The sequence below is a fragment of the Hypanus sabinus genome, chromosome 8, assembly GCF_030144855.1.
Source record: "Hypanus sabinus isolate sHypSab1 chromosome 8, sHypSab1.hap1, whole genome shotgun sequence".
NCBI lineage: Eukaryota > Metazoa > Chordata > Chondrichthyes > Myliobatiformes > Dasyatidae > Hypanus > Hypanus sabinus.
The window spans coordinates 145,714,639-145,858,817 of record NC_082713.1 but is presented as its reverse complement, the minus strand read 5'-3'; the positions used below and the strand labels follow the sequence as shown (position 1 = coordinate 145,858,817).

Genomic DNA, 144,179 nt, shown 5'->3' with positions numbered 1-144,179 from the left:
AATAGAAACGGATAAAGTTCAGGAGGACCGGGGCTGTGGAGGACTTACCGTGGGTGGCAGGAGATCGGTGCTCGGGTACTGATGGCGGGGTGTTTGTGCTGTGGGTCTTGCTGATGATGCTGGAGATCCCGCGGCTGTTGCTGCTGCTGATGGTGGTGGTGGTGGCGGTGGGGGCCGCCGCTCGCCGGCTGCTCTTTCAGCCTCCGGTTCTCCTCCAGAAGCTCCTCCACTTTCAGCTCCAGCTCACGGATCCGGTGCCTCTGTGTCTGGATGAGGGTCTGCTGATTCTGTACGATGGTGGTCAACTCTTTGAGGTACAGCACTGCCCTCATCGGGTTCTCCATCAGGCTTTCCATGGCCGGGGAAACAGCGGAGAGATGCAGGAGGCGGGATGCTGCTGCTGCTTCTCCTGGACCAGCTGGAAACTGACGCACAGCCACGCTACTTAAAGGGACAACCCGCCTGTTAAAGGCACTGCGACCGTGATCGCATTCAAGCGCGCTCCTCAACCTGAAACTGAATGCATGAACCTCACAGCTTTTGCCCCCCTCTCCGACGAGTTGCCTACTGGAGCACGTCAGGCTTTGCGTGTTCCTTTTACAAATTTTACACGAGGAGACTGCAGTTTTATATTGAGCCCCGTGTTTAAAACAGAGCGGCCGGAGTATCCCGCTGAGATTTACTCCATTTTACATTCGGACCTATAATGGTTTGTGGGAAAGGAGGCAGGTAGACAAGAAGAGTTTTCTTTTGAGGAGGAAGTTATTTTTATTAGTTTTTTTTCCAGCCGGTGGGGTCTGCTGGTATGTCCAGCATGCCCATTTCGAATTGTCCTTGAGAGGTGTAGTGAGCTATTGCATTCATTTTGGTGAAGAAACTCCCACCGTGTTGTTGGACAGGGTTCCAGAACCTAGACCCAGTGATAATGAAGTGCAAAGTGTTTTCAAGTTAGGATGGCGTTTGACTTGGAGCATAACCTTAAGGCAGTTGTACCAGAACCTGGGGTCCCTGGGTCAACTCCCCTCGCCAGTAAACCATTGTTTTATTGTATGAAGGGAGATTAAGTTGACTGGGCTGTGATCTCTAGAATTTAGAATAATGAGAACATTGCTACAGGGCTTGACGGGGTGAATTAGTTTCTGTCCCATTACACCACAGGCATTCAGGGAAGCAATGAAGGTCCTCCATCTCTGGTGGTGTTCAGGGCTTCCTTCATCATGCCAGTAGCTTCCTCCTGGGTTACTCTACTGTCAGTCATGCAAGTGCTGGGTCAAGATTCTGGAATACCGTCACTCTCAGACGTAGAAGGATTCTTCATTGCTGTTTCTGTACCGGTCAGGGTTGCTAGCCCTGAGCTAAAACCCCAAGCTGGAGGACCGGTGGACCACTCTTGGTCTGGCCAATACTCTTTGCAAGGGTGGCCCTACCAAGAGCCGAAGCAGAAAGCCCCAACTCCGGCCAACATCGCTCTCTGGGTCACTGAGGCACGCAGGACACCAAACCCAATGACAAAGTCGACAGTGACGAGGCTGTGGCCCTCTTGGAGATGACAGGGTGAATACAAAAGTGAACTTTCCCATGGCTGGGAAGTCTGGAACAACAGGTCTTAAATCCTTGTGCTTCTCGACCCCAGAGATCAATGCAGGTATACTCACCGAGTATAGTCAGGACAGAAAATGATAGACCCTCAGGCCCTCGGGTAATAACAGAATGTGGAGTCAGTGCAGGGAAGTGGCACTGAGATGAAACGTCAGCCGGAGACTTATTGTGTGGTGCAGCAGTTGCAAAAGGGCTGAATGGCCTGATGCACCATCAATAACTCTCGGAGACGTGAGGCGAGATATAGGCTTTTATTGGCTGGAAGAAAGAACAAGCAGCAATTGACCACCACACTACATCCTGGAGACTGAGGCCGGGGCAGTGTCTCCAATCGCCTTTATACCGGGGTCAGTGGGAGGAGCCACAGTCAGTGGGAGGAGCCACAGGAGCAGTCAGCCGGGGCGGGGGGTGTCCAGACAGGTATACGTAGTTCACCACATGGCCTCTTCTGGTTTTTATTGTACTTGGTATAATTATGCCCAGTTCTGTGATGCACTTTGCTGCTTCTTTACTTGCATTGTACAATTAAAACACTTTGCTTCCTTCTTCATCAATGATTTTCTGTCCAGACTACTTTCAAGCTGCTCAATAAATACTCGTCATTAAAGTGTGACAATTGGTAAGGTATGTATGTGAATATACGAACTTCAGAAAGAGAACATAAGAAATAGAAGCAGTATTAGGCTATTCAGCCTCTCACACCTGTTTTGCTGTTTTCCTCTCACACCTGGATCACCGCTAACCTTTCACCTCAAGTCACTTTCCTGAATTAACCCCATGTCAATTGTTCCCCTCAGCATCTAAATCTTTCTTTGTTGTCCATATAATTAGTGACTAAACCCTCTTGGTTACAATTGAGTCCTCTCTGAATGAAGAAATTCCTTTACGTCTCTGTGTTGAGTGGCTGCCTCTTTATGTTGAAATAGTAAACCAGCCAGCATAATCAAAGATCCCATGCACCCAGACATTTTCACTTCTGCCCTCCCCAGTGGGCAGAAAATACCACAGCTTGAAAGCATGTGGAAAGAACGTGGACAGCTTCTTTCCCTCTGTTATATAAGGCTACTGAATGTTTCTCTAGTACAATAAGATGGACTCTTGACTTCATAATCAATGTTGTTGGGTCTTTGCACCTTGCTGCCCACCTACACTACACTTGCTTTGTACTATAACCCTTCATTTTGTACTCAGTTACCGTTTGACTTCGTATTACTTCAATGTACTGTTGTAATGAATTGATCTGTATGGCCACTCTGAGAGGCAAGTTTTACACTGTACCTCAGTTCGTGTGACAATAATAAACCAATTTACCAATAATAATAGCCAATTTAACCCTAATTTTAGATACCCCTTCCAAGGAAAACATCAACTCCACTCTGTCATCAGAGACAGAGTTAATCTGCATGAGGTACTTCAAAGCACTGGAAAATTACCATCTGAACAAATATCCACATTCCCTCTCTAGCTACACAGCTCTAATCATGCATAAGCAGCACCAAAGGTTGGCTACATCATCCTGAATCTGAATTCCCATTGCAGGCGAGAGAAAATATTGCAAGCATGTTCTCATTTTTTTTAATTCATTTTGACTAAAATGTAACATCCTTGCTGACTCAGGGGCAATTTCAACTTTGACTGTTCAAAATGAAAAGAACATCCAGGAAACAAAACATCAAGTCTTGACAGGAAGAGCATGCAGATGCTTAAGCATTTACTGCAGAAGAACCTAATAACCAACCCACCCAACACCAACACTCCTCCACATCAAACATCAAATGACCACACATGCTGCCATATGTCGATGTGTTCAGCAAAGGGCCATTTTATCATCTCAGAATCTTAAGAGTGGAGCAAATTATCCCAGAGAGAAAATGCCAAAGGATAGCAATTAGCTCAAAGGCTTTATCTGCTATCAAAGACTCCTGCCATGATGTTCAGTGACCGAATGGAAATGCCAAGTAACGAAATATCTATATAATTTTAGGCAGCACACTCAGACTCAGTCACAGGCCCTATCATTCCTAGTGTGCCTCAGATTCTACTGTGTTGCTCCAGAAATCTACATATTTATTCCATTCACAAGAACTTAGAACCAGAACTAGACCAGGGCTACAGGTGGTTAGCTCAATACCAGTGACCGGGGTTCAATTCCACTGCTGTCTATAAGGAGTTTGTGAGTTCTCCCTATGACCATATGGTTTTCCTCTGGGTGCTCCGGTTTCCTCCCACATTCCATCTAACATATGGATTAATAGGTTAATCGATCACATTGGTATAACTGAGGAGCGCAGGCTCTTTCGGCTGGAAGGGCCTGTTACTGCTCTGTTATCTCAAAATAAAATAAAAATGAGTGAGGTTAACACCTTCAATCAGAAATGCTCAGGGCAGCCCCAACCACAAAGACATATCCTTGCTTACTTCTGCTTCACCAATTAATACCCTCAATCCCACACGGAAGGGAATCTATTTGCTTTGCTGTGGACAGACACTGCTGGAGCATGAATAGCAGACTGCTTCCACATCAAAGGCTTGGCTGTAGAGGTGGAAGTTTTCAAGCTGATTGAAGCTGAAATGCTTGTATTTCACAGAGTACAAGTGAGAAGAAGTGAGCATGCTGTAGCGAGATATCAGACTCTTCACTTCCTCGCCCATCAAGTGGACACTTTCTCCATGCTGTAAGAACCGCACTTGACCCTTCCCTCCTTCCAACTAAAATGAAGATGAAAATAATGGTATACGTAGCTGTAAATGTAGCTTACCAATGTGTCATTGCATGGCCACCAACTGGATTGAGACCTGACTATTAAAGTCACCTGGTTTCACTCTAAATTGTTGTGTTTTCGATCATTACCTCTTCTGCCATGTGCACAATTCAAACCCCTAGAGTACTTCTCCCAACAAACACGCACCCACATATTCTCGTGCACCGATCCCAATCCTCCGGTGTGTTTCTAAGAAAGAGATGAATGGATGCATAATGATAAAGTGGATTAAGTTCATTCTTCATTCCATAAGGGATAGGCTTGTCAGGGTTAATTACATTTCTTATAAAATTGCTTAAGAATTAATGATGTGGGTGAAGACTCCATGGACCATGCTAAAACTTATCTACCTGAAAATAGTTCACACCGATACTGAAATAGTTTAATTTTCAAATTGCTTTGTTTAAAATGGATCCAGCAAAGTCATATGCTATTTTTATAGGTATGATTCCATCTTTTCCTCTGGAGTTTCCTACAACTTCTTGCAATTCATACTTTCCCTCGCTGAACATAACAGCAACTCCAGCATTTATTCTTGAAATTTTTGTGGAAGAGAAGTGGTTTATGCAGTAGAACCTGTACTTTCTTACAACACCCCTTTACCAATGCACCCCCTGCCACTACTCTGGAACAAGACAGCAGCCTCCTATATAAAATTAAATCCACTGATGTACAATTTACAAAACAAGGCAGTGGAAGAGAGGAGTGAACATGTATGCTGTGACATTAGGGCAAAGGGGGGATAAGAAGAAAAAGGAAATAGATTGATTTCCAAATCAGAAACTCTAGAAAAAAATAACACATACAGAGGTAGATAGATGGATAGATAGATAGATAGATAGATAGATAGATAGATAGATAGATAGATAGATAGATAGATAGATAGATAGAGAAAGAAAGAGAGAGAGGGGGTGGAGGGAGAGGGAGAGAGAGAAAAAGGCAGTCAAATAAAAAATCTGACAGAGTAATGGCTAGTGGCATTTAAAACATAGATGGTGGTGGACAAGCAGAAATACAGCTGAGTTAGAGAGTAAAAACTATTGTTTCTACATACTAATAAAATAATGAAAAGTCTGGCCCAGATGGAAGCACAGAAATGATGAAAGCTTTTAACTGACAGCACTCCTCTATGGCTCATGTACTATGATAAAACAGAGCAATGATCAACAACATGATACAACAGTGACGAAAAGAATTCCCCTTCCACATTTTCTGACTGCTGTAATTGCGTTATTTAGCTCTGTCTAAATGTATAGCCCAGGGCTATGCAAAGAGACCTTGAAGAAATTATATATTCATTTCACGTAGAAGCCAGAGAAAGAGCCTCATGATTGTAATCCAAACTGTCATTGTAGGAGAGTGAGAGACCTAAAAATAAGATATATGCAGATCAGTCAAACAAAAGTAATTTTGTCCTTTAAAAGCTTTGGCAACAACCTCCAATGTTCAAGCTGTGTATTTCTTCCACCTAAAAAGAATGGGCTTTCTGTTTTTTTTTTCTCTTTTATCCGCACTTTTGCCATCTCAACTGCAAATTAAAGAACATTTCTGGAACCAAACATCTAAATGTAACTTTGATCCTCTTAAGCGGACTGACTGGAAGGCAGCAGATTAGCTGAAGTATGGTAATGAAAACAACTCAAGCCGGAGTTTGGGTCAGTAAAACAAATTTGAGATAAAGAGCTAGATTTAAACGACAGTAGAGTAAACAATATTGCTGCATATTGAAATGATATTTCTGGTTTAGCGGATAATAATGATGCTGATTAATGTTCGAGAAATGATGAACAAACAATATAAACTTTTGTTCTAAGGGAACAGCAAAAGGTGGTGATGAGAGTACAGTGCTAGCCTAACAAATCACCATGTCTCTCAATAATGTATTTTGTCACTCGTTCTTCTCTTGATTGATGCATTCCCATAGTTAATTGTGTGTCTCCAGTAAAATCAAGAGCATAAGAAAAAATAGGAAATTTTTACAGTCACCTGACACTCTTATGATCTTTGTTGTAAACTGTGGTATATTTAATATTTCAGTAATATTGTAAACATATTGTTTGATTAAGCATTCTTCATTGTTTACATAATTCATTACAGGTTATATGTAGAAGTACGTGAATGGCATACGTCATTACGTCAGAAGTGCGCGCCTCATTTTAAAAAAAACTAAGTAGACCAGTATTCTGACAGACAGACAGACAGACATACTTTATTAATCCCAAGGGAAACCTGGTTTTGTTACAGTTGCACCAACGAAGAATAGAGTAGAAATATAACAAAAATAAAACCATAAATAATTAAATGATAATCAGTAAATTATGCCAAGTGGAAATGAGTCCAGGACCAGCCTATTGGCTCAGGGTGTCTGACATTCCGAGGGAGGAGTTGTAAAGTTTGATGGCCACAGGCAGGAATGACTTCCTATGACGCTCAGTGTTACATCTCGGTGGAATGAGTCTCTGGCTGAATGTACTCCTGTGCCTAACCAGTACATTATGGAGTGGATGGGAGACATTGTCCAAGATGGCATGCAACTTGGACAGCATCCTCTTTTCAGACACCACCGTCAGAGTGTCCAGTTCCACCCCCACAACATCACTGGCCTTGCGAATGAGTTTGTTGATTCTGTTGGTGTCTGCTACCCTCAGCCTGCTGCCCCAACACACAACAGCAAACATAATAGCACTGGCTACCACGGACTCATAGAACATCCTCAGCATCGTCCAGCAGATGTTAAAGGACCTCAGTCTCCTCAGGAAATAGAGACGGCTCTGACCCTTCTTGTAGACAGCCTCAGTGTTCTTTGACCAGTCCAGTTTATTGTCAATTCGTATCCCCAGGTACTTGTAATCTTCCACTATGTCCACACTGACCCCTTGGATGGAAACAGCGGTCACCGGTGCCTTAGCCCTCCTCAGGTCCACCACCAGCTCCTTAGTCTTTTTCACATTAAACAGACTCCTGTGCTTTTCCTTCAATTAGCTTCTGGAGTTACAAAACATACCAGGAACCAATAATGTTTTTAATTATAAACCCAAGAGGCACAGTTCTTTCTTCTGAATGATGAGAGGGCATACAGGAATGAGATATGCCAACTAGTGGAGTGGTGCCACAGCAACAACCTGGCACTCAACATCAGTAAGATGAAAGAGCTGATTGTGGACTTCAGGAAGGGTATGATGAAGGAAAACATACCAATCCTCATAGAGGGATCAGAAGTGGAGAGAGTGAGCAGTTTCAAGTTCCTGGGTGTCAAGATCTCTGAGGACCTAACCTGGTCCCAACATGTCAATGTAGTTATAAAGAAAGCAAGACAGTGGCTATACTTCATTAGGAGTTCGAAGGGATTTGGTACATCAACAAATACACTCAAAAACATCTTTAGACGTATCATGGAGAACGTTCTGACAGGTTGCATCACTGTCTGGTAATGGGCGGGGGGGGGGGGCTACTGTTCAGGACAGAAAGAAGCTGCAGAGAGTTGTAGTTGGCTCCATCATGGGCATGAGCCTACAAATTACCCAGGACATCTTCAGGGAGTGGTGTCTCAGAAAGGCAACGTCCATTATTAAGGACTTCCAGCACCCAGGGCATGCCCTTTTCTCACTGTTGCCATCAGGTAGGAGGTACAGAAGCCTGAAGACACACACTCAATGATTCAGGAACAGCTTCTTCCCTTCTGCCATCCAATTCCTAAATGGACGTTGAACCCTTGGACACTACCTCACTTTTTTTAATATACAGTATTTCTGATTTTTGCATGTTGTTTAATCTGTTAAATATATGTATACTGTATTGATTTTCTTATTTATTTATCATTTTTCTATTCTATATTATGTATTGAATTGAACTGCTGCAGCTAAGTTAACAAATTTCACATCACGTACCAGCAATAATAAACCTGATTCTGAATCTGATTCTAATATGATAGACTTGCATAACAGCACAGTATCTGTAAATGGTAAAATATGGCAAAGAGTTTTTCTGAACAAGATAGGTTCTCCTTCCTACTCCATGCATATTTACACATTCAGTTCATCAAAAGAAACAAAACTGCTGATATATTCCATGGGGTCCCATTGCCGCAGTATGAGACAACTCAGGGGAAGGGTGTTGAACTTCGTGACTACTGCCACCCACCCTCATCAAAAGCACGAATGGTGTCAGAAGGCTGCACAAAATTGCTACAATGTTCAGGATATTGTGGGTTCAAGACCCACTGCAGCACAATATTGTTGACAAACACTTAAGTTCTGTCTTGGGAGAGCGCCACACTACTAATAGTGCATTTTTTGTTAAATTACAGCCCTATCAGCATAATACTAGTAAATATCACAGGACTTTTCCTCTTTGAAGAAGGTAGTTGTTCTGGCTAGTAATTAACCGTCAATGAATAGTGTCAAGTCTTATTGAAGACTGGGAAGCTGGCATCTTCAAGAGAGAGAAAAAAATAATTTCTCTAAAAATTGGGCATCCAAATGACAGATGAAAGCAAACTTAATCTTTTCTGCATATTTAATCTAAGCAAACTGTCAAAGAAGTATTAATTCAATATTATCCAAGGTTTTGATCCATTCTGAGCTGAGAGGATTGTGAAGTTTTTTACAGAATGCAACAAGGATTAATTTGCATGGGTATGGTGTCAGCTGAGCCAATTATCCCTGAAGTAGAAACAAACAGCTGATCTCAGATACTCACAGTTTTATTTTGTTTTTGTCACATCTTTGTGCTTTGCACTGAATTCCAGTCATCAATCCCCTCCTCCGTTGAATATATCTTTCCCTTTTAATTATATGGTTGATCATACTAACAACACCAAGAAACATTACAAGATATGGTCATCCTGCAATGTGCCAGCTCCTGGTATCAATTCTCTTTTTTGGTCAAATCTGTAGTTAGATTGTGCCATTGAGAAATGGGCCAAATGATAACCTAAAAGGGAAGCACCATCCTTTCTTAATTGGTTCAAATCAACAAAGTATACAAGAGAAGGTACAACCCAATAGTCTTCAAAAGAATGAAAAATAAATTGTGAAGCAAAAAAAATGTAAATGTAAGTAATACACTGAAGCAGCTATGGAGTACTTTTGGCACATGTATTCTTTAGAATTTGGTTAGGAATGCTGTCTACATTTCACAATTGTAGATCGTGATCACATTTTCAGTAGGTGTCTGCAGCTTTTGTGGGAATTTCACTCAGAGATGTTGACCTGGAGTTAGGAGACCAGTTAGCTTGACATCAGTAGCAAGAACTCTGCATGAGTCTATTTATTAATACATTTAATGAACTCTAACATTTATCAAGCATGATTTCACTTTGACTATAAAATGCCAGCTTATGAAGGTCTTGCTTCCAGAAGACCTTCAATTGTAACATCCGTGGCCCCTTCCTTTTTGAGAATCGCAAGATCACTATTAAGTCAGTTCAGGAGACCCAGGAAATGAGAGAAAGACATGCAGAATCCATAAAGAGTTTGGAATGTGTCCTGGCCTCCGAAAGGCGGAACCATTGATAACGGCTATTGTCTCCTGGAGACAGAATTGTGTTTTGAATACTGTACGATGCATCGAAGCCCCCAGGCAATGAACCGAGGGGGGGTTGGTGGAGAGATTGCATCATCCCAACCTGATTGACATCTGAGACCCTGTGAGTCAGGATAAAAGAGGGTCTGGGGAACAGCCCCTTCAGACGCACCAGAAGAAACGCTAGAACTCCTGTAACAGCATAATAGCGAAAGCCGTTGGAAAAGCCCATGTGCGTCCTTTTCCATTTGTCTCGGAATTGGTGGGTCTTTACCACAAAGCACGGCTTTAGCTAACCACATGGGGGAAATCAGTCCCCCAACATCTCTCAAAGGATTGACATCTTAAAAGGAATGGGCTTGGTTTCAATTTCGTAAGTTTTTTACTTTGAAAAACTTTGTTCTTGATAGCCCTATCTTACTTAACTTCTTTTTTAAACCTTCTTTAACAGATCAAGCTTTTAGCATATGGAAAAGGAAAGGTATAATATGTTTTCGTGATCTCTTTTCTGAAGGTAGTTTGATGTATTTTGACCAACTTTCCAACAAATTTAAATTACCTAAATCTAATTTTTTTAGATATTTACAAATTAGAAATTTTTTATATAAAGTTTTACCATCCTTTCCCAATTCAACTTTGATAGACTTTTCAGATATGATTTTTACCTTGAATCCTTGTCAGAAAGGATTAGTGGCTCTTATTTATAACAGGATTATGAAGATACAACCAGAAATATCAGGTAGAATTAAACAAGAGTGGGAAAAAGAACTTCAATATAATATATCAACAGAAAAATGGGAAAAAATTTTACAAATGGTTAATTCTTCTTCTATATGTGCTAAACATGCTTTAATACAATTTAAGGTCGTACATAGAGCTCATATGTCTAAAGATAAGCTTGCTCGATTCTATTCTCATATTAACCCTCAATGTGACAGATGTCATTCATATGTGGCCTCATTGACCCACATGTTTTGGTCATGTCCCACTTTACATAACTATTGGAAGGACATATTTGCTACCATTTCCTCAATTTGGAATATTGATTTACAACCTCATTTTATTACTGCAATTTTTGGTATACCAAATGAGGATGGTAGTCGACTTTCCCCTTCAATTAGACGAATGATCGCCTTTGTAACATTAATGGCCAGAAGGTCTATATTACAAAATTGGAAAGAAGTAAATCCTCCTACCACGTTTCAGTGGCTCTCCCAAACTATCTCTTGTCTGAGTTTAGAAAAAATTAGAAGTACTATTTTCGATTCATCAATTAAATTTGAAGAAACTTGGGGACCGTTCATTCGACACTTTCACATGAATTAATTTGGCCTCTTCCAGACCTTTTCTCTTTTTATTCTTGTTCTGGTATGGAATTCCAGAGTTCTTGACACTATCATACTCATATAAACTGGTATTATTGCCCATGTTAGTTTAGGTTTATTTTTTAATATACATTTTTTTGTGCATTTTTACATTTTTTTTTCTTTTGGTGACTATTTTTATTCTTTTTCATGTTCAATCAATATAGGTTTAATTGTTTATTGTAAGTTTTTTTTGGCTGATATTTAATAAGATATTGTTATCTTATTACTAATTTAACTTCAAGCCTAGTGCATTTATAACCTATTTAATAATATGTTATGTTTTTCTTTATATATGAAATTTAATAAAAAGATTGAAAAAGAAAGAAAGGAATGGGCAAGTTAAACCTTTGTCTTTCTCTCCAACCAAAAAGCTGCAGCTTGAATGAACTTGAGTGACTTTTATATTTCCACCGGACAATACATTATCCCCTAGACAACGATAGAGCTATTTCTTATTGATTATTATTATACCCGCGCTTTTAGATTTAGTATTGACGTCGTATATTATCTGTATGTTTGCATTGACATTATTTTTGTGTATTTTCATCAATAAATACTGTTAAAAATAGTACCATCAACGGACCTCTCTATCTTTGCTGGTAAGTGACCCAGTTACTGGGTACGTAACACAATAATGTACTTGAAAACAAATATATGAGGATCGCTTAATGGACAGAAAGGAAAGCATAGGAACACATAATGCTGTTTCTGGGTTGGAGGATTGTGACCAATGTCAGCGGCAGGAATCAACATTGTTCCTCAGCTGTTTACAATGTATATCAATGAATTGGATGAGGGAATCAAGTTTAGTATTCCAAATCTGTGTACGAAATAAAGCTAGGTGGTAATTCCAGCTGTGAGAATGATGCAGAGATGCTTCAGAAGTCTATGAACAAGCTACATTAATGGGAGAACAGTGGCAGATGGAATCCAATGCAGGAAAATGTGAGGTCATCTACTTTGATAGAGAAAAAAATTAAAGAGCAGAGTATTTTTTTAAAATGATGATCGATTGAGAAGGTCTCAGGTGTTCTTGTACGTGAAAATCTTAAAATTTATGTACAGATAGAGCAATCAATTAGGAAGGAAAGCAGTTTTGCCTTAATTTAAAAATTTGTAACATCTTACACAATTACATGATGACCTAGTGAGACTACATCTGGAATATTGTGTGTACATCTGGTTTCTTTCTTCTTCCTCTTCTGTTGTGCTAATGGCAGCTTGCTCCTATCAGGAAGGTGCAATACCACCAGCTATTGTAATGGAGTATGGAAGGAGCCATCACAGGGGTCAGATCCTACCTCCTGTTTTAATTAAGCAAGTTCACCATGGCTTAACCATCCCAGCTTCAGGTGCCAGAATATCCTGCAGCCCAGTAATTGCCTAAACTGCTTCCTACCTTCTAGCGAATATCTGTGGTACCTCATGTTTGCCCATCCCACTGTCTCTGGTACCTTACAAAAATCACACCACCCATTCCCATGTTTGCCAACGAGTGCCAAAGTGGAGTGCAAATCTATGTGTCCTAACCTCAGTCTTGCCAACTACATACCTTCCCTTCTATTCCTTCCCAAAATTATCTGGTATCCTTGCCTAAGAGAGAGACATTAGAAGAGATGAAAATAAGTTTCTCCTGTTCCTATTTCTGACATTTTCATGTTTTTTAAAAAAAATATAAATGCAGCACCATCTTCCCCTCTTCAGCAAAGTCCCTGCTCAGCAAAATTCTCTATATGGTACTCAGTAACAGCAGTATACTGTATATCTGTATGCGATGTTACAAAGGAACACCCACGATAGCCAACGCCTAATATCACACTCCAGGAATTCCTTAGAGAGTCAGTAAATAATGCCTGGATCATCTTCAGAAGTTCGGATTACTTTCATTATTGAAATAACTTGTTTGGATTGCAATGAGTGGAATGGGCTAATGAGCACAATGAAGATGTACTCCTGCATTCTCTGCCACGATTAGATTATGCTTCGCCTCTATGATTGCTAAATAAGAAAGAAATCTGGGCTGCCAGTGGCCATTTTCTACACAAGGCCACATTGGCGACACCTATACATCGAGTTTCTTCATTCCCTTTCTTGCCGTTGGTTGGAACCTCCATAAAAATGTGAGCTCAGATACATGTATTTGTTTTACTGAGTTACTATCATAAACATTATTTTCCTGAATATTAAATATTGAGACTCATGAACCTTTTTGAATGAGGATCTTTTAATTCCTTTTGTTAGTGGATGCACCATTTTTTCTCTGGATGAGTCAAATTCGGAACTCTAGAGGTTTTGAATTACACAGTCTACTGCTTCTGCATTGAAATATGCCATTAAATTGAGTTTGTCTGTCTCCTATTTTTTAAGAGTCACAATACTCTAAAAGCAACTTTTGAATATTTTCCAGGCTGGTGCTTTGGTTTGTTTGAAGCCTATGGGACTTTGATTCATTGCTCTATATTTCCTGGATTTTATTGAACATCATAATGCATTTGTTAAGTACCATTACTTTACACAATTATAGGTTGATGTTAGGACAAATAGCATTCGTTGCATTTTTCCTTGCTTTCCTAAAAAATAGCTGCATCATACAGTACATTACAAATGCTGGTCATCAATTGTTACTGCACCCATTTCAAATGCCATTTATCATGTACAGATAGTATGGTCAAGTTTCTTTTCAATTAGGAAGAAAAGGAGCAATATCTACCAGGGCAGGTAGGTGGGATTAGTCAGAAGATCACATCAACATGGGCTAGATGGGCCAAAGGGCCTGTTTCTGTGGTGTGGCACTCAATGGCTCTATCTTGACAATTCATGTCAGCTTCTCCCTAATTACTTGGCTGTCACCATATTGGTGTGAGCACCAAGATAGATAACTTGCATGCTCAGTGAAAATAATTGTCTTGTTCACCTCAGAAAATTGTCAAAGTTCAAGGTAAAATTATTATCAAAGTACATATGCCATATACAACCTTGATCCCTAATCCAATTTTTATGTACCAGCGGCTAGACTGTGCACACTTAGTTCATTGGTCATTTATCTATTTAGAGACATAACGTGCCCTTCTGTTCTGGCAAGCATTTTGGGACCTCCTGCTGCAGTGTTGCCAGGTGGTGCTGGAAGAGCAGGGGCAGGGGTGTGTTGGAATCTGTACTGGGGTGGGGACAGGCTCCTCTCGTGGGTGCTGCCCTCAAGTGTTTGCTCATTGCTGTCTTTGGATGTTCATTTGTTGCTGCCCTCTGGTGTTTGCTCTGTGCTGCCCTCCAGTGTTCACTCAGTGGAGGAACAAGCTGGACCAGGAAAGATTACCATCAATCTACTGTCATGCCAGCCAGGGACTTGAGCTACACAGTACATATCTTTTCTTTGTAACTGTTATGTGTTATGGGAAAACCAGATGGAGATGGGGCCCAGAGTTAACCCCACGCCCCCACCCATGAACTATGCTGCTAACAAGAGAGAAAGATAAAGAGGGGGGGGGGGAGGCATCCTGCTGCAGATGTGAGAGAGAGAGAGAGACAAAGATTCAAAGTTATGTCTCCGTGGATGATTTGGTATTATGGCTTCTTCACTGATTATTTACCTTAATACAAGGACACTATTTTTTTGCTCGTTAGCATTCTTGCTGAGACAGCAAGCAGTGGCCCAGTTTGATGGACATGGACATGGACAGTTGATGGATGGCTGGTACCCCGGCAGGGGAGATAAAAAGCAGGTCTGCTCAGACACAGGCAGACACGCCACGGGACACTGAAAGAGCGTTGTGCACCCACAGGAAGGTGGGAGCTTGGAGGATCGATTCGGTGGAATCGATTAGAGCCTCACAGTGTGTGAAGGCAGGCCGGTGGGGGCTTGTGTGTGTGTCCACCCTTGCCTGGGTGACAAGCTCATCACTGGCCGGGAACAGAGGGGTCACAGTCAGTGACAACAACAGCACAACAGGGCAAGAAGACAACAGAAGGTTTGCCTGCTGCAACTCTCTCTCTCTCTCTCTCTCTCTCTCTCTTTCTCTTCCCCCCCTCACTACCTCAACCCAAACTGAATTCTGCATTATCTTAAGACTATTCATTTACCCCTAGACTTTGATTTCTGCTGGTTTCTGCTGGTTTGGTAACCCAGTCACGGGGTACGTGACAGTAACTATGTGTGATATTTGTGCTATATGCTATGTGCCGTGTGCTGTAAACTGTGGGTAATGTCTTTTGCTCCTTGGCCCAAAAGAAATGCCTTTTTGTTTGGTTATATCCATGTATGATAATTAAGCTTGAGCTTGCTCTAACGAGCCCAAGTCACCCAATTCCATGGAATAAAAGAAAGAATCATAGAGAGGTACTGCATATGAAAGAGGTCCTTTGACCCACCAAGTACATGACATCCATCTAGCAACCATTTTCAGTCTTCCTGAAGAAGGATCTCAGCCTGAAACATCAACTATCTATTCATTTCCACAGATGCTGCCTGACCTGCTGAGTTCCTCCAGCATTTTGTGTGTGTTGCTTTGGATTTGCAGCATCAGCAGACTTTGTCATAGAAACATAGAAAATAGGTGCAGGAGTAGGCCATTCGGCCCTTCAAGCCTGCACCGCCATTCAGTATGATCATGGCTGATCATCCAACTCAGAACCCTGTACCTGCTTTCTCTCCATACCTCCTGATCCCTTTAGCCACAAGGGCCATATTTAACATCCTCTTAAATATAGCCAATGAACTGGCCTCAACTGTTTCCTGTGGCAGAGAATTCCACAGATTCACCACTCTCCGTGTGAAGAAGTTTTTCCTCATCTTGGTCCTAAAAGGCTTCCCCTTTATCCTTAAACTGTGACCCCTTGTTCTGGACTTCCCCAACATCGGAGACAATCTTCCTGCATCTAGCCTGTCCAATCCCTTTACAATTTTATACGTTTCAATAAGATCCCCCCTCAATCTTCTAAATTCCAGTGAGTATAAGCCTAGTCGATCCAGTCTTCCTTCATATGAAAGTCCTGCCATCCCAGGAATCAATCTGGTGAACCTTCTCTGTACTCCCTCTATGGCAAGAATGTCTTTCTTCAGATTAGGGGACCAAAACTGCACACAATATTCTAGGTGTGGTCTCACCAAGTCCTTGTACAACTGCAGTAGAAACTCCCTGCTCCTGTACTCAAATCCTTTTGTTATGAATGCCAACATACCATTTGCCTTTTTCACCGCCTGCTGTACCTGCATGCCCACTTTCAATGACTGGTGTACAATGACACCCAGGTCTTGTTGCATCTCCCCTTTTCCTAATCGGCCACCATTCAGATAATAATCTGTTTTCTTGTTCTTACAACCAAAGTGGATAACCTCACATTTATCCACATTAAATTGCATCTGCCATGAATTTGCCCACTCACCTAACCTATCCAAGTCACCCTGCATCCTCTTAGCATCCTCCTCACAGCTAACACCGCCGCCCAGCTTCGTGTCATCTGCAAACTTGGAGATGCTGCATTTAATTCCCTCGTCTAAATCATTAATATATATTGTAAACAACTGGGGTCCCAGCCCTGAGTCTTGCGGTACCCCACTAGTCACTGCCTGCCATTCTGAAAAGGTCCCGTTTACTCCCACTCTTTGCTTCCTGTCTGCCAACCAATTCTCGATCCACATCAATACCATACCCCCAATACCGTGTGCTTTAAGTTTGCACACTAATCTCCTGTGTGGGACCTTGTCAAAAGCCTTTTGAAGATCTAAATATATCACATCCACTGGCTCTCCCCTATCCACTCTACTAGTTACATCTTCAAAAAATTCTATAAGATTCGTCAGACATGACTTTCCTTTCACAAATCCATGCTGACTTTGTCTGATGATTTCACCTTTTTCCAAATGTGCTGTTATCACATCTTTGATAACCGACTCTAGCATTTTCCCCACCACCGATGTCAGACTAACCGGTCTAGAATTCCCCAGTTTCTCTCTCCCTCCTTTTTTAAAAAGTGGGGTTACATTAGCCACCCTCCAATCCTCAGGAACTAATCCAGAATCTAAGGAGTTTTGAAAAATTATCACTAATGCATCCACTATTTCTTGGGCTACTTCCTTAAGCAGTCTGGGATGCAGACCATCTGGCCCTGGGGATTTATCTGCCTTTAATCCCTTCAATTTACCCAACACCACTTCCCTACTAACATGTATTTCCCTCAGTTCCTCCATCTCACTAGACCCTCGGTCCCTTACTATTTCCGTAAGATTATTTATGTCCTCCTTAGTGAAGACAGAACCAAAGTATTTATTCAATTGGTCTGCCATGTCTTTGTTCCCTATGATCAATTCACCTGTTTCTGATTGTAAAGGACCTACATTTGTCTTGATCAATCTTCTTCTTTTCACATATCTATAAAAGCTTTTACAGTCAGTTTTTATGTTCCCTGCCAGCTTTCTCTCATAACCTTTTTTCCCTTTCCTAATTAAGCCCTTTGTCCTCTCTCAATTTCTCCCAGTCCTCAGATGTGCCACTTTTTTTTGCTAATTTATATGTTTCTTCTTTGGACTTGATACTATCCCTAATTTCCCTTGTCAGCCACGGGTGCACCACCTTCCTTGGTTTATTCTTTTGCCAAACTGGGATGAACAATTGTTGTAGTTCATCCATGCAATCTTTAAATACTTGCCATTGCATATCCACCGTCAACCTTTTAAGTATCATTTGCCAGTCTATCTTAGCTAATTCACATCTCATACCTTCAAAGTTACCCTTCTTTAAGTTCAGAACCTTTGTTTCTGAATTAACTATGTCACTCTCCATCTTAATGAAGAATTCCACTATATTATGGTCACACTTACCCAAGGGGCCTCGCACGACAAGATTGCTAACTAACCCTTCCTCATTGCTCAATACCCAATCTAGAATGGCCTGCTCTCTAGTTGGTTCCTCGACATGTTGGTTCAGAAAACCATCCCGCATACATTCCAAGAAATCCTCTTCCTCAGCACTCTTACCAATTTGGTTCACCCAATCTGTATGTAGATTGAAGTCACCCATTATAACTACTGTTCCTTTATTGCACGCATTTCTAATTTCCTGTTTAATGCCATCCCCAACCTCACTACTACTGTTAGGTGGCCCGTACACAACTCCCACCAGCGTTTTCTGCCCCTTAGTATTATGCAGCTTTACCCATATCGATTCCACATCCTCCAGGCAAACGTCCTTCCTTTCTATTGCGTTAATCTCCTCTCTAACCAGCAATGCTACCCCACCTCCTTTTCTTTCCTATCTATCCCTCCTGAATATTGAATATCCCTGGATATTGAGCTCCCATCCTTGGTCACACTGGAACCATGTCCCTGTGATCCCAACTATATCATATTCATTAATAACTATCTGCACATTCAATTCATCCACCTTGTTACGAATACCTCTCGCATTGACACATAAAGCCTCCAGGCTTGTTTTTACAACACTCTTAGCTTTTACACTTTTACAATTATGTTGAAAAGTGGCTCTTTTTGTTTTTTGCCCTGGATTTGCCTGCCTGCCACTTTTACTTTTCACCTTACTACTTTTTGCTTCTTCCCTCATTTTACACCCCTCTGTCTCTCTGCACTTGTTCCCATCCCCCTGCCGCATTAGTTTAAAGCCTCCTTAACAGCAGTAGCAAACGCTCCCCCTAGGACATTGGTTCCAGTCCAGCCCAGGTGCAGACCATCCTGTTTATACCGGTCCCACCTCCCCCAGAACTGGTTCCAATGCCCCAGAAATTTGAATCCCTCCCCCTTGCACCATTTTTCAAGCCACGTATTCAACTGAAGTATCCTCCTATTTCTACTCTGACTAGCATGTGGCACTGGTAGTAATCCAGAGATTATTACCTTTGTGGTCCTACTTTTTAGTTTATCTCCTAACTCCCTAAATTCACCTTGTAGGACCTCATCCAGTTTTTTACCTATATCGTTGGTACCTATGTGCACCACAACCACTGGCTGTTCACCCTCCCATTCCAGAATGTCCTGCAGCCACTCAGAGACATCCTTGACCCTTGCACCAGGGAGGCAACATACCATCCTGGAGTCTCGTTTGCGGCCGCAGAAACACCTATCTATTCCCCTTACAATCGAATCCCCTATCACTATAGCTCTCCCACTCCTTTTCCTTCCCTCTTCCTTCTTGCACCCATGGTGCAATGAACTCGGCAGCTGCTGCCTTCCCCTGATGAGACATCTCCCCCAACAGTATCCAAAACAGTATATCATGTTTACAGTTTTCCTGCCCTAAACAATTTTACCTCCCCCACATTTATATCAATGCTCCCCCCAATTCTACCACTCACCTGCACACCAGTGTCAATCTGTGATGGCTAATTTAGCATAAAATCTTAGGCTCTAAAGATATGGGAGAAAATTGCTTTTCCTGAAGGAAACTTGTGCAGTCCCTGGGAGAATGTACGACTCTACACAATCAACACATACAGTCAGGATCTTACCCAGTTCACTGGAGCTGTAGCTCCATAATAATGCTGTCCATCAAGGTTTCGCACGATCTGAGTCTCTCCGTCAGGAGTATGAGCCAATCAAATACAAGAAGTAGAAGGAGTATGCAAGGACTAAAACTCTATCTGCCCCTCCTCAAAATTCACAGAACTCAAGTGGAAACAAGTCATCCTTGACCTAAAGGAGTGTTTGAGAAAAGTAATCTCACCTACACGTACTGACTGAATTCTAATTTGAATTTTCACATTTTGAACATTTTAATCCGGTTTTATTTTATACTAATGTAGATTTTTTGCTAAAAATCTTTATAGGGCTGCGACATTATTTTAAAAGGTGTTGTGAGGTTTTATCAGCAAACTCTTCTAGCCCTTTTAAAATCTACAAAATAGTTATTTAGCTGCTGAATGCCAGAGGGATGGAGTTTGATAGGGTGGGTGGGTAGTTTTGCAATTCCTTCTGCTGCATTCACTTTCATAACTTGCTCCCAACTATAGGACTCAAAGTCATTCTAGATGCTTCGCTGTCTCTTTAAAAGATCTTGGGCCTACCATAATTGGTTATATCTCTGACACAACAGAAGGGCATCATTTATTGTGGCTCACAGATGGATTTGATGTCTTGATCTTTGAAAGCATTTTTTTCACAGGTAGACATGGTCTTGCTGGTGCATTGGAGAGAATGGAGGATATTGTCTGATCTCTATCTTTACCTGAGACCTGGAAAGTGATTCTTCTTGTGGCATGATGGATCTTGATTGTCAGGAGGAAGTGGGTGGAGGGGTGCTAAGGTTGGTCTTCCAAATGTTTACTGTGAGCTGTCTCTCATAAACCTCAGTGAACTAAATCTCAATGATTTGGAATTTAGACTTTATGTGTACACAAGTGTTTACTTTGTACAGTAACTTAAAGATAGAAGTGCATCTGATCTTGTTCTGAAGTGAAAGTGGTGAAGGTTGTACCGTTTCCTGTTTACATTGTAGAGCAGCTCAAGCAGAGAGGTTGGCAGGTACATCAGTGCTGGATTCTGATAAGGAAGTTGGAATAGGAATTTTCTGGAACTTCCCGTTTAGATGGCGCTACAAAACACATGCTTTCTGATAGTCAAAAAGCTAATAAATCTGACTGAAATCACTAAAAATACCTTCTATGAGGTAAATTCTGTTACATTATTGCTGCAAACAGTGACGGGGCGAGCGATAGCCAGGTGAGTTCAGGGGATGAACCAGGATTGAGTTTGGAAGCCTATAAAGCTGGCCTGGCAGCAAGGGTGGATCACTCTGGGCACTAAAAGGAGAAGTCCTGACCCAGGCAGAGGAGATATGGTGCTTGTACAACAGGCCCGGGCGCAAGGTTGGATCATTCTGGGAGCTGAGGCCCAGTTCGGAGGTGAAAGTCAATTTTGCTCTCTGCAATTTTCACTCCTCTCTCCAGGGTATAGAACCTTTCACTGTTCTGTTTTTTGGTCAATTTAAATACCAACCCAGGTAGACTGAAAAGATAGGGTGTCGGTCGGGACAAGAGCAAATTTCACTCATTTTCCATGAAGGTTATCTCCATGGTGCTAAGGCTATGAAGATGTCCTCGGCTGCTGTACTCTGTGCCGGCTAATATGATGAAATGATAACCAAGCCTTTGGGTCTAATTCAGGCTGTTCCAGGGTTCAGATCAGAGGAACTAATTTTGGTCCAGAATGCTGTTGTTGTTTACTTCAATTGTTTGCATGATTTTTATTTTTTTCTTTCTCTTGTGCATCGAATCTGGTCTTTTATTTTTTATTTTTATTCTTTTTTTCTTTCATTGGATTTTTTCCAAGTTTCTTGCTTTGTGGCTACCTGTGCACAAGCAAATCACAAGCAAATCTCAATGTATAATTAATACATTATTTGATAATAAATGTACTTGAATCTTGAACTTGAGGGGAAGAAGTGAATGGCAGTTGGAAACAGAAGGGGAGAGGTGTGTGAAGTGGATGGATGGAGGCACGAGTGTAAAAAAAAACAGAGATAGGTGATGGGGGGGATTAGGGGGAGGAAGGAAAGGGGGAAAATGGGAGGATCAGATGATCAGAAGGAGAAAATGGGGGGTGATTTTTCCTAAAACTGGAAATTTCAATATTCATGCCATTGAGTTGTACCCAAGTTGAAAATAAGGTGTTGCCACTCCACTCTGCATTTGGCTTCATCCTGGCAGAAGAGAAGGCCTAGGATGGACAGAGCAATGTCAGATTTGGAAAGACAGTTAATTTGGTCTACAAAATGGGAACAGATGTGACAGAGATGGAGCATCTGGGAGAAAAGAATAGCAATCTTACTAGAGACAGGTTAGGAAGGGGTTGGTCTAAGTAGCTGTTGGAGTTGGTAGGTTTATAATGAAGATCAGGCTTCAGTTTGCCTCCTGTAAGGGAGACAGTGAGATCTAGGAAAAGGAGAGAAGTGTCAGAAATTGTCCATGTGAATTTGAGAGCAGGGTGAAAGTTAGTCACAAAGGTGATGAAATAGATGAGTTCTGCAGTCACAAGAAGCAGAACCAGTGCAGTCATCAACATAACAAGAAAGATTTGGGGAGTGGTACCAAAGAAGGTTTGGAACAGCAACACATACACAATGCTGGAGGAACTCAGCAGGCTAGGCACAGTCAACGTTTCAGGCCAGAGACTGTTCAGATAGCCAACAAAAAGCTGTGTGTAGCCGGGCCCATGTTCACACATTTGATTTGGAGTCAGAAGAGAAGTTGTTTACAGTAAGAACAAGCTCAGCAAGGTGAGTGAGAGCATTGTTGGAGGCAAACTGGTTGGATCGTTGTTGTAGAAAGAAGCACAAGGCTTTTAGATCTTCCTGATACTGGATGAGGGTGTATAAGTACTAGACATGACCATAGTGAAGATGAGGCACCGGGGACGGGGAATTGGATTTTTTCTGAATGATGGAGGGCAGGTGAGGGCGTCCTGTAAATAGTTGGGAAGGGCTTGGAGAACAGGAGCCAACAGAAAATCAACCTGTGAGGAGATAAGTTTGATGGGGCAAGGGCAGGCAGAAACAATGTGTCTACCAGGGTAGTCCTGTTTGTGGATTTTGGTAAGAGATAGAAGTAGGGTTAAGGCATTATGAGGTTAAAAGCCAAGGAGAGGAGATCTGATGCAATGAGTTCTGTGACAGTGCAGGAAATGCAGTGCAGGTCCAGTGTTTTGTTGGTGGAGTTATTATACAGGGCTTGATAGGAGGAAGTATCTGACAGCTGTTATTTGGCCTCTGCAAAATCAGTCCATCGGACTACAATGGCACCACCCAATCTACAGATTTGATAACTAGACTGCGGCTGGTGCAAAGTGAATGGAGGACTGCACAATCGGAGGGGGTGAGGTTAGAGGAGGTCAAAGAAGTAGACAGGTTAAAGTGATTGATGTCTTAGTGGCAACTGGAGATGAGAAGATCGAGGAAATGTAGAAGGACCAAGGGGGTATTTAAGAAAGGAAGGGGAGTTGGAGAAATGAGAAGGGATCATCTGTGGGGGGTGGGGGAGAGGAAGGGTGCATGGGGTAAGAATCATTGTCAAAGAAATATCCACAGAGGTGGAGACAATGGAAGAAGCATTCCACATCATGGCGAACGTCAATCTTGTAGAGGTGCAGGTGTAGGTTTTCATAAATAGAACTGAGTGAGGTGTTTTAAGTTTTAGAAAAAACTGTAACACATTGATTGATCTCCAAAACCTGAACACAAAGCACGCTAAAACCCTTTATTATATCATCACATCACACCAGCCTCTTAAAGTGAAAGCCCAGCTCAATGTCGGTGGTTGTGAATTATGTACTTTTCCACCAGTGATGTTACCCTATACGGGCACAGGGTTTCAAAGGTGGAGGTGTTGCTGAGGACTGACAGCTCAGCATCAGAGAGGGGGAAGTCAGGTGAGGAGTGGTGGGGAGCCGGCAGGGGTTGGAGTTGGAACAACGATTAGGGTCAGAAGAGGAGAAAGAGGATATTTAGGGAAGGTGAGATTAGGGGGATATCAGAGGAAAGAGGGGAGAAGGAAGTAGTAAGTTCTTTTTATTTTATCTACTCCAGAGTCCTTATTATTTTAAAATGATGGATTACCTGTTCAAACACTTGTCCTTCTGAAGTAGCACCAAGAACGTGTTGGATAGCATACTGTGGAATGAAGTCAAACACCTTTAAATCAAACATCAAATGTTGATTGCGATCTTCATTGAGATATTTTGAAGCTTGCCTTAACGGGTCAGAATATTCTGATTTGGTCCAAGTGGCAGTAAATTAAAATGGCATCAATTGCAAGCATCATCATGACATAGGATTTTTTATTCTGTTGTCTCCACTCAATTAGTATTTCTTTAGGCATTTGCATTTATTTATTTATGCAAAATCCCTTCTGAAGAAGTAGGCTGCCTATTAATATTGACTATTCACTCAACCAGGGCAATAATTCAACTGTTAATGGCATTGGCATGATGAGACAAAGTTATGGAAATACTGCTTTAAATATTCTGTATTCACAGTTCCTTTTCAGATTTGCTTATTGAATAGGGTTTATTGAAACTTTACGCTTGATTTTCTGAATAACAGCAGGATGGCCCTTTGGTTGTTTAGACGAGGACCAACATGATCAGAATGAATGTCCCATAGTGCCCACCTTCTCAAGGGTACAGATCGGAGAGGGCAGTTGTGTGGGCCACAGACAATGAAGTGCTGTATATGCAGTAGCAGCTTTTATAGGTCTTGTGATATTACAGATTACAGTCAATGCAGACTAGCAATAACATCTCCCTTGCTGACAGATCATTTTCTGGCAATCAACGCAGTGGAGTATAATAGTATCACAGCTGTAGAAAGGAAGGATGTTATGGAGGGATCGTCTAATGAGTCATTGTAGGTGGAAGTCAGAAATGGGACTCACAGCAATCACTCAATTGGGAGTATTCGATAGAAACCCCCCCCCCCCAATAGAAGCAGAGACAGTGAGGGACAGATCAGGAAGCAGATTTTGGAAAGATGCAAAAATAATAGGGTTGTTTTCATGGGTGACTTCTCTTCTGGAAAAGGTTTAGATGGTCCAGGAAGAATTCCTCACACAATATGTGGACAGGCGAACTAGGGGAGAGGGTATATTGGATCTAGTGTTAGGTAATGAACCGGATCAGGTGACAGATCTTGGAACAGGCTAGAAGGTCAGCACAGTATCGTGTGCTGTACTGTTCTATGTTCCGTGTGCTATGCCTAGTTTGGAGGCTCTGATGCTCAGGATCACAAGAGGCTGCAGAAGGTTGTCGACTTGGGCAAAGTCATCACAGGCACAACCCTTTCCATCATCAGTGTTTAAGAAGGTGGCGCCCATCATTAACGACCTTTCACCATCAGGACATGTCTGCTACTCATTACTAATGTCGGGGGGGGGGGTGGGTACAGGGGTTTGAAGACCCACACTCAATGTCAGGGGGGGAGGTACAGGGGTTTGAAGACCCACACTCACTGTTTTAGGGACAGCTTCTTCCCCTCCACCTCTAGTTTTCTGAACACTACCTCATAACTCCTCTTTTCCACTATTTATTTATTTTGTAGCTTAAATTAATTTTTATCTCTTGCTCTGAACTGCTGCCATAAGACAATAAAGTTCATGACTTGTATTGAACTGGAATGGGTCCTCAGGTGACTGGTGTTTGATTATTTCACCAGGAGGGATGAAGTAATCCCCCCTTTCTGACATCCACTAATCCCCAGTGCTACCCTGCCTGGAAAACATGGAGAGCTGCCTTCAGTTCGCCTCTGTTTTGTGGCGCTTAAGTAGATGCAATGGCATGTGCCTATTCTAATCCCATTGTGATAACTGCAATGCACTCAGTAAAAGTGACAGAGAGAAGCATGAATTATATTAGAAAGGGTGAGTGGGTGTAGTGAAAGCAAAATGTGCTTGTAAGTAAATGACAAGAAAGAAAATAGTAGGGCATTATGGAGTGGCATAATGAATGTGGCAGGATGAAAGTAAATGTGAAGCAGGACTCAGCTCTCCATACTTCCTTTCATTATGAGGACATTTCCTGCACTGAGTCAAAGATCATGGCCTGATTCTCTTGCAGCTCATTCACTGAGCCACCACCAGCCATAATTGCAAGATGAAACCAGAAGATTTTTCACCTACACTGTTGAGGAATGGTGTTTTCCTGTGTTTCACTATTAATAATTTGTGTATCAACGAGATATTTGAAAACCAAATGTAGCCTTTCTGGATTTGGAATTCATTCTTAAAATTTCCTCTTGTTCAAACTCCTGCACTCCTAGTTCTGAAGTGGAGACAATGTCACGTGGACAAATTTTGTGTTTGTTGCATTGCTGTGGATATCACCCTAAGAGTGATATTCAGTCATCTTGCTGTGTTACAACCTGAGTTACATTATCTTTCTTCACAGGCTTTTCTCATTATCTCTCAACATGTTTCTCTGAATATTAAAGTTTATGGGGTCATTGTTTTCTTTTAAGGGGGCATTGCTCTGAATGTTGTATAAAATTCCTCCTGGAAGTTCGCATGGGCTTCTCAATTAATTTCTGGACATGGAATCTGGCTGCCCAGCTGTTTTCTCGATGAAATAATAAACAGCGCAAAATAGACAACAGGTTAGCATTAGAACAAAGACCAGATAGATATAAAATATATTACATTCTAATGCGAAATGAAGGTCATTGACAGCTTAGAAGATAAATTTGAATAGCAAGAGGAACTAAAGCATCTGAAGGCAATGGATTTAGAAGTGTTCATACAGAACTCACTAAAAATAGCACTGAAAGTTAACAATGCTAAAAGAGTAAAACAAAGCACTAAGTTCAAAAGAATTTTTAAGGGGTTTAGCATCTTCGAAACTGTATATATTATCTGGCCTGGATGAAATAAATCCCAGGCTGCTAAAAGAAGGGAAGGGAATTGCAGAGGCTTGAAAGACAACTTATCAAACCACACTGGCTAAAGCAAAGTTGCCAGAGGATTGGGAAATTTCCAACTATTAGAGTACTGCTACTCTAAAACTATTTAAAAATAGAGAAAGCAAGAAACTGAGTACCCACAGACTAATGAGGTCTGCTTTGATTCTGGAAAAAATATTGGAATCAGTTTTAAGAGATGGCATAACACTTCATGTAGAAAGACAGAGATCAATCAGAATCAGTCAGTCTGCATTTGTTAAGGAAGGTTTTAACTTGACTTAGCTTGTTGAGGATGGTCAATGTAGTTTACATTGATTTTACCAAGGCTACTGATAAGGTCCCATGACAGGCCAGTCAGAAGGAAAGCTCCAGGGATCTAAGAGAGAATGGCAAACTGGATCCGAAATTGGCTGGGTGGCTGGAAGAAAATGGTTGACAGGTGCTTCTTGTGACTGTAAAGCCATGATGTGGAATCACACTGGACTCAGAGCGCAGTCCCAACATATATTAATAATTGAGATCTAGTTGCAGTAGGCATGATAAAGGAAGTTGCAGATGGCATGGTTGACTGTGAAGAGAAGAGCCTTAGACTAGAAAGAAACATTGATGACCTAGTCAGTTGGCAAAAAATAGCAAATGGAATTTAATCCAAAGTCAGTGAGACAATCCATCAGTGGAGGTGCAATGTGGCAAAAGGTTGCATAACAAATGTATGGATCTAGTACGGAGGAGCAGACAGACCAGACCTTAAGAATCTGTGTTGGGAACAGATTACGAATGTTAACTAACAGGGCAATGAAGTCTTTCTAATGAATTGGAGGATGCTCTCCTTCAATTACAAGTTGTAGATGAGAGAAGCCATCTCAGAACTCACTTCATTGGTTAAACTAGGTACAGTTCTGACCATCATATTGTATGTAGTCTGATTATCCAGCCACACAAAATATGTCATTGCTCTGGAACTAGTGCAGAAAAGACTCATCAGTGTGTTCCCTGAACAAGAAAGCTTGACTTAGAAAGAGATACTAGATAGGCTCGGCCATTTATCCCTTGGACATAGGAGTCTGAGGACTGACCTTAGAAATATATTTAAAATCATGTATAAGGTCACAGTCTTTTTCCCAGTGCAGGGGAGACTAAAGCCTCAACATCATTTTCCTGCGCTGTCTCATATTTTAAAATTTTGTTAATATACAGAAAGCTGTTTTGAATTAACTCAATGGCAGAGCTTTCACAGCCTCTCCAGATCAGAACTAGTTCCCAGGCTACATAGTAAATAGTGCAACACTATCACAGTTGGAGTACAGAGTTCTATTCCGATGTCCTCTGTAAAGAGTTTGTACATCCTCTGTGGTGAACTACATATACCTGTCTGGACACGCCCCCTGCTGACTGCTCCTGTGGCTCCTCCCACAGACCCCTGTATAAAGGCGATCAAGGCCTGAGCCTGGCCTCTCAGTCTCCAGGATGTAGTATGGTGGTCACTCACTGCTTATTCCTTCTTCCAGTCAATAAAAGCCGATATCTCGCCTTACGTCTCAGAGTGAGTTATTGATGGTGCGTCATCCTCCCCATGAACACGTGTTTCTTCTAGGTTTTCTGCTTACCTCCCGCAGACAAAGACATACCAGTTAGTTGGTTAATTGGTCATTGTTAATTGTCCTGTGATAAGGCTAGGTTTAAGTAGATATTTTACTGGCAGTTCAGCCGGAAGGACCTGTTCTGTGTTGTATCTCTAAATAAAATATAAATAAAACCTAGCCAGAAGAAATGTCTTCCATGCATCATTCTGGTAAACCCTGTAACAATTTTCATTTCAGTGTGATCACCTCTCATTCTTGAGGCTATTGATATGGTCTGTCCAACCTCTCCCTTTATGGGAAAAATCTGGTGAATCTTTGTTGCACTCCCTTTAACAGTGCAACATTAAAGGTAATTTGCACTATCATTTGACATGTGGTCTCACTAAGGTTTATATAACACCTCCGTTTTTTTTAACTTTATTTTTAAATTATTATTTCCTTCACCTCACTGGAGCCTTAGTTTTCTTGTGTAGTTGGCAGGTTCTCTAGCCCATTCTCCAAGAAGATAGACACCTTGTCTTTATTCCTAATTATAAATTTTCCTACCTTTCTCATTTACCCTTGCCAGTTTATTCCTTTTCATAGACCTATAAATAGTCTTACAGTCCATTTTTATGTTGCTTGCCAGTTAACTTTCATATCCTAATTACAATTTATTTTAAATCAAATTCTTGGACTTCCTTTGCTGAGTTTTAAAATGCTCTCAATCGTCAAGCTGAGTGCTGTTTTGGCAGCTTTTTATATTTCTTCCTTTAATTCAATACTATATTTAATTCCTTCTGTGCTATATTTAATTCCTTCTGTAAATCGTAGGATGAGGGTGGATAGCTTCATCCTACAGTTTTTCCATCAGCCTAATCGAATTGAGAGAGCAGGCTACTCTGAAAATGTACTTCGTTTGTTGTAACAAAATGGAACCTGTATCGTACCAGAGTGCTTTGAGTGTTCATTCAACATTATGCCTATGGACATTGAAAACATAACAAACTGCAGAAAGACAAGTGGATTTGGTTACTGAAAGAATGCAAAGTACTGTACACTAATTAAGCAGACTAACAGAATGCACCTTGTCCTTGAACTGGCATGTGTAGATAATATGTATAAAAGAGTGGCTATGCCTTCTGTTTTTTCACAACTATCACTAGCTGTTGTGGGGTGATAGTTTTCCCTTGCAGCAAGTAAAATAAGTATGCATATGATTAATCCACACTGAGTTCATTGTTATTATAAGACAAAGCAAAAAGCTGTTTCACACCACATAGAGGTCAGAGTGAAAGATTTGAAAAGGAGTGTTCATTGGCTTTCAGCTTTTTCCAGCAACCTGATGGAATCATGATTCATTAGCAAGGGGAAATAAAAATAAGTTAGGTACAAGTGGACCAATGTTAGAGTGGGGAGGCTCTGGCTCAGCAGTCTTCAGAGACAAAAGGCTTTTTGCAAGGTAAGCTTCTAGTAAGTTGCTTCTTTTTCAATCTTCATCTGTTAATGCACAGTTAGTCCATTGAGAATAGGTCTAGAGGACTGTGTTGTGTTCATTGCATGAAATGTGGGAATTCTGGGAAACCTCCAGCTTCTCAACTAACCAAATCTGAACCAAATGTAGCTAATCAGAAAACATGAAAGAGAACTGGATATGCAGCTCAATAACCTTTAACTCATACAGGAAACTGAGGAGGTCGTCGATAAGAGCTACCCCAAAGTTACAGGAGGCAGGTACCTGGGTGATTGTTAGTAGAGGGAAAGGAAATGGGTGCGAGGGCAGAGTACCCCTGTGGCTGCTCCCCCAATAATAAGTGTACCTCTTTGGATACTGTTGGGGTGGACGATCGACTGGGTGGGGGCACAGTGACAGGATCGCTGGCACTGAGTCTGGTGCTGTGGTATGGAAATGAAGTGGGTAGAGAGGACTGCAGTAGTGAGACAAGATTCCAAAGTTAGAGGAGTAAACACAAGTTTCTGTGGACATGAAAGAGACACCCAGATTGTATGTTGCTACCCAGGTGCCAAGGGAAGAGATGTCTTGGATCAGGTCCACAGTAGGAGGGTGAGCAGCCAGAAGTCTTGTTACATATTGGCACCAGTGACAGGTAGGACAAGAGAGGAGGTCTTGAAGGGATAATTTTAGGAGTTAGGTAGAAAACTGAAATGCAGGATCTCCAGGATAGCACCTCTGGACTGCTGACTGTGCAACGCACCAGTGGGGGTAAGAATAAGATGATTTGGCAGTCAAATGTGTGGCTGCGTAACTGGTGCAGGGGACAGGCTTCAGAATTCTGGATCAATGGTGTCACTTCCAGGGAAGGTACGACATGAACAAAACCTGTTGGGCTGGGTTTGGCAGGAGGTTGGGAACCAGTGTGAGTGGGCTAAGGATGAGGCAGTTGGTATACATCTAGATGCAGTGTGCAGTGAGACTATCAGGAAGGATAGAAAAACAATAGGGCAAAATTGCAGTCGGTGTGATGAGTTCCAGTGTAACATGGCGACAAAGTTGAAAAGGGTGACTGTTAGGGAAATTGATTTGCTAAGGAAGCTCAATTAAAGTTGGTCACAAATAAAATCGGCACAGACTTTGACGTGGCTAGAGTACCTTTATTCAAGAGTATGGGAAAGGTGACTCGCTAACACCATTCGTCCCTGTCACCAGAACTGTTAGAGAAATTGCTTAAATACATGACTCAGACACTTTCAGACTTTGAAGTAAACAGCATTTTATTCATAATATTACGTGGAGTGGAACCGCTAACAGTGGGGTTCGAATTCCAAAAAATACAGAAAGCACACGTACAAATACTGCAGGGAGGCTGCAGAGGACTTGGACAGATGAGGAAAATGGGCAAAGAAGTGGCAGATGGAATACAGTGCAAACACGAGGATATCTGCAGATGCTGGAAATTCAAACAACACACACAAAATGCTGGTGGAACAAAGCAGGCCAGGCAGCATCTACAGGGAGAAGCACTGTCGACATTTCGGGCCGAGACCCTTCGTCAGGACTAACCAAAAGGAAAGATAGTAAGAGATTTGAAAGTAGTGGGGGGAGGGGGAAATGCGAAATGATAGGAGAAGACCAGAGGGGGTGGGATGAAGCTAAGAGCTGGAAAGGTCACACCGGGAGCACCGGATGCAGTATACCACACCAGCCGACTCACAGGTGAAGTGTCGCCTCACCTGGAAGGACTGTCTGGGGCCCTGAATGGTGCTCCCAGTGTGGCCTTTTATATATTGGTGAGACCTGACGCCGACTGGGAGACTGTTTTGCTGAACACCTACGTTCGGTCCACCAAAAAAAGCAGGATCCCCCAGTGGCCACACAATTTAATTCCACGTCAAAATGAATCCAAACTCAGGTTGGAGGAACAACACCTTATATACTGGCTGGGTAGCCTCCAACCTGACGGCATGAACATTGACTTCTATAACTTCCTTTAATGCCCCTCCTCCCCTTCTTACCCTATCCCTGACATATTTAGTTGTTTGCCTGTTCTCCATCTCCCTCTGGTGTTTCCCCCCACCCTTTCTTTCTCCCAAGGCCTCCTGTCCCATGATCCTTTCCCTTCTCCAGCTCTGTATCACTTTCACCAATCACCTTTCCAGCTCTTAGCTTCATCCCCCCCCCCCACCCCACCCCGGACTTCTCCTATCATTTCGCAATTCCTCCTCCCCCCACTACTTTCGAATCTCGAATTTCGAATCTCCCCCACTACTTTCGAAAGATATCTTTCCTTTTGGTTAGTCCTGACGATGGGTCTGGGCCCGAAACATCGACAGCGCTTCTCCCTATAGATGCTGCCTGGCCTGCTGTGTTCCACCAGCATTTTGTGTGTGTTATTGGATGGAATACAATGCCAGGAAGTGTATGATCATGAACTTTGGTAGAAAGCATAAAAGAGTGAACAATTTTCTAAATGAGAAAATTCAAAGATCTGAGATGCAAAGGGACTTGAGAGTCCTTGTGCAGGATTCTTTAAAGGTGAACTTGCAGGCTGAAATGGTGGCAAAGAAGACCAATGCAATGTTAGCATTTCAAGAGGACTAGAATATAAAAGCAAGTGTGTAATGCCTAAGCATTATTAAGCACTGGCGTGGCCTCACTTGGAGTATTGTTAACAGTTTTCGGCCCTTATCTATGAAAGAATGTGCTGACATTGGAGAGGGTTCAGAGAAGGTTCACAAGAATGAAAGAATGTTTGAATTGTATGAGGAGCATTTGACAGCTCTGGGACTGTACTTGCTGGAACTTAGAAGAGTGAGGGGGGATCTCATTGAAATCCGTCGAATGCAGAAAGGCGTAGAGGGGATGTGGAGAGGATGTTTCCAATAGCAGGCGAGTCTAAGATCAGAGAGCACAGTCTCAGAATAGAGAGACATCCATTTAGAACGGAGAAGAGAAAAAATTCTTTAGCCATAGGGTGGTGAATCTGTGGAATGTGTCACCACAGATGACTATGCGGGCCAGATCATTTGGGGTATTTAAGGCAGTTGATACGTTCTTAATTAGCCAGGGCATGAAAGGTGACAGGGAGAAGGCAGAAGAATGACTTTGAGAGGGAAAATGGATCAGCCATGATGAAATAATGGAGCAGACTTGATTGGCCAAATGGCATCAGTCTGCTCCTACCTCTTATGGTCTTATGATAGCTCTTTCATAAGCTGCATCACTGTGTTGTGCTGAAACTGCACAATGGTGAACAGGAAAGCTCTACAAAGCGTAGTCAAAACTGTCCAATTATATTGTATGTAGTATCCACTGAAATCCAGTTACTTTCCCCAAGCAGTAAGGCTGATCAACACTTCTGCCATCTAACCCATCCCTCCACAGCCCCAACCAATGCTCCTTTATCATTTCCTATCAGTGACCTTATGTACCAATGCTTAGAGTCTTTTTATGGACATATAATCAATCTATGTACAATATGTAAGCTTTATATTTATATTTATTGTGTTCTTTATCTTATTGTGGTTTTTTGTGCTGCATCGAATCTGGAGTAACAATTATTGTGTACTACTTTGTGCTGGAAATGAAATTAAACAATCTTGAATCTTCATAGCATGTGGTGTCCATCTTTGTCATAGATATTCTATGGTTCTAAAAGAAGAATAGACATGTTGAGCAATATGAAGCGTGTTGTTTAGACAATATTTGAAATACTGTGAACACCTCTGGTTTTTATATTTTAGAAGTGTTATAAAATATTTGAAAAACATTTTCAATACCAGGTACTATAACAATATAAAAAAATTGTACAATTTAGTAACACAAAAACTTCTGCAGATGCTGGCAATCCAGAGCAACACACACAAAATACTGGAGGAACTTGGCAGGTCAGGCAACATCAAAGCATATGAAACAGTTGATGGTTCAGGCTAAGATACTTCTTCCGGACTGGAAAAGAAGTGGAAAGATGCAGAATAAAAGTGGGGGGGAGGGAAAGGAGGATTGGCTAGACAGTGATAGGTGAAACTAGGAGGGTGGGAAGGTAAAGGGCTGGAGATGGTGCCTGTGAACCATGGTGATGTCTTGTGGGCTGCTTACAAAACTTCTAAGTATACCTCTCTGAATTACTCTCATTGCTGTCTGCAGCCTGTGATTTCCCTTTAAAAAGTGTACTTTTGAAGCCCTGGATGAAACATGGGTTCTACCATCTTCTGGGGGTCAGATCAATGGCATCCTAAGATACAAGGTCTATTGAAACCCATTGAAATTCCAGGTACGAACTCTGGAAAGCCATCTCACGTGCAATGTGACAGTTCCAGACCAAACTGGAAACTCTGAAGGATGTACAAAAGCTGTGGAAAGGTTTCAATGCTACTGCTACTTATAAAGTAAAACCAAGCAACATGGGTGACAACAAGGTTTCACTCCTACTCCTTCTGTGCTCGCTTTGACTGTCAAAACATGAACAAACCTTCACAAACTCCCACAGCCCTTGATGCTCTGTGATTTCAATCTCTGAAGCTGACATGAGAGCATCCTTCAGGAGGGTGAACCCATGGAAAGCATCCTGCCCAGATAGGGTACCTGGCTGAGTACTAAGGACATGTGCAAAATCAGCGGGCTGGAGTGTTCGCCAATATCTTTAACCCCTCACTCTGGCAGTCTGAGATACGCACCTGCTTCAAGCAGGCTTCAATTATATCGGTGACTGTGGTAACCCACCTCAATCACAATCGTTCAGTAACACTTGCATCCACTGTGATGAAGTGCTTTGAGAGGTTGGTAATGAAATATATCAACTCCTGCATGAGACATGAGAAGCGAGTTGGATCCACTTCAATTTGCATAACAGGTCCACAGCAGATGACCTTTCATTGGCTTTTCACTCAACCTAGGACAGCAAAGATGCACACGTCAGGACGTGCTTTATTGACTACAGGTCGATATTCAATACCATCATTCCTTCAACACTAATCAATAAGCTTCAAGACGTTCACCTCCTTGTGCAACTGGATCCTCAATTTCCTCATTTGCAGACCCCAATCAGTTCCGATTGGCAACAACATCTCCATAATCACCATCAGCACAGGTGTTCCACAAGGCTGTGTGCTTAGCCCCCTGCTCTACTCGCTTTATCAAGTCAAGTCACTTTTTATTGTCATTCCAACCATAACTGCTGGTGCAGCACACAGCAAAAACGAAACAACATTCTTCAGGACCATGGGTCTACATGAAACAGTACAAAAACTACACTGAACTATGTGAAAACAACACAGAAAAAAAAACACTAGACTACAGACCTACCCAGGACAGCATGAAGTGCACAAAACAGTGCAGGCATTACTATAAATAATAGACAATAGGCACCGTAGAGGGCAGTAAGTTGGTGTCAGTCCAGTCTCTGGGTATTGAGGAGTCTGATAGCTTGAGGGAAGAAACTGTTACATAGTCTGGTCATGAGAGCCCGAATGCTCTGGTGCCTTTTCCCAGATGGCAGGAGGGAGAAGAGTTTGTATGAGGGGTGTGTGGGGTCCTTCATAATGCTGTTAGACTTGTGGATGCCGCGTGTAGTGTAAATGTCCGTAATGGAGGGAAGAGAGACCCCGATGATCTTCTCAGCTGACCCCACTATCCGCTGCAGGGTCTTGCAACCAGAGATGATGCAATTTCTGTACCAGGTAGTGATGGAACTGCTCAGGATGCTCTCAATACAACCCCTGTAGAATGTGATGAGGATGGGGGTTGGGAGATGGACTTTCCTCAGCCTTCGCAGAAAGTAGAGACGCTGCTGGGCTTTCTTTGCTATGGATCTGGTGTTGAGGTACCAGGTGAGATTCTCCGCCAGGTGAACACCAAGAAATTTGGTGTTCTTAACGATCTCTACCGAGGAGCCATTGATGTCCAGCAGGGAGTGGTCGCTCCGTGCCCTTCTGAAGTCAACAACCATCTCTTTTGTTTTGTTCACATTCAGAGACAAATTGTTGGCTTTGCACCAGTCTGTTAGCCGCTGCACCTCCTCTCTGTAAGCTGACTCATCATTCTTGCTGATAAGACCACTTATGGCTGTGATGCCAGGCACAGCACCAGTGCCATATTTAAGTTTGCTGATGGCACTGCTGTCAAAGGTGGTGGTGAATCAGTGTATAGGAGAGAAATTGAAAATCTGGCTGAGTGATGCCACAACGACAACCTCTTACTCAATGTCAGCAAGACCAAGGAGCTTATTATTGACTTCAAGAAGAAACAAGAGGTCCATGAGCCATTGTTCACTGGGAGAACAGAGCTGGAGAGGGTCAGCAACTTTAAATCCTTTATGTTATTATTTCAGAGGATCTATCCTGGGCCCTGCACATAAGCGCAATTATGAAGAAAGCACAGCAGTGTTTTTACTTCCCTAGAAGTTTGTGAAGATTCAGCATGACATCTAAAACTTTAACAAACTTCTGTTGATGTGTGCTGGAGAGCATAATGACTGATCACATCACAGTTTGGTATGGAACAGAAAACCTACAAAATGGAGTGGATATGGCCCACTCCATCATGGGTAAAGCCCTCCCCATTATTGAGCATATCTACACGGAGCCTTGTAACATGAAAGCAGTAAGAACCCTACCACCCAGGCCATGTCCTCTTCTATCTGCTACCATCAGGAAGAAGGTATAGAAGCCTCAGAACCTACACCACCAAGTTCAAATAAATCAATTTAATATCAGAGAACATATACAGTATACAACCTGAAATTCTTACTCTTTGCAGATGTCCACAAAACAGAAAAAAACCCAAAGAATGAATGATAGAAATATCAGAACCCCAAAGCCCCCCTCCCACCTCCACACATAAGCAGCAGCAGAAACACCAATCCTCCCCCTCCCTCTCCCCCCACTTGCTCCAGCAAAAGCACTGACCTCCCTCCCCCCATCATGCAAACAATAGCAAATGCCCCCAAAGGGCTCTTGATCTAGAACCACCAAAAACTACAGTCCATCCCAACACTTTGGCATCTCAGGCAGGCTCTTTCTCACAATTATTATCCCTCAACCATCGGGGATAACTTCACTTGCTCTATCGTTGAATTGTTCCCACAACCTGTGGATTCACATTCAAAGACTCTTCATCGCATGTTCTTGATATTTATTGTTTATTTATTATTATTTTTCTCTTTTATATTTGCAGTTTGCTGTCTTCTGTACATTGGTTGTTTGTCCATTCTGTTGAGTGCAGTCCTTCATTGATTCTATTGTGTGTCTTAGACTTACTATGTATACCAGCAAGAAAACCTGCCTCGAGTTGTATAAGGTGGCATATATGTACTTTGATTATAATTTTACTTTGAACTTTAAGAAGAAGTCTGATTGGAGAGGAGAGTGGACCGTGACAGAAATGGAATAGGGAGGGGCACCAGGGGAGGTGATAGGCAGATGAGGAGAAGAAGCAAGAACCAGAGTGGAGAATATAAGAAGAGGGAAGGTGGAGGGAAAAAGTATCGAAATCCATGTTCATGCTATCAGGTTGGAAGTTACAAAGACAGAATATCAGGTGTTGCTGCTCCACACTGAGAATGGCCTCATTATGGCAAAAGAGGAGGCCATGGAACAACACGTGGAAACAGGAATTAAAATGGTTGGCCACTGGGAAATTCTACTTTTGCCAGATGGAACAGTCCTCCAATTTATGCTGGGTCTCATTGGGAGAACCGGATACAACAGATGACTCCAACAAATTTGCAGCTGAAGTGTTGCCTCATCCGGAAGGACTGCTTGGACTCCTGAATGGAAGTGAATGGGCAGGTGTAGCATTTCTGTCGCTTGCAGGGATATGTGCCAGGAGGGATGAACGGACAACGAAATAACAGAGGGCGCAATCCTCTCATAAAGCAGAGAGTAGGAGGAGGTAAAGACGTGTTTGGTGGTACGATCCCATTGAAGATGGTGGAAGCTGAGGAGAGTGATGTGTTGGATGGGGGGGATTATGGAAATGGTAGGTGAGGATAAGAGGAACCCTATCCCAGTTAAACTGTCAGGAAGATGGGGTTAACAAATTAGGAGTCTTTCCGCAAAAAAAAAAGGACAGGGTGTGGCGACCCATTTTCTGCGCAGGCGAACCGGCTCACAAATAGCCAGCGCGCGGGGGGAGACTTTGGTAATGCACCTCTGACATCTTTTCCGCCTGGAGAGGAAAAGATTAAATGCCAGCGCCGCGAAGTTTGAATAAACTAGTCTCCAAATGATTTACCGAGTGCATGTCGTTATTTCAGCGCTGTGTGTAGCACATCGTTACATTGGTGACCCCGATGGTCCAAACAGGATTTGGACCAAAGATGACCAACTCTTCATCTGTTCACGCAGTTTCGCTAAAACTGCCGACTTTCTGGACACTGCGACCACGCATGTGGTTTAGCCAAGCAGAAGCCCAGTTCCAGATTCGGCAGATATCTTCTGATTCCACGCATTACTATCATGTGGTGAGCGCCCTTGACCAGGAGACAGCCGCCCAGGTTGCGGATTTCATACAGTCGCCCCCGCAAGAAGGCAAATATGAAGCATTCAAAGCGCTGCTCATTGGGACCTTTGGCCTCTCACGACGTGAGTGAGGTGCCCGCCTGCTTCACCTGGACGGTTTGGGAGACAGACTGCCATCAGCATTGATGAACAAGATGCTGGCCCTAGCTGACGGACACAAGCCCTGCCTCATGTTCGAGCAAGCATTCCTAGAGTGACTGCCCGAGGATATACATCTGCTGCTGGCCGACACAGATTTCAGCGACCCCCGGAAGGTGGCGGCCCGGGCAGACATGCTGTGGAAAGCCAAGAGGGAGAGCGTGGCGTCCGTCAGTCAGATTACCAGGCCATGCGCATAACAGCAGACCAGACCAGGCCCGGCAGGGGGGCACACAGAACACAGAGTCAGGAGTGAGGAGGCCAGTGAACAGTGGTGTTTCTACCACCAACGATGGGGCACAAAAGCCCGCCATTGTCGACCACCCTGCAAGGGCCAGGGCCAGTTGCCTCTAATGACTATGGCGGCTGGCCACCAGGACAGCCTCTTGAACGTCTGGGACAAACAGTTGGGACGCCGCTTCTTAGTCGACACCAGGGCGGAGATCAGCGTCTTGCCCCCAATGGGGTACGACACCCGCAACAGGAAGCCAGGACCCACCCTGAGGGCCACAAACAGCAGCACGATACGTACCTACGGCACCCGCATAGTGCAGCTGCAGTTCGGCGCCAGCCAGTTCATGTGGGATTTCACACTGGCTGTGGTGGCCCAACCACTCCTGGGGGCAGACTTCTTGCGAGCTCACAGCCTGCTGGTCGACTTGCAAGGAAAAAGACTGGTACATGCCGAGACTTTCCAGACATTCTCCCTGGGTGAAGCCAAGTTGCCGGCTCCACACCTGGACTCCATCTTGCTGTCGGACAACGAATTCACCAGAATCCTGGCAGACTTTCCATCAATTCTGGCACCGCAGTTCACGGCAGCCATGCCCAGACTCCAGCACCAAACTCCGACCCAGGGACCACCCCTCCACGCCCGCGCACGAAGGCTCCCCCAAGAAAAGCTCCGCCTGGCGAAGGAGGAGTTCAAGAGGATGGAGGAATTAGGGATCGTATGGAGGTCCAACAGCCCATGGGCCTCCCCCCTGCACATGGTGCCCAAAGCAGCTGGGGGTTGGAGACCATGCGGCGACTACCGCAGACTGAACGAGGCTACCACTCCAGACCGCTACCCCGTGCCGCACATACAGGACTTTGCAGCAAACCTGCATGGGGCAAGAATCTTTTCCAAAGTAGACCTTTTCCGGGGATACCATCAAATCCCAGTGCACCCTGAAGACATCCCCAAAACAGCACTCATCACCCTGTTCGGCCTGTTCTAGTTCCTCCGAATGCCGTTCGTCCTGAAGAATGCCGCACAGATGTTCCAGCGGCTAATGGACGTGACCTGGACTTTGCGTTCATCTATTTGGACGACATCCTTATAGCCAGCAGTTGTAGTCAGGAGCATCTGTCCCACCTCCACCAGCTCTACTCCCGCCTGGGTGATTTCGGCCTCATGATCAACCTGGCCAAATGCCAGTTCGGTCTCAATACCATCGACTTCCTGGGCGACAGGATTACCAAAGACGGGGAAACACCTCTGCCCGCCAAGGTAGATGCGATTCGCCACTTTGCCCAGCCCAACATGGTCAAAGGCCTGCAGGAGTTCGTTGGTATGGTGAACTTCTACCACTATTTCCTCCCCTCAGCAGCCCGTATCATGCGCCCTTTGTACACCCTGATGTCGGGTAAAGGCAAGGACATTACTTGGGACGAGGACGCTGCAGCCGCTTTAGTTAAAGCCAAGGAAGCCTTGGCAGATGCCGCGATGCTGGTGCACCCCAGAACGGACGTTCCGACCGCCCTCACAGTGGACACATCCAATACAGCAGTCAGTGGGGTGCTGGAGCAGCTCGTCGAGGGGCGCTAGCAACCCCTGGTGTTCTTCATCAAGCACCTACGACCACCCGAACTCAAGTACAGTGCTTTAGACCAGGAGCTGTTGGCACTGTATCTGGCAATCCGGCATTTCAGGTACTTCTTAGAAGGCAGGCCGTTCACCGCGTTCACAGACCTCAAACCGTTGACCTTTGCATTCACGAAGGTGTCCGATCCCTGGTCGGCTCACCAGCAGCAACATCTGTCCTACATCTCCGAGTACACGACGGACATCCAGCATGTCTCGGGAAAGGACAACGTCGTGGCGGATGCACTCTCCATACCAGCTGTCCAGGCCCTGTCCCTGGGGGTGGACTATGCAGCACTGGCAGAGGCGCAGCAGGCAGATGACAAGATACCCAGCTAAAGGACCACAGTCTCGGGTTTGCAGCTGCAGGACTTTCTTGTAGGCCCAGGTAATAGGACCCTCCTGTGTGACGTGGCTACTGGCCAACCTCGCCCCATCGTCCCGGCAGCCTGGAGGCGGCGAGTTTTCTACTCCATACACGGTTTGGTGCATCCATCTATCAGGACAACCATCCGGCTGGTCTCCAGCAAGTTCGTGTGGCACGGACTTCGCAAGCAGGTCAGTGAATGGGCCAGAACGTGCGTGCAGTGCCAAACAGCCAAGGTACAGCGGCACACTAAAGCCCCGCCGCAGCAGTTCGAACCCATCCACTGGAGGTTCAACCACATTCATGTGGATATCGTGGGTCCCCTACCAGTGTCCCGAGGAGCGCGGTACCTCCTAACTATGGTAGACCGGTTCACAAGGTGGCCAGAGGCGGTCCTGCTCACCGACACATCTGCCGATTCCTGCGCCCGTGCACTGATCGCAACCTGGGTAGCATGCTTCGGGGTACCGGTCCACTTTAACTCTGACAGAGGCGCCCAGTTCACCTCCAGCCTGTGGTCAGCCTGTTGGGAATGCAGCTGCACCACACAACTGCCTACCACCCACAGTCGAACGGACTAGTGGAACGCTTCCACCGTCACTTGAAGTCGGCTCTCATGGCCCACCTGAGAGGACCTAACTGGGTGGACGAGCTTCCCTGGGTCCTGCTTGGAATTCGTCCAGTGCCCACAGAGGATCTGCACACCTCGTCGGCCGAGTTGGTGTACGGCGCGCCCCTGGCCGTCCCGGGAGAGTTCATACCAGCCCCAAGGGGGCAAGCGGAGGAACCTGCAGCTGTCCTGGACAGACTACGTGGAAGTCTTGGCAACCTGGCCCCCATACCAACTTCACAGCACGGACGGACCCCGACCCATGTACCCAAAGACCTGCAGAACTGTAAGTTTGTGTTTGTACGAAGGGGCGGACACCGGGCACCGCTACAGCGGCCGTAAGAGGGGCCATTCAGGGTGATCAACAACAACGGGTCCACGTACGTTCTGGACATTGGGGGGAAAGAGGAGGTTTTCACGCTGGACCGACTCAAACCAGCCCATGTGGACTTGGCGCCGCGGCGCAGAGGCAGACCTCCCAAACAGAGTCCGACCCAGACTGAGGACATTGGGGGGTGTCTCGCCGGTACAGGGGGAGGGTTATGTGGCGACCCACTTTCTGCGCAGGCGAACCGGCTCTCAAAGAGCCAGCGTGCGGGGAGAGACTTTGGTAATGCACCTCTGACGTCATTTCCGCCCGGAGAGGGCGGGCGCTAGGGATTAAATGCCAGCGCCGCGAAGTTTGAATAAACTAGTCTCGAAACGACTTACCGAGTGCGTGTCGTTATTTCAGCGCCGTGTGTAGCACATCGCTACAAGGGATAATTTGACAGATTTTTTTAAACCATTCACGATTTTGATACAGTAGGTTTGGAGATAATCACATAAACATGAAATAAAACATATGGTGCCAAGATACGAGATAATAACTAATTAACCGAATGACCAGTCCATCGAGCGAGGGGGAAGACAAAGCCTCCCACTGTGGCGGCCGCCGACCTGGGGGCGGGGTTTCTGGCCAGGGATGCGGTGAACGCATGCGCACAACGTGTAAGGCGATGCGCAGGCGCGGATTCATTTCTTGAGGTAAGATGACGGCGAGCTAGAGCTGGGGATAGAAGGTACTGAATGATGTGGGGTTGCTTGTTGGCGGTCGAGCTGACGGTGGCACCAAAGTCCCAAGCGTGGGAGACAGCCACCTTCACAAAGCAAATTTGATGGGGGAGAACGTGAATGCTGCGCGAGGAAGTTGTGTGTGTGTGAGAGTTGGGGGGGGGGGGCGGGTAGGGTATGTGTGCGCATGCGTTAAAGCGATCTCCTGACAGGAAGGTTCAACAGTTAGTTCCCGAAAGTTGGGATCAGAGGGTCGGGCACGTCCAAATCACTCACTCACCCAACCTCCGGTCATAATTGCAGCTCCCCACCCATCTAGGCGTGGGCAGATGGTATAGTAGATGTCTGTACGTTTCCTGGTCATATGAAAGAGGTAGTTGTTTACAAATAACTGATATTTAGTTGTGATATCAAATGATATGTATCATGTGAGAAGGGTATTATTGTCCATTTGCGTTCATATGATTTTTGGAAATCTGCATTCATTCTGGACCCCTCGATACATAGTGAAGCCTAAAGTCCCATACCACCAAGTTCAAGAACAGCTACTTCACCCATTGAACCAAAAGACAGCCAATCACTGGTGTTTAACAATACTACGATGACCTTGCACTACAATGGACTTGTAGTATTTTTTTTGTGAGTGCTGCTTATATATGACGCTATGTGCCTCTAAACCTGCTACAAGCTTTTCATTGCTGTAGTGTATATTGACAATAATCTGGATTTTGAATGTGTTACCTATTCAGAAATCAATGGTTCTTTTCAAAAGGAAAAATGAATGAACAGCTGTTGTTCTTTTTAAGCAGTGAGGCAGCACCTGTACCAGTGGCACAGCCAGTAGAGCTGCTGCTTCACAACTCTGATGACCTGGTTCAATCCTAAATTCCAGGGCTGTATATGTGGAGTCTGCATGTTTTCCTCTGACCTGTGGAATTCCACTGGGGGCGTCAGTTTCCTTCCATAGCTTGAAGAAGTGTGGTTTGGTGGGTTGATTAGCTGTTGTAAATTGCCTCCACTATATAGATGAATGGACAAATCTGGAGGGGGGGAAGAAGTTGGTAGGAATTGAGTGAAAATGGCTTTTAGGGGAATGTGATTGTTCTTGTGAGCTGAAACAGACTTGTGGGCTGAAATGTTTCCTATGTAAATAGAAGATATGGTAATTTTCTTGTTTTCAGTTTTCCGATATTGAATTAAAATGATGCAGAAATACTTCATTGAAGGACAGGTGTACACTGTTCCAATCATCCAGTCAGACTTGCGCCGAGAGGAAGCCATTCATCAGATCAGTGATGCCCTTCAGTATCTCCAGCAAATCTCCAATGATGTGTTCACTAGGTATGGACCTTAAATTTTTTGGTATATCTGTGTTAACCATTGAAAACAAGCTGAAATTGTATAGGTCTTTTTATAGATTGTAGTGCAGTGCATAATTAATATTCACAATTTTTCACTGCTGCCTATAGAGGGGAGTTAGTCTTAATATTCATCAGTCACTCAAAAATCCATGATCGGATGATTATGCTGTGTCAGATTGTCCTAGATCTGTACAATGGAGAATATACTTCAAATGTGCACAAATACATGTACAGTGCATTGGAACATGCTGTGGTTGTGAAGGTGCTACATAAATGGAAGTCTTTTTCTAATGTTTCAAGGCATGTTAAGGAGAAGACATTAATATCAAGCATCTGATGAAGAATAGGCCATAAATCTATGCTTAAAGAGAGTAGTTTAGGTAGCTTTTGGGTGAAAATTATAGGGTTTGATGCCAAGGTAACTGAAAACCTTTGCCTTTGATACAAAGGAATGGATGAGTAATGTTCAGAGGCTGAAAACTGAGCCTCTCAGCATTACTTGTGATCAAAAACAACAAGATAATCAGGCTCCAAACTAAGGTGAACAGAAGGAACTTATTTCTTTTAGCAGGAATGTCAGTAGCTAGCAGGTTTAGGTAATTGGTAGAACCTTGGAGGTTAGGATTTTTCTTCCCTCCATAGAAAAATCAGGAACTCTTTTCCTGTTTCTGGTTTTCCAACGCTATGTTAAAAATATGCAGCAGTACTTCATTGGAGAACTGGTGTGTTCTGTCCCAATCAACTTATTGGACTAGCTTCACAATGAAGCCATTTACCAGATCAGTGATATCCTTCAGTATGTCCATAAAATGATAGTAAAAGTAGAAACTCCTGTACTTAAAAGACTTGACCTAAGACCATAATCTCAGCTGCATAATTCAGTCATTCGGCCCTCCAGTCTACTCCGCCATTCCATCATAGTTGATTATCCCTCTCAACCCCATTCTCCATTCTTACCAGGTGGTAAGAGTGGGCTGCCTCAGCTCTGCCCCTCTGACCCTCAACACAGGTGCCCCTCAGGTCTGTGTCCTAAGCCCCTTCCTTTACTCTCTGTATACTCATGATTGTGTCACCACCCACAGCTCCAATCAGCTAATTTACTGACGATACTACATTGATTGGCCATATCTCAAATAATAATGAAGCAGCCTGCAGAGAAGTCATCACCTTCAAGAAGGCAACCTCTCCTTCAATGTCGCAAAAACAAAGGAGCTGGGTGTGGACTCCAGGAGGAATGGAGACAGGCTAACCCCTATTGGCATCAGTGGATCTGGGGCTAAGAGGGTGAACAGCATACACATCACTGAGGATCTCGTGGTCTGTACATACTGGCTGCATGGTGAAAAAAGCACACTAGTGCCTCTTTCACCTCAGACAGTTGAAGAAGTTTCCTAATCCTAAGAACTTTCTACAGGGGCACAATTGAGAGCATGCTGACTGGCTGCATCACTGTCTGGTATGGGAGCTGTACTTCCCTCAGTCACAGGACTCTGCAGAGAGTGGTGCGGACAACCCAATGCACCTATAGTTGTGAACTTCCCACTATTCAGGACATTTACAAAGACAGTTGTGTAAAAAGAGATCTTTGGGGACCCAAGTCATCCCAACCACGAACTGTTCCAGCGGCTACCATTTTGGAAATGGTACAGCAGCATAAAAGCCAGGATCAACAGGCTCCAGGGCAGCTTCATCCACCAGGCCATCAGACTGATTAATTCATGCTGTGTAATTATTTCTGAGTAATATTGACTGTCCTGTTGTATCTACTATTTATTACAAATTACTATAACTTGCACATTTAGATGGGGATATAATGTAAAGATTTTTACTCATGTATATGAAGGATGTTAGTAATAAAGTCAATTCAATTCATAACTCTTGACGCCCTTACTAATCAATCAAAAAGCTATCATCTTCTGCTTTAAATATATCCAATGACCTGGCCTCCACAGCCATCTATGGCAATAAATTCCATTGTTTCACCACCCTCTGGCTAAGCTTAAGGAAGAAAGAGCTGGAAGCAGAGTTTAAATCCACAAATAACTAAGGGAGATGGGTTGATTTGACTGTATACCATTGGCAGTGGGAATTCTGTCTCAGAGAAATAAGGACTTTGTAATGTTGTTTGAGTTAAGATATGGAATTGGTTCTAATAGAGGTGCTCCAAAGTGTCATTTAGAAACTTGCAGTAGGGGTGTAATAAATGGAAACTTAATCGTCAACTGGTTCTTTCTGAGTTGCTGAGTGTGATTAACCTCAATTTGTGTGCCTCATTTCTGTCATTAATTTATTTGCTTGAGTGAGCTGTTTCCTTGACTCTGTTTTGTAATTAGAAAATAATTCCCTTGCAGTCATCACTGATGTATCCTTGCTTCAGCTGTGATCATCCAGCCTTACACTTGAAACATTTTTGGTATCGGATTGAATTGTTCCTACTTTCTACCTTTACCAAGTTGAACCATGGTGGCCGTCACACTCTTTAAGCTGTGCAATAGGCCAAAAGACTTGTTTTGTAGAATCTTGTTGAAAACCTAAGATTTGAGAAAAAACTGGACAAGCCTGTATGGAAATGAGATCTGATTATCCAGGGAATGCAGGATTCTAACTACTAATGACTTTCATGTGGCAGCTTTCTAATTGCTGGGAATGTGCATGTGTAAATGCTAATATTCTTTAATTTTATTTATTGAGATACAGTGCAGAATAGGCCCTTCTGCCCCTTCAAGCCGCACTGCCCAGTAATCTCCGATTTAACCAATTTACAATTGATCAATTGACCTATGTCTTTGGACTGTGGGAGGAAACTGGAGCACCTGAAGGAACCCATGTGGTAATGGGGAGAACATGCCAACTCTTTCCAGGCAGTGGCGGGAAATGGACCTGGTTCACTGGTGCTGTAAAGTGTTATGCTTAACCACTACGCTACCATATTGACAGCTTTAGAATTGTTTGTAATACATAATATTAATAGAAAACTGTTAGGTATAAAAGATCATACAGATTTTACATGAATATTAACGTTTTAGGGATGTTCTTTTAAATGATTGTAAGAGTAATTAGCATTCCTAGCTGATCCAGAAATACCAATAGCAGATTCTGCTGAAATCTTGAAAATCGTGGGGTTCCTTTTTAGTATAACTGCCGTTGAAGTTCTGCAGGTTTCAGTTTGAGAGCTTAACTTTTCACTTTATATGTTATTGATTTGGATGGAGGAACTGGTAGCATTGTGGACAAGTTTGTCTTTAAATTCCTCTAACAAACGTGCATAATTTCAGATTTGCCCACACAAAATTTCAGTAGCTATTTTCACTCTTCCACTCAACCTGTCTACATCCTATTGCAGATTTCTGACGTCCTCTTTGCAACATGCCCTCCCATCTATTTTTGTGTCATGGCAGACTTGGATACCTTAATTCTGCCCCTACCTCCATGTCATCAATGTAAATTGTAATTAATTGAAGGATAAATCATAAATAATTGAGGGAATCAGCTGGTGTACACAGCATTTATGATATGGGAGTGGGTGGGGAGGTGGGTACTGAATGTTTAGGTGACGAGCTGAATTGAGTTACTTTATCTTAAACGTTGATTATCTCATTATTTAAAGCTGTACTCATTTGGCTAGATGGAGAGTTACATCACACTTCTAACAAGTACATTGCATGTGGTAGAATAATGTTGAAGTCTAGATTTTCAGTTTTGTATAGGCTGATCATTATCTCTTCATATTTAATATTCTATACCTCAGCACAAAACTTTAAATTCCCATTTTTCTTACCATAAGAAATCGTATAACCTTAGTTTTGCTTTGAAAGCTTTGTGAACCTGAATCCTTCTATTACTGCAATATGCTAGCCTAAATTCAGAGTATCATATCATGTGGTGGGTAGGGGCGTACTTTATCCAAATTACATTTGGTCAAAGCTACTGACCTAATAGATCACCTGTCTGTCATCCCACTTTCTCGGGATTGACCTTCCTTGCGGCTTTCAATGATCTTTTGAGGAGTTGACCGCTATGCCTGTTCCAGTACAATCTGTACACTCCTGAAACTATCTGCAGAGGACAGAATTGACCCCTGAACTTGAACACTGTGACAAACTGCTCTCAACACTTGTTATCCATTTAACCAATTAAAATCCATTTAGCTGTTCTAGCATTACATGCATCATAACTGGGTAATGCATACAAAATGTTGGAGGAACTCAGCAGGTCAGGCAGCATCTATGGAAGGAAATGTCTAATTAACATTTCAGGCTAAGACCTGCTGAGTTCATCCAGCATTTGTATGTATGTATGCCCAAGATTTCCAGCATCAGCAGAATCTTTTATGTATCATAACTGGGTCATGGCATTTCACTATTTAAGAGAAAATCTTAATAGAAGGATATCTTGTTACAGGGTTTCCCAAAATGTGGAGAGTAACCAAACTCGCTTGAGGTCTATCAGTGATCGGATCAACTTGGCACAAGCCAAGATCAAGAAAATCAAAGGCAGCAAGAAAGCTACTAAAGTGAGGGCTGAGTACCTTATTTTCTTTGAGTGGATATGATTCTAGCTTGAGTTTCTTTACGGAAATGAGGAGTCATGAATTTAGCTCTTATTCCCTTGTTACACAATTTGAATTTAGATGTTCTGATATTTTCATTGCAAATTGTGGTGTAAAACTAACTACTGTATTTGTACTCAAATTTAATTTGAATTTGCATTGAGACGATTTTCTTGTGTGCAATTTTTTTCTTATTTCAGAGCCAGTAAGAATGGAGCTTTAGCTTACAGACAAAGAACATACGAGTGGTGATTGATAAGTTTATGGCCTAAGGTAGGAGTCAATTTTCGAAAACCTAGCACATTTATTTTTCAACATAGTCCCCTCCTACATGTACACACTTAGTCCAGCGGTCGTGGAGCATACGGATTCCTCCTTTGGAGAAGTGGTCCACAGCAGGCGTGATTGATAAGTTCGTGGCCTAAGGTACAAGGAGATGAGTTATAGAGCTCTCGTTACATGCACACGCAGCTCAACTCTTTGAGTGAAAATGCGGAAAGTTTGGAGTTAATAACATCTCCTTCTACCTTAGGCCACAAACTTATCAATCACCCCATGCTGTGTACCACTACTGGAGGTCCAAGGCACCGACTTCTACAAAGAAGGAATCCGTATGCTCCACAACCGCTGGACTAAGTGTGTAGATGTAGGAAAAATAAATGTGCTAGGTTTTCTAAAATTGACTCCTTCGACCTTAGGCCACTAACTTATCAATCATCCCTCGTAAGAAATAGGAACAGGAGATCCATTTGGCCTGTCGACCCTGGTCTGCCATTCAATAGTATCATGGCTGACATGGCCATGGTCTCAAATCCACCTACCTGCCATTTCCTCATGACCTTTAATTCCCCTGCTGTGTAAAAATGTTATCTAACCATGTCTTAAATATATTTAATGAGGTAGACTCTACTGCTTCTCTGAGTAGAGAATTCGATAGATCTACAACTCTCTGGGAAAAGTAATTTCTTCTCATCGCTGTCCTAAATCTATTCACCCAATTCTTGAGGCTATATATGTTAATGTTAGCCTCACTCAACAGTGGACACAACTTTTCTGCTTCTATCTTATCTATCCCTTTCATAATTGTATCTGTTTTTTTATAAGATCTCCTCGCATTCTTCTGAATTCCAGCAAGAATAGTCCTAGGAAACTCAATCTCTCCTCATGGGTTAAGCACATCATCTCTGGAATCATTCTGGTGAACTTCCTCTGCACCAGCTCCAAAGCCAGTATATCTTCCCTCAAACAAGAGAAAATCTGCAAATGCTGGAAATCCAACTGACACACACAAAATACTGGAGGAACTCAGCAGACCAGGCAGCATCTATGGAAAAGCGTACAGTTGACATTCTGGGCCAAGACCCTTCAGCAGGATTGGAGAGAAAAAGATGAGGAGTCAGAGTTAGAAGGTGGAGGAGAGGAAGAAGAAACACAACGTGATTGGTAAAACTGGGAGGGGGTGAAGTAAAGAGCTGGGAAGTTGATTGGTGAAAGAGATACAGGGCTGGAGAAGGTGGAATCTAACAGGCGAGGACAGAAGGCCATGGAAGAAAGGAAAAGGGTGAGGGCACCAAAGGGAGGCATTGGGCAGGCAAGGAGATGTAAGAGGGAAAAGGGGATGGGGAATGGGGGGGGGGGGGGCCAGTACCGTGTTCAAAAAATTGATGTTCATGCCATGAGGTTGGAGGTTACCCTGATGGAATATAAGGTGTTGCTCCTCCAAACTAAGTGTGGCCTTAACACAACAGTAGAGGAGTCCATGGATGGACATGTTGGAATGGGAAGTGGAATTAAACTGGGTGACCACTGGGAGATCCTGCTTTTTCTGGCAGATGGAGCTTAGTTGCTCAGTGAAGCAGTCTTCTGATCTCCATTGGGTCTCACCGATATACAAGAGGCCACACCGGGAGCACCAGATGCAGTAGATGACCCCAACAGACTCATAGGTGGAAGTGTCGCCTCACATGGAAGGACTGTTTGGAGTCTTCAGAAAGCAGAAGGGGGGAGGTGGGGAAGATACGCTTGGTCGTGGGAACCTGTTGTTGATGGCAGAAGTTACAGAGAACTATGTGCTGGATGCAAAGGCTGGTGAAGTGATGGGTGAGGACAAGAGGAACCCTGCCCCTGGTGGGGTGGCAGAAGGAAGGGGTGAGGACCGATGTGCGCAAAATGGAAGAGGTGTGGTTGAGGGCAGCATTGGTAATTGAGGAACAGTAGCCCCTTTCTTTGAAGAAGGAGGACATCTTCGTTCTGGAATGAAAAGCCTCATCCTGAGAGCAGATGGAATTTTTACAAGTAACGGTCAGAAGAGGTATAGTCCAGGCAGCTGTGAGAGTCAGTGGGTACGTTGTCTCCAGCGAGAGAGAGAGAGAGAGATCAAGAAAAGGAAGGGAGGTGTCAGAAATGGATCAGGTAAATTTGAGGGCCGGGTGGAAATTGGAGGCAAAGTTGATGAAGTTGACCAGTTCGGCATGAGTGCAGGAAGCAGCACCAATGCAGTCATCAATGTAGCCTAGGAAAAGTGGGGGGAGTGGCACCAGTGTAGGCTTAGAATATAGACTGTTTCATGTCGCCAACAAAAAATGCAGGCATAGCTGGGACCCATGGGTACACCTTTTGTTTGAAGGAAGTGGGAAGAGCCTAAGGAGAAATTATTGGGAGTGAGGATAAATTCCACTAGATGGATGAGAGTGGTGGTGGATGGGAACTGGTAGGATCTGTTGTCTACAAACCCTATTTCCAGAAAAGTTGGGATATTTTCCAAAATGCAATAAAAACAAAAATCTGTGATATGTTAATTCACGTGAACCTTTATTTAACTGACAAAAGTACAAAGAAAAGATTTTCAATAGTTTTACTGACCAACTTAATTGTATTTTGTAAATATACACAAATTTAGAATTTGATGGCTGCAACACACTCAACAAAAGTTGGGACAGAGGCATGTTTACCATTGTGTTACATCACCTTTCCTTTTAATAACACTTTTTAATCGTTTTGGAACTGAGGATACTAATTGTAGTAGATCTGCAATTGGAAATTTTGTCCATTCTTGCTTGATATAAGACTTCAGCTGCTCAACAGTCCGTTGTCTGATTCTCCTCTTCATGATGTGCCATACATTTACAATAGGAGATAGATCTGGACTGGCAGCAGGCCAGTCAAGCACACGCACTCTGTGTCTACAAAGCCATGCTGTTGTAACCCGTGCAGAATGTGGTCTGGCATTGTCCTGCTGAAATAAGCATGGACGTCCCGGGAAGAGACGTCACCTTGATGGCAACATATGTCTCTCTAAAATCCTAATATATGCCTCAGAGTCAATGGTGCCTTCACATACATGCAACTCACCCATGCCATGGGCACTGATGCACCCCCGTACCATCACAGATGCTGGCTTTTGCACCTTTCGCTGATAGCAATCAGGATGGTCGTTTTCATCTTTCGCACAGAGAACTCGATGCCTGTTTTTTCCGAAAACTAGCTGAAATGTGGACTCATCTGACCACAGCACACGGTTCCACGGTCTTTCGGTCCATCTGAGATGAGCTCGAGCCCAGAGAACTCGCCGGTGTTTCTGCATAGAATTGATGTATGGCTTCCTCCTTGCGTAATACAGTTTCAAGTTGCATTTCTGGATGCAGCGACATACTGTGTTAAGTGACAATGGTTTTCCGAAGTACTTCCGAGCCCAGGTGGCTATAATTGTCACAGTAGCATGACGGTTTCTTAGGCAGTGCCGCCTGAGGGCTCGAAGATCATGTGCATTCAACAGTGGTTTCTGACCTTGCCCTTTACGCACTGAGATGTCTTTGAATTCTCTGAATCTTTTCACAATATTATGTACTGTAGATGTTGAAAGACCTAAATTCTCTGCAATCTTGCGTTGGGAAATGTTCCTTTTGAACTGACTAACAATTCTGTCATGAATTTTGGCACAAAGGGGTGAGCCACAACCCATCTTTGCTTGCAAAGACTGAGCCTTTGATACTTTTATACCCAGTCATGATACCTCACCTGCTACCAATTAGCCTGCTTAATGTGGAGTCTTCCAAACCAGTGTTACTTGAATATTCTGTGCACTTTTCAATCTTATTTTAACTCTGTCCCAACTTTTGTTGAGTGTGTTACAGCCATCAAATTCTAAATTTGTGTATATTTACAAAATACAACTAAGTTGGTCAGTAAAACTATTGAAAATCTTTTCTTTGTGCTTTTGTCAGTTAAATAAGGGTTTACGTGAATTAACATATCACAGATTTTTGTTTTTATTGCATTTTGGAAAATATCCCAACTTTTCTGGAAATGGGGTTTGTAGAAAGAAACAGAGAGCTTTGAGGCCTTCCTGGTTGGGGATGGAGGTGTATCGGGACTGAACATCCACGGTGAAAATGAGATGCTTGGGGCCAGGGAACTTGAAATCATTGAAAAGATCAAGAGCATGTGAAGTGTCATGGGATGTAGGTAGGAAGGAACTGAACTGGGGGAAAGGAGGAACAAAACTTGAGTCAAGGTGTGCAGCTACGAGTTCTTTCCTCAAGTAAGGAGACCAGAACTACATGCAGTACTTCAAGTGTGGCCTCACCAGCACCCTGTATAGTTGCAGCATAACTTCCCTGCTCTCAAATTCAATCCGTCTAGCAATGAAGACCAACATTCCATTTGTCTTCTTAACATGTACCTGCAAACCAACCTTTTGTGACTCATGTACAAGCACTCCCAAGTTCCTCTGCACAACAGCATGCTGCAGTCTTTCACGATTTTTCTTCCAAGGTGGATAACATTGCATTTATCAGCATTGTACTCCAGCTTCCAGACCCTTGCTCACTCACTTATCTACATCTCTGCATACTCTCAGCATCATCTGCACAATTTGCTTTTCTACTCAGTTTAGTGTCATTAGCAAACTTGGATCTCCCAATTAAACCAGATTCTACTCAGTTTTCCATTTTGATTACCTAAATCTAAACATACAAACAAAGAAGATACAATTAAATATATTAGAACATTTTCTGTGTCACAGAATGAGAGGGAAGGGATGGGGTCAGTTTGTTTAAGCATTCCATGTCCTAATGAATCTTGAATATTGCTCATGTCAAAGTACAGTATTCTAACATGTAATAATTTGTAGATCTATTGCATGGAAATTTATATAGGTTATTTTGTGTGTGTGTGTGTGTGTGTGTAATTATCAGTAAAGGTTCTAAATGGAATGAAAGAATTACGAAACTGCAGAAAAGAATTTAAGCTGTAGATAAGAATAAGTCTCAATTCAAGCTTAATGTTCCTGTGAAGTGCTAGATGTCATTTAACTTTGAGGTTTTTTTTGTATCCTGTTCCAGAAATAGTAGGAGTAGGCCATTTATCCACGTTTCCATCCATTTATTTTAGAAGCCTTGGTTAGAACATACAGCACAGTATCCTTGACCCGTAATGTTGTGCCAACCTTCTAGCCTACTCTAAGATCAGTCTAACCCTTCCCCTCACATGGCTCTCCATTTTTTGTTCATCCATGTATCTACCTAATAATCTTAAATGTCATCCACCTCTTGTTGGGCCCATCATTGATGTCTTTGACACTCCATGAGTTGCTGCTGCCTAACCTGAAAATGACTAGTTTATTCCTAATTATTTTCAGTCTGTTGACCAATCTTTAAAGTATGCCAAAATATTAAACCCCTATAATGTGTATTCTAATTTTCTTTAGTTATCTCTGTATGACAACTAGCCTTCTGACTGTCTAAATAGACCATATCAACTGACTTGCCCTTTTCTATTTTCCAGCTACAAAAAAAATCCAACAGGTTTGTCAGACATGATTTTCATTTCATAATTTATGTTGATTCCCAGAGCTATTTTTATTTTTTCAAGTGCCTTGTTATTACTTAATAGTAGATTATTGTATTTTTCTAATACTGTGGAACATTTCCTCGTCAATAGTTGCTTGCTTGCTTCCCCCTCCCTGCCCTTTCTTGAATAGTAAGGTTATATTTTTAATGTGTGGCAACCTCTAATCTAAAATTGAAAGAATTTTGGAAACTGTCAACCTAATTATCCACTGTCTCAAATCTCCATTAAAATGGTAGGTCTTCTGGTCTTCTGGTCTTCGAGATTTATAGGCTGTAATCATTTCTCAGTATTATTTTGTTACTACTGCTAATTCCTTTGAGCTGTTCTTACTCTTGACCTGTATTACTTTATACTTCTGGTAGGATTTCTGATATAGTCTTCCAAAAATATAGTCAATAAATATTTAATTTCTCTGCAATTTTTTTATTCCTAATATTCTCACCAATAGTCTGCTTATCAATGCTCAATTTGGACTACCAAGGGTGAAATCTTATCATTTGGTCCAAACACAGGAAAAAAAAACTGAATTCCAGAGGTGAGGTGAAAGTGATCAAGGCAGCATTTGATAGTGCGGCATTGAGGAGCCCTAGTAAAATTGAAATCAGTGGGTGTCAAAGAGAAACATTTTCAGTGATTGGAGTTCAGTCTTGCACAAAAGAAGTTAACTGTAGTTGTTGAAGGTCAACTAGCCCATTGTCAAGAGATCACTTCAGAAGTTTCCCAGCCAGCTTCACCTGCTTCATCAATAATCACCATCTACCTCCTCTTGCACCACCTCATCCTACCATCCCACTCCCTCTGCTACTTCTAGCATATGTTCAGAAATGGGGATTTTGCTGGTCTTACAAGTTGTTATTAAATTAGCCTGTCCGAATCGCCATGTGGAAAGATCTGGATAGCATTCTGGAATAAGTTGGAAATGTTAAGTAATATGCCCAGAAACATTGGTCAATGACTATTTCCATAAAGAAAGTCTTATCACCTACATTTGGTACTCAGTAGTATTAGCATTGCTGACTCCCTCTCCATCAATTTCTGTGGGATCAACATTAACTAGAAAGTTAACTAGTTCAGTCACACAAATAACTAATTTCCCCAAAACCTTTCCAATATCTGCAAAGCACAAGTCATGAATTAATGGAGTACACCCCACTTGCTCCAACAACACCCAAGAAACTATATACTGAAGCAGCTCATTTGTATATTTCTCCACTTGTATCCTATGGCTGTGGTGTGCATCATGTACTAAATACATTGGAGTTACTCACTCGGGCTTCTTTAGTGGCACTCCCAAACCCAAGGGTTCTGTCAACAGGATGGAGAGCGGTAGTATGTTTGGAGGAATGCCATGCATGCTGGTTACCCTCAAAATCACATCGTATCCTAATTTGACACTATATTATTAGTCCCTTCATTGTAACTAGAACAAAATCCTGGAACTCCCTATCCAAACATGACTATGAGGATCATTAAAAGTCCAAAAGGCAGCTTACTGCCACGATCTTCTTGAGTGCAATTAGAGATGAGCAGTAAATGCCATTGTCATGAAAAATGAATGAATATATAACTTCAGGTAATCTTTCCCTATTTGCATTTCTACAGGCATTTTACAATCTTTTTAATTTTCTTGCTAGCCTACTCTTGTATTCAGCTTTTCCTTTTCCCAGGAGTTTATTCTCCATTGCTCAGTTTAGAAAATGACCTAATCTTCAGGTTTACGTTTTGACATTTTAACTTTTTTCCTTGTACTTATATAACCATATAACAATCACAGCACGGAAACAGGCCATCTCGGCCCTCCTAGTCCGTGCCGAACTCTTAATCTCACCTAATCCCACCTACCCACACTCAGCCCATAACCCTCCACTCCTTTCCTGTCCATATACCTATCCAATTTTACCTTAAATGACACAACTGAACTGGCCTCTACTACTTCTACAGGAAGCTCATTCCACACAGCTATCACGCTCTGAGTAAAGAAATACCCCCTCGTGTTTCCCTTAAACTTCTGCCCCCTAACTCTCAAATCATGTCCTCTCGTTTGAATCTCCCCTACTCTCAATGGAAACAGCCTGTTCACGTCAACTCTATCTATCCCTCTCAAAATTTTAAATACCTCGATCAAATCCCCCCTCAACCTTCTACGCTCCAATGAATAGAGACCTAACTTGTTCAACCTTTCTCTGTAACTTAAGTGCTGAAACACAGGTAACATCCTAGTAAATTGTCTCTGCACTCTCTCTAATTTATTGATATCTTTCCTATAATTCGGTGACCAGAACTGCACACAATATTCTAAATTTGGCCTTACCAATGCCTTGTACAATTTTAACATTACATTCCAACTTCTGTACTCAATGCTTTGATTTATAAAGGCCAGCGTTCCAAAAGCCTTCTTCACCACCCTATCTACATGAGACTCCACCTTCAGGGAACTATGCACTGTTATTCCCAGATCTCTCTGTTCCACTGCATTCCTCAATGCCCTACCATTTACCCTGTATGTTCTATTTGGATTATTCCTGCCAAAATGTAGAACCTCACACTTCTCAGCATTAAACTCCATCTGCCAACGTTCAGCCCATTCTTCTAACTGGCATAAATCCCCCTGCAAGCTTTGAAAACCCACCTCATTATCCACAACACCTCCTACCTTAGTATCATCCGCATACTTACTAATCCAATTTACCACCCCATCATCCAGATCATTTATGTATATTACAAACAACATTGGGCCCAAAATAGATCCCTGAGGCACCCCGCTAGTCACCGGCCTCCATCCCGATAAACAATTATCCACCACTACTCTCTGGCATCTCCCATCTAGCCACTGTTGAATCCATTTTATTACTCCAGCATTAATACCTAACGACTGAACCTTCTTAACTAACCTTCCATGTGGAACTTTGTCAAAGGCTTTGCTGAAGTCCATATAGACTACATCCACTGCCTTACCCTCGTCAACATTCCTCGTAACTTCTTCAAAACATCCAATAAGGTTTGTCAAACATGACCTTCCACACACAAATCCATGCTGGCTACTCCTAATCAGATCCTGTCTATCCAGATAATTATTAATACTATCTCTAAGAATACTTTCCATTAATTTACCCACCACTGATGAAAAACTGACAGGTCTATAATTGCTAGGCTTACTTCTAGAACCCTTTTTAAACAATGGAACCGCATGAGCAATACGCTAATCCTCCGGCACAATCCCCGTTTCTAATGACATCTTAAAGATCTCCGTCAGAGCTCCTGCTATTTCTACACAAACTTCCCTCAAGGTCCTGGGGAATATCCTGTCAGGACCCGGAGATTTATCCACTTTTAAATTTCTTAAAAGCGCCAGTACTTCCACCTCTTTAATTGTCATAGGTTCCATAACTTCCTTATTTGCTTCCCACACCTTACACAATTCAATATCCTTCTCCTTAGTGAATACCAAAGAGAAGAAATCGTTCAAAATCTCTCCCATCTCCCTCAGCTCCACACATAGCTGACCACTTGATTCTCTAAGGGGCCAATTTTATCCCTCACTATCCTCTTGCTTTTAATATAACTGTAGAAACATTTAGGATTTACTTTCACCTTATTTGCCAAACCAACCGCGTATCTTCTTTTAGCTTTTCTAATCTCTTTCTTAAGATTCCTTTTACATTTTTTATATTCCTCGAGCAATTCCTTTACTCCATGCTGCCTATATCTATTGTAGACATCCCTCTTTTTCCGAACCAAATTTCTAATATCCCTTGAAAACCATGGTGCTTTCAAACCTTTAACCTTTCCTTTCAACCTAACAGGAACATAAGGATTCTGTACCCTCATAATTTCACCCTTAAATGACCTCCATTTCTCTATTACATCCTTCCCATAAAACAACTTGACCCAATCCACTCTCTCTACATCCCTTCGCATCTCCTCAAAGTTAGCCTTTCTCCAATCAAAAATCTCAACTCTAGGTCCTGTCCTGTCCTCCATAATTATATTGAAGCTAATGCTATTGTGATCACTGGACCTGAAGTGCTCCCCAACACATACATCTGTCAGCTGACCTATCACATTCCCTAACAGGAGATCCAACACTGCCCCATCTCCAGTCGGTACTTCTATGTATTGTTGCAAAAAACTATCCTGCACACATTTCACAAACTCTAAACCATCCAGCCCTTTTACAGAATGAGCTTCCCAGTCTACGTGTGGAAAATTAAAATCTCCCACAATCACCACCTTGTGTTTACTACAAATATCTGCTATCTCCTTACACATTTGCTCTTCCAACTCACGCTCCCCATTAGGTGGCCTATAATACACTCCTATCAGTGTTACTACACCCTTCCCATTCCTCAATTCCACCCAAATAGCCTCCCTAGAGGAGCTCTCTAATCTATCCTTCCAAAGCACTGCCATAAGATTTTCTCGGACAAGCAATGCAACACCTCCTCCTCTGGCCCCTCCTACTCTATCACACCTGAAGCAACTAAATCCAGGAATATTTAGTTGCCAATCACACCCTTCCTGCAACCATGTTTCACTAATAGCTACAACATCATAATTCCAGGTATCAATCCACGCTTTAAGCTCATCCACCTTTCTTACAATGCTCCTAGCATTAAAATAGATACATTTAAGATACTCTCCACCCCCTCCTCTCTTTTCATCCCTAACAATGCATTCAAATTTATTATCCTTTTCTTTCTTCTCCCCTACATCTTCGGGTTGAGCGCATCCCTTCTCCATCACCTGCCTTTCCTCCTTCACACACTGTCTATTTACTTGCTCTACTGGTGAACTAACCTCCTCTCCCATGGTTTCCTCAAATTGATTCCCACCCCCCCCCCCCCCCCCAATCTTACTAATTTAAAGTCTGCCCTGTAGCCCTAGCAAACCTCCCTGCTAGGATATTGGTCCCCCCAGGATTCAAGTGTAACCCGTCCTTCTTAAACAGGTCATGCCTGCCCCAGAAGAGGTCCCAATGATCCAGAAACTTGAATCCCTGCCCTCTGCTCCAATCCCACAGCCACGCATTCATCCTCCACCTAATTCTATTCCTACTCTCACTGTCGCGTGGCACAGGCAGTAAACCCGAGATTACTACCTTTGCGGTCCTTTTTCTTAACTGCCTTCCTAACTCCCTATACTCTCGTTTCAGGACCTCTTCCCCTTTCCTACCTATGTCATTGGTACCTACATGTACCACGACCTCTGGCTCCTCACCCTCCCACTTCAGGATATCTTGGACGCGATCAGAAACGTCCCGAACCCTGGCACCAGGGAGGCAAATTACCATCCGGGACTCCCGATCACCTCCACAGAACCGCCTGTCTGAACCCCTGACTATCGAGTCCCCTATTACTATGGTCCTCTTTCTTTTATCCCTACCCTTCTGAGCTACAGGGCCGTCCTCTGTGCCGGAGGCCCAGCTACTGTCACTTCCACCAGGAAGGCTGTCCCCCCCAACAGTACTCAAACATGAGTACTTATTGTCAAGGGGTACAGCCACCGGGGTACTCCCTAGTACCTGCCTCTTCCCCTTCCTGACCGTGACCCACCTATCTGCCTCCCGTGGCCCTGGAGTGACCACCTGCCTGTAACTCCTCTCTATCACCTCCTCACTCTCCCTGACCAGGCGAAGGTCATCGAGCTGCAGCTCCAGTTTCCTAACTCGGTCCCTCAGGAGCTGCAGTTCGGTGCACCTGGTGCAGATGCGGACGTCCGGGAGGCTCGGAGACTCCAGGACCTCCCACATCCGACACCCAGAACAACAAGCGGCCCTCACACTCAAACTTCCCGAAAAACTGAAAAATAACAAGAACTAAAAGATAAGCCGACTGTGCCCTCTTCCGCCTAAGCCCCCTGAGCCCTACACTCTGCTCCCGGCGCACTCCACTGCCCGCTTCTTAAGGCTGCGTTCTTTTTATATCTTCCCTTCTTCCCTCCTTCCCAGGCCTCCTCACGCGCCTGTGCAGTCCCGCCTCTCAGAACTCCGATCTGAGACGCAATTGGACAATTTGAAAGCCTCGCTGTCCTCTTCCAAAAGAGAACTACCTCACTCAGTCTCCTTTTTTATATCTTCCCTCCTTCCCAAGCCTCCTCACGCGCCTGCGCAGTCCCGCCTCTCAGAATTCCGATCTGAGACGCAATTGGACAATTTGAAAATGGCCACCGCCGCACTTCCTCTCAAAGCCTCGCTGTCCTCTTCCAAAAGAGGACAACCCTTATGCAACCCTTGATTGCATGACTGAATTACTACTATGTTGTTTGGCCTTCATAATACATAAACATTAGTTCCTTAGAAGTAGCTGTTACTGATTCTGTCAGAGCTTGACCCCTATCTATCATGGATAAACATGTGCCTTGTACTTTCATAATTTGCTTTATTTGGATTTAAGATCTTGGTCAAGGATTAAACTAAATCATTTTCAGTTTTTGTGTAAAATTCTATTGTGTTATGATCAATATTCCCTAAAATCTATGTTAAATGTCAGATCATCAGTTAGCTTTTTTTCTTTACACATTACTTGATCTAAAAATAATCTGTTTTCTCATTTGATCCTCAATCTGGTACCATCTGTTACACACTGTGCAGTATTACTGCTGATATAATTTGTCCAGGCTATATGTAGATTAATGTCCCTTTTGTTTCTTTGCACCTATAATTTCCTGTTATGCCCTGCTCAGGAAGCTAAATGGAAACCTTGAAGTTTGTGGAAGGGTTAGGCAGAAGTTGCTACAGAGTTACCATTTTGTGGATATTAGTATGCGTTGGTATTTTGCAAAAGCCACATTAAAATATATATATTTGCCTTTTATAGGTCTTTTCAAGTGCAAAGTACCCTGCACCTGAGAGGCTTCAGAATTATGTTTCAATTTTCAATGGTGTAGATGACTCCAATTTGCAGAAGCGTCCACGCTACAAGATTCACAGCAAGTTGAAACCGCTGGATGAGAAGGCAGTGCAGGTATCAGTCAGTGATAAATACCTCATTTGTGAAAATAATTCAGATTTAGTCACTTAACCCTTCCAGATCCTTTGTTGTCTCTTTCGGATAAGAATGTTTCCAGTATAAGGTTGGCAGTAAAGTTTTCCTCTACTTTATTAGTAATACTTGTACATTCTGGGTGCACAGTTAATGCAGAATTAAAACTATAATTCTCAAAATAAAAACAGCTTTTACAGTATTTAGATTTTTTTTGTTATGTGGTCAAAGAGTATTTACTTTCTCAGTAACACCTAGAGTACTCTGGATATTTGGGATCTTCTGACTCCTGCAACTTGCTCATGAATTAATGTGTTTAATTAATTTCAAAGTAAACAAAAGACATTAATTCTGTTTACTCCTCTAGTTCTGTGTTTTATACCATGTTGATGAATCTCAATGTATTGCATAAATATGCAGAGCTGTGCACATGAGGCTGAAGTGTTTTGTGCATTAAAAATTGATGCGAATGAACCATGTCACTACTTCAAAGTACTGTGGCATGCATTTCTGGTTAATACACAGCTCATATTAATCTCTTTAGGCAGTGGATTATTTATTTACAATGCAAAGTGAATTGGACCAGAAAACTAATAGAGTAATACATAATTCATTTTTCAGCACTACCAGTTCCTAAATTTTGTAGAGATGTGAAGAGGATAGGAGGAATGTGGCTGCTGGATTATTCTTGTATAGTCCTAGCCCAAATTTGATGAGTCAGATGCCTGCTTTCCATTGTTGGAATGATTGTGTAATTGTCATTCAAGCTCAGCAAAGCAGTTTTTGCAGTGCATTTTCATTGCCTTTGCTGCATATTCCATGGGGTTAGAAATACCGGGACAGACATTACAATGGGCACTCAACATCATCAGTGCTAGATTGGAGCTGTGGGATTCAGCAGAGGTGGACAACTGAAGAGAGAATTGGGACCTACCCATCCCTCCATACACAAGTGGAGAAGAACTGATGTGAAACATGACTTTGGAAATCTGGCTCATTGATGAGCATGCAAAAGGATACCTAACAGTAACTGCTAAAGTCTGTGTCTTTAAAGGAACATAGGAGTTAAATAGTCTTGTACTGAAGCCTGTTTTTTTTCCTGTTCAGGGCCCATGTTGATCTGCATAGTATATCTGAAATCCAACATTTCAGCCACATTGTCAAAAATGACATAACTCCTGTATACTCATGGTCCCTCATACATACACAAGTTCCAAAGAGGAAACATGCAAAGCAGACTTCCATTATGCACTGTGTGCTCTGATTATTGAAGCATAACATTAAAATGTACAGAAAATGTTCTCTAAGAATTACAAAATGCTGGCCTGCTGAGTTCTGCCAGCATTTTGTTTTGTATTTATTTTCAGCATCTGCAGATTCACTTGTGTTCTCTAAGAATTACATTTTTTTAGGTCAAGGAATTCAAGAAGTTGCTTTTTATTTCGGATTTATTTAATCAACTTCACAAAGGTGATCATGAAACCAACCTCTTGTGATAGCTTTGGGTTTTTCTCCTTGAAACTGAGGAGGCAGAGGGCAGAATTAATTGAGGTATATTTAATTACGCAGGACCTAAGTGAGTAAACAGGAAGGATCAATTTCCCTGACTGGTTGGGTCAAAACTAGTGCCATATAGATTTTTAAGCATTTGGGAGGTTTAAAGGGGAAATGAATAGTGTTCTTATCCAGAAATAAAGGTGGGAGTTTGGAACCCACTGCCTGAAAGGGTGGATGGGACAAAAGGTCTCAGCATATTTTAAAAACATATGGAGGTGTACTGGATAAAACTTTAAAGCAGGGCTATGATTGGAGCTCAGATTAGGTTGGGTAGCTCTCTATCAATCAATACTTACAATGTATTTGAGCAATAAACCCTTGTTTTTTTTGTGACTCTATTAATGATCATTGACATTGTCTTTGCGTCAATAGTATACTATTGAGATAATTGATTTAATACCATCACTAGTCAGAAGCAAGTGATTTAAAATTTTGTTAATAAATAAGACTGAGATAAAGCTAGCCAGAATTTTTTTTTAAAGCACAGTAAGTGTTAGTATTAAAAGAACAATACTAATAAAATATTCTTAGCTCTTTTTACAGCTTAATGATATATTTCCTATAACAAGGTGGCCAAAGCTACACAATAATTTGTGTGCAGCCTCAGCAACTTCTTGCACAACTGTAGCATAACATCCCAACTCCTAAACTCTTCACAACCCTGTCAACTTGTAACAATACTTTCTGGAAACTACAGTATGTAGTTGTACTCTGAAATTCCTTTACTCCCGGTTCCCCTCACAATAATCTGAATTGAATGCCATTTGCCATTTTGGCCCCTTTTATAGCTGATGTAGATTCCCCTGTAAGTTTTGATAACTTTTTTCACTGTCTATGTTACCACCTATTTTAGTATCATCTCCAAATTTAATTGTACTTTAGCATCTAAATTGTTTATATAAATGATAAATAATGAAAAACATTGGTCTCTATGGCATACAACTTGTCACAGGACTCCAAGCTGAAAGGTAGACTTCCAAAATTCAAGTTTAGTTTATTGTCATATCTGTAAGTACAGGTGTACACAGAGGTGCAACAAGAAACTTACTTGCAGTAGTACCATCACAGGCATATAGTATGATATAAGCAGCATTAACAAGAAAAACGGAAATTATAGTCTTTGAACATTAAGACCACCATCACCCTCCGCTTCCCATCCCCAAGGCAATTAACTATCCACTCAGCTCTCTCTGGATCCCATGTATTTTAACTTTCCAGACCAGCCTTGAATGTTGGACCTTGTTAAAAATCCATGTAGACAATGTCCACTGTCTTGCCTCATCAATCCTCTTGGTTACCTCTTCAAAACAAAATTTGTCACAAACTAGAAAATCTGTAAATGCTGGAAATCTGAGCAACACAAAAAATGCTGTAGGAACTCAGCAGGCTAGGCAGCATCTAGAAAAAACATTCAGTTGATGTCAGCTGTACTCTTTTGTTATATGCTGCCTGGCCTGCTGAGTTATTCCAGCAGTTTGTGTGATTAACAGAGGTACAACTTCCCACGCAGAAAACCATGTTGACTGTCTCTTATTAGTCCTTGTCTATCCCAATGCTGGTAGATCGTATTCTTCAGAATCCCCTCCATTAAGTTGCCCGATGTTGGGCTTAATCAGCCTGTATTTTCCTGGCTTGTCTTTGCAGCCGTTAAGTAATGGTACATTAGTCATTCTTCGGTCTTCTGGAGCTAACTCCATGACAAGGTGATGAAAATTTTGCTTTTGGAGTTTTGGGAGCTCCTCAGTATGATAGGCTGTCTCCAGGTTGAAAGGACATGAGATAAATACCTCTTGCCTGAGAAGTCTGATTGCCTGACTGTATTTACTCTGCCAGGACTCAACAATGAAGAGAGGCCAATCTCTCCTGTGCTGTTGCTGTGATATCAGAGATTGGTCTTGTCATTCCAGTGAACTTACTAGCAGCCAACTCATTAGGAGCAAATGGTGTTTCTAGTGCTATTCGAGGGTTAGCGACTAAACTTAATTTAGCTATTTCCTTAATTTCCTTTAGGAGAAAGCAAAGCTTTATCCTGTGTGTTTGAACACAAAGTCACGGGAGGACAATGAAACGGAGGAAGGGCTGGGAAGCCTTCCACGAAATATCAGCTCCATCAGTTCTCTTCTGCTTTTCAACACAACTGAGAACCCGTAGGTATCATTGATCCAAAGAAGGGAACGCCAATTTTTTTGTGGTATATTTATTCTCTGTATGTAATGTGCAAAAGCCTTAGACTCATACGTATAGCTAGGCTGCCCAAGACTTTTCCACGATACTAAATTTGTCAACATAGAGCTGAGAACAAATTTGTAAAACTAGCGGGAGCAAAAGATATTGGGAATGGCAAGGGTAGAATGCCATGGGAGGGGAATGGAACAGGTGCAAGAGGAGTCGTCCCAGGCGTGGTGGCTGTGAGGCTGCAGGCACACCCAGTCCTGAGACAGCAGGCAAGGTCATTTGATTCCAAACAATTGGTTTATTGATCATTACAGAATGTTTCTCTGGTGCTGCCCACTCTCTCCCTTCACCTTTCCCCTTCTCCCAACCATGATCCCCCTCTCTGTCTCCCTTCTCACTTTCTAATAGAAACCCATAGCAGAATCAGGTTTATCATGGCTCACATATGTGACAAAATTAGTTTCTTATTGTGGCAGCAGTACAGTGCAATACTTAAAATTACTACTGTACTTGTGTAATGTTATATGTCCTGAATGGGATCAAAAATGATAAATTTCATTGACAAAGAATTGGAAAACTTGAATATAGCAGTAGCCTTTTTTTAATCTGCATAAAGGCAGTCATGAACTAAGTGCATAAATTTAAACTCAAGTTTATAGGTTTGGGATAAAATGCATTACTTTTACTAAACATTTTGAAATTAATTTATCTTGCTAAGACATTTAATCTTTTTGAAATTAACATAAAAGAACTGTTCTCAACCTTAATTTCTACTCATCCTTTAAAGAAGAAAATTATATAAATCTTCGATGGAACAAATGAAATTAGTATGAAATGCATTCACAGGTTTCATTTCTGGCTGAAATACTATTCCTATGAGAGCTATTGCTGTAATGCCTGGAGGAGATACAAATTATTTAGAGGTTACTTCAAGCTCTCAATGTAGGCTCTTAAACAAAGTGGGTACCTGAATGCATTTTTCATTGAACATAAACTATCCTTAAGAGTCTGTGATAACTGGCACTGGTTTGTGTATTTCACTGAGATGCCCATGGAAATGGAAATGCTGAACTGGTCCCAATGTCAATTAAACTTTTATGACTGCTTTCTAATGCATCAGTTAGGAATTCTGGACATTATTGCAATGGAATTTTTATCAAGAATGTACAAAAAATATATACTTTTGTTGACATGCAGCTTGTGTTTAGCTATGCAGTCTTGTTCTTTTCTCTCTAGAAGCTAATATTGAACCACACAGTATTCTTCTGCTCCTCCCTACAGCTACAAGAAATATGTTCTATTAGATCCATTAGCTGGTGCTGTCACAAAGACTCACACTGCACTAGAGACTGAGAAAGAGGAGAAGCCATTTGATGCGCCACTCTCTATTACCAAGAGGGAACAGCTTGAAAGACGGGTAAATGTACAGAATTTTTATCATTTTGAAAAGCTTATAGTTCTGTCCACTCAGCTACATGACACAATCTGCCACAATTAAACTCAAATATAATGAGGAATGTGATTTTTATCATGTAATGAGCAGTGATTTATATATGGACAACTAGTATTTATCTACTACCAGCCATCTTCTGCAGGTTTCACTTAATGGGTGAAGAAAGGAAGATGTCTACACATTAATTTGTAATTATTGAAAACTACACTGCTTTATTAGCTGAACACAATGATTATCTCGTCAGCTTCACACATTCTGTGTGTGATAGGAAATAGTAACAGAGTTCTGTTTGTATTAGATTGTCACACATATATGTTAATTTCTGCAAATTCTTTGCATTATCAGAACATCCTTTTTCAAACTGATGCTGAGAAGTTTGCCTTAGTTCTGTCAGATTTATATTGGCTGTCTGGTCATGGGATATACTTCCTTCTACTGGTGATTTGTTCATTAGGGACTCAATTGCTTGGTGTAATATGGTATCTTTTTTGTGTGTTTCAGACAACTGAGAATTATTTCTATGTACCTAACCTGGGTCAGGTCCCAGAGATAGATGTACCATCCTACCTCCCGGATTTGCCTGGCATTGCAGATGACCTCATGTACAGTGCCGATCTAGGTCCGGGTATTGCACCCTCTGTACCAGGAAGCAATATGCCTGAACTGCCAAGTTTCAGTATTGAACCGGTTTACACAAATGGTCCAGGTAACATGATGCGGTCTACGGTTGCTACTGTGTAATCTATATATTATTATTCCCACACACTGAGAACAACTCAGCAGAGCAAATTTTCAAAATATGCCATGTTGATGAACCTGTCTGTTTTCAAGCTCTAAAATATTTTAACAACTTCCTGCTAGTAGACCAAATGACTCCCTCTTTCTCTAAACATCTTACTTCCTGGAATTTGAATCAGAATCAGATTTGCTATCCTTGGCATATATCATAAAATATGTTGTTTTGCAGCAGCAGTATATAAGAAACTATAAATTACGATAGAAGAAAATCTAAATTCACTGTATAAGTAAGTATTGCAAGAAAAGAAAACAATTGTGAGGTAGTCTACATTGGATCATTATCCATTCAGAAATCTGATGCAGTGGTTGAGAAGCAATTTCTAAAATGTTGAGTATGCGTCTACAGACTCCTGTACCCCCTCCTTGATGGCAGCAATAAGGGCATATTCAGGCTGATGGAGCTCCTTAATGCTGGATGCAGCCTTTTTGAGGTATCGTGTTTTGAAGATGTTCGTGATGTTGGGGAGGTTAGTGCCCATGATAGAGCTAGCTGAGGTTGTTACCTTCTGAAGCTTTTACTGATCCTGTGCAGTTGCCCCTCCATATCAGAGAGTGGGACAACCAGATAAAATGCTTTCCAAAGTACATCTGTAGAAATTTGCTGGCATCTTTAGTGACGTACCAAGTCTCCCCAAACTCCTAATGAAATATAGCCAATGTTGTGCCTTCTTTCTAATTGCAACAATATGTTGGACCCAGGATAGATTTTCAGAGATGTTGACACCCAGGAACTTTGCTGTTCCCTCAACTTCCCCTTCGTGTTGCACCACTCAACCAGCTGATCTATTTCAGTCCTGTACACCACCTTGCCACTATCTGAAATTCTGCCAATAACAAATTTATAGATAGCGTTTGAGCTGTGCCTAGCCACACAGTTATTGGTATATAGGGAGTAGAGCATGCATCCTTGAAGTGCGCCAGTGTTGATTGTCAGCAAGGAGGAGATGTTATTTCCAATCCGCACTATAGCTTTGGTCTCCTAATGAGGAAGGATCCAGTTCCGGAGGAAGATAAAGAGGCCTGTGTATAGAGGAATCAACTGTCTTCTCAGTTGACAGAATATCTTTAATCAGTGTCTTCATTCCTGACTTTTCAATTTCTTGTCTTCTTTGTCTCATTCTCAGGGGTTAGATTAGTGACCAATATCCCTGACAAACCTTTGATTTCCTTGGCTATTTTGATCACATCTCCTACCTCCTGTAAGGAGTTTTGTTAGCATTCCTTCAGTTTCTGTGATGCTGTTCTAATGGTATTTTACATACTAGTTCCTCTTAGATTTCTTTCTTTCCCTGATCCATGACATTTCCTTTGTCATAGTTGACAACACAGTGAATCATATCTTTGATTTCCTACATTGCTACTTTTCAGCCAGAGCAAGGATAAGGTTTGTATTTCCTCACTGTTCCAGGACCTAAGCAGTAGCTCATGTGTGGCAACAACCACAGATTGGGGAACTGTTTTGCACTGCCTAGTTCAGTCATTTTCAGTTGCTTGCCTCTACATTCTTTATTGCCATACTGCACCATTCTAATGAAGTCGCAAAGTAAGCATGAGGAGGAACAGCACTTAATTTTCTGTCTTGGTATTTCAAACCTCAGTGAATTCAGAATTTTAGGTAAGCAATCTTTCTAGTCAGTTGCAGAACTGGCCAGCTCTGATGAAAGATAACTCCAGTTTCCCCATCTCTGGATGGTACATAATCTGCTGAATATTCCCTGCATTTGCTTTTGTCTAAGAATTCCAACAAAGACTATGTTCTGCATCTCATTGTACCAGAATATTTTCTCCCTCCTGCTTTTATTGCTCTCCTGCCTTTGCATCTCGAATAGACAGATCTGCTACAATTAACAAAAGTTCATAACCCTCTTCGTGGCACCAACATGTGTCACCTGCTCTCTGCAGTATCACAGGAAGTCTAATTGCTCCTTTCATCCTTTCCCCTTTCTGCAACTTAACACATTATCATCTTCTCATTTATCTTACATAGATTAAGTCATTGACCTGAAACATATCAACTATCTCTGCTTTCTGAGTATGTCATTTTTTTTCTCTCGTTATGCAAAATAATTATAGCATGGCAGTATGACATTCCACAATGCTTGTTTCTCATTTCAGATCAACAGAATACTAATCTCCCACTGTCGTCTGTAGAACTCCCTCCACCAGAATTACTGACACCAATGAGTGGTCCTCCACCACCCCCACCACCGCCTCCACCTCCACCTCCAGTTGAGTCTACCAGCAGTCAACCTCCAGGTTCGTAAATGTCTTTCCTTGACCTGAGCTAAACCTGATGAATTGTTTTGTACCATTGTGGTTAAGAATGCCAGCAAATAAAATAATTGTCTCAGGTAGCTTTGTTGATACCATGTCTGCTGCCATCAGTAGGAATGTAGTAGGATTGCGGGTCACTGCAGCAAATGCAAAGGATTATACTTGAAAAACGCAAGCGTAATCCAAGTCGGATGTTCCAAATTATGGTATGCAATAATACCAGTTTTTCACATCATCACTAGCCTAAAAATCCTGTAAGGTCAGGTACTGCAGCAATTCAAGAAATTTTATTACCACCTTCCCAGGCTAATCTACTAGGGTTGGCAGTAATTCCTGGCAACACTTACATAATGAAATGAGAGGAGAATTATAAAGAGAACTGGACTCCACACAGACCTGTGCAAAAATTTTGGGCGCCTTAGATTTTGATATAAAGTTTGTTTTAGTTGTTTACTTTTTGTCTTCTGTATTGGTGTATTAGTAGAATAGTGCAAATTTCAGATATTCATTTTCCAAAAAAGATTTTTTTTGTTTTCAAAAAATAACATTAATAGACCACATTTCAAATAAAAACTTGATTACTTTTTTAGATATGTAGCCCAGTGCATGATTAAACAAAGATAACAAACAGATGCTAATGATCAGTGACATAATAAGTTGAATGAATTAAACTGATCAACTGAAACAGAAATGGGTGTCAAGAAATCAAACAGTGAAGCTCAACTGCATTAAAAGGTGAGGGTGTAGCAGATGTGATAGTTTAACCTTCAAATCATCAATTCTTATACCATGGCAAGAGTGAGCACAGAAACAGGACACAGGGTGATCATCCTGCATCAGCAAGGACTCTCCAGAGCAGAAATTTCACAGCAGACAAGCTCTTCTGAAGAAGCACAAAGCAACAGGCAAGGTTAAAGACCAGAAATAGTGGTCAGCTATGGAAGCTGAATGCTGCAGATGAAAGATGTATCAAACTGATGTCCCTTCTAAATCAGAATAAGTCCAGCACTCCAAAGTACACTCTTTATAGTCTGGAGAAGTCTTGTCAGAAGTGCTTTTCATGGAAGAATTGCTGCCAAAAGCCATTCCTCTGAGTTTTTTGAGGAAGTTACCAGGAAAGTTGATGAAGACAAGGCAGTGGACTGTCTATGTGGACTTCAGCAAAGCATTTGACAAGGTCCCATATGGGAGGTAGGTCAAGAAAGTTCAGTTGCTTGGCATTCAAGATGAGGTAGTAAATTGGATTAGACATTTGTGGGAGAAGCCAGAGAGTGGTAGTAGATAGTTGCCTCTCAGACTGGAGGCCTGTGATTAGTGAGGTGCTGCAAGGATTGTTGTTGGGTCTGTTGTTTGTCATCTCGATCAATGATCTGGATGATAACTGAATTGGCAAATTTGCAGATGGCATCAAGTTTCAGGGTGTACTAAACAACAACGAAGATTATCAGAGCTTGCAGTGGGATCTGGACCAGGTGGAAAAAATAGGCTGAAAATGGCAGTTGGAATTTAACAGACAGACATACTTTATTGATCCCGAGGGAAATTGGGTTTCGTTGCAGCCGCACCAACCAAGAATAGTGTAGAAATATAGCAATATAAAACCATAAATAATTAAATAATAAGTTAATCATGCCAAGTGGAAATAAGTCCAGGAAATAATGCCAACAAGAGAGGTTTTGCACTTCGGTTGGACCAACCTAGGTAGGTCTTACATAGTGAATGGTAGGGCACTGAGGAGTGCAGTAGAACAGGAGGTTCTGGGAATACAGATCGATAATTCCTTGAAACTGGTGCCACAGGTATATAGAGTCATAAAGCTTTTGGCACTTCGACCTTCATAAATCAAAGTATTGCATACAGGATGGGATGTTATGTTAAAGTTGTGTAAGATGTTGGTGAGGCCTAAGTATTGGGTGCAGCTTTGGTTACCTACCTACAGAAACAATGTAAATAAAGTTGAAAGAGTATAGAGAAAACTTACAAGGATGTTGCTGGGACTGGAGGAACTGAGTTATAAGTAAAATTGAATAGGTTAAGACTTTATTCAATGGAATGTAGAAGATTAATGGGAAATTTGATAGAGGTATACAAAATTGAGGGTTATGGATAGGGATGATTGCAAGCAAGTTTTCTCCACTGAGATTGGGTGGAACCACAACATGAGGTCATAGATTAAAGGTAAAAAGTTTAAGGGGAACATGAGAGGAAACTTCTTCACTCAGAGGGTTGTGAGAGAGTGGAGTGAGCTGCAGCATCCAAGCTTAATTGCAACTTCTGAGAAGTTTGGATAGGTGCATGATAATAGAGGTATGGAGAACTATGGTCTGAGTGTAGATCGATGAGAGTAGGCAGTTTGAACAGTTCAATATGGACTACATGAGCCAAAGGGCCTGTTTCTGTGCTGTACTCTTCTATGAGGAAGACTCTCAAAAGAACAAGGAGTTCTGCAACGGATGGCATGGCCTCCAGAGCCCTGAACTCAACAGCAACAAGGCTGTCTGGGATTACCCAGAGGGACAGAAGCAAGTGAGACAGCCAAAATCTGAAGAACTCCAAGATGCTTGGGACAATCTACCAGCTGATTTTCTTATAAAACTCCACAATAGTGTACCTAAGAGAATTGACACAGTTTGAAAGGGTAGTCACACCAAATATTTATTTAATTTAGTTTTCTTACTATTTACTGCTCTTTATAGTAATTTTTGATGTTTAGAAACTTCTAATTATTTTTTAAAGTATCTTCCCTTTACAAAATTTTTACATATGTCTAAGACTTGAATAGTACTATGTCATTTGCATATCAAGCATCTATTGTATTTTAAAAGCAAGTCAAGCAGCAAGAATGGAAAGAGAAATGGCATTATATGTCTTTGACCCAGGACATTAACTGTTTCTCTCTCCACAGATGCTGCCACTAAGTGCTTTCAGCATTTTCTGTTTTAATTTCAGATTTCTAGTATCTGCAGCTTTTTATTATTTTCATCCATTTTGTACAATTCAGGTGATTTTTTTTCCTTTTAATTGTAGGTTTATTTTGTTGTCTCTCCCAAAAGTTCAGTCTAGTCTCAAGGAGGATCTTCTTCCAGATGAATATTATCATAATTGCAGAAAACAAATTTATTAATTTATCTGCTTTCTCTAATTTCTTTTCTGGAAGATGGTATTGTTCAGGGAGCACCTCAAGAAGTTGTAAAGCCCTCAAATGGAAGAGCCAGTCTGCTGGAATCTATCCGGCAGGCAGGAGGAATTGGGAAAGCCAAGCTACGCAATGCAAAAAACATTAAAATGGAAAAGAAAAAACAGAAAGAACAAGAACAAGGTATTATCTTCTTTGAGGCATAACTTGGGCTTATGAAACTGTTTTTATATTTTGTATTTAATATTTAGAAGAACTGGTAAAAGATGTTCTGTTTTATTGACTTGGAAAGGATACTGCTTTTCCCCCCTCAACTTCAAGAACATTGAACAGTTGTCAATGTCTGCTGCAGATTTGAGAATTTGCTTCAAAGTGAATGTAAAATACATCGTCTGTTGCAGATGTGGAATTTTTGATGCTGATGGTTGTAAAAATTGGCTGAAAATTTTTGCATCAATGGTTAAGAACTGGGACAACAGAAACATTCCATATGGTGCACCTTTTATCCCTGCATAATGATAATGCATGTTTGGAAACAAAAGTGGAAACCTATATTTAGGGCATATGTACAAAATTAAGGGAGAGAAGTTTAGGGGAGACATCAGGGGTAAGTTTTTTTACACAGAGGGTTGTGAGGGCCAGGAATGACTTGCCAGGGATGGTGGTGGAGGCTAAAACATTAGGGGTATTTAAGAGCCTCTTGGACAGACACATGGATGAAAGAAAAATGGAGGGTTATGGGGTACTGTGGGTTTAGTACTTTTTTTTTAAGGATTATATGGGTCGGGACAACATGGAGGGCTGAAGGGCCTGTACTGTGCTGTAATGTTCTATGGTTCTATAGTAATGGGAATGAATGTTTCCATGCCACTGCTACTTTTGAGTGGTGATTGAGGAGGAAACAGGCATTCTGCTGAATGTTATCTATTATATTCTAGGTGGAACAAGCGAAAGAGGAGGGAATCTGATGTCTGATCTCTTCAATAAGCTTGCAATGAGGAGAAAAGGTACAAAACCCAATGCTGTACAGTGGTATAAATGGAAATTTTAGCTACTGCTAATATTAGTATTTTAACAGATTGTTCATGTTACTTTAATGCTATACCAAAGTGTAAAAATACAGAGCTTCCTCTGCTCTACTATAGCATCTTCAGATCTGTCGCTTCTTTGGGACTTTTACTGAAACCAGCTACAGTTTAATACCAGTCTCTGGATAGGCTTATGAACATAATATAGTACAGCATAGCACCCACAATATAGTGCCAACCTTTGTAAGCATATTACATGCTCAATCTAACCCTTCCCTCCCACATAGCCCACAATCCTCTATTTTTCCTTCCATCCATATGTCTTGCTAAGAGTCTCCTAAATGTCCCATGTTCTTCAAATTCAGGTTATCTATATTCTATAGGTCTTTGTAACCAGTAGAAATGGAAATATTTCCAAATTTAATTTGGAGCCATCAGGTTGGAGGCTGCCCAGACAGAATATCAGGTGTTGTTCCTCCAACCTGAGTGTGGCTTCATCTTGACAGTACAGGAAGCCATGGATAGACATATCAGAATGGGAATGGGACGTGGAATTAAAATGTGTGGCCATTGGGAGATCCTGCTTTCTCTGGCAGACAGAGTGTAGGTGTTCAGCAAAATGGTCTCCCAGTCTGCGTTAGGTCTCACCAATATACAAAAGGCTGCACTGGGAGCACCGGGCACAGTATATCACACCAGTCAACTCACAGGTTAAGTGTTGCCTCACCTGGAAGGACTGTCTGGGGCCCTGAATGGTAGTGAGGGAGGAAGTATAAGGGCAGGTGTAGCACTTTTTCTGCTTACAAGGGTAAGTGTTGGTAGGGAGATCGGTGAGAAGGGATGGGGGAGGACGAATGGACAAGGGAGTCATGTAGGGAGCGATCCCTGCGGAAAGCAGAAAGAGGCGGGGAGGGAAAGATGTGCTTGGTCGTGGGATCCCTTTGGAGATGGCGGAAGTTACGAAGAATTATATGTTGGACCCGGAGGCTGGTGGAGTGATAGGTGAGGACAAGGGGAACCCTATCTCTAGTGGGGTGGCGGGAAGGTGGGGTGAAGCAGATGTGTGTGAAATGGGAGAGGTGCTCCTGAGAGCAGATGCAACGGAGATGGAGGAATTGCGAGAAGAGGCCTGCCTCCTACCCAAGAATTGCGAGAAGAGGCCTACCTCCTACCCAAGAACCATAAACCTGCCTGTCCAGGTAGACCCATTGTCTCAGCTTGCTCCTGCCCCACCAAACTCATTTCTGCATACCTCAACACTGTTTTATCCCCCTTTGTTCAATCCGTTCCCACCTATCTTTGTGACACTTCTCACGCTTTAATTTTTTTCAATAATTTTAAGTTCCCTGTCCCCCATTGCCTTATTTTCACCATGGATGTCCAGTCCCTTTATCCCTCCACCCCCCACCAGGAAGGTCTCAAAGCTCTGCTCCTTTTTGGATTCCAGACCTAACACCACTCTCCTCCGTCTAGAGCAGTGGTTCCCAACCTTTTTTTGGCCATGCCCCACCTAATCACCTCTAAAATCCTGATGCCCCCTGTGGTGATATATAATTCTTATTATTCAAAAAGTGAACTCCTATTCACCTGGAGGAAGCCTAAAAGACCATTAATTTGGTTTAAACAAGCTTCCAAAGAACATGGCATTCATGAAAGAGAAAAATAAAAGAAGCAAAGGACTGTTAAAGTTCTGATGAAGAAATTACTAAGAAATTGTAAAAAAAGAACATTAAGTGATATTAAAATAATAATAAATAAATAAAACAATGCCGATTCGTTTCTACAGCATACAAAGACAGATACACCGTTTAAAAGAGATGACGCAATGTACACACCTTCACACCACCAAGAACCGAAAGCTACTGCAAAAAGCAGCATTGGCGCGACCTCATACAAGTTTCTTACACGTTTGGACGTTCACTCGTTCCTTCCTACAACAGTCAATCATTAATTTAATTATGAAAGCCATTTTATGGTTGTAATGATGGTGATACACTATATATACAGTACATACGCAATTACACATGTATACACAGGTATTTTTATGTATGCATGCTGTATATACACATATGTATTAACTCACGCGCACACTCATACTCACACAGACTTACTAGAAAAAATTCACTGTTGATAACTCATTCTTGAATTGCCCCCCCTTAAAAATCAAATTACGCCCCACGTTGGGAACCACTGGTCTAGAAGAATTAGTCCTTGCCCTTAATAATTTCTCCTTTGGCTCTTCCCACTTCCTCCAAACCAAGGGTGTAGCCATGAGCACCCATATGGGTCCCAGCTATGCCTGCCTTTTTGTTGGCTTTGTGGAACAGTCCATGTTCCAAGCCTATACTGGTATCCATCCCCCACTTTTCCTTTGCTACATCGATGACTGCATTGGCGCTGCTTCCTGCACACATGCTGAACTCGTTGACTTCATTAGCTTTGCCTCCAACTTTCACCCTGCCCTCAAATTTACCTGGTCCATTTCCGACACCTCACTCCCCTTTCTTGATCTTTCTGTCTCCATCTCTGGAGATGGCTTATCTACTGATATCTACTATAAGCCTATGGACTCTCAGTTACCTGGACTAATCCTCCTCCCACCCTGTCTCTTGCAAAAATGCCATCCCCTTCCCACAATTCCTCCGTCTCCGCCGCATCTGCTCTCAGGATGAGGCTTTTTCTCCAGGACAAGAGACGTCTTCCTTTTTTAAAGAAAGGGGCTTCCCTTCCTCTACCATCAACTCTGCTCTGAAATGCACCTCTCCCATTTCACACACATCTGCTCTCACCCCATCCTCCCGCCACCCCACTAAGGATAGGGCTCCCCTGACCTCACCTACCACCCCACCAGCCTCTGGGTACAACATATAATTCTCCGTAACTTCCGCCACCTCCAATGGGATCCCATGACCAAGCACATCTTTCCCTCCCCGCCTCTTTCTGCTTTCCGCAGGGATCGCTCCCTACGCGACTCCCTTGTCCATTCGTCCCCCCCCCCATCCCTTCCCACCGATCTCCCTCCTGGCACTCATTTATCTGGTTGGATTGGAGCTCCTTTCTGGGGAACACGCTAAGACAGTAGTGCAATATTAATATGCAGCAGCCTCTCCAGACTCTGGATTAGGGATTGCCAAATGTTATGTGGATTTTCTGGTGTAGTCTGTTTTGCCATGTGCTTTTGTGATATCATTCTGGAGGAACATTGTCTCATTTTTTAACTGCATTGCATTTGTGGTTTCTAAATGACAATAAACTGAATCTGAAGTGCTACACCTGCCCTTACACTTCCTCCCTCACAACCATTCAGGGCCCCAGACAGTCCTTCCAGGTGAGGCAACACTTCACCTGTGAGTCGGCTGGTGTGGTATACTGCGTCCAGTGCTCCGGCTTTTATATATTGGTGAGACCCGACACAGACTGGGAGACCATTTCGCTGAACACCTACGCTCTTTCCACCAGAGAAAGCAGGATCTCCCAGTGGCCACACATATTAATTCCACGTCCCATTCCCATTCTGATATGTCTATCCATGGCCTCCTCTGCTGTCAAGATGAAGCCACACTCAGGTTGGAGGAATGACACCTTATATTCCATCTGGACAGCCTCCAACCTGATAGCATAAACATTGATTTCTCCGTTAATGCTCCCATCCCTTATTTATTTATCATCCTCCCCCACCGTTTTCTTTTCTCTCTCTACCCCTCTGTCACTCCTTACCTGCTGTCCATCTCCCTCTGGTGCTCCCCTTCCCCTTTCTTTCTCCCTAGGCCTCCCATCCCATGATCCTCTTCCTTCTCCAGCTGTGTATCCCTTTTGCAAATGAACTTCCCAGCTCTCAGCTTCATCCCTCCCCCTCCTGTCTTCTATCATTTTGGATCTTCCCCCTCCCAAATCTCTTACTATCTCTTCTTTCAGTTAGTCCTGACAAAGGGTCTCGGACTGAAACATCAACTGTAATTCTTCCTATAGATGCTGCCTGGCCTGCTGCGTTCCACCAGCATTTTGTGTGTTGCTTGTATTCAATACTGATGCTCTATTCTGAACTGCAGCAGAACATGTTAACGTGCAGTTAGCTGGTTCATTATTATGTCTAATTTCTTGCAGGTATTTCAGGTAAAGGTCCTCAACATAGTGAGGGCAGTGGTGAAGGAACTGGAAGTGAAGTTCCTGTACCAGGTGGTGCTTTCGCTCGGATGTCTGACGCCATTCCACCCCTCCCGCCTCCACAGCAACAAAGTGCTGAAGATGAAGACGACTGGGATGCATGAGACTGACTAATTTGGCAAACATGTCTGCATTATCTCTGGTTCTTGTGAAAACTTGAACTTCCGGCTTTAATATCTACCAATTTGGTTCAAGCCTAGAAATTTATTTTCTTTAAGGGAAAATATTGTCTATTAATGTCTTTAATAATAGATCCGAGCTTGAGGTCCGGAGACAGAGTTCTTTACTGTACTGGTTCGAGTTTGCTACATGGATGGACATGTCCAACTAAAGACCCTATTTTCATCCTACACTTAAGTTTCCTGCAATGCAGTGAGAGTAGCAGGGACATGCAAACTGATTGTAATGAACCATTCATAGCTTATTTTAAGCAAAATTTACTCAGGTATATTTTATCCTTTTATGAACTAGCATGAAGGCAATAACACAGCCCGCATTAACCTTCATCTTTAAAGTGCAAGTCACTATTGATGGTAACTTATTTCCATGCTCTGCCAAAACCACTTTACCAGTTGTCAGACAGCAGCTGATAAGAAAAAAATCAGTATGTTTTACAACTCTAATGTTGCACTGTTTTTGACTACACTGTACTTAATAGGAATGAGTCTAGCAACGTCATACTAAAATGTAAAATTCAACTTAACTAAGTCTAGTTTAGGACAGCAGTAAAATTTAGTGTACTTTTAATTGGTGTAAAGTTTGAAATATAATTGAAAGTCAGCATTGGTTTTGAAAGTTTGATGTATACAAATGTTGGCATCTCAAAACTTATGCATAAATTACCATTTGAACTTGAATAAGCTGCAGATCATGGAAGATGCATAGTCTATCATGCTTTGAGAATGGATGTGTTGTGATTTTTTGCATAAGTCTTTGAATAAACAGGACCATTCCAAACAGTCCCCTAGTGCAGTACAACTTTGTTTTGCTGACCCTAGAAATTCTGTTCATATAGTTTTAATTAAAATTCTTATGCACAAGTTTACTTTTTAGGTAATGCCAAGCTATCACTAGTCTTGTCACTTTTTTTTAGCCAAAGCACAGGTTACATCAGTGTTTGAAATTATTTGAATAGTCTTTAATCAAAAGCTTTCTGTATTAAGAAATGCATTAGGCCTTTTGTTTGTGGCCAGATTTGTCTTGAACACATCAACATACTTGGTCTTAGCAACTGAATTTCAATGAAGAGCTCCTTGTCTAATTTAATAGATGTTAATTAAAAGTGAGACTGGGTGGCAGATGACAACTCTTAAAAGCTCTTTATCTCTACAAAAGGAATTGATGAATAGTTCTTTAACCATTGGGCATGAAGCAGTCAGTCAATACAGATATTGGAAATTATTAAACAAACCTAATGAGGGAGTTATGGTGACATTTTAAAATGGAAACACTAGTAAAGTAGTATTACAGTTCATGTGATTGTTGGGTTCGGAGTCTTTTTGGAGCTGAACAGTCTTTGCTGCTTTAGTAAACAATTCAAAACTATTTCATTGGCATATCCAATTAAATGGGTCACTGCTTCTACTATGATAGTTTATATTTCTAGTGCTTATTAATCACTTGGATTGAACATCCTATCTGAAGAATCAAGATACAGCTGATAGTATGAACAAAATGTGAATTGAATAAACGTATGAAGTGATCACAGCACCCAGTTAAAGTTCCAAAAGCTATAATAAGAGGTCTCATACTAATATCATTTCTGCAGCAGCATCAGTGTGAGCCAGCTAGGTGTGACATTAGTAAGAGAACTGTCTAATGTTAATTGCAATTTATTCTTACTTGAAAATATATACTAACAATTTCTTCCCTAGTAATACATCAAAAAAAGATAAATAAGATCATGGTGGATTAATATCCTCCAGGCTCTCTTGCTGGTGCCCCCAACAAGCAAAACCATACATTTCATTTTCCCCTGCACTGAGATATTTCCAAGATTGGTAAAAGGTAAATTCTAAATGGCCGCTCTGTCAGATAAAGTTTTATTTCAGTATTCATTTTTATTCTAAATCCTCATGGTTAGCATTCAGGGCAATTCATTTAGATGATTGCAAGCAGTATTCATAATTTAACCCTATAACCTAATCTGACTCCATCTAGTATACTAAAGGCTCAGCACAATTGAAACACTCACTGAAATCTAGCCACTCAGTTTTTCCCCCATCTAGTTTCTATAAATCATACTTGGAACTTGTGTTTATCTTTGGCAGCATAGGAATATTAAGAATTTATTCCCCTCAACCATTTGGTGTTATTATCAGAATCAATAGCTGTACATTGCTTTATACATAGAACACAGTACAACACAGAAGACCATTCAGCTCAATTCTGTGTTGAAATAATGAAACTAGTAATTAAAAGCTTACTAAATCTGTCCCCTCTGCCTATACAAAACTACAAAGCACCAAAAACCACATAGCGGAGGCTATTCAAGCACTTTGGCAAATAGAAGAAAGGGATTTAATCAGGTTATTCTGATCTTGATCTCATGCAAAATTCACTTGCAATTTCTAACATTGTGAACAAGTGCTTTATTCTCTCCATAGATATTCAGGTGACAGTTGCTAAGGTAAAATAACTTTAATAGAGTACTATGCACTAAACAAAAACAATCTTTTGCTGGATTACCTTAACTGATTCGTGACAAGAAACTTTTTAAACAAAAAATTAGCCTATTAATTTATTGTACTTAATCATGAGTTCTCAAAATGAAAATGCAAAATTCTGCACTCAACTTAATGGGAAATGTACAGTGTTACTTTACTGTAACAAAACTTAACATTCAGTATTTGTGTGAAAGAGGATTTTTCCACAAGAAGTAGTTTAGTAAGATAGTCCATCTTACAGATTTCTAATGTAAACTATCAATATGCTTCCATCAACCTTTTATAACTGCAATAGGCCGTAGTTTAATTGCTTTTTTGCTGATCCCTGCATCATGACAAGTATTGACAACATCAGTCACATTCTTGTAGGATTCGGGAGCCTAGAAAAGAAAAGATTATCTTTTAGTAATGAATTCAGCATCCCCTTTGTAATCTATCTTGACTAGTACTTTTTACCATAAGGATACACTGAAATTATGTTTATTCATGATATCAAATTATACAGAGCTATAACTGAACAGGGTTCAACTCTGATCTCTGGTGCTGACTGCGAAGAGCTTGCACATTCTTCCTATGGCCACATAGGTTTTCCTTGTGTGCTCTCATTTCCTTCCACATCAAAAGACTTTCAGGCCCTGCCTCACTACTCACACTTTCCTCTTTAAACAGGCCATCTTCAGTCCTGAAGCACAGTTTTGACCCAAAACAACAATTACTATCCCCAGGTGCTACCCGACCAGATCATTTGTTGCTCCAGATTCCTGCATCTGCAGGTCTCTTGTGTCTCCAAAGTTTGAGAATGACCAAGTTGTAGATAAGTGTTCACCACATTGGGTTTCTTAATATTCAAAAACAATACAAATGTGTATATATAATGGGACAGGAATGCAAATCCACGTTCTACTTGGAAAAATGTAGCTCTATTGACTTCAATAGAGTTCAATGTACATTTTGCATTCTCAGTACAGGAAGAAACAAATTTCTATCCATGATCTTCATATTCTTCTCAATTCATTTAAACAGCACAGGAAAACAATCCAGAAAACAAATTGCTCCCATTCATTTAAGCAGCTTTAGCAGACATCTAAAAGCGAAGGCAAAAATAAATCACGGTACTTACTTCTTCCATTACTAGTTTAGGTGAAGCAACACGAATAGCAATTCCCATATCAGCTAATTTGTCCAACACATCCTGAAAATCAAGATTACGTCGGGATTTTGCACGTGACAAAGCTCGCCCCTGAAAATATTATTCAGAAAGTATATTCAAGCTTCTTCTATATCAGATTAAGAAACACCTACAAAGCTATATGCTAACAAAAGTTAAACAGGATTCTTTTGAATTTCTACAGTTGACCCTTGTGTTATGGTGTTTAAGTAATGGAAATTAACCTTTAAAAAATTCACAAATCACGAGCCAAAAGTTTGAGATACAAGATTAAATTATTTTTCATGGAATTTGTGGGAATAAAATTAACCAAATGCCGTTTTCCATTCTTATTTCATGATGCATGCACTGCCAACTTAGCTTCATATTACAGAAGATCACAATACAGATTTTCTAGGAACGGCACCCACCTCTTCCCCCACTCCCATAGTTTTGTCCTTTGAAAAACAGCGTTTAAATTAATTTAACGAGGCAGCTGCTGAATCTAACATTATGTAATATTATTTTTCAGTCCTTTTAATAGCAATTTCTAATCCAACAATACTATAAAGACGAAAACAGTCTATATTAATTGAGCATGAAGAACATTATCTGCAATGGACTCTGCTAAAAAAAAATACCTACCAATTTATAAGACATTTAGGCAAGATCACAATTACTGGGTTATGAAGATCCACAATTTATTCATAATTCCTTACCGCCCCATGGCAGGTAGTCCCAAAAGTTTCTGTCATGCCCTGTTCTGTTCCAGTAAGGACATAGCTGCAGGTTCCCATTGTTCCACCAATCAAAACAGGCTGCCCAGTTAACTAAAAGGTACAAAAGAAAGTATGGTGAAGACAATCAACTTGCCAGTTGGGTGGACATGCAAGTCATTCAATGACTTAGATGCTGAATGGAAATCCATGTATCAAAAATAACTGAAATACACTTTGGCATAGGACAATCATAGCAGAATAAACCAAAACTTTGATTAACCTTGTACACCTTCTTCTAGTAGGACAATACATCTCTTAGAAATGTCACCTTCAGCCCAGTGCTCCACTCCCAGCACTTTTATTCTTTGATCTGTCTTCTACAAGCCCCAAGACAAACCAATGGCCTTTCCTGAGAACGTCTTTATAATGATACGGATGGAAATGATGGTTTAAAAAATATATTAAAAAACTGCAAAATTAAATGACAGAGTAAAGCATGTTCTTTTTTTAAAAAGATAATAAACTTAACTATCAGAATTTCTAACAATTATTTCATATTCCTTGATACTTTAAAATACTACCCCATGTCTCCTGCTTCATTACCCAGTTTATTATGTTTTATTAATAGAGATACAAGTGCTGGTGTAAAAGCTGTAAAAAAAAGCACTGACCTTTAAATTGTTTGGATAACAGGAACAATAAATATTAAATGTAGTCAGGATTCATTTGAACAAAAGGCATCTAGTCAGTTTTAAATGTGTACAATATGTATGCAAGTCAATTATTTTACAACTTTCACTTCTTAAGCAAAAATTCAATTAGCAAGGCAGTTCAGATCAGAACAGTGATTAAGACAGCTGTTTAGTATGAATAATGTACAAGATTTCAATCTCAAAAAATGTACAAAAAATGCCTAGCATAAACAACGAATTTAGTGACCTGATACTGATTCTGAATTAAAGACAGCCCATTTCCCAAAATAACATTTGCCAAAAGTTTTAATGAATCATACTTCCAAAGTGAAGCTCAACTTCAGATAATCCTTCCAAAGCTTCCAGAACAAGCTCATAAACAAGTGCAAATGATCCAAGGAAATAATAATACTGAATGACAACTCTCCATCCGAACAGCTTTAGAGGTTAATGGGGTTCTAGAAATCTGACTTAAAGTGTGACTTTCATGTTCAAATTTTATAGTCAAAGTAGGTTAGAATGTGCTGCAGCAATTTTATCAATTCTGATAATTGTATGGTTTGCATATTGGCCAATATTTACTAAAATATCATATACAGGTTAAGCCCCCCTTATCTGAAATTCCAAAATCCCAAAACCACTGAAATCTAACATTTTATGAGCACTTACATGACATCAAAAAAGGAAAATTCCATAATGTGCCGGGAAGGTTCTCAGGCAATGCAGTAGTCAATCGATTGTGCATTGAAAGAGTGAATCTATCAGTTTCAGAGTGAAAATATGCTGCTTAACAGTATGCTGATCATGAAACAAGCCAAGATCTATCATGACGAACTGAAAATTGAAGATAATTGCAAATATTCAGCACTGTCATTGCAGAAATTTAAGAAAAGGCATTGCCACAAATTTTTAAATATTTGTGGTGATAAAGCACCTGCTCAGCATGAAGCAGCAGAGATGAGTTTGCCAAGATCATCACTGATGAATATCCAACATGCTGAACAGCTACATAGGTAAATATGTGTGAAGAACCAGTGTAAGACAAAGGCTGCCTGCTGCGTAGCACATTCAGAGCCAGGATTGATGGCAATGCCAAAAAGCCACTGACTGTCCACCTGGGCAGCTGAGGTAGTGACAGCTACCTTTCTGATGGTTCAATGTACACATTATTGCTCCATGCATAAAATAGTTTAAAATATTATATAAAACTAACTTCAGAGTAAGAATATATACTATATATGTAGTGTAAGTGGACTTGTTCCCATCCCCAAAGTATCTCATTATATAGATGCAAATATTACAAAATCTGAAACATTTCTGGCCCCAAGCATTTCGGATAAGTGGTGCTCAATCTGTAATTTAAGAAGTAAATTTACATATTATAAAACTGCTTCACACTTTTAAACGAAGATATTGATAAATTTAGACACTAAATAACCTTCCAGTCACTTGCATCCCAGTTGAGCTGACAATCTCTTCAACATCTTGTAAGGTTTCTGCTTTCCAGCAAACTACAATGTATGTTACCTGATAGTCAACCGGTATAAGAGGATGATGAGGTGGGAAGGCTCTTGTAGAACCCTTCCTATGGATCAGCAAAGTCTTCTGTTTTCCATCCACCACATGCTCTTCTACTTTGGCTATGTTGTGCGATACATCATAGATCACATGCATATCCAGATCATCAGGTGTGGTGTTGAAAACTTTGGCAAATGCCTAAGGGAAAGAATAACAGGAAGGAACAGAAGAAATGAAAAATCAACAGAAAAATGGAACTCAGATTTTGATGAAGGTGACTTGGGAATCATAGGGAGCAGAATGGCAAGATAAAGGAATAGGGACCAAATAAACTAAACAGATCAGACAGATGAGCAAGAAAAACGAGAGAAATTTGGCAGAGAATAAACACAACACTCAAGAATTAGAAGGAAATCAAGCAAGGAAAAATGCTAGAAGCAGGAAATAGGAAAAAAGATAAGGAAATTGAGAAAAAATGTGAGAAATTCAAAAGAGCAGAAAACAAGCTACTTCTGGAATTATTTTCCTAAGATCACTTCCCTACTCATATTTTTACACATTAGAGAGTTATATAGCTTTTCTTTAATAGGCATTTTCCTATTTCTCTGAATTTATTAGCCAGTCCTTCGATTAAATGAGTCTAACAATTATTTTTTTCTCTGCTGGGCATGCAAACTCAGACATTAGCTAATCAACAGCAGCTTCCAAGTGCCAAAGAAGCAAGCTGCTTCCACTCCGAACCTCCCCAAAATGACCTGTGGATGAAGTGTTTCTCATCAGGAAACTACCTGGACAAGTCAACATGCTACTGATTTCTAAAAGGCAACTGACAATGTAAAAGTCTGAAAAACTTGGAGATTAATTAAGTGGTGAGTGGTTTAACACATCAGCAGAAAGAAACAGTTCATCACAAATCCTACCTGTCGTGTCAGAAAGGTCATAGAGGAGCGATTCACCCAAGCATAGTTTCCAGCTGCTGCCATGCCTTTAAGGTAGTCCTGACCTTCTTGGGAATTAATCCTGGCACAGGCCAGCTGTCTGTCATTGACAATAATATTATCCCTCTTCATTGCTTTCTCCATAGCCACTAGTGCATCTAGAAAATAAACCAATGCCTTATTCAACTATGCTAACAGCACCCTAAACCATCACAAAGAGGCCATATTTGTCAAGTCCGTCTAAAGAAATCTTTAGGAAATAAATCGGTCATATTCATCATTTTTACTTTTCTAGGATGCCAGCACACATTCTGCATTAATAGCAAGTAGCAACCTCTGAATAAATATAGGAAAATACTGTGTAGGAGGAGTTCACATGGCACCAATATGTTGCATTAATGATTTTAAATTTATTCAAAGTTTAAAACCCTGTATTACCTTAAGAGCTGACATCACTATGACACTTAACAGTAGCTACAGTAGTTATATTAAAGAATATTTTAAGCAGCAAATCTTAAAGTTTGATTGTTCCTGCTTAATAACAAGCAACTATCATGAGGTACAAATAATTCAAATTAGTTTCAAGAACATTTTGTAAGTATGGTAAGGGCAAGAGTATAAGTCATTGTGGCAGAGAATTAAGGTGTACTCTTCAAATGAATAGTTTATGTACATCTGTATGCATGAAGGAGTACAACATCATAGTTTATGAATTCAGGGAGCTGGACAGTGAAACTGTGGAACATGCATCTTGAAAAAGGTTTAATATATCTTAGTGGTTTTAAAGGTGGATAAACCATAAGGACCTAATAAGATGTATTCCAGAGGCAAGGGAAAGGATTGTGGGGCCCTGGTGGAGATGCCAGATAACTGGAGTGGCATCATCTTTATCCAAGAGAAACAGGGATAAGCCAGGTAATCACAGGCTAGTCAGTGGCCTGTAATTTCAGTGGCAAGGAAGCTCTTGGGGAAATACAATCGCAGAGACAGGATTAAACTATACTTGAAAAGACTGGAGTTAATAATGAAAACATAGTTTTGTTAGGAAAGGTTTTACATATCCAACTGAATTGAAAATTTCAGAGGCAAGAAGATAAACTGATCTGTGTAGTGTTGTTGGTGGTAGTCTATATAGGTTCTATCGGGACTTTGACAAAGTCTCACTTGGGAAAATGCTCAACAAAGGTTAGAACCCATGGAATCTAAGGCAGGCTGGCAAATTGGGTCCAAAACTGGTTTGATGAAAGGAGAGAGGGTTTTGGTTGACAGTTGCTTAGCGATTGAAATTCTGTGACCAGTGGAGTACCATGAGGATGGATTCCAGGGCCCATACTGTTATAAACATTAATAATTTAGATGCACGTACAGGAGCGTGATTAGTAAGTTTGCAAGTGACACAGAAATTAGTGGTTGTTACTAGCAAGAAGGTCTTAGGCTACAGGACAATAGCAGCCAGTTGGTATGATGAGCAGGGGGATGGCAGATGGAATTTAATCCTGATAAATAAGAGGCAATGTATTCTGGGAGGACTGATAGACTAGGGATGGATCCTAGGGGGACGGAGGTACAGTACTGGGGTGGGTAGGGGACCTTGGTGTAAAGTATAAGGATTGCTCCTTTTCTGAACACAGGTATATCAAGATGTTAAAGAAGACACTTGTAATACTTGTCTTTGTTAGCCAGGACATAGAAGAGCAGAGATGTTATAGTACATATTTATAAAACATACATTTAGGCCAAGCTGGGGGAGACTGTACAATTCTGATCATTGGTGTAGGAATGACACTATTAAATTGGAGAGAGTGTAGAGGAGATTCACCAGGAAGGTACCTGGGACTGGGCATTTCACTTATGAGAAGAAGCTGAATGGACCAGATTTGTTTGCATTGAAGCAGTGGAGGCTGAGTGAGCATCTGGTTGAGGTAAATAGAATAAATAACAAGAAACCGTTCCCTGTACCAAAGGCATTTAAAAATGGAGGGTATTGTTTGAAAGTAAGAGGAATGAGGTTTAGCAGAGAGCTGAAGGAGACATCTTTTTCATCTAAATGTGGTTGGAATCCAGAATGCACTGCATGAGGGGGCGGTGGAGGCAGAGACTCTCACGACAGAAGTATCTAGACAAGCACATGAAAGACAATGACCGAAGTCAGAACAGTCATGAAGGGCTGAAGGATCAGCTTCCATGCTGTTGGTCGTGACACTAAAAACACGTTTACATTAAGGATAAAGTCACTGCTGAAGCACATCCCAGGATGTTCTTTAGCTCTTAGTGAAAATCATAATTTATAGGAGCCTTTAGCGATGGCTATAGCAAAACCTTCATATTGCATTATAGTTAGAACATCTGCATCAAAGTGAAAAATGCAGATTTTATGACATATAGCACAGTAGGCCATTATCATAGTCTGTATTAAGGGACATGAGTATGCATTGAGCATGAGATGCATTCCATAATACTTAGACCCTGTGTCTTACCTGTTGCAACCTGGTGTCCAAATCCTCTGCTGCCACTGTGAATCATAACACAAACCTGGCCCTTATGATCAATGCCCATTTTGCGTGCTGCATAGTCATTGTAGATTTCATCTACCACTTGAATCTCAGCATAGTGATTTCCAGCACCTAATGTCCCCAGCTACCAAAAAGAGGAAAAAGAATTACCACACAAATTCTGGTATTCATTTAATTCAAACAGTCCTTAAGTATCTTATAAAGTAAAACAGTTTAAAAGAGATTTGCAAAGCTAGGTTTCTAAAACAGAGTTTAACACAATCCACAACTGAATAAGATTATGGTTGTTCTGATAATAAATTTATTTTGAACTAGATTTACGCTTTTTTGTTTATAATGAAGATAGAAAATTTAATGCACAAATTTTGGATGATTGTGGTATGAGTTCACAACAATAAAGCATGACTACAAAAAATGAATTCCTTACAAATTTTTCACATGTAGTATAGAAACAAGAGACTACAGATAATGCAATCTGGAAGAAAACATAGTACAGTTGTGCTCATGAATTTCCAGACAGCAAGTTAAAACACAAAGCAGACAAGAGAGTGATGCAACAGTGGACACAGACAGTTCTTGAGAACTCAGTACAGATCAAGAAATAAAAAGGAAAATGCAGACAAAATAACCTGGGGTAATCCCCTCTTCTTGGCCTTTGATGAGACTTTGGAAGGATCAGCTTGCAGCATCCTCCCATATTCTTCACAGTGTTCCTTATCCTCAGCCCAAGCGTAACCTTCTCGCAGAGACCAGTCCACTCCCATTTCCAAAGCCTCTTCCAAATCTCTGCAAGAAAAGGTCAACAGAAAATGTTCAACACACAGAGGAATGACATAAGCATTAAAGATCAATTAACAAAAAGGATTTTTTTTGCATTCAGTTACAAAATATTTCACTAAAAGCTAACCTTTCTGTTCTAGAGGTATTGAAAGGATAATACAACTCAACGAATTATCTAATTTAGTAGCTGTGTTATTCATAAGGAACCAAAATGGTAAAGAGTCAAAACATCTGGTTAGGACATTTCATTTTAAAGGTAGCAAATATGAAATGATGATAACATGCTGCAAATTTCTTTAATACCTTTATTTATACTTTCATGGCCAGTTCTTGATTGTTACTTCAATGACAAAAATGAAGCAAATTTGTCCCCAGACTCAGTATTAATGGATTATCTGGTAGGGGAGATATTTTGAAACAACCATACTCATGCAGAGCAGATTCAAGTTTAGCTCAGTGTACTGTTACAGCAGTCTTTTCAGTCTCTATGCAAATTGCTTAAGGGAAGAACCAAGCCACACACGTTCAAACATTACCATACTGTGAAATTTGTTCAGATGGCTGTCAAGGTTAGCAGCTTTCTGAATTTACCAGATGGTTACTTAAGTAGTTGGTTAACTTTGGTTAGAATCCACAGGGATTATTTATTTGTTTACACTTAAAATGATTGGTGCAAATGATTAATAAAACAGCTATTTTAAGTAGCACTTTGTAACAATAAATAATGTTTTCTACTGTAACTAGCTGAAGTTCAAAATTACAAGGCAAAAGCAAAATAATGCGTAAGTTAGAAATCTGAAATAAATGCAGAGAAGCGCTGTAAATAGTCAGCAGATAAAGTAGCATTTATGTGGGAGAAAGAAAACAAACCGCTAAAACAATCTCAAATTGTATCACTTACACCAGTGATTCCCAACAGGGGTGGTTACGTGTCCTCAGAGGGCAATAGGGGAAATAGAAGTCATGGGGGGGGGGGGGGAGGAGGATCAGTAAGCAGCACCCTAACTTGAGGCATGAGACTGATCGACAATTAGTAGAGCAGACACTTTCAAAATAATAGGACGAGGCACTGTAACACGGGAAGAATCTTAGTTCTGCAGGCAATGAGTACTCATCACCACAACACATCTGAAATTTGACAATCTCATCAGACCTTACCAAACAGACATTATTGGAGATTCATAAATTTGCAACCAGGGTACCCAACAGTTCCCCTTGACTCACAGCACAGAATGTTCATTCAATTTAACAGTTGGTTAGTAAACTATACCCTCTCAACTTTCTCTACAGATCTATGAAAACAGGTTGTGCAATGATACAACACAGTGAAAGAGAGCTAATCAGTGAACCCACCGACACCGAGGATTCCTCTTGAGGTGTTCAAAGTGACCAAGGCTTCATGTGTGTTACCAAGAACCATCTTTGGGGCTTATGAGACTTTACATGATTCATCAATCCCGCTAACTGGAATAGTATAAAGATAGCTTGCTGAACACCAGCTCTATCCCAACTAACATTCAGATTCCAACCTGATCCTTGTCAATGTAATTTTCACTGCTGTGGTCATCTTCATCTTTGCCTCTCCGTTCCTTTAGGTGCTGCTACTATCATTCCATCCATGTCAACTCGCTGCTGTCATCGCCATCCGATAGGCATTCCCAGTTAATTTATGTTAATTTTTTGTTTTAATTTTGCCCTACTAATGATGGATAAATATGTACGGCGTGATCTCTACAAGTCTGAAGGCAGTGAAGCCTTGAATTCTAACTCTGCTAAGAAACAGAAACTACATAAAGTGTGTCAATACCATGTTACATACCTGGAGTATGGTTTTATTCTATTCCCATCAGAACAGCGATTCCCCACGTGTTTTATTTGGAATACTGTACTGTCTAATGAAACCATGAAATCATCAAGATTGCAAGAGCACTTCCGTAAAAGACACCCTGAAAAGGCGATTTATGGTATTACTCAGTTCCAGAAGAATGAAAGAAGCACTTGAAATGTGCTGCACCCTCAAGTCATTTGCCAAGAAAGTTAAAATTGACTTTGATAGTGGTCTGATTGCTTTTAGAGCATTTCCAAAATGATAGCAAAGTGTGGAAAATTTCATACAATTGGTGAAAGATTAATAATGCCTGCTGTATCTGAGGTGCCCAGCACTGTTCTCAAAATGGATACCAGTATCTTGAAATCAATATCTCTGAGTAATAACTCTGTAGCTCATCGTATTGATGAAATGAGTGAGGACATTGAGTATCAACTATGCACAGAGCTACAAAAAACAGAACTTGGGATACAAATGGATCAGTCAACTGTTCAAGACGAAGCACTGCTAATAGTATATGTACAGTTTATCAAAAATGGAGAAGTTGATTCCCTTTTGTAAAAAGTTAAAGAAAATATCAACGGAGAATCAATCCTCAACAAGCTCAAAATGTATATTGGGAATAAAAGGCTGCTTTTTAAAATGTTTCTCTAATCTTTTTGACACCATAGTTGAATTTTTGTTCAAAGTCAACTAGAGCTTAGGAAGCAAGATTGAGCTTCTCTGTGGAGATGTGGCATACCTAGCCGATCTGCATGATGAAATGAACATTCTAAATATGAAACTAAAGGGTAAGAATTTCAATTTAATCCAGGAAAATAGCGCAGTGTCCATTTTTAATCAGAAAACTGGAAATATATAAGCAAAGCATTGGGAGGAGAATATTCTCACAGTTTCCCTGCATGAAAAGTATGCCACTCTTTCACACTCAGGGATTTGCAAGAGTACTGATAACACCTGCAGTCACTGAAAATTTTTCAGAATCATTTCAAGGATTTAAATGATCTAGAAATTCCGGACTGGGTAATTAAACCATTTCATTGCAAAGTGGAAGAACAGGAAGAGAACTTGCAAGAAGAAAGATATCGAAATTCAGAATGATGAAGAAGCTACAATGCTTTTCAAAAATGTCATCTTTTTGGTATGTTGTTACCTTGTCATACAAAGTTTCCTGGTCCTTGGAGAAGAGCCAAACTGCTGTTCATTGCATTTCTATCCTCCTACCCTGCTGAAAGAGGCTTCAGTGCAGTGAACCACATACTCATAAAAAAAGAAACCACTTGGATATTGTTACACCTGGAGACTGAAGGCTTTTGCTGTCACAACTTGAATCAGATATTTCAACTCTTGCTAAAAACCATCAAGCTCAAGGATCACGTTAATATTGAAGCTGCTGTTCAGTGCACTAGTACTGTGTAAGCTTGGTATAAAAACAAAAATGTTAAAGCAGAATCATTTTTCTTGTGTTTGCATGTGGTATAAACATGTTTTTATACTATGTGGGCACCGGAAAGTTTATTGTGCCTAAGAGGGGGTTGGTAAATATGAAGCTGCTTTGGGGGGGGGGGGGGGGGGAGGAGGGTAGCGGATGTTAGGCTAAAAAAGGTTGGGAAACACTGACTTACATAGTAGAAAGTTCCCCAACCTGCTGAGTATTTCCAGCATTTTCTTCTTTATTTCAGAGTTCCAACAAATGCAAGATTTTATTTTTGGACAACTGCTGATTGTAGCCAATACAGTTCATCTCCATTCTTATTTAACATCCTCCCACATTTAAACAACCTCTGAATCAGAACAATGCTCATAGGTTTAAAATTAACAATTTACACAATGTACCTGGCATCATCGTCTATTTTTATTATTCACTGCTAATTATTTTTGTACTTGTGGTTCACTTTCACACTCAGTTTTTACAAAGAAAAATCTTTTATTAAATTGATGCCTAATAAGTGTTGTTGGAAGTCCTATTAATTACTTTTAAAAACATGAAAGCCCTGAGAATGCTGCATGTAGCGCCTGTATAAGTTACATCTATTTCAATACACGTAGCTTAACAGGTAAGGTGGACAAACAGAGGACATGGATCGCTGAGTGACCACAGTTTTTAAAATAGTTATGGCGAAAGGTAGAACAGGTTCACAAGAGTCCAACCGGAGCAGGGCCACATTTAAGGGCATTAAGGCAGGTTACAGCTGGAATTGACAGGGAGACTATTTAAAATGCAAAGGAACAACTGGGAACTAGCAGACTTTTAAAAAGATCATATCAAGAATCCAAGGACAGCATATTCCTGTTAGGATGAAGGGTAGACATATCAAGTTCAGAGACTTTTGGCTGACAAGAAATATAGGTCAGGAAAAGGGAGGTTATTAGGGATTAGGAACGAATCCCTCAATGAATATCAAAAGATTAAGTTAAGTTAAGAAGGCCTATGGGATGCTAGGCTTCATTAATAGGGGGATTGAGTTCAAGAGTAGAAAGGTCATGTTGAAACTCTACAAATCTCTGGTGAGACCGCAGTATTGTGTTCAATTCTGGTCACCTCATTATAGGAAGGATGTGGAAGCTATGGAGAGGGTGCAGAGGAGATTTACCAGGATGCTGCCTGGTTTGGAGACCAGTCATATGAAGCAAGGTTAGCAGAGCTGGGACTTTTCTAATTGGAGCGCAGAAGAATGAGAGGCGACTTGATAGAGGTCTACAAGATTATGAGAGGCATATATAGGGTGGATAGTCAGTACCTGCTTCCCAGGGCACCAATAGCAAACACAAGAGGGCATATGTACAAAATTAAGGGAGGGAAGTTTAGGGGAGACATCAGGGGTAAGTGTTTTTTTATTTTTGTTTTTTGTTTGTTTTTTTTTTACACAAAGAGTTGTGAGTGCCTGGAATGACTTGCCAGGGATGGCGGTGGAGGCTAAAACATTAGGGATATTTAAGAACCTCTTGGACAGGCACATGGATGAAAGAAAAATGGAGAGTTATGGGGTAGTGTGGGTTTAGTACTTTTTTTAAGGATTATATGGGTCAGCACAACACGGAGGGCTGAAGGGACCTGTACTGTGCCGTAGTGTTCTATGGTTCTATTAAGAACAGGCTTAAGGAGGGTAAAAAGGAGGGGAATGAGATCGACTTGGCAGGTTAAAGATAATCCAAGTAGGTTCTTCTGTTATATTAAAAGAATGATTGGGAGAGATTAGGTCTTCGTACAGATCATAGGAAATGGCTGAGATTTTTAATGTTTTTTTTCTCCTCTGTGTTTACTAAAGAGCATTCATAGATGCCAAAGAAAGAGGAAAATAAGTAGTAAGGTCTTGGGTCAAATGCTAATTATGAGGAAGGAGGTATTTGCAGCCTTGAAACACATTAAGGATAGACAGCAACATCTCCACCACGATCAATCGAAACACTGGTACTCCACAAGTTCACATCCTGAGCACCCTAACGCTACTCCTTGTACACTCATAACTGTGAGGCCAGATTCTGCTCTGACTCCATCTCCTTTACAAGTCTGCAGATAATACCATTGTTGTGGCTCAAATCTCAAATAACGATTAGTCAGAATACAGGATGGAGATAGAGAGCTTGGTGACATGTTGTTATGACAACAACCTTTCCCTCAATGTCAACAAAAGAGCTAGTCATTGACTTCAGGAAGGGGAGGGGGTTGGTTGCACAAGCTCCTGTCTACATCAACAGTATTGTGGTTGAGAACTGCAAGTTCCTAGGTGTGAACATCACTGATAACTTGTCCAGGTCCAACCAGCTTGATGTCAAGGCTCTACTTCCTCAGAAGGCTAAACAACTCTTACCAATTTTTACTGAAGCAAAAGCATTAGAGAAAGCATTCGCTCTGGATGTGTAACAGCTCGGCATGGCATGTGACCACCAAGAAACTAGAGTAGTGTTCGCAGCTCAGAACATCCATGAACCAGCCTTCATGTCATGGACTCCGTCTATACTTCTTACTAGCTTAATCAAGAACCCCACCCAACACAGATATTCTCTGATTTCCCCTCTCTGAAAAGGCAGAAGAACATACCACCTGGCACAAGGACAGCTTCTACCTCACTGTTACCACTCTAGGGCGGATCTCTAATACGGTAAGATGGATTCTTGGCCTCACAGTCTACCTTGTTATCAACATCTTGCACTTTATCTGCACTGCATACTTTTGATAGCTCTTACATTTTATTCTGCATTGATACTGTTATAACTCATTCCAGCTTAACACACTATTCAATGACTTGATCAGTATCAAAGAATGCAACACAAACATTTCACTGTATCCTGGTACATGTGATGGATAATAATAAGACAATACCATGCGGCGGGGGGGGGGGGGGAATCCCGAGGACCTGACCACGTGCACTGTCAGATGTCATGGGAGGCCAGGAAAGAAATAGCAGAGACCCTTGTAGAGATTTTCAAAGTTCAAAAAAAAATTATCAAAGTACATAAATGCCACCATGCACAATCCTGAGATTCATTTTCTTGTGGGCACAGTAAATACAAGAAACACAATAGAACTAATGAAGGACTGCCCCCAACCAATGTGCAAAAGCCAACAAACTGACAATACAAAATATTACAACTACTAATAATAATAAATAAGCAATAAATGAGAACATGACATAAAGAGTCCTTGATTGTGGGAACTGTTTAGTGATGGGATAACTGAAGTTATCCCCTCTGGTTCAAGAGCCTGATGGCTATGGGGTAATAACAGTTCCTGAACCTGGTGGTGTGGGTCCCACGTCTCCTGTACCTTTTTCCTGATCACAGCAACAAAAGAGCACTGCCTGGATGAGGAGGTCCTCAATGATGGATGCTGCATTCCTGGGACAGCGCTCCATGTAGATGTGCTCTGCTCAGTGATGGGGAAGGTTTTACCCATGATGGACTGGGCCATATCCACTACATTTTGTAGGCTCTTCTGTTCAAGGGCATTGGTGCTTCCATACCAGGTCATATACAACCAATCAATATCCTCTCTACCACATGTCTATTGAAGTTTGTCAAGGTTTTAGAGGGCATGCCAGATGTTCGCAAACTTCTAAGAAAGTACAGGCACTGCCAAACTTTCTTCATAATGGCACTTATATGCTGGACCCAAGACAGATCCTCTGAAATGATAACTCCGAGGAATTTGAAGTCGCTGATCCCCCATTGAGGACTGGCTCATGGACCTCTGGTTTTATCCTCCTGAAGTCGATAATTAGTACCTTAATCTTGCTGCCACTGAATGACAAGTTGTTCTGGTACCACTCAGAAAGATTTTCCATCTCCCTCCTATGTGTTGATTTGTCACCACCTGTGATTTGGCCTATGATAATAGTGTCATCAGTAGACTTAAATATGGCATTAATGCTATGCCTAGCTTCACCGTCATAAGTATAAAATGAGCAGAGTATGGAGCTAAGTACACAGCCTTGTGGTGCACCTCCGCTGATGGAAATTGTGGAGGAGAGGCTGTTGACAATCTGAACTGTCTGGGTCTGCAAGTGAGGAAATCGAGGATCCAGTTGCACAAAGAGGTACTGAGGTGTTGAAGCTTACTGATTAGTTTTGAGGGGATGGTAGTATTAATTACTGAACTGTAGTCAATGAAAAGCATCCTGAGGCATGCATCTTTGCTATCCAGATGTTCTTCTGCTTCTTTTAGAAGACTGGAACATTAGCCATACTCAATGTTCAATAAGGGTAGCAAGGACAGGTTACGGAACTATAGGCCAGTTAGCCTGACTTCAGTTGTAGGAAAGTTACTGGCAGGAATTTTTAGGGAAAAGATTACCACTATTTGGATAGTCAAGGCCTGATCAGTATCAGCATGCTTTTGTCTGTGAGAGATCGTGTTTGGCAAATCTTTTGGAGTTTTTCCAATGAGGTAACGGGAGAAATAGATGAAACTAGGGCTACATAGACTCCAGTTAAAAACTTTGACAAAGTCCTAAATTACAGGCTGATCGGGAAGATTACATAGCATGGGATTCAGGGAAGCTAGCGAAGTGGATTCAGAAATGGCTAGATGATAGAAAGCTGAAGGTGATGGTTGAAGTTTGATTCTGTGACTAATGGGAGGCCCCAGCGGGTCAGTGTTGGACCTCTGTCATTATGTATGTAAATGAACTGGATATGAATATACATAGCATGATTAGCAAGTTTACTGATGATACTAAATTAAGCGATCTTGGTGATAGTGAAGCAGATTACAATTAATTGCAGAGAGATCCTGATCAGTTAAAGATATGGGCTGTGGAAGGGAAAATAGATTTCAACTTGGATGCATTTCAACATAGTGTGAGATAACGCATTTTGTGACAGTCAAACCAGGTCAGGACTTATACAGTGAACAGGGTATTGAAAAGCATTGTGGAACAGAGCTACCTTACAGTACAAGTGTATGGTTTGCTGTAAGCGTCTGAGCAAGTCAACAGGATGTTGAAGAAAACATTTGGCAAGCTGCTTTCATCAGTTAGGGCATCAAGTTTCGGAGTATGGACATTACGTTGTAGTACAAGGATCACGGGCTATTCCCAGACAACTGGGATGAGTAGCAAGGATGCTACAGTCAGCATGGACCAGCTGGGTTCCAGGACCTGATTCCACGCTGTACTATGACTCCAATTTCTGTGGGATGCTGTTTCATTAAATGGAAGATTCGATGTAGGCTTAAAAGAAGCCTTGTGTGGGTGAAGTTTGAACCAATAAAATCAAAATATAATAGTGCAGAACTGATCAGGAAAATAAATAAAGGATTTCAGATGGCAGAACCACAAGCAAGAACCCCATACCTGGAGTAGAAGGAAGGAGGATCAATTGTTTTGTCAACAGGAGATCCCTCTTTCAAAATTTTATGTGTGAGTAGTGGTTTGGATGAGTAGTGGTCCAAAAGGAACCACCACATTCAGGAGCTGTTGGCTATAACTTACATGGATATTTGCAGTGACATAATCGAGTTGATACAATACAGCCAAGAGCTTGCATTTCATTAGGATTTGTGTGGTCATTTACATAACCAAAGTTAGTTGACCAAGGTAAAGGTCAGCAATTTTATGTGCCATATTTATTTTACTGTGTTTTCTTCCCCATAATTATGTAATTGCATTGCACGAAACATCCAAAACATTTTAAAACTTTAAGTCTGTTTAACCAGATTTATTTATTTTTTTTAAAAAGTGAAGTAACTTGGATTCCTGTACTGTTCAATAATGTTTCACAACACAAACAGTGCCCGAGCCCTCAAGCATCCATCAGCGCCATTATTATCAGACAGAGAATGTTCCAGTATGGCATCTAAAAGAATCGATAAGCTCCATATGGTGGTGAGCTGCACCGCTAAATCAGTATTTATCAAACAAGACATTTTAAGTCCTTTTAAATTCTTTTCATGAATATTCTGCATTCTCCGAGCAGTATTTTGCTCATGTGGAAACAACCTGTATTTCTGCACTCCTCAGGTAAACAACACTCAGCTACAGCAAAAACAGCTCCAATTCCTTAGATTTCCAAATAGAACTCTAACCCCTGGTTTTGATGATAAATTGTTTCCATCATCTTTATAACGTTCTCCGTAACCAGGTGTTTATAACATACAAAATTCCAGAAGGCATATTTTATCCTGTACTTTTGCTATATTCCAATTTTATCAAGCATGATTTATAATTAGCATATTTGCAAACCTTTTTCACCTCATTTGTTTTAGATCTCATCTTTTAAAGTGCATTTCCTATGCTATTTTTGACTTTCTACATTGAACTCTTGCCTGCAGTCTTTCATGGTTGCTGTCCTGCTTTGATTCTGCACATGATTTATGACATTGTTTACCCTTTCCCCGGGTACAGAACTTTTATGGGTATACAATGAATTAAGGCAATTGAGCCTCTGCTTCCTGTGTGCATGTAACCATATAACCATATAACAATCACAGCACAAAACAGGCCATCTTGGCCCTCCTAGTCCGTGCCGAACCCTTAATCTCACCTAGTCCCACCTACCCGCACTCAGCCCATAACCCTCCCTCCTTTCCTGTCCATATACCTATCCAATTTTACCTTAAATGACACAACTGAACTGGCCTCTACTACTTCTACAGGAAGCTCATTCCACACAGCTATCACTCTTTGAGTAAAGAAATACCCCCTCGTGTTTCCCTTAAACTTCTGCCCCCTAACTCTCAAATCATGTCCTCTAGTTTGAATCTCCCCTACTCTCAATGGAAACAGCCTGTTCACGTCAACTCTATCTATCCCTCTCAAAATTTTAAATACCTCGATCAAATCCCCCCTCAACCTTCTACGCTCCAATGAATAGAGACCTAACTTGTTCAACCTTTCTCTGTAACTTAAGTGCTGAAACACAGGTAACATCCTAGTAAATTGTCTCTGCACTCTCTCTAATTTATTGATATCTTTCCTATAATTCGGTGACCAGAACTGCACACAATATTCTAAATTTGGCCTTACCAATGCCTTGTACAATTTTAACATTACATTCCAACTTCTGTACTCAATGCTTTGATTTATAAAGGCCAGCGTTCCAAAAGCCTTCTTCACCACCCTATCTATATGAGACTCCACCTTCAGGGAACTATGCACTGTTATTCCCAGATCTCTCTGTTCCACTGCATTCCTCAATGCCCTACCATTTACTCTGTATGTTCTATTTGGATTATTCCTGCCAAAATGTAGAACCTCACACTTCTCAGCATTAAACTCCATCTGCCAACGTTCAGCCCATTCTTCTAACCGGCATAAATCTCCCTGCAAGCTTTGAAAATCCACCTCATTATCCACAACACCTCCTACCTTAGTATCATCGGCATACTTACTAATCCAATTTACCACCCCATCATCCAGATCATTTATGTATATTACAAACAATATTGGGCCCAAAACAGATCCCTGAGGCACCCCGCTAGTCACCGGCCTCCATCCCAATAAACAATTATCCACCACTACTCTCTGGCATCTCCCATCTAGCCACTGTTGAATCCATTTTATTACTCCAGCATTAATACCTAACGACTGAACCTTCTTAACTAACCTTCCATGTGGAACTTTGTCAAAGGCTTTGCTGAAGTCCATATAGACTACATCCACTGATTACCCTCGTCAACATTCCTCATAACTTCTTCAAAAAATTCAATAAGGTTTGTCAAACATGACCTTCCACGCACAAATCCATGCTGGCTACTTCTAATCAGATCCCGTCTATCCAGATAATTATAAATACTATCTCTAAGAATACTTTCCATTAATTTACCCACCACTGATGTCAAATGGCTTCCTTCTAGAACCCTTTTTAAACAATGGAACCACATGAGCAATACGCCAATCCTCCAGCACAATCCCCGTTTCTAATGACATATTAAAGATCTCCGTCAGAGCTCCTGCTATTTCTACACAAACTTCCCTCAAGGTCCTGGGGAATATCCTGTCAGGACCCGGAGATTTATCCACTTTTAAATTTCTTAAAAACGCCAGTACCTCCACCTCTTTAATTGTCATAGGTTCCATAACTTCCTTATTTGTTTCCCACACCTTAGACAATTCAATATCCTTCTCCTTAGTGAATACCGAAGAGAAGAAATCATTCAAAATCTCTCCCATCTCCTTCGGTTCCACACACAGCTGGCCACTCTGATTCTCTAAGGGGCCAATTTTATCCCTCACTATCCTCTTGCTTTTAATATAACTGCAGAAACCTTTCGAATTTACTTTCACCTTATTTGCCAAACCAACCTTGTATCTTCTTTTAGCTTTTCTAATCTCTTTCTTAAGATTCCTTTTACATTCTTTATATTCCTCGAGCAATTCCTTTACTCCATGCTGCCTATATCTATTGTAGACATCCCTCTTTTTCTGAACCAAATTTCTAATATCCCTTGAAAACCATGGTGCTCTCAAACCTTTAACCTTTCCTTTCACCCTAACAGGAACATAAAGATTCTGTACCCTCATAATTTCACCCTTAAATGACCTCCATTTCTCTATTACATCCTTCCCATAAAACAACTTGGCCCAATCCACTCTCTCTAAATCCCTTCGCATCCCCTCAAAGTTAGCCTTTCTCCAATCAAAAATCTCAACTCTAGGTCCAGTCCTGTCCTTCTCCATAATTATATTGAAGCTAATGCTATTGTGATCACTGGACCCGAAGTGCTCCCCAACACATACATCTGTCAGCTGACCTATCGCATTCCCTAACAGGAGATCCAACACTGCCCCATCTCTAGTCGGTACTTCTATGTATTGTTGCAAAAAACTATCCTGTACACATTTCACAAACTCTAAACCATCCAGCCCTTTTACAGAATGAGCTTCCCAGTCTACGTGTGGAAAATTAAAATCTCCCACAATCACCACCTTGTGTTTACTACAAATATCTGCTATCTCCTTACACATTTGCTCTTCCAACTCACGCGCCCCATTAGGTGGCCTATAATACATTCCTATCAGTGTTACTGCACCTTTCCCATTCTTCAATTCCACCCAAATGGCCTCCCTAGAGGAGCTCTCTAATCTATCCTTCCAAAGCACCGCATAAGATTTTCTCGGACAAGCAATGCAACACCTCCTCCTCTGGCCCCTCCTACTCTATCACACCTGAAGCAACTAAATCCAGGAATATTTAGTTGCCAATCACACCCTTCCTGCAACCATGTTTCACTAATAGCTACAACATCATAATTCCAGGTATCAATCCACGCTTTAAGCTCATCCACCTTTCTTACAATGCTCCTAGCATTAAAATAGATACATTTAAGATACTCTCCATCTCCTCCTCTCTTTCCATCCCTAACAATGCATTCAAATTTATTATCCTTTTCTTTCTTCTCCCCTACATCTTCGGGCTGAGCGCATCCCTTCTCCATCACCTGCCTTTCCTCCCTCACACACTGTCTATTTACTTGCTCCACTGGTGAACTAACCTCCTCTCCCATAGTCTCCTCAAATAGTCTCCCGCCCTCCCATCTTACTAGTTTAAAGTCCGCCCTGTAGCCCTAGCAAACCTCCCCACTAGGATATTGGTCCCCCCACGATTCAAGTGTAACCCGTCCTTCTTGAACAGGTCACTCCTGCCCCAGAAGAGGTCCCAATGATCCAGAAACTTGAATCCCTGCCCCCTGCTCCAATCCCACAGCCACGCATTCATCCTCCACCTAATTCTATTCCTACTCTCACTGTCGCGTGGCACAGGCAGTAATCCCGAGATTACTACCTTTGCGGTCCTTCTTCTTAACTGCCTTCCTAACTCCCTATACTCTCGTTTCAGGACCTCTTCCCCTTTCCTTCCTATGTCATTGGTACCTACATGTACCACGACCTCTGGCTCTTCACCCTCCCACATCAGGATATCTTGGACGCGATCAGAAACGTCCCGAACCCTGGCACCAGGGAGGCAAATTACCATCCAGGACTCCCGATCACCTCCACAGAAACGCCTGTCTGAGCCCCTGACTATTGAGTCCCCTATTACTATGGACCTCTTTCTTCTAACCCTACCCTTCTGAGCTACAGGGCCGTCCTCTGTGCCGGAGGCTCGGCCACTGTCACTCCCACCAGGTAGGCTGTCCCCCCCAACAGTACTCAAACATGAGTACTTATTGTCAAGGGGTACAGCCACTGGGGTACTCTCTAGTACCTGCCTCTTCCCCTTCCTGACTGTAACCCACCTATCTGCCTCCCGTGGTCCCGGAGTGACCACCTGCCTGTAACTCCTCTCTATCACCTCCTCACTCTCCCTGACCAGGCGAAGGTCATCGAGCTGCAGCTCCAGTTCCCTAACTCGGTCCCTCAGGAGCTGCAGTTCAGCGCACCTGGCGCAGATGTGGACCTCCGGGAGGCTCGGAGACTCCAGGATCTCCCACATCCGACACCGAGAACAACAAGCTCCCCTCACACTTATACCTCCCAAATAACTGAAAATACAAGAACTAAAAGATAAGCCTATTGTGCCCTCTTCCGCCTAAGCCCTCTGAGCCCAAGCCCTATACTCTGCGCCCGGCTCACTCCGCTGCCCGCAAACGAAGCTGCCCGCTTCTTAAGGCGGCGTTCTTTATATATCTTCCCTCCTTCCCAGGCCTCCTTCACGCGCCTGTGCAGTCCCGCCTCTCAGAACTCCGATCTGAGAAGCAACTGGACAATTTGAAAATGGCCGCCGCCGCACTTCCTCTCAAGCCTCACTGTCCTCTTCCAAAAAAAGAGGAGGGCTATGGAGAGTGCTATAAAAGTGATGGAAACAAAGCAGTTTTATCAAGACTAGGGGTATTAGTTGTATATGGCAACTGATAACACTGACATCAACTAAACTTTCACAGTAAAGGCGACTTTGACTTTCAAATGATTATCTGATGATTTCAATTAATCTACTTCACCATATCACCTAAATGACTCAAATTTTACCTGGACTGCACAACAAATGCCTTTCATTGTCAAGTCAGTCACAAAGCTGTACTGCACAGAAAGGAATCCTTCAGCTCACCAACTTCATACCAACCCTCTGCCCATCTACATTAATCCCATTTGCCCACATCAGAACTATCATTTTCTGCTCTTCCTTTTAAAGTGTTTGTCTAAATGTCCATTAAATGTAGTAACTATATTCAATTCCACCACATCATCTGGCAGCATGTTCTAGATATCAACTACTGTCTGTATAAAATAATTACTCCTAAAATCCTCTTTAAAAACCCCTACCTTTGCACCTTAAACATATGCCCTAATTCCTACCATGTGGGAAAAAAAATTAACTATCTACCCTATCAATGCATCTTCTATCAGGTCAACTGGACTTCTTTCACTCCAGAGAAAACAAGCCCAACCTATTCAATCTCTCCCTATAGATAAAGACCTCCAATCCAGGTAACATCTCGGTGAATCTCCCATTCATTTTGCAGAGCAGTGACCTGCACACGATACAGGCAGTCCACGGGTTACGAACGAGTTCCGTTCTTTAAGTTGGATTTGTACGTAAGTCGGATCAAGTACATCCGGTATTATTTAGCGTCAGTTAGTCAAACGTTTGTCTTAGTATATAGTATATATTTTACCTTTTTATGCATAAAAAACACTTAAGAAACGTACGTATTCCAATAACTAAACCACTGCATTGCTTAGTAATAATTGTAGCTTTCATCAGGGCAGCGCCTTTCAAATGCTCCATTATTCTCATTTTATCCTTTAAAGTTGTTCTGATCGTTGACCGACTGTAGGCTAACGCTTTTTCAATGCGTTTCACCTCTTTCCAAACGCTTTATTATTTCCACTTTATTTTCAATCACGATTGCTTCCCATCAATGGAACAGAAACACTGCGGGCAGTGGGTCCCGACCTCCGCCGGCTCCCAAGGACCACCACACTGAGCCACGTTAAATGGGACAAGTGGGGACTGTACTGGGTTTGGGTATTTGATCCTCCACAACATACCGTGTGGGAATTTAAACTGGAAGAGGCAGTAGTTTTTTTTTTACAAGGTCAAGTTGCGAGCTCGACATCAACCCGGCACGGATGGTACGGGAGTCACTGGATCGACATCAGCCCAGCACGGGAGCAGTCTGTCACTGGATCAAGCTCGGGTACCTCCGTTCTCGAGCCTGGTGCTGATCTTACTGCTTCACCAGCCAACCGGAAGGGGGGGGGAGGGGTGAATTTTGCTAAGAAAAACTTAAGCCAAATACAAAGTTACACACTCAACACAGTGTCAAAGGCAATGACTTAAAATGGCAGATGGCGTCCTCCTTCCTCGGTTCGTAAGTACTAATTGTCCATAAGTTGGATGTTCGTAACTCAGGGACTACCTGTACTGCAAGTGTGGCCAAATGTTTCGTAGAGTAGTAACACAAGATCTGACCTCTTATACTCAATGTCTAACCTAGAAAGGCAAGCATGTGGTTTGCCACCTTCAATATCCTATCTACCCATGTTGCAACTTTCAATTATCTATGAACTTGCACCTCTAGGTCAGTCTGGTTGTCAACTTTCCTCTGCACCCCACCATTTATTGGGGATGTCTTAGCCCTATGTGCAACAGCTCAAACTTGTCAGTATTGAATTCCATCTGCCAGCACTCTACCCAACCTTCTGATCTATATCTTGCTGTAGCCTTAGATAACCTTTCATGCTATCTGCAATGCCATCAATTCCCAAGATATTTGTAAATTTACAAATTATACATCTTACAATCATATTCAAGTCTTTAGCACATATTATTTGAAGCCATTAGAGCTTCAAGCCAGTTTTCTCTGAGTTAGATAATCTGCACCAGGGGTGCGTGAAAAGAGCTTTTAAATCAGAGTGGCAACAGACTACAAAAGTAGAGTTTCAGGGCAATTTTTCTGATTTCAGGAGCAACTAATCAGCAAGAGGGATTCATTTGAAAGGGTCAATAAGAATAATTCAAGTTCAAAGAGGCCATTCATTTGAAATGTGCCAGTCGTTAGGGTTAGGGTGAGATTATGCGGGCAGTGGGCGAATCAGCCCTCTTGTGCTTTTTGATCTCGTCACTTGAGATTCAGTTTCACGCAACCCTGCCACTTTGATCTGGCCCACGCCTTCATTAACCAGGTCCAACACTTGCCTTTGTTGAATCTTGCTGCTCTTGACAAAGGATGTCGGGTTTATGGGGGTATAGCAAGGGTTAATCGGGGTGTGCTTAGGGTTTGTGGGGCTGAAGACAGGGTTAATCAGGATGTGCCTAGGATTTGTGGGGGTGTGTGCCTCTTTTGGACTTTAGGATTAGATTTGAGTGTTGGGCTGGTGGATGTATCTGTGTGGTTGGAAGAGGTAAGGCTGCAGAGTTTTGACTGGGGAGGTATGGGGTGCTATGGCGGATAGGCTCATATGGTGAAGCCAGGTTAATCTAGCCCATGTCTTTCATTATCGTGGTCCGACACCACTTGGTTCAGCGAACCGGGTGCGTGCTGGGACACATCGTCAGTAATGCACCCTCGGATCGTCAGGTGTTTCGGGCCTTTAATCACTAGACACCCTCCCCAAGGTGGCCCAACAGTGTCCGGCTCAGACACTGCTTGTGTTTTTCCCAGGGACCAAGATAATGAGAGGCATGTAATTCTGAGGGTAATGATATTTTTAAACATCATTACCTGGCATCTCTGTGCCTGGGATTGCATGGGTCAAATTGACAGTGTTTACTGGGCATTCAGCAGAATTGCACCTGAGTTTGGTACTGACTTGTTTTATAAGCCCCAGCTTGGGTTTGAATATCTGGGCTTTCTTATTGGCATTTTGTGGGCCGAGAGATGCCACTCCTCTCAATAATAAGTATATAACTTTAGATACTATGAGGGGGAATGACGTACCAAGTGGGAGCCACAGTGTTATGAGTGCTGAACAGACCCGATGGAAATGGAGTGCAGAGTTAACCATTTCCACCCTGCCCTTTTGAGAACTATGAACTATTACTATTGCTATGCTGCTAATGAGAGAAAGGGATGAAGCACAGAGGCAGGGTCATCTGCTACAGATAAGAGAGAGAGAGAGAGAGAGACACATTTGATTTATGTATTATAGCTTCTTCCTGGATTGTTTACCTTTCGCTACAAGGACGTTACTTTGCTCGTTAACATTCCTAAGGAGACAGCAGGAGTGGCCTGATTTGATGGACATGGTCATTTTGAGTTGATGGATGGCTGATACCCTGTCAATGGGGATAAAAGATAAGTGTGGGGAGACACCCCTCAGGCACACCAGTGGACAGTGAACAAGTGTTGTGCACCCACAGGAAGGTGGGGGCTTCGAGGACCAGATCAGGAGATCGGTCACAAAGCTCACAGTGTGACGGCAGGACCAGTGGGGACTTGTGTGTGTGTGTCCACTCATGCCAGAGTGACGAGTCCACCACAGAAGAACGGTCTAGCCGAGAACGGAGGGGTCATAACCAAATGACCACAATGATACGACGGAATAAGAAGACAACGGAAGGTTTGCCTGCTGCAGCTGTTACATCTTGCTCGCTCTCTCTCTCTCTCTCCAACAAATTACAATACAACAACCGCAACTACCTCAGCACACATGAACTGAACTCTATATTCTCTTATGACAATTCATTTACCCCTAGACATTGATAGAGCTTGTTTATTATTGTTGATTATTATTCCTACACTTCTATGTTTATTATTGCTAACCTGTTTTCTATATATATTTGCATTTTTGATACTGTATTGTGTAGTTTACTAATAAACACCTTTAGTTTTCAGTACCACCAGACTCTTCTATTTCTGCTGGTCTATAAACCCAGTTACGGGGTACGTAACAAATTGGGGCCTCGTCTCCGCGATTTGATTATCAAATTGGGGGGCCGGTGAATCGGGATAGAAGTCCCTTATCTGATCTGGTTGTGTGGATAACCAGACAGGAAACCAGCACAGATGGAGATTGACAAATTTTTAAAAGAACCAACTACGAGGGCATTAGAGGATGCCTGAAAGGTGGAATTTTTGGGTATTGCAAGACAATTGAATCTCTCGGCGGAGAAACCAGCGATGAGAAAGTCGGAGATACAGAGGGCGATAGCTGTGTATTATGTATCCCAAGGTGTGTTCCCATCGGGGTCATTGGAACTGTTCCCTGAGAGGAAACCAACCAAGCGTGAGCTTCAGTTACAGATGGAAAAATTAAGGTTGGCTGAGGAGAAAGAGAAAAGGGAGCATGAACTCCAGATAAGGCCAAACACCGCACATCATCAAAAACCTTTAGTTTCCGGTACCACCAGACTCCAATGGATTCTTCTATTTCTGCTACTCTGTAAATCCAGTTACGGGGTACGTGACTGGGGAAGATATGAACCATACAAAAGGAACAGGCTACAGCTGAATCTCAGGGGGTCCAATATCCTTGCTGGTGGATTTGTTCGGGTGGGTTTAAACTAACTTGGCAGTGGAATGGGAACCGGTGCTGAAGACTGGGTTACAAACAGAGGCAATATGTAGTGAGACTCCCAGCAAGGAGAGGCTGATGATAAGGCAAAATTACATTCAACAGGATGAGTTGCAATGTAAAAAGCCGACAAAATTGAAAAGGATGAATACAGGGCTAAAGATGATGCATTTGAATGCGTGCAGTATACGGAATAAGGTTGATGAACTTGTAGTGCAGTTGGAGATTACAAAACATGATGTTGTAGGCATCACTGAATCATGGCTGAAAGAAGATTAGAACTGTGAGTTTTATGTTCAAGGATACACATTGTATTGAAAGGATAGGCAGGAAGGCAGAGGGAGTGGCGTGATTCTTGGTGGAAAATGAAATTAAAATCATTAGAAAGAGGTGACAAAGCGTCAGAAGGTTAAATAAAGCACTGGTGAGGCCTCACTTGGGAGTATTGTGAGCAGTTTTGGGCCTCGTATCTTAGAAAGGATGTGCTGAGGGTTGAAAACGGAGAGGGTTCAAAGGAGGTTCACGATAATGATTCCTGGATTAAAGGGCTTGTCATATTTAGAGCATTTGATGGCTCTGGGCCTGTATTCACTGGAATTCAGAAGAATGAGGGGGTGACCTAATTGAAACCTATCAAATGGTTAAAGGCCATGATAGAGTGGATGTGGAGAGGATGTTTCCTATGGTGGGAGAGTCTACAACCAGATGACTCAACCTCCGATAAAGGGGTGTCCTTTTAGAAAGAGATGAGGAGGAATTTCTTTAGCCAGAGAATAGTGAATCTGTGAAATTCATTGCCACAGGCAGCTGTGGAGGCTAAATCTTTACGTATATATAAGACAGAGGCTGATAAGATTCTTGATTGGTCAGGGCAAGAAGGAATATAGAGATAAGGAAGGAGATGGGGGCCGAGAGGAAAAGTAAATCGGCATGATTAAATGACAAGCAGACTTAATGGACCTAATGGCCTGATTCTGCTCCAACAGTGCCTATACGGAAGTATCACCCCCCGCAAGTTTTGTTGTTTTACATACCAATTGGTTTTAGAAGTCACATAATTAGTTAAGGTGTCCTAGCTATATATAAACCTGTGCAGTCAAGGTGGTTCAATTGATCGTAGGAAAAATACACCTGTATCTGGAAGGCCCAACTGCTGTTGAGTCAGTATTCTGGCAAAAATTACACCATGAAGACAAGAGAACACTCCAAGCAACTCCATGGAAATGTTATTGAAAAGCACGTGTCAGGAGATGGATACAAGAAAATTTCCAAGTCACTGAATATCTTAGAGTACTGAAATGGAAAGGATATGGCACAGCTGTAAATCTGCCTAGAGAAGGCCCCCCTCAAAAACTGAGTGACCGCACAAACAAGGGGACTAGTAATAGTAAGGGAGGCCACCAAGAGATCTATAAAAACACTGGAGGACTTACAAACGTCAGTGGCTGAGATGAGTGAGACTGTGCATACAACTGTTGCCAGGGTGCTTCACCAGTCACAGCTTTATTTAAGATTGGCAAAGAAAACGCCACCGTTGAAAAGAAACTCATGTGAAATCTCAGCTAGAGTTTACCAGAAGGCATGTGGAAGAATCTGAAGTCAAATTGAGCTTTTTGGCCTTCAGACTAAACGCCACATTTGGCGTAAGCCAAACACCGTACATCATCAAAAACGCATCATCTCTACGGTGAAGCACGGTGGCGGCTGCATCACGCTGTGGGGATGCTTCACTGCAGCAGGCCCTGAAGGCTTGTGAAGGTAAACTGTAAAATAAATGCAGCAAAATACAGAGAAATCCAGCAGGAAAACCTGCAGTCTGCAGTCTGCAAGAGCACTGTGACTTATTTTCTAGCAAGACTATGACCCCAAGCATAATACAAAAGCTACACAGGAATGGTCAGGGTCCAGACCTCAATCCAATTGAGAATTTGTGGTTGGACTTGAAAAGGGCAATTCACTCACACTCCCCATGCAAATCTGATTAAGAGACCTATCCATACAGACTCAAGGCTGTAATTATTGCCAAAGGTGCATCTAATAAATATTGACTTGAAGAAGGTGAATAATTATGCAATCGAGTATTTTCTGTTTAATATTTGTTATAAATTTAGACCAATTTGTAGAAATTTATTTTCAATTTAACACCAGTCTTTTCTGTTGACCAGTGTCAAAAAAAAAAGCCAAATTAAGTCCACTCTGATTCAATGTTACAAAACAATAAACATGAAAACTTCTGGGGGAGGGGGGAGTAAATATCTTTTTTAAATCAGCACTGTGTATTTTATGGTCTTGTATATTGCAATCAAAGGTCCCAATACTGACCTATGTGGAACAACATTAGCCACAGATTTCCAATCAGAAAAAAAAATCATTCCAACACCAACCTCTGCCTCCAATCACCAAACCAAGCATGCACCCATTCTCATTCCACACTCTTCTTGCCCCTTTCCAGGGCTCACTCCTCCCCATGTCACTCAATAGTCATGGCTCTGCTAGTGCCTCGCTATGCACGCTCGTGCTACACTGGGCATCCAGATTTTCGGTTGCAGCTTGAGCAGATGGGCAAGAAGATTCGCACTTGGGAGGTGCAGTCCGGAGTCTGGGCTGCTATTGGTACCCAGTCCAAATGACACCAGCACTGGCACACCCAGAGTGGCACAACAGTGTGAGCAGGTCACAAACCCGAGTAGTGACACAGAAGCAGTCTCCAGGCAGTATCAGCAGCTCTCCTTGCATTCATCTGTCCTATCCTTCTACTTTTACCCTCACTAACTCATGGTGTAGGAAAAAACCCCATGACTACAAGTCTAGGAGGTCCTGCTGTGCAACCTTTAGCCCAGCTCCCTAAATTCACTCGGTAGTGCCAACTCTGTAGTGCAATCTTTCACAATTGGTCTATACATCCGTCCATTCTACAACTGTGACATGGGCCACTAAATGTCTGCAACTACAATGGCATTGATAGGAGATGTGACTCTGTGGCAGTGTGAGCTGGGGTAGAAGGGGAAACCACTGTGATCATAGTACACTTCAAATATTTGCATTTGCCTCTCAGTACATTGGTCTTCACAAAAGAAATGCTAAATACTAAATTAGCAAAAACCATCAGGCAAATTGACCAACATTAATAAAACCACCTTTGGGTCTGACACTAGGTGTACATATTTCATTTGCAAGGGGAAAAATGCATAGCACAACATAAAAGAAGCAGTAAATATCTTTGGTAGGCAAAAGCTAAGGTGTTTAATAAATGAAATCTTACTAAACTTAACAGTTAAGGATACATCTACCCCACATTTCCTACACACTTCTGTATCTACAATTACCCAAGTACAAAATAAATAAAAGCCTGATGAAATGGATAAATTGGGGTGTTCCTTTTCCAGACTTCCTGACTATTATGATAATGGCTATGGTTTCATTGTTCAACAATGAATTGTGAGAAAAGATGGGGTCACTGATCTAGGTGCTCGGCTGATAGGTACAGCTGACGCTAAAAAGTTATTTTATGAAATATTACGTGTTGAAAAGTATTTAAAAAGAGGGAAATCACACAAAGATCCAAAGCCACTGAAGTTGTCTACTATATTTCCTGTTTATGTGGAGATGGATTGCCTTAATTAAATATTGCACTGGAATTGAATTGAATTGACTTTATTTCTTACATCCTTCACATACATGAGGAGTAAAAATCTTTATGTTACGTCCCTGTCTAAATGTGCAATTTTTAGTAATTTATAATAAACAGTATGTACAACAGGATGTCTTAAGTGGGCAAGTACAGCTCCCTACTTCAAAATCCCATTCCTGAGATGGAGGTTAAGGGGATGCCAAGGCTAGAGTCATTATGATGATAGCAGGATGGAGCAGAACAGGATGCAGAGAGAGAAAGCCACACTCCATCAGGGTGGCCAAGAGTTCACCAAGCAGCATACACCACAGCCATTTCTCAGGTAGGAAAGGCGGTGAGTGATGGATGAGGCAATCTGGCCTATCAATTGCACAAAGTACACAAATTACAAAAAAAACTAATTTCATATTGTAATATGCCAAACATATTATGAAATTGGATAATTCTCTCTTGTTCTTTATCCCATCCTATTCTTAAATAACTTTAATGTTAATCTCTAAAGTTCTGAGAAGCAATCTTACTTTGCACCCATTGGAATTACTCCTTTGGATCCAACTCCGACAGGAATATGATCAAACATGGCTTGAGCCAGTTGCTCCTTCACTGGTTGAACATCTCCTTCATCGAGGTTAGTTCGCAACAGTCGCACTCCACAATTGATATCAAAACCCACACCACCTGAAACAGAAAAATGTACTTTCATTAAAATTTTAACACTTAAATTCTCCATTTTTTTCTTCTTCCCATTTTCAGGCAGCAAAATTGAGATTCACTTTCCTCAACACACTCAAAGTTTTTCTTACACATAAGACTCCTCTCTGCCAACGATTTGATAAAATACAAACATAAACAGTAATTCAAGCTGCCATTTCCCATGGAGAAATCCTGAAAATCTAGAGTTCACATACATCAAAAATTGTAATTTAATATGTCCTATGACCAGCAATTTGACTAGTAGAAGGTAAAATGCTTTATGCACAAAAGTGAACTCTATAGTTGTGAGCTTTCTTTCTGAAGCCCAGAACTTTGAAAACTTTAGCTTTTAAGTTCTAGGCTTGGAAAGACTTCCTTCACTGTTCAAAAATAATCAATGTAGAAATGGCTTTTGGGATCCTGGCAACACAAAGGAGCCAGAATCCTGTTGTTTCGAAAGTGCTTCTAGGCCGAATTGAGGTAGCAGATGCATATTTGTGATTCCTCACACTTGTTCAATGCTTAAATTACATGGTCCTGTGTACTTTTACACAGCATTCTATGTAGAATATGAAATAAACACTCCAGGTCTTCAACTGATTCAGTACTCCACAAAAGAATGTCAACATCAGTCCAAGCCAAGTAGTGATTTTCCTTTTACCTGGGGATACTACAGCATTTGGGTCATCCATATCAAAGGCTGCCATGTTTCCAATTGCAAACCCATACCCCGAATGGACATCAGGAAGCCCAATGGATCTCTTCAGAAAGAAAAGCAGGTTTTAATAAAATGAAGTTTCAATAACTACGAACTGATAACCCCTCACACAAAGCATTCCCTAGAAATACAAAACACATTAATAACACTAAATAAGAACTAATGACATAACCTACTATCTGATAATTTGGAAATACCTATGATTAACATAAAAGTGTTATATATTGATTCAAGTAATGTTTCTTGTACTCCCATGAAATCCACCAGGGCCCTGGGTCCCATGTATTTTTCTAACTTAGCAGTTTCACTGTAAAATTATAATACAGCAGAAACTAAAATAAAATTTAAAATATTTTTCAATATTAATAGCGCTCAATAGTACAAGAAATCTGCTAGTCCAATACCAAAGTCCTTAGTGTGTTGAATTGTCAGTTTTACTGTACACAAAATATTTTATGTACTCAAAAGCACAGTTTTACAAGTGCCACAAGTCTGAAATAAAACAGAAAATACTGTCACTTGAAATCAGAGCATGCTAGTGAAACGAGAAATGAATTAACATTTCAAATCCATAATCTTTCATGAAACCTAAAACATTTCGTTTTTCTTCCAACAGTTGCAGCCTGACTTGCTGAAAATTTGCAGCACCTACTCTTTCTGAAGAATGCCTATTTTATATACATGTATATTCTATATCTCCACGTACCTAAAAATGAAACATGTCATGTTTCAGTCCAGGAAACAACTTAACATACAATCATCCTAAATCCAGATACTGCAATGTTTCATAGACTTTCCGAAACACAAACATCAATTCAGAGCTACACTAATGATATAATCATCTTTTGGACAAACAACTCTACTCAAATTACTGCAGAGCTGTTTTTGGACTGTGGGAGGTTACCAAATCACCCAGAGAAAACCCATGCAGTCCACAGGGAGGACATAGACTCCTTGCACAGGATGCAGAGATTGAACTCCAAACTCTGAAGTCCTAAGCTGTTAACAATAGCACAAGAATATCTTAAAAAGGCAGTGCCACAAGAAGGTGGCATCCATCATTTAGGACCCTCAAGTTCAAGTTCAGTTGCCACTCAACCATACATATGTACACAGTTAAACAAGATAGCGCTTCCCTGGGGCCAAGGTGCAAAACACTGTCCATACACCTACACCCAGCACATATGGTTACAAAAGCACAAAGTCACAAAAATAATATTAGCACAAGTCCCTGAGTGGCATGGTCTTAAGATTGCTAGTGCGTAGGACGTTGTCCTGGAGCCATGTTTCTGCAAGAACAAGCATACAGTAGCTCCTCATCTCACAATGGGGCAGCTGCAAACAAAGGCAAATCACCTTGTCTCAGGCTGAGTCAGCCACAAAGGAGATCTTGTCTTCCAGACAGCAAACAATGGAGAGCAGCAGTGATGGCAGAGCAGGCCTGCAGGGGACAGCTGCTAAACCAGCAGATTCCAGTGTGCCAACCACACCCCTGTTCTACACCATCTCTGGCGCCTCCTACCCCTGCTTGGCTGTAACAGGCGATGCCATGGCATTAGGGTCTGGTCCACACAACCACTGAGGACGTGCAGTTGGTCTCACCAATAAACTCAGCTTTCAGTGTTTTGGATTACCAATGTCCAACAAATCTTGCAATCACAAAAAAAATGTTTAAGACACACATTTATACTATCTGTTGGACTGGAGAGTCTGCTGTGACCAAGAGTGCTGCCATCTTACCGGATGCTCACCAACCAGGACATACTCTCTTCTCATTACTACCATCAGGAAGATGTATGAGAATGAAGACCTACACTCAATGTTTCAGGAACAGCTTCTTCCCCTCTGCCATCAGGTTTCTGAACAGTCCATGAGTGCTATGTCATCACTCCTCCTTTGCAGTATTTATTGTAACTTATAACAATTTTAGGTCTTAGAAATGACCTAGAAATGCTAAACACCACTATTTGTCCTTATTTACTACATTTTACTCTGAAACTCACTTCCAACCATGAACTTGTACAAAGACCAATGCAAAGAGATTTTAATTTCCAATATGATCTTAGCTCTTCGCAGCAATTTCCTACCTGAGAAGCAAATTTTAATGAAGTAATTACTAACTCACATGAACAATACCAGGTAATGCTGCCACATTTCCAATCTGCTTCATTGCTGGCAGAAAGCCACCGACACCTGTAACAAGACAAAAGTTGCAAGTTGCACCCAATATACCAACTGAAGTTCAGACATTTCCACAGAAAACTAAAATGATCCAGACCATCTCATTCTGTGCAGCTTAAACTCTTACCAAATTTGCAAACAAGCTATGCAACCACATAAATTAGTAGCATATTTGTTCAGAACTAACCACTAAATTTCCCTCCTGTATCCAAGGTATTGTCCTCAAATAGATGGATAACACCAAATACATATGGCCTATTGATTGGAGAGGAGAGAAAACATGCAGGAGGGTACAAATAAGGCAATAAATTTGGTAGATTTTGCAGATGCCATTAGTTCAGGTACTTGTCATTGGTAGTGCACATCTCTGAACCATGCAGTATCCATGGATTGCTGCTGCCCAGTAAATCATAACCTTTGCAGTAGTTTGATCTTCAAACATTTTTTTTAATCTCAAAGGATATATTGCCACACTAAGTGCAAAGGAGAACTGCATTAATGTCCTTTTTGAGAGGCAGCTCATAAAATATGGGGGAAAACCACACTTTCTAGGATCTCATTATAGACCTTAATAAAATGAAGGTAATAAGGGATTTTGCTTTGTACATATCAATTATAAGGTCATTCTATATGCTTCAGTGAGCAGATCATCGATATCTTGAAGCACAACGTCTAGCTGTGTACACCGTCATTGTTTATATACTGCAGCTCTTAAAATCAAACTAAAATTAAACTCCTGTGTTCATAACCATATTACAATTTGTTCTTACCTCCCCCACGGCATGAATTTCGAAGCTCATCAAACATCAATTTCTCTAGAGTATCATTGACATAAAATATCCCTTCCACCTGGAGGAGAGGAAGACATTTTCAGTATTTAATTGGGTTTGATATTAATACAAATTTTGCTAATTTTTGCAACACCATTACACAAATACAGTACTGTAAAGGGAGTTTTTAGCTCAGAGTTTAAATTAAATTTATTATCAAAGTACATATACAACACTGAGATTCATTTTCTTGCAGGCATATTCACTAAATCCATAATTGATTAATAACCATAATGGAATAAATGAAAGACTGCATAAACTTGGGTGTTCAAACAGTGTGCAAAAGACAGGAGATTGAGTAAATACAAAAAGAAACAACAAACAAACAAACAAACAAATAAATAAATAAATAAGCAAGCAAGCAAGCAAGCAATAAATATTGAGAACATGAGATGAGGAGTCCTTGAAAGTGAGCCCAAAGGTTGTGGAAACATCTCGGTGACAGTCAAGTGAAGTTGAGTGAAGTTATCCCCTATGGTTCAAGAGCCTGATTGTTGAGGGGTAATAACTGTACTAAACCTGGTGGTGAGAGTCCTGAGGTTCCTGTACCACCTTCTCTTCACCGGGCATCTACAGAAGTTTGTTAAAGTTTTAGATGGCATGCTGAATCTTCACAAGCTTCTAAAGTAGAGGCACTGACGTATTTTCTTCGTGATTGCTCTTATATGCTGGGCTAAGCGTAAGCATGTCTCTGAACTGATAACACCGAGGAATTTAAAGTTGCTGACTCACTCCACTTGATTCTCCTGACTCCTCCTCCTGAAGTCAAAAATCAACTCCGTCTTACTAACATTGAGTGAGAGGTTGTTGCGGTGGCATCACCCAGCCAGATTTTCAATCCCTCTCCTATGTGCTGATTCATCACCACATTGATTCTGCCTGTAACAGTGGTGTCATCAACAAACTGTCGATGAACGAATTAAAGGTGGTAATAAATTAGCAAATGGGGGGCTCAAAATTGGGATTAAAATCATTTAACAATTTGAATTTATATTGTATCTGTAACTGTACAAAATCTCAAAAATGTGCTTCAGAAGAATAGTACTTAAACAAAAATAATTAAGTAGAATTTAAGAATTGTCTAAAGGGAGGAACGAGACAAAAGGAAGAAATTCAAGTGGAGCAAATAAACCAGGGGCTGATCATGAAACCAGAGGCAAAGGATTACAGAGGTTTGTAGAGTTGATAGTGAAAAGCAGTATGATGGAGGTATCTAGAAACAAGGCTGATAATTTTAAAATCAAAAATTTTTTGATCAGTTTACTGTCTTCCTGGCTGTCATGTGCTCCTGAAAAATCATACTGCCATCTCAAAACTTAGTTAACTGGCAATAAAACAGCACAACAAAAGATGCAAATGTTTTTTTCTTGAGGATTGGAAAAAAATGACACTATCTGAAGCAAAGAATATATAATTCTTTACTAAATTAATTACACTTTAAACTGATTGGGGCAATTTTCAGGGACTGGTACATTAAACTAACACACTGAAATACCCAAACATACCTAAAGAATTTTGATCTGAATACCACAGTTACATTACCAAACTAGTAATCCAGAACAACGTAAAGATCTGAATTTACCTAGGCAGGTGAATCAAATATTTTGCTAACAATTCAGAATTAAAGAACAAACTACTGGCTCAGTAATGATAACCAAAATTTACCGGATTCTTGTAAAACACGCTTTGTTTATCTGGCAGTGAGGAAATCTTCCATCCTTACCCAGACTGGTCTATATGTAATTTCAGATGGGGAGACTCTGAAAAGCCCTAATAAGCCACTCTGTTTAAGGGCAACTGGGGGGAGGAGGGAGTGCCTAGTACCCCAATAATAAAAAAGTACTTGTTATTTCCTTAAAATCAATAAAGCAAAATGTCCTTATGCACCAAATAATGATACAAGTCAGGTATCAAAACCTTTTATATTTCCATCTGCTGCCAGTTCCCGTCAAGCCTATCATTAAGACATCGATGAAGACAAGTTTTAAGTATATAATACAGAACAGAGCAGTACAGCATAGTATGGGCAATGTGGTCCAACAATGTGCTGACCTATATAAATCTACTCCACAGTCAATCTAACCCTTACCTCCTACACAGCCAATAACACTCCATTTTTCTTACGTCCAATCCCTGTCAAAGTCTTCTAAATAACTCTATTGTACCAAAGTGTAGGAGGATATCTAAAATAAATCTGATAAAAATATCACTTAAGAAAAATCTGAACAACATTATCCCCAAACCTTTCCTGATGAATGCTTAGCCTCATCTACCATCCTCCTACATGCTGAATTCTTCTGCATGTCAACAACATCATATGCTGCATCGTTATCCAACACTCAATTTAGCTTCCTGCAAGGGCTGCCTTGCTCCAGGGCTCATTATAATTTTGGTCCAAGCGTGGACAAAAAGAGTTGAACATTATAAGCAAGTTATAAATGATTCCTTTTAATCTCAAGGCAACACTTGTTGAAGTGCATTATTTCAATAAATTTGGGAATCAATAAGCAAACACTTCACTGGCTTAAGTCATATGTAGCACAAAGGAACATGGCTATGGCTGTAGGTCAATCTTATTCACAGGACAGCTTGGTAAAAGTTACTTAACTGCTCTATGCATAACCATCTTCAGCTATGAAAATTAAGACTCAGGAGGCAGTTGACTGACCCATTAAATTCCTGCCAACTGCTTTAAGAATATGTTTGATTTCAACTGCCCACGCTTTCACCGTAGCCCTGCAACTTTCCTTTAAAGCCCTAAACATTTTTCTGTCAAAATGCCCCAGTTAGCATTGGTATTGGTTTATTATTGTCACATGTACCAAAGTGCAGTGCTTATATGATGTTGTGCTTATATATTGTTCATACAGATCAAATCATCACACAGTGCATTGAGATGGAATACAAGGTAAATGAATAACAATGCACAATAAAGTGTAGAAGCTACAGAGAAAGTACATTACAGAGAAAGTACATTACAGAGAAAGTACATTGCAGGTAAACAATAAAGTGCAAGATCAAGCAAGGTAGATTGTGCGGACGAGTCTATTTTATCATTCAGGAGTCTAATAACAGTGGGATAGAAGCTGTCCTTGAACCTGGTGGTGCATTTGTACCTATTGCCCAATGGGTGAGGGTGAAGACAGCAATATCTGGGGTGGGTGTGGTCTTTGATTATCCTGGCTGCTTTACTGAAACAGCGAAAGGTATAGAGGGGAGGGTTGATTTGTTTTTATGTGCTGAGCTATGTCCACAAGTCTGTGCGGTCACAGGCTGAGCAGCTCCATACCATGCCATTATTCACTCTGATAGGATGCATCAGTAAACGTTGGAAAGGGTTGGTGGGTGCATTCCTCCTGATGAAGTAGAGGTAATGGTGAGCTTTCTCGACTATTAGATCAATGTGGATGGCTCAGGACAGGCTTTTAGTGATGTTCACTCCTTGGAACCTGAAGCTCTCAATCTCAGTGTCAGTGATGTAGACGGAGCATGTGCACTGCCCCTCTTCCTGCATCAGCCAGCAAGTTCCAAACTCCTTACAGAAGCGGGAACTCCACTCGGTGATTGTTGGTGCTGTAATGGCGTTACACTGTTACAGTACTGTGCTGTCCCACTGGAAATGGGAACATGGGATGTCAATTTTATCATAGAACCAGAGGCAGTAGAATTACCCTGGAATCCATAAACCAACTGTTTCCTTAAAAGGGGCAGCCAATGATATTTTGTGTGTGGTGCTTGGATTTCCAGCACCTGCAGGTTTTCAATGTTGATGATATTTCCGTGCCATTTATACTGAGGTTACATGACATGAAAGTTGATGACTCAGCTGCAAGTGCAAAGAATTTGCTAGCTCCTGAAATCAGTTTGTCCTCCCCATTTTGAATGTTGGGCTGAGCCAAGAATCCCAATACCAGGACACATCCAAGTGCAGGCCTTCCCCAGGTTACAAATGCCTAACAGACAGCCATACAGACAAACAACCTCCATTAAATGTTTGTTGTTATTTATTGGGTTACAGCATGTAATAGGCCTTTCAGGCCACGCTGCCCAGCAGTCCCGATTTAGCCCTAGTCTAGTCACGGGACAATTTACAATGATCAATTAATCAAGTCAAGTCACTTTTTATTGTCATTTCGATCATAGCTGCTAGTACAGTACACAGTAAAAACGAGACAACGTTTTTCAGGACCATGGTGCTACATGAAACAATACAAAAACTACACTGAAACTACGTAAAACCACACAAAAACTACACTACAGACCTACACAGGACTGTACAAAATGGCACAAAACAGTGCAGGCATTACAATAAAGACAATAGGCATAGTACAAGGCAGTAGATTAGCATCAGTCTAGGCTTTGGTATTGAGGAGTCTGATGGCTTGGGGGAAGAAACTGTTACATAGTCTGGTCGTGAGAGCCCGAATGCTTTGGTGCCTTTTGCCAGATGGCAGGAGGGAGAAGAGTTTGTATGAAGGGTGCGTGGGGTCCTTCATAATGCTGTTTGCTTTGCGGATGCAGCGTGTGGTGTAAATGTCTATAATGGTGGGAAGACCCCGATGATCTTCTCAGCTGACCTCACTATCCGCTGCAGGGTCTTGCGATCCGAGATGGTGCAATTTCCGAAGCAGGCAGTGATGCAGCTGCTCAGGGTGCTCTCAATACAACCTCTTAGAATGTGGTGATGATGGGGGGGGAGGGAGATGGACTTTTCTAAGTCTTTGCAGAAAGTAGAAATGCTGCTGGGCTTTCTTTGCTATGGAGCTGGTGTTGAGGGACCAGGTGAGATTCTCCACCCGGTGAACACCAAGAAATTTGGTGCTCTTAACGATCTCTAAGGAGGAACCATCGCTGTTCAGCGGAGAGTGGTTGCTCCGTGCCTTCCTGAAGTCAACAACCATTTCTTTTGTTTTGCTCACATTCAGAGACCGGTTGTTGGCTCTGCACCAGTCCGTTAGCCGCTGCACCTCCTCTCTGTATGCGGACTCATCATTCTTGCTGATGACACCCGCCACAGTCGACTCATCAGCGAACCTGATGATGTGGTTCGAGTTGTGTGTTGTAACATAGTCGTAGGTCAGCAGAGTGAACAACAGTGGACTGAGTACACAGCCCTGGAGGGCCCCATAATCTACCAACTGGTAAATCTTTGGACTGTGAGAGGAAACCCACAAGGTCACGAGGACAACATACAAACTCCTTCCAGGGATCAGCGAGAATTGAAACTGAATCACCTGCACAGTATTGTGCTGCACGATACTACCATACCACCCTAAATATTAAATACATACGGTAATTCTTTAATAAAAAACTATTTACATATAATCTCACCAGTGTCTCTCGAGAACACTTTTATTGATACTTGGGTAGGGATACACATTAAAGAATGCTATACCCACTACTACTTACACCCATCAAAGCCTGGGTGTAAAGCCATTGAACCTGGTGTCCTGCCAAAGGGTTTCGACCCAAAACATCGCCTGTACTCTTTTCCTAGATATTGCCTGGCCTGCTGAGTTCCTCCAGCATTTTGTGTGTGTTGCTCAGATTTCCAGCAGCGGCAGATTTTCTTGTGTGTGAACCTGGAACATGCTATTCTGTACCGTTGTAATGGAAAAACAATAAATAAATGTTCATGTTAACTGGCCCTAATCATTACACATTACTGTGAAGGTGCGGTTATCGCATAGAGTTTGTGTATTTTCCAATTTATGGACAAAATCGACTTATGTTTGTAAAACACCTTGGCTGAACAGAGAAACACTTTTAGTAATCGATTAAGGCAACTGTGCTGCTGCAAAGAGCGCTATATGAGGTCATTCTTACCCTCGGCCACTAGGTTCTATAGGCGGGCAAGTGATGACCCCCCCCCCCCCCTCCCGTTAGACTGTTTGAAGTAACTTATTTTTTTATTCTTTTACAGTACTTCTCTTCTATTAATTATATCTGTGCATTGGTAATGCTACTGTGACACACAATTTCCTTTGGGATCAATAAGCATCCATCTAAAAACTGAGCCTATAAAACTACGTTGCCAACTTTCAAGTGCGGGCAATTTCAAGTCTTGTTTTGTAGTCAATAAAGAGTCATGGGAACAAGAATCAGATAATCTGCTCTCTGCGCCCAACAGCTGAGAATATAGGATTACTGTAGTCAAATGGAGAGCCAAGTATTCACATGTGGCAGAGTTAAGAGAGGTGAGGCGCCCTTGTAGTGCCGGGAAAGGGAAGGGGACGGTTTGGTGGGGGGGGATACCCTGGCCCGGGATAGAGGGGAGACAGGAGGTAAGGGGAAGCTCCGCCCAGTGGCGAGGCAACAATGAGGGCGCCTGGAGCCTGGGCCCTGCTGCGTTTCTGCATCTCTGCAGTAAATATACCTGCATGTTGGGTACGAAGCCATGCTTAATCCTCCAACAGTTCTTGTGAATTTTATCCAGGTAACCGAGCTCATCGTTGTAGCTGCGACTCATGGTAGCGACTTCACCGGCACCAAGTGAACGAACGCACACGACGACAGCTCAGCTACAGGTCCTGCGATAACCCAAAATAGTCAGACCCGGCAATACGTTACCGCGTTTTTTTTTTCAAAACACCAAACCTGAGAAGAACATAATAAAAACACAAAATGCTGGCAAAACTCGAGACAGCATCTATGGGAGGAGGTAGTAACGACGTTTTGGGCCGAAACCCTTCATCAGGAGTGAAGTAACATGGGATGGTCGTGGAGGGATAAAGTAGAGAGCTGGGAAGTGATAGGCTAGAGGGAAATGGGCTAGAGGGGGGAAGGTGGATAATTATGGGAAATTAAAGAGAACGGTAGGGCTGGGGGGAGATTGTATTGAGGGGGGGAGAGAGAGAAAGAGAACCAGACTGAAATAATAGATAGGGGTTAGGGGTAAGGGGGGGGGGGCAGGGGTATCAACGGAGGTCTGTGAGTTGGATGTTCAGAGTACAAGGCCAATATTCCATCTCATCATACTAGAGAAACATTTAATAGTCTTGTAATGGCAGGATAAAACAAGACACACACAATGCTGGAGGAACTCAGCATCTGAGGGAAATGAACAGTTAATAGTTTGGGATAAGGCCCTTCACTGGGATGCAGCATCTCTACAGGGAAATGGGCAGGCGATATTTTCTTAATTATGATAATTATCCAGCCTCTTCCTAAATTTGAACAATGAATTTTTTTTGGTTCTACAGCATTGGGAAGTGTTTTGTTTAAACCTACTTTCTCTTTCAGTATTTCTTCCCCATCCCCCTCATGGTCTCCAGATATATACCGCCAGGAGCTAGTGTGTTATCAAAATTAACATAGCTAAGTTTTCTCATATTATATTTAAAAAAATATTTTATTGCTTAATGTGTAGATCTGTTGTCTTATACTGCATCTCTTCAGCCATAAGACAGGTGTGATGGTGCCAACATCTTGTTTTATAGACAGTCGATGTTTGCAAAGCTGTGTTTTTTCAGCTTCAAACTGACTACTGCTTTCCATTTATATTAGGAACTGAAAAATGGCCCACATTCATGAAAAAAGCTAGCCAATGAATATTAGATGGAAGTTTAACTTACCAATCCAATTCTATTCAATTCAGCTTCAGTCCTGTCCTCACACTGATGAGTTAGAACACAGCACAATACAAGCCCTTTGGCTTATGATGTTTCACCCACTTCTCAGATAATTCCATTCTCGGTCTAACCTTTTCCTCCCACAGAGCCCTCTGTGTTTCTTTCATTCATGTGCCCGAGAGTCTCCTAAATGTCTCTAATGTATCTGCCTCTACCACCAGCATGCTCCATGCACCTACCACCCGCTGTGTAAAAAAAAACCTACCTCTGACATCTCCCCATTCACCTCACATTAGCCATTTCTGTCCTGGGAAGAAGTCACTGGCTGTCTGCTCTATATAGGCCTTTTATCATCTTATACACCTCTATGAAGTCACCTCTCATCCTCCTAAGCTCTAAAGGGAAAAGCCCTAACTCACTCAACGTATCCTCATAAGATATGCTCTCTAATCCAATCAGCATGCTGGTAAATCTCCTCTGTACCTTATCTAAAGCTCCAAGTGTGGTCTAATCAGTTTTATAGAGCTGCAACATTATCCCATGTTTCTTGAACCCAGTCCCGCGAATAATGAAGGCCAACAGAGCATGTGCCTTTTTAACTGCCCTATCAAGCTGTGCAGTAACTTTCGGGGATCTGTAGACGTAGATTCCAAGGTCTTTCATTTCCTCCACACTGCTAAGAACCCTGCCCATTAAGCTAGGACTCTGCCTTCAAGTTCAATTTTCCCAAGTGTATCACTTCACACTTCTCTGGATTGACGTCATCAGCCCAGCTCTGCATTTTGTCACTGTCCCATTGTAAACCTTCTACATTATCCACAACATCACCAATGTTTGTGAGATCTGCAAATTTACCAATCGACGGGACTGTAGAGTCTTATTTAAATATAAGTAGATAACTTAAGAGATTCTATGTTATTCCTGATTTAAAAACTTCTTTTTAAGATATGAGTGCTCTGACATAAGGGGGGGGCCTGGGCAAATAAGCTGCAAGTTTGTATACTGTATTGTTATGTTCAGGGACTCCATGTATAGAAACATTCAATTTGAAGAGGATGCTCTTCGCAATATATTGGAGCAATTACATTAAGCAAGAATCTGTAGGAAGCATCGAAAAGCGTACTGCTTGTTTCCAAAAAAAAGTGACTAACCAATACAGGTTCCGTTTTGAACCAGAAATATGTGGGTTTCCGAAATAGGTAACACACTTGAAAAGTCTGAATCGCATTAAATTTCAGAGCTCTAATACCAAATGTTGCCATAAATCGTCATAAGAAGGGTCTCGACTCAAAACGTCCCTCGGATGCTGCCTGACCTGCTCCAGCAGTTTCTGTGTATTGCTTCCGAAGTCCAGCATCGGCAAACGCTCCGGAGTCCACAAGGGCCGGCAACGAGCGCCGTCGCGGCGCGTGCGCGGTGGGTTGAGGGCCGGCAACGAGCGCCGTCGCGGCGCGTGCGCGGCGGGTTGGGGGCCGGCAACGAGCGCCGCCGCGGCGCGTGCGCGGCGGGTTGAGGGCCGGCAACGAGCGCCGCCGCGGCGCGTGCGCGGCGGGTTGAGGGCCGGCAACGAGCGCCGCCGCGGCGCGTGCGCGGTGGGTTGAGGGCCGGCCTCCCGCCGTGGGCGGGGCTTGAGCCGCTGTCAGCTTGCGGTGGGACGGCGGCGGCCGGGGGCTGACAACCGGGGGTAACAATCAGCACCGTGACTGCTCATATATTAGCTCAGAGGCGGGAGCGGGGGCAAGGCGCAGAGGGTACGAGCAGGACGGAGCTGAGAGTGGTAAACGCGGTTGATGCAGAGGTGAGGCACCGAACTGTGTCTGGCGTAATGCGAGGCTGCCCGGCCCTTGACACCGCCAGTCCCGGGAGAATCTCCTCCATCTGGCCCCAAATGCATTCTATATCGTGGGTGAATGTTGCGGGGCGGGAGGGGAGATTGGCAGCCTGTTTATTGACTTAACTTCCGAACCCTTACCAAAGTGAAACCGTTCTCAACGATTCCTGTAAATCAGGTGGTTGCTGCTGTCGCCTTCGAGCCTCACTGTCGTAAAATGTCGCCTTTTCCCTATTTTGAGCAGGAAATACAACGCTGCTTCATAAAAAATACTCTTAATAGTGTTTTTGAAGTATTTAATAATAATATTTTCTCTTATTGTTTATTTTTTAATCTGTATTTCCATTATGAGTAATATTGGCGAAGAATTAGTTTCTTAAATACAGCGCACTGATTCTTATACTGCAAAACCACAAGAGTTCTGGATTGATCCCAGACGCCTTCTGTTGTTATAAAGTTGTTTGTTTTTAAATTGATGGAGATGTTGGATCTGCTTTGAAATTGTTTTCCATGGCGTTGTCTGTAGAGCCGGAAATAGTTTGTCAATGAGGAATACCAAATGCTAACAAAAGAAGATCTTTGTTCTTTTGACAAAATCGCGGAGGGGCTCTTGATGATGTTCCAGTGTTTTTTTTTTGCAGTTTTCTCCTTTTGAGTTCTTCTGTTCGAGTTATTATTAAGATAAGTTGGCGTGCTGGCCCAGTGCCCAACAGGGGGCCGTCCTTTAGTGTCCATAGTGGAGAGTGTAACACCGAGTTTAGTAGCTAGCAAGTTTCTCTATAACCTGGAGATACTGCCGATACTGGAATGATGCAAGGCCTTAACCCAAAATGTCACCTGTCCCTTTGCCTCCACAGATGTTACTTGACCCACTGAGTTTTTTACTCTATAAGCTTTTGCCCCCCCCCCCCCCGGCCTTTCCACCATCTATGACACATGTCAGAAGTGTGATGGAATATTCTCCACTTGCCTGGATAAATGCAGCTCCGACAACTGTCGAGTTCTGGAACTCTAGTGGAGGCACCTTCACCAGAAGTATTGCAGTGCTTCAAGAAGGTGCCCACTGTCGCCTTCCTGAGGATAACGACTATAAACATTAAAATGCCAGACTTGCCTTTCTTGAAGATTAACAAATCTAGGAATTAAGACTTTTAGTTTTCCTGAAGACAGGCTTCAGCAACAGTTTTCTGTTCCACAGAACAAGCAGCTTCTTTCTGACAAGTCCCTGATCCCTGCTGTCCCCTATTTTCATAACATTCTTTACAGATTTTGGGGAAGCGAACCTTGGATATCATTTGCACCTCAGAGAGGTATTGATGGAAATCTTGGGCATGAGTGTTATGTAATGCTTGCTGGGCAGGAAAATTTAAAACATACAATATTTTGTGCATGTTCCATCTCAAGAGTTACAGAGCCTTAACATAAATGTCACAGGATTAATTAACATAAACACTTAAATCTGGGGCGGGGTGCTAGTTTGAGAACAATATCATTTTGAGTGGAATTCTACCTTTTATTCTTCCCACTCCATCTCCTCTCCAGCAGCAGTTAACATATTCATGTAGAATCAGCTAAAATGAAACTTCGTGTGCGCATTCAACGGCAGAGAGGCTGGGTGGAGCTGGAAGAGGATGAACCAACTCTCGGTGACCTGCGCAGTAAAATAACTAACTCTTTTCTGCCATCGTTAGGCTACAAGTAAGTTATAACAAGTTACGAAAGACTTGGCTTCTATTATTAATTATTTTGGTTGTTCATAATCCCATCGACTGATTAATCTCTTTATTTTCATATTTCCATCATTTTATATTTATTGAAAAAAGATCGTTGTAAATGTTATTTTGATGATTTTATAGCACGGAAATACTTTTCTTGACCTGTCAGTTTGTTGTTGTATACTTTGATGCAGAATAGTCGTACAAAAGCTGTTTGGAATGTCACATCAATGTCATCAGATTATGATTTCATGGTGCCAACAGAATAATTGAAATATAGATGTAAACCTATATTTCCTACCATTTCAATAGAATTAAAACAAAGTGCAGGTCACCACGTTGCAGTTTGTGAAAGTTCTGGGTAGACTGAAATCTTCCACTGCAAGAATCACAGCTCAGACTTATTGTCAGATTTCCTTGGGTTACGGCAAATCCCTGTGTTCACTGCCCCTACATCTATGAAAGATACAGTAGATGAAAGCTTCTCTCCAAGAAGCTAGTGCAAGCTTCCTAATGTAGCAGCAGATTGAGATGTTGCCAAAGTCAGCAGCAGTTGCCTGGAGTGATCCTGAGTGTAAGAAGCTAAGAGAGACTACTGAGGGAGATTATTTTAAATGGTGAACTATTGAATGTTAGAGTTCCAGATCTTTTTTGTTGTATACAAATTCCTGAAGATTAATTTGCAGACACAGTAAACAAATTGAATGGCAAATGTAATTTTGGCCTTTATTGCAAGAGGATTTGAGTAGTAGGGAGCACTGACTGCAAATATATAGAGCCCTGTTATGACTGCATCTGGCCCATTATCTATAAAGCAAACCACAAAAAGCTGGAGGAACTCAGTGGGCCAGACAGCATCTATGAAGGGAAATGGACAGACCATGTTTTGGGTTGAGACCCCCCCCCCCCCCCCTCATCTGCACTGAAGGGTCTTGGCCCAAAATGTCACAGTCATAGATTGACGTTGTGTGTATATTCTGTAATTTTTGTTAAACTCTTTTGAAAAAGATACTCTTTTTGCATTTAATCTTACTGAGCAATAAGTAGAAATGAAATAATTATGAAAGTGTCATAGTATCTTCTAGTCCTAGGTGTCTTCTTCATTATTGATTTTTACATGGTGTGTGTGCTGTGGGGGCAGAGGGGTGATGCTGAGGAGTTTTCTTCAGTTTTCAACAGGGATTTGCAGTGACATTGCATGTTATCATTTTAAATGTGGTGCAAGTTAGAATTTTATTTTGAATTGTGAAAGATTTTGTTCTTATTTTACAGTACTGATACCGAGTTTAAGATCAGTTTAAATGGGAAAGATGTTCTGACTGATGACCAGCTAACTATGAAGTCTATTGGAATAGTCACGGGAGATTTGATCTGCTTAATAGTACCAGATTCCACATCTGCCTCTGCCTCAGCAACAGACTTGAATATTAGGGAGCAACCATCATGTTCCCATGCTGCTCCAAATCAGATCCGTGAGAATAACGTGAGTGGATCTGAGACCAGTCATAATGATGACATTCTCACAGTTCAACAGTCTGAGGCAAACCTGATTTCATCATCAGATGATATGTCTATGACATTGGAAGAGACAAAATATCCACATGAGCCAATGTTGTGCAGTGAAGCAATTGATGGGCAGGTGCCACATTCATTAGAAACACTTTATCAGTCAGCTCAGTGCACTGACCCGAAAGACGCTCTGATTGTGGTGCTTCACCTCCTCATGCTGGAGGCAGGGTACATTCCACAGGTAAGTAATTTTAGAATGACATTAAATTTAAATGCATTTCGGTCTTATATGAAAATTATTTTTGTTTTTATTTTTGGAAGTGCATTTGTTGAAACGAAGTTGGTTATAGATCATTAGAATCACTTTGAGTTTATCTCCTACATTCTGAAAATCTTGCAGTTTTAACTTTCACCATTTTCTATCTCTAAACTGCTGGATTTATCTTCCATATACTTTCTATTTTAAAATATACAAATGCTGTCTGAGGGAAGGGAAATTAGCAGTACGTCTACTACTTTTCTAACTGATCAGTCCGCAGGGCATTGAAAAGTGTTCTTGCATTTTCCTACGTCAGGTGAAAGACATCTGAGTTTAGGCAGGGAGGCCATTCAGTTCATTGCCAAGTTTCAGAACATTCATATCAGTTCCATTTCCTCTCAGATGCCCATCGACACCCCTGATACACCTGGCATTCACTTCTATTAGACATAATTCACTGCAGCCAACTTAGCTGCCAGCACATTTTTTGGGATGCAGGCAAAACTAGAGCACCCACTTGAAACCCATCTGGTCACAGCTGGAATGTGCAAATTCCCAAAGAATGGCACGAGAACCCCAAGTCACTGCATTGAACCCCAGTCACGGGAGCTGAATGGCAGCAGCTTTAAAGTTAATTATTTGTAAGTGCACTTTATGTCAATACTTGGTTGTGAAGTGACGAGAATTTTTTTTTTGAAAATATGGAGTGGCATATAAGTTTAAGTTTGTTTTTTCTTGACCTAATTTTGTAAAATGGATATAGACTGACTTGTATGAGAAATGCAGTGGTTATTGACACAGCAGCTTTTTTGTATTAATAGTATCCCACATAGAAAATCAAATTGAATGTTTAGTTGGTGCTTTATCTTAGTGATATTTATCAAGGAAATTGTTATCCAGAACACGTGAGACCATCATGTTTCTCTTCTGAGTGTGGTGTAGGATATTTATGCAATTTTTAAAAATTTACACCTGGACAACTAGAATGTGGATGTTGTGTTACTCCTGCTTCTAAAGAACAAGAAAAAAGTATTTTCAACTATAAAGAATTCCTGCTGCTGATTGTCAACCCTAAATTATGAGCTTAAAATCACAGGCTTCCCAAACCAACTGAAAATCAAGACCCTTGGAAAATAATCTTTGGAAGTGGATGAATGCTGCAACGGCAAATGGAGTTTAGTTTTTTCAGTGGACTGAAAGTGAACAAAGATGAGCTGAATCTTCAGCTGATACTTGACTAATTGTAAGCATCAAACTGTAGAAAGGATGCTGAGATTAACAGAGGATACATGAAAGAATTACGATAATATCAAGGATGTGAGTTAGTTACTTGTGCAGTAACTGGAGTTTTACTTGTAGTGCAGAAAGTTACCAGGAAATAAGGTTGGAGATATGGTTTTTAATACACAAAGGAAAGCTGTTTCCAGGGAACATAGGATTGGTAAGTAGAGGACTGAGATTTAATTAGATTGGAAAAGGTACCAGAGTAAACATCAAAAATATTTTTTTAATATAGTGCATTACTGAGATATGTCATGTACTGCCTGAAAAAGTTGTAGAAGCAACATTATAATGCACTCAAAAGTGAATTGGATAAATACTTCAGGGCAAATTAACAGGGTTGGAGGATGAAATTAATTGGTAACTTTTCAAAAAGTCAATAAAGATGAGATTTAATATCTTTCTGTAATGCATTATATAATACTGCAATTTAATATAATTATTCATACTGTGCCTTCTATTTGATTTGGATGGTTAATAGATATTGCTTCATTTTTAAGGACGATTAGTAAACATAGCTACTAATCCATGGCATAGCTTATGCAATAATTTGTTTTCATCTCATTCCTGACTTTATAAACATTGGTTATTGTGAAGTTGATGGGGAAATTTAAGTGGCAGGTAATGAAATAACCAATGTACAGAATTTTAATACTGGTGATGCATGTAGACGTTATTGAATAAATGGAGGAGTCAACCAGAAGTCTCATTTAGGTCATTTAAATATTTCTAACTCTAATGTACTTTCTGTCCAGCTTCTTTATAGCTGAAACTATGAGATTCAAAAGTTGATTTTAAAAAAAAACTTGCAGAAACCATTGTTCTTGTATTTTCCCAGGATTCTAATCTGAATGTTGTCCAAATGCCTGAAAATTGGAAGAACGGAGGTCTTTATCGATTACAGTACAATCACTCCTTGTGTGAAGATGGCTCTGCTACACTCAGCTGCATCCCAATGGGAAATCTGGTTGTAGTCAATGGTATTGTATCCTAGCTTCATATCAAGAATGTTGTTAATTTATCAAATATTCTGCAATTTTTACAGTGCCTTGAAAAAATATTCAGCTCCCACCCTTTTTTCACATAAATGAGTATTACAACCAGGGATTTTGATTAAATTAACTGATTTTTTTTTTAAATTTGTGAATCACATGCTCCTTTGTTCACAGTAGAGCACAAAAACTGGAAAAATTGTAAGCATGAAAAACTAAAAATTCAAAAACTAAAAAGTCAGCAGTTCAAAAGTATTCATCCCCTTTGCTCAGTATTTAGTTGAGTTACCTCTTGCTGTGATTACAACCAGCAGCCTTTTTAGATGAGACTCATTTAGCTTTGCACAATGTAATGAAGTAGGATTTTATGCTTCCTCTTTGTAAAATTGCTCAAGCTGTGCCAGGTTAGTTGGGGAGTGGCAGTGGACCATAATCTTGAAGTCTTGACAGAGATTTTTGATCGGATTAAGGTCAGGACTTTGGGGCCACTCAAGGACATAAATTTTCTTTATTTGAAGCCACTCTCATAGTTGATGAACTTAGAGCGTGGATCAATATGTGGAACTATGACACTGTAGCCATTACAGAGTCTTGGATGTCTCAAGGGTAGGAATTGCTGCTGAGTGTGGCCAGGCTTTAGATGTTTCAAAAAGGACAGGGAGGGAAGCAGAAGAGGTGAGGATGTGGAATGCTTATCAGGGTTAGTGTCGAGGCTGCAGAAAAGGAGCAAGTTGTGGAGGGATTATCTACTGAGTCAGTGTGGGTGGAAGTCTGAAACAGGAAGGGGGCAATAACTCTACTGGGTGTTTTTTTATCGACCACCCCCCCCCCCCCAATAGTGACAAGGATATCAGGAGGCAGATTCTGGAACAGTGCAATAATAATAAGGTTGTTGTGACGGGAGATTTTAACTTTCCTAATATTAACTGGCATCTCCTTAGATCAAGGGGTTTAAATGGGTTGGAGTTTTAGGTGTGTTCTGGAAGGTTTCCTGATGCAATATGTAGATAAGCCAACTAGATCAACTGTACTTGATCTGACATTGGGAAATGTCGGATCTCTCGGTGGGAGAGCATTTTGGAGGTAGTGATCACAACTCTTATCTCCTACCATAGTGCTGGAGAGGGATTGGAGCAGACAATTTGGGAAAACATTTAATTGGGGTAGTGGGAAATATGATACTATTAGGCAGGAACTTGGGAGCAGATGTTCTCAGAAAATACACGACAGAAATGTGGCAAATGTTCCAGGAGCATTTGCATGGTGTTCTGCATAGGTATTTCCATTGAGGCAGGGAAAGGATGGTGGGGTAAAGGAACCATGGTGTACAGAGAATGTATAAAATCTAGTTAAGAAGAAAAGAAACTAGGTACTAGGTACTGATAGAGTTCTAGAAAATTACAAGGTTTCCAGGAGGGATCTTAAGAATGAAATTAGGAGAACGAGAAGGGACCATGAGAAGGCCTTGGTGAGTAGGATTAAAGAAAACCCCAAGGCATTCTACAAGTATGTGAAGAGCAAGAGGATGGGCCGTGTGAGAATAGGACTTATTAGGTGTGATAGTGGAAACGTGTTCATGGAACCGGAGGAGGTAGCAGAGGTACTTAATGAATACTTTGCTTCAGTATTCACCAGTGAAAAGAACCTTTGCAATTGTGGGAATGACTTACAGCAGACTGAAACACTTCGAGTGTATGGACATTAAGAAAGAGGATGTACTGGAGCTTTGAAAAGCTGACCTGATGAGATGTACTCCAGGCTACTGTGGGAAGTGAGGGAGGAGCTTGCTGAGCCTCTTTGCATCATCAACAGAGGCAGAAGTACCGGAGGATTGGAGGGTTGCAAATATTGTTCCCTTGTTCAAGAAAGGGTGTAGAGATAACACAAGAAATTATAGACCAGTGGGTCTTACTTCAGTGGTGGGCAAGTTGTTGGAGAAGATCCTGAGAGGCAGGATTTATGAGCATTTGGAAAGACAAAATCTGTTTAGGGAAAGCCAGCATGGATTTGTCAAGGGCAGGTTGTGCCTTATGAGCCTGATTGAATTCTTTAAGGATGTAACAAAACATATTGATGAAAGTAGAGCAGTGGATGTAGTGTATATGGATTTCAGTAAGAGATTTAATAAAGTTTTCCATGCAGGGCTCATTCAGAAAGTAAGGAGGCATGGGATCCAAGGAGACCCTGTTTTGTGGATCCAGAACTGACTTGCCCACAAAAGACAAAGGGTGGTTGTAGATGGTTCGTATTCTGCATGGAGGTCACTAACCAGAGGTGTTCCACAGAGATCTGTTCTGGGGTCCCTCCTCTTTGTGATTTTTTTTTTAAATAAATGACCTGGATGAAGAAGTAGAAGGGTGGGTTAGAATTTTTGCTGATGACCCAAAGGTTAGGGGTGTTCTGGATGATTGTCAGAGGTTACAGTGGGACATTGATAGGATGCAAAACAGGGCTAAAGAGTGTTAAAGGGAGTTCACCCCAAATAGGTGTGAACTGGTTCATTTTAGTAGGTCAAATTCGAAGGCAGAATATATTATTAAAGTTAAGTCTCTTGGCAGTGTGGAGGATCAGAGAGATCTTAGGGTTTGTGTCCATAGGACACTCAAAGCTGCTGCACAAGTTGACAGTGTTGTTATGAAGGCATATGGTGTGTTGACATTCATCAACTATGGGATTGAGTTCAAGAGCCATGAAGTAATGTTACAGTTATATAAGACCTTGGTCAGACTCCACTTGGAGTACTGTGTTCAGTTCTGGTCACCTCACTACAGGAAGAATGTATATACTATAGAGAGAGTGCAGGGGAGATCTACGAGGATGTTGCCTGGATTGGAGAGTGTGCCTTATGAGAATAGGTTGAGTGAATGCGTCCTTTTCTCCTTGGAGTGACAGAGGATGAGAGGTGACCTGATAGAGGTGCATAAGATGATGCAAGCCATTGATCGTGTGGATGGCCAGAGGCTTTTTTATCCAGGGCTAAAATGGCTAATACGAGAGGGCATAGTTTTAAGGCGCTTGGATGTAGGTACTGAAGGGATGTCGAGTAAGTTTTTCACTCAGAGTGGTGGGTGTATGGAATGCACTGCCAGCAACAGTGGTGGAGGCAGATACGATAGGATCTTGTAAGAGACTCTTAGATAGGTACATGGAGCTGAGTAAAATAGAAGGCTATATGGTAGGGTAATTCTAGGCAGTTTCTAGTGTGGGTTACATGGTTGGCATAACATTGTGGGCTGAAGGACCTGCAATATGCTGTAGTTTTCTATATTCTATGTTGCTGTGAGCCTGCAATGTGCCTGAGTCATTGTACTGCAGAAAGACAAACTTCCTCCCCAGTTTATTTTCTGGGCAAAGGCTAGTAGGTTTTTTATCTAGGATTTCTCTGTATTTAGCAGCATTCATATTCCCATAAATCCTGACCAGATTTCCAGTCCCTCCTGCTGAAAAGAATGATGCTACCTCCACCATACTTTAGAGTGGAAATGGTGTTACCTGGCAGACGTACAGTTTATATTTGTGCCACACATATCGCTTAGTGTTGAGACCAAAAATTTCTATATTAGTCTTCTGACTACAAGACGTTCTTCCACATCTTTACAATATCTTCTAAGTGATGCTTTCCTAAGTCTTAATCGGGAAGGATATGCTTTTCTCTAGCCAGAGCTTCTTCCTTGACACTCTTCCATAAATAGGCCTTAGAGATTGTAGAGCAATGATCTTCATCTCCAGTTGCAGCCACTGATGTCTCCAGCTCATCCTGAGTGAAGTTGGCTTCACAATAGTGCCATTCTTCCCTGCCAGCCTACTTCAGAGGGGCGGCCTGCCTTAGGTAGTGTGGCTGTGGTTTCATATTTTTCCACTATTTCACAATGGACTACACTGAGCTCTGAGGTACGTTCAGTGCCTTTGATATGGTCTTGTACCCTTCAGTGCCCTTGAGATTGTTTGTGCTTCTCTATTATTATTTCCATGACATGCCTTGAATGTGCTTTTATCTTCATTTTGGTTCGGTCTGTTGAAAATTCCGTTGGACCTTGCAGAGAGAGGGGATGCTTATGAATTCATTGAAAACAGATAACCCTGCAATTTCCTACATCAACAAATTGGTATGGTAATACATTGCAAAGTTAGCATAGTAATTACATAGGCAATGAATACTTTTTCAGTCTCATAATCTTGGTTTTTAATTTCTAGTAAATTGTTGACAGATTTTGTATTTTTTCTTTTGATTTGACATGATGCACAATGTTTTGTAGATTAGCTCAAAATGTACTTCAATATATATAAAATTTAGAAAATGTGGCAGTAAAATGTGAACGTAGTTGTGGGGGTTGAATGCTTTTACAAGGCACTGTATCTAGGGTAACTGCTAGAATACTGTAATGACTGTTCAGTGGTGCTTCTAAGTTTAGATACTTGAATTGATAATTTTTGATCCAAATAATTAGTCCTTTTCCATTTGTTTCAAATGACCCTCCTGTTACCCTCTTGGTTAGGACCAATTAATATATTTCAGTATTTTTCTTTATATAAAAAATATTGTCCAGTATCTGGGAGAAATCCCTATTATTCACAGTCTATAATGAGATATTGTGAGTTCACCTAATGAAGCAGAGCTACAATTAAAGTGTTATACTTCAACAGCATTTCTAAAAGTGCAGTTCTCTTTCATTGCTTTGCATATGTATCTGTTATGAGTAAATGGATAACAAAGCCATTTTAATTTTTAGATAGGGATAATAAGTAATCCAAAATTGTAAATATATTTAAGACCCTCTTCAGTCCTTAGATCAAGTGCTAAAGATGTTTCCAATGCCTCACTGAAATTAATTCCAGTAGCTAAGCATCTAATATGGAACTGATATTGGGAGCTCCTCAAATTTTGGGCATGTAAGAAGAAAAGTGAACTTGCTCCCACCTAAAGGGTTCCAATATGCTGCCATCAAGTCCCTTAAGTTTAGAATTTCTCAAATAAAGGTGGAATAATGTAAGAGCTTTAACATAATTCATTTGCTTGTGAACGTATTAGTGTGTGCTGATTCCATTTGAATGTTTTCCAACAGCTACATTGAAGATCAATGAGAATATCAAAAGTGTAAAGAAACTGCAGTTATTACCTGTGTCCTACGTTCATCCAAATATTCTCGGTAAGCTTTCACGTAGTTTTATAAATGGAATCTGAAACTTTATTTACTTACAGAAAATGATCATAAAAATACATTTATTGTAATAATTGCTTAGGTAAAAGTTGTGTGGCAGCATTAAGCAGACTCAGTTTAAGCCCATCAGATTGTGCACTGGTATTCTGCTGTTCTCCATTTCTGCTCACTGAGAATCACAATTTGACACCTACAGGTGTTAACCTAGTCTCAGACATGAAACTTACCCACCATGTCGAATAATCTTGTGCATTCAATTTCATGTTTACTTATTTAGTCAGAGATCAGGTTATCCGAGTTAATTTAAAAAAAATACTTTAGAGCCCACTAGTGTAGGACATAAGCAATTTCCATAACACCTTGGAGCTCGTTATAATTGTCTTTTAAGAGATTTTTTTCCTGTTTTTCTAATAGACCAAGCAGTCATTTGCATCGTTGTCTTGCCCTTGAATATGCTTGTTTGTTTATAGGTTTGCTTTGTTCTTGTCCCTATGAAACACGCAATTACTGTTTTTCAATTTGGGGGATTGCAATTTCAAGTAAATCAAACATGAAGTAGAATAGAAAATCTTTATTAAAATAGTAATTATGAGATATTACTTTTTACTACTTAGGTTAATGTATAATAGCTTCAAAATCTTTAAGGAAATTGGGTTGAGAGCCAAGTGTTTTCTTTTTCTCTTTATAATTAAACAATCCGATCATATGGAAAAGTATAACTGTAGTTGTACTAATTTGGATACAGTGAATGCCTAGATCTAAAACTATTTTACCAGCCATTCCTAATTGTATCCAATTTGGTTTTTTTGCCAGGTGAGAATGCTGCACAAGTGTACAAAGATCTACAGAAACTATCCTGCATGTTCAAAGATCAGCTGGTGTATCCTTTGCTTGCCAGTGCCAGACAAGGTAAAAACCTTGGGCTCCGTCTTTCCTTACTGTGATCAGGATCAGCACAGGAATTCTTATTGTTGAAAATATTGCTTTTTCTTCTAGCAATAATGTTTTACATTTTGTAATTTCTTTAATCCTCTTTTAGAAGGCTGAACAAAGTTCCTGAGAAATGTATTTATTTATTTATATTTATCAGCAGGGAGTAGGCCCGTCTGGCCCTTTGAGCCACTCCACCCAGAAATCTCCCAATTTAATGCTAGCCTAATCATGGGACATTTTGCAATGACCAATTAATCTATCAACCGGTATGTCTTTGGACTGTTAGAGGAAACTGGAGCACCCAGAAGAAACTCACCCGGTCACAGGGAGAATGTACAAACTCTTACAGGCAGTGGCGGGAATTGAGCCTGGTTCACCTGTACTAAACCGTTGCACTAATCATGGTCAATTACTCATTGCATGAGCATTAATTTCAGTGGTTTGTGACTGGTTGGCTTCAAAACCTGCTGCTTTCTTGTTAAACTAAATATGCCCTGATCTGCTGCAGCACAAATCTTTATACCACATAATCTGTAAAAGGGCACAAATTATAATATACTTTTAAAATGTTTTATGGCTGTAGTGTGTTTAAATTTGAGAAGTTTATAGAAGTTTTAACTTTCGTAGCACAGTTTCTCTTGCTATTTAATTTTAAGCATTTTGCAGTAGAATCATGCAAGTATTACATTTTAAAATTGTTATTTGAAATTAGTAAAACAAAACAAAGATTGGCTTCATTGCAACTTTCTTCAGAATTCTTCTGCAGCAGAAGTATCTTCTTTTCTTATAAATTTTGTTTCCTTCTAGCTTTGAATCTTCCTGATGTGTTTGGTCTTGTGGTTCTCCCTCCGGAACTCAAATTACGGATTTTCCGTTTTTTGGATGTACTCTCCATCTTATCTCTGTCAGCAGTTTGCCGGAATCTTCATACAGCTACCAATGACCAGTTGCTTTGGAGATTTCTGTACATGAGGGACTTTAGAGGTAAGCTGACATTCATTCTGCTCGGTGGCCTAACAAAGCAGCTACTAAAGTAATGGCAACAGAAGGCTGATAGTTCAGGCACTTATGGAAATTTTACTATTGAAGTACAACGGCTATGTTATCTGAAAGGAATGGATGCAACATTTGCTGCACTACCACTCCTTTCTCTGTGATCTTGTCCAGCAGCGCTGGAACAGCTTCTATCCTCTGCCATCAGATTTCTAAATGAACAATGAAGCCATGTACTCTATCTCATTATATTTTTGTTCTCCTTTTGCACTGCATAACTTATATTTTATATACATTTCTTATTGTAATTTATAGTTTTTTATATTATGTATTGCAATGTATTACAGTCACTATAAAACAAATTTCATGACGTATGCCAGTGGTATTGAAATTGATTCTGATTCAACATTCTTAAAACATTATCCATAGAAAGTGGAAACTTCTTGGTATTTCATTGAAAACACCAAGCATATTTTATTATTAGTGTGTAATATAGCTGTGAAATTAATTTTTTTAAATGCTGGTAGCAATCTATTGAGTGAACCTTATTTCTCTGTAAAGACATAGTCTAGCACTTGGTGCCAATTTTCTAGTGATATTTCATTTGTCTGCCTACTAAATTGAGGATTTTCATTTTTGAACCAGACTCGAGAACAAGCAGCCATGATTGGAAGAAAGTAAGTATAGCTTTTATTCAATTATCTAAGTGAATAAATACACAGACAAACAGACTTTAATGAATTGCATTTTATTTTGAAATTACACCAGTAACATTTCAGTCACAATTGTGTTTTTTTTAATTGGAATCAAACATTTGACTGAATATAGTGGTTTATCTTGCCCAATATATTAATATCAATTTCCTAATTTCTTTGGTACTGCTGTGTAGACTTATCCAATTGGAATAATATTTTTATGTTGCACCAAAAAATGACTGTCACAGCAAATCACCCACAATACTCTCATACATACCTTGGAAGCAGGCCTGCCTACTTTCTTAGCTGAATCACAATAACTAAGATAATTAGAAGGAAGGGAATTGAATAAAGATGCACCTCATTAATGTTATCTTTATGTTTGTACAGATGCTGTTCTAACATAAACATTTCCATTTGTTTTTCAAGCTCTACAAGGAAAAGTATGCAACAAAGTGGAGAAGGATGCAAAGATTTCCCTTGTATATGCCACCAGTTTTGCCTTTATTTCCTGGTCAGCCTAGTCCATTCAATCCCTTTCCGATTGAACCCCACCATTTTTATCCACCTGGTATTATTGGAGGAGAATACGATGAGCATTTTCAGCTGCCTTACAGAGGAGACCCTGTCAATCGCATTCTACCTGGATCAGGAGCAAGATTGGGACCAATACCAGGGACACTACCACCATTCAGACCACATTTTAACCCATCAGATTTTACCCCAGGTCAGTTAGCTGCAATACCTGGATTTCGTGCCAGCAGATTTCCAGGAAGATCTTCCGGAGGCAGATCAGCAAACATCAGGCGTGGAATCATTTAAGAACACTTAATAGAAGCTTTTGAACTTTTCTTAGTCACTCTTAAAGGATGGATAGTTTCTGCATCTTTAACTTTTGTCAATCTTTTTTTTAAAGAATTGTAAATAATCATGGTTGAACGTAGATGGGTTGCTGAACTTGCACATAGTATACTTTCATTCACTGAGCTCAGCTGACAGGTGAATTAAGGACTACAGAAAGTATGGCAAGAAGTCCAAAGGCACAGTGATTTAATATTTGTACATTTTATTTCATGAGGAGAGAAATAAAATGCACAATTTGGAATATTGCAGCATTTTTTCTGTTCTAAATCTTTTCAGACTAATTTACATGCAAAGGTAATTACTTTTCTGAGCAGGATTGTAATGAAAACGTCAGTAAAATAGGTTAATTTGTAATATGCAATACCTTGAAAGCACTTGCTGAAGAATTAATAATTGCAATGTAACAGTATAAATAATACTTTTAGAAATTACCAAATTATGACTTCTGTATTCAACATTCAAGAGAAAAGAAGCTGATTAAAGTAACAGCAATTATAATATTTACTACAAAGTCCAAAGAAATAAATGGATATAGATGATTCTTTCTGTAAAACTGAAGTGGTTTTAAAATTTTTTGGTTCAAGTACTATAGGGCCATTTATAACAATTAATCATTGAGGGCGGGCTTGTGAGATTAATCAGGAAGGAATATAAATTATGTTTTAATTTAGCCAATCCAATTTATTTGGCGTCTTCTGCAGGCTGTAAATTCTGTTCAGCATCTTCATTCGTGTAAAGCTAGGAGATAATCTTTTCAGGATATACAAGCATGAACTGATTTTTAACAAGTATGCTGAGAGCAACTCAGTACAAATACAATGTAGTTAATTTAAAGTTAATTGTTTTTGCAGTCACATCAATATTAGAAATCAACAAGATGTAATTAAATTTTTCACTGATACTTCAGAGTTGATTTAGTATTTATGTAAGCATCACAGGTAATTTTTCATCTGTACTGTGTGGACATGAGGTATAATAGTAAATTTGTAGGAATTTTTATCTGTCATCCGTGTCATTTAACCCACCAATATTTGCAGCATGAGTTAAGTGTAGCATAGAGTAAGTTCCAAACTTAAGAGTTGAAGATGGATATTCAAGGTAACAGTACAGTGTTACATAACTTCGCTTTCTTATTTAAAAGTTTAAGAAAAATTTGTAAATAACTTCTGCTGGGTTAGTGAAAGGTGTGAAATTGTACCAACTGGATCCACTAATGAATTTGACAAAGAACATTACAGTCTCTTCGGCCTATAAAGTTGTGCTGACCTTTTCACCTTCTCTAACTTCAATATAACCCTTCCCAACTACATAACTTCCTATTTTTCTTTCACCCATGTGCCTATCTAAGTGTGTCTTAAATGTCCCTAATATACCTGCCTCTACCACCACCCCTGGCAGGACATTCCGTGCACCCACCACTCTCTGTGTAAGGAACTTCAGAGATCCTCCTATACTTTCCACCAATCACTTTAAAACTATGCCCCTTCTGTTAGTTAATTTTGCCCCTACCCATGTTAGCTATTCCTCTTATCATCCTGTACACCTCCATCAAGTTGCGTCTCATTCTCCTTCACTCCAAAGAGAAAAAATCTAACTCATTCAGCCTACCTTCATAAGACCTGCCCTCTAGTCCAGGCAGCATCCTGGTAAAGGTGACCAGAACTGAATGCAATATCCCAACAGTAATCTAACCAGGGTTTTATAGAGCTTCAATACTGCCTCGTGGTTTTAAACTCAATTTCCTCAACTAATGATGGCCAACACCTGATATGCCTTCTAAACCCTAACAGCTTGCACAGCAACTTTGAGGGGACTATGGACATGAAGCCCAAGCTCCTTCTGTACCTCTACACTGCCAAGAATCCTGCTATTAACCCTGCATTCTACCTTCAAATTCAACCTTCCAAGTTGAATCACTTCACACACTCCTCAAAATCAAATACTGTTAGCAAAGTGGACAAGAAACAGTGACTTAATGGTAAATCAGTCCCAGAGCATCGAGGGCATTGAAAAAAGAAATTCAAGTGTTATGATTTACGTGTTCCCACACAAAGGACGAGACTGCCAGGCCTAGTGTGCTCTGGATGTCAAGATGAACTGAGGTTACATAAGGCAAAAAAAACAATCAAAAGAAGCATATAGTGTAGGGAAGTGTATGGCCATGCACTTCAGCATAAGGTATAAAGGCATAGACTGTTTTCTAAATGGGGTGTAAGTTTTTAAAAAAAACATGTGCAAGGGGACTTGGGAGTCTTCATGCAGGATTCCCTAAAGGTTAACTTGCAGGTTGAGTTGGTGATAAGGAAGGCAAATGCCATGTTAAGCATTCATTTTGAGAGGACTAGAATATAAAAGCAAGAATATAATACTGAGACTCTATAAAGCATTGGTATTGTGAGCAGTTTTGGACTGCTTATCCAAGAAAAAAATGTGCTGGTATTTGAGAAGGTTCAGAGGAGGTTCATGAGAATGATTCCAAGAATGAAAGGGTTAATGTACAAGATGTGTTTGATGGCCTGTACTTGCTGGAGTTCCGAAGAATTAAGTGGCTATCTCATGAAACCTATCAAATACTGAATGGCCTAGATACAATGGATGTAGAGAAGATGATTCCATCTATGGGGGAGTCTAGGAGCAGAGGGCACTGCCTCAGAATCTCGGCATCATTCAGAAAAAAAGATGTGGAGGAATTTTGTTAGCCGGAGGGTGGTCAATCTGTGGAAATCAATGCCACAGATGACTGTAGAGGTCAGATCACTGGGTATATTTAAAGTGAAGGTTGATAAGTTCTTGATTGGTCAGGGAGTGAAAGGTTATGGGTAGAAGGCAAGAGAATGATGGGGTTGAAAGGGATGATAAATAAACAGTGATGAAATGGCAAAGCAGACTTGATGGGCCAAATGGTCTAATTCTGTGTTGTGGTCTTATATAGCAGTGAAGGAGTGAAACAGAAATTAGGAAATCAAAAAGAAGGTAGGAAAATAATTCTAGCAGCTAAAATCTAAAATAATCCAAGTGTTTTCTGAAATCATAATGTTTTATGACTCTAATATCTAAATATATAAAAACCAGAAGAAAGTGTTTGCTTTTAAACAGAGGATTGTTAAAGATGAAAGATAAAATTATGAGTGGCGGAGATGGGAGCAGAGACAGTACAGAGATTAAAGTGGACTGACTAGTACGTATTTTAGCAAGTACAAAAAGTAGCTGCCAGGAGAGGGGGCAATTGAGCTAAAAGTGATGCATCAATTTGCAATGAAGTTTTCTGATACCTGCTGCCACACTTATTGTGAATTGCCATCTGATTAACTCCGAAAGGGCACTCGGCAATTACATACTTTTGAAATTCAATTAATTATTTTTTTTCTGATACTGTCATACCATGAAATGTAAATATGTAGTTACAGTCTAAATTCTCGGATTTTATATTTTCATTAAAAATTACTAATTTAATTCAGAGATACAGCATGGTGACGCACCCTTCTGGCCCAACGAGCCCACACCAGCCAATTACACCCATGTAACCAATTAACCAAATAATCCATTCATCTTGGGAATGTGAAAGCGGAGTACCCGGAGGAAACCCAAGTGGTCGGTCGTATGGAGGATGTAAAAACTCCTTACAGACAGCGTTGGGAATTGAACCCCAGTCGCTGGCACTGTAACACGTTGCACTAACTGCTGTGCTACCATGCTGCCCATTCGTGCTGCAAAGGTTTAAGATTAGCTTAAATCTTCAATTCATGACAGGTTTTTGTCCAGGTGCTGCTTTATTGTTAAGCAGCATCAGCATTACGTTATCATTGCATGTAGAATTCCAGCTTTACTTCAGACAAAAGAAAATCTTTGAATTAGTGATATCTGCTTTAACATTGCAGAGTATTAATAACCATCATACAAGAAAAGGTTGCTTTTAACAGAAGCTTACTCAATTTCCGAATCTGCTTTTTTTATATTAACAATAAGGTGCACACACTCTGTATTAGACTGACACACATATTGTAACTTGTTGATACTCATTGTTGGACATCATTGCTATGCTAGTGAAAAGGCACACTCCAAATCAGTGCTAGGAATACACAATAGTGAGAATCAGGCATTGCATCATCTGACTCTAACCCAGCTACTGAGAATGCAGAATTTGATAAGGTTGACTGGATAACTGCACTCAAAATACAAAACCATACCCCAATCCCAATCCAACATGTCGATCTACAACCTCCTTTTTTGCCGCAATGAGGCCACTCTCACGATTGAGGAGCAACCTGGTGGCATGAACATTGATTACTCCTGGTAATATTTTCTCCTCTCACCTTCCCTTTTCTATTCTTCTCCCTCCTTCCCTCATTCTATTCTGGCCTTTTACCTCTTCTCCTCACCTGCCTATCATCCCCTCCTTCTTCCCTTTCTCCTATGGTCCACTCTCTCATATGAGATTCTTTCTTCTCCAGCCCTTTACCTTTCCCACCTATCTGTCCTCAGCTATTACCTTCTAGCTAGTCCTCATTCTGCCCCCCCCCCTCCTTTTTATTGTGACATCTTCCGCCTTCCTTTCTAGCCCTGAAGAAGGATATCAGCCTGAAATGTCAACTGTTTATTCATTTTCCATAGATGTAGCCTGGCCTACTGACTTCATCCAGCATTTTATGTGTGCTGCTCTCGAAATAGTCAGATGTTTGAATTTGAATCTCTGCACTGTTTATATCCCTCCGTAGATGCTGCCTGACTTGCTGAGTTCTTCCAGTAGTTTGTGTGTGTTGCTCATTCATAACCTTTCTTAGATAACCATAACGTAAGGTCATCAATCCAAAATGTTAACCTCTCTCTCTCTCTTCTCAAACGTTGCTGGATTTCATGAGTATACCTAGCATCTTATGTTATTTTTCTTTCATATTTTTGTTGTTGGCAGTATTTTGTTCTCATTTAGACCATCAAGCAGTTGTATTCATTTTTAAAGAGAGACTTGACAAAGCTTCAGTCATGCGTAGATCCTTCTGTTTGGCCATTCCAAGCTTGAACCTGTCTGTTTGCACACAGAATGGGTTTGCACATTCAAATATGCTCAGTGTATGTTTTGTGAGTTGCTTACAAAGGCATTGCTGGAGCCAC

General features: G+C 41.2%; 3 protein-coding genes across 5 annotated transcripts; 2 read left to right on the top strand and 1 right to left on the bottom strand.

Moving 5' to 3' along the window:
• The first annotated feature begins 42,127 nt into the window (after positions 1–42,127).
• wash1 (WAS protein family homolog 1) lies at positions 42,128–78,476 on the top strand. 2 transcript variants are annotated; one of them, XM_059978166.1, is made up of 11 exons: positions 42,128–42,164; positions 43,373–43,532; positions 47,954–48,065; positions 60,767–60,913; positions 64,499–64,635; positions 65,945–66,080; positions 66,618–66,822; positions 69,030–69,170; positions 72,346–72,507; positions 73,263–73,331; positions 77,457–78,476. In XM_059978166.1, exons 2-11 carry the CDS (start codon positions 43,393–43,395, stop codon positions 77,618–77,620), a joined length of 1,413 nt encoding a protein of 470 aa, XP_059834149.1. In that variant the 5' UTR covers positions 42,128–42,164; positions 43,373–43,392; the 3' UTR covers positions 77,621–78,476. The 2 variants fall into 2 exon arrangements, with proteins under 2 accessions (XP_059834149.1, XP_059834150.1); XM_059978167.1 differs by lacking the exon at positions 42,128–42,164 and adding an exon at positions 42,170–42,199.
• A 1,351-nt stretch (positions 78,477–79,827) lies between these two features.
• rtcb (RNA 2',3'-cyclic phosphate and 5'-OH ligase) lies at positions 79,828–124,897 on the bottom strand. The gene is made up of 13 exons (XM_059978165.1): positions 124,812–124,897; positions 121,645–121,798; positions 115,209–115,287; positions 114,383–114,450; positions 112,201–112,300; positions 111,368–111,524; positions 88,339–88,495; positions 87,674–87,833; positions 85,179–85,354; positions 84,268–84,456; positions 82,049–82,159; positions 81,303–81,422; positions 79,828–80,562 (listed from the first exon to the last, which is right to left on the bottom strand). The coding sequence occupies exons 2-13, from the start codon at positions 121,735–121,737 to the stop codon at positions 80,455–80,457; spliced, it is 1,518 nt and encodes a 505-aa protein (XP_059834148.1). The 5' UTR covers positions 121,738–121,798; positions 124,812–124,897; the 3' UTR covers positions 79,828–80,454.
• fbxo7 (F-box protein 7) lies at positions 124,436–139,971 on the top strand. 2 transcript variants are annotated; one of them, XM_059978163.1, is made up of 9 exons: positions 124,436–124,637; positions 126,216–126,368; positions 127,658–128,135; positions 130,273–130,414; positions 135,490–135,573; positions 136,399–136,494; positions 137,326–137,502; positions 138,157–138,188; positions 138,636–139,971. In XM_059978163.1, the coding sequence occupies exons 2-9, from the start codon at positions 126,247–126,249 to the stop codon at positions 139,026–139,028; spliced, it is 1,524 nt and encodes a 507-aa protein (XP_059834146.1). In that variant the 5' UTR covers positions 124,436–124,637; positions 126,216–126,246; the 3' UTR covers positions 139,029–139,971. The 2 variants fall into 2 exon arrangements, with proteins under 2 accessions (XP_059834146.1, XP_059834147.1); XM_059978164.1 differs by having other exon boundaries at positions 126,213–126,368.
• Positions 139,972–144,179: the final 4,208 nt, after the last annotated feature.

Bases quoted from the DNA above. Each gene is read 5' to 3' on its own strand.
- wash1 (XM_059978166.1), top strand. From the start codon at position 43,393: ATGATGCAGAAATACTTCATTGAAGGACAGGTGTACACTGTTCCAATC. The intron at 48,066-60,766 runs GTGAGGGCTGAG...TGCCTTTTATAG, and splicing joins GCAGCAAGAAAGCTACTAAA to GTCTTTTCAAGTGCAAAGTA. The intron at 66,081-66,617 runs GTAAATGTACAG...TGTGTGTTTCAG, and splicing joins GGGAACAGCTTGAAAGACGG to ACAACTGAGAATTATTTCTA.
- rtcb (XM_059978165.1), bottom strand. From the start codon at position 121,737: ATGAGTCGCAGCTACAACGATGAGCTCGGTTACCTGGATAAAATTCAC. The intron at 111,525-112,200 runs GTAAAAGGAAAA...TTTCTGTTTCAG, and splicing joins AAATGCTGTAGTATCCCCAG to GTGGTGTGGGTTTTGATATC. The intron at 84,457-85,178 runs GTAGGATTTGTG...TCTTTCCCTTAG, and splicing joins TGACCTTTCTGACACGACAG to GCATTTGCCAAAGTTTTCAA.
- fbxo7 (XM_059978163.1), top strand. From the start codon at position 126,247: ATGAAACTTCGTGTGCGCATTCAACGGCAGAGAGGCTGGGTGGAGCTG. The intron at 128,136-130,272 runs GTAAGTAATTTT...GTATTTTCCCAG, and splicing joins AGGCAGGGTACATTCCACAG to GATTCTAATCTGAATGTTGT. The intron at 130,415-135,489 runs GTATTGTATCCT...GTTTTCCAACAG, and splicing joins AAATCTGGTTGTAGTCAATG to CTACATTGAAGATCAATGAG.